This window comes from Elgaria multicarinata, chromosome 4, assembly GCF_023053635.1.
Source record: "Elgaria multicarinata webbii isolate HBS135686 ecotype San Diego chromosome 4, rElgMul1.1.pri, whole genome shotgun sequence".
Classification (NCBI taxonomy): domain Eukaryota; kingdom Metazoa; phylum Chordata; class Lepidosauria; order Squamata; family Anguidae; genus Elgaria; species Elgaria multicarinata.
The window spans coordinates 71127798-71271976 of NC_086174.1; the positions used below are offsets into that span (position 1 = coordinate 71127798).

The 144179-nt window shown below is 42.7% G+C and overlaps 2 protein-coding genes across 2 annotated transcripts; one reads left to right on the forward strand and one right to left on the reverse strand.

Annotated features, from left to right (window-relative positions):
- Positions 1-2307: 2307 nt before the first annotated feature.
- IPCEF1 (interaction protein for cytohesin exchange factors 1) lies at positions 2308-61676 on the forward strand. Its single transcript, XM_063124525.1, has 11 exons — positions 2308-2348; positions 19449-19498; positions 26166-26202; positions 26799-26968; positions 37290-37363; positions 38898-38969; positions 39450-39511; positions 42121-42212; positions 51627-52011; positions 60360-60550; positions 60838-61676. The coding sequence occupies exons 2-11, from the start codon at positions 19475-19477 to the stop codon at positions 61039-61041; spliced, it is 1311 nt and encodes a 436-aa protein (XP_062980595.1). The 5' UTR covers positions 2308-2348; positions 19449-19474; the 3' UTR covers positions 61042-61676.
- Positions 61677-77723: 16047 nt separating this feature from the next.
- Positions 77724-91620, reverse strand: OPRM1 (opioid receptor mu 1). The gene is made up of 3 exons (XM_063125686.1): positions 91245-91620; positions 85944-86464; positions 77724-77832 (listed from the first exon to the last, which is right to left on the reverse strand). The coding sequence occupies exons 1-3, from the start codon at positions 91585-91587 to the stop codon at positions 77794-77796; spliced, it is 903 nt and encodes a 300-aa protein (XP_062981756.1). The 5' UTR covers positions 91588-91620; the 3' UTR covers positions 77724-77793.
- Positions 91621-144179: the final 52559 nt, after the last annotated feature.

Here is a 144179-nt window from a genome sequence, read left to right on the forward strand (position 1 = left end):
TAGTGTTTCCATATGGAACACACAAAAATTACATGATGTCCATATGGAAAGAGGCTTATTCAGGGAGCATTTCTCACCCTCCTTGTTCTCTCCCTCTCTACCCCACTCCCGTGTCATACAGCAATAAACTTTTACCAGAGGCAAGGAAAGTGCAAGTTTCCAAATCTAATCTGCCTCAACACTGACTCCTTATGACAGCAAAAATCATTTTAGCTTAATATTTGTTTTTCATATGACCTGTACCTTTTAGGCAATATAGCTAGTGGTGTTGGTGAAGATGCCGTAGGACTAAGCTGTATGTCATGAACATCATGCTTGAAATGTCTGGCTTTCCTACACACCTGGAGGGGATCTACACAGCGTCCTGAAGGCGCTTGCGTGTGCCTCCAGTGCGCCCCGAAACTCCTTGTGTAGATCCTGCCTACCTGGCCAGAAGAGGCGGAGGAGGAGGCAGCGGCGGTGGCCCTTCTTCTTGCTGTTATCACGTTTCCCCAGCCCGCTCCGCCTCGCGTTGCCAGCCCCTTGCTTGCCTAACTTCACCTCCTCCTCCCACTCGGCCATGCTGCCGATCTGGGTTTGGGGCGAGGGTCTCCTGCCCTGCCCGGCGAACTCCCCTCCCTCAGCCCCAATAGAGGCAGCTCCCAGGGAGCCGGGGTCTCGCCGCTGCTGCTGCGTGATTTCAGGCACTGCCAACCGCCGCCATGCCGGGGGAAGTTCTCTTGGGCTGTTTGGGGCCTGGCAGATGGTGTCCCGAAGGTTGGAGAGCTCGGCGGAAGAAGCCGCTGAGCCTGGAAACTTTTTGCGCCGTCCCTGTGAGGGGCGATGTGGGGCCTCCTCCTCCTCCTCCTCCTCCACCTCTTCTGGCCAGGATAGGGGAGGATCTACACAAGGAGTTTCGGGGCGCACTGGAGGCGCATGCAAGCGCCTTCAGGACGCTGTGTAGATCCTCCCCTGGTTTTCTAAAGCACCTAATTCTGTCTTGCCAAAAAGCTGGTTTCTCAGAAGACGAGAGAGAGGGAGAGATGCATCCTGTGATGTTTTACTGCTTATGACTATGTTATTAAGTATAAAGTATAAGGATTTATTAAGGTTTGCAGAGTTTTAAGTAAGTACTCACTGTATGGTTGTTGCAGATTGGTAAGTATGAACCATAGAGAGGAGAATGAGTGCTGGAGGGAAGGAGAGTGCTGATTGGATGTTTGTGTAGAGCGTCTGGATTGGCTGTGAGAAGGGGAGGAGTCGGAGGACTGCGGAGAATATATAAGCTGCTTCTGAGGCGAGAAGGAATGGAATGCTTTGTGATAGAGATAGGGAAGATCTCTGTGTTTGTTGTTTTGGTGGATTAATGTGTGGGAATGAGAACAGTGTAGTTTAGAAAGGGGTAGAGTAGGTAGGAGTACTTGAAGTTATATATTGTGAAACATTAAAGTGAAGTAACCTATGAAACCATTATGCTGTGTGCCCTGAAACCATATGCTTGTCACTAAGAGAAACCAATAAGCTTTGAACCTGCATATTCATCTTGTTAAATAAATAACATTCATTTAAACTTGGTGTGGACATTGGAGTACCTGGGGAAGGGTACAGGTAATCATATGGTGGCAGCAGAAGGGAGAAGGTTGGGTCAAGGGTGCTGATCTGTGCTGCTGTGGGGGCCTAAGCAGAAGTAGGTGCACCAGAGGGACAGAGTTGGCATCTCTAGCCCTGACAAGTGCCCCTGAGCTGGGTCCTTTGGAGTAATAAAAGTAAAGTGATCTAGAAGTAAACCCAGTGGAGGGTGGGCATCACACATCCCCTTCCCACAAATGCATTGCAGTGTTTCAAAAAGCACTGTGCTGTGTAGTTAAATCCAGTGACTTTGAAAAAAAATGTGGCATAACTTTAGTGGTGTACAGAAGTAGGAGACTATACAGTTAAGGCCTTTAGCTCCCTGTTGTGTAGTTAAATGCAATCCTATTTCCTCCTTACAGGAGGCAGTTATGCTAGCTAGTGCAGTAAATGAAGGTTACTTAAAATGCCAAGACAACCCAAGAATATAATACATTTCTTGGTTATGTAGGTTAGGTTGCTGGTTTGCCTCTGAGAAATCTTGGCTGAGCAAAACTATGCTGCCTCTTAAGCTAGATGTATTAGTCTTAAGGTAAACTTTGTTGGCTGGTATGGGTTGGAGTGGTTGTTATGCCAACCAACTTACTTTTTTTGGTTTGCCTACTCATGACTTTTCCACCAGTTTCCTCTTGGGTAATCTTTCATTGCAGTTAATTTGAGTAAGAAGCGTTTCCTGTCTCCTTTGAGAAGGTAGAGAAAGTGGCAGCGCGGGAGGGTTGTCTTGAATTCCTGGCTCCTGGGTATGTGCAGTTTGCTCCTTTTCAAACTCAAATGTGATTGTGGTGTTTACTTCTTCTGTCATATAGCTGGATAGGAGTAACAATGTGGATTATTCCTATGATTCACTTTTGTGTTTATTTTTCAAAGATCTGTATTACTTCCCCTTTTCCTTCAGTTAGTCATTACAGATGACTGACTGGAAGATAAGGGTACAGCCCAGATAAACTTAAATTCTTTTAATTTCCATTGATTTAAAGGAGAGATTTGCAGTGTACTCTTTTGCAGGCTTATTCGGAAGTAAATCCTACTATTTTCAATGGTGCTTCCTCCTAGATAAGAGTGTACTGGATTGCAACCTTAAGCATATGTGTTGAAATAAAGGACACAGAAAAGTGCTTTATGTTGGCTGAATTGTGCACTTTGTGTTCTGTTGCACTAATGTCTTGCTGTTGCACTCATGTTTGCTTGTGGGTTTCCCATGGCCATCTGGTTGGCCACTGTGTGAACAGAGTGCTGGACTAGATGGACCTTTGGTTTGATTCAGCAGGGCTCTTCTTATGTTCTTATGTACCCCTTCATGCTTCTGTTCTGGTAAAATACCCATTAGTTATTTCTAAAGTGGAAAGGATGGTGAAGCTCCAGGACATTTAACTGGACTGAGATGGATGCAATCGTGGGTGTTTTCACAGTGAAATGTAGAGGAAATGCCAACAGTTGGAATAAAATTCACGGCGTAATTTTTTAATACTGCAATGCAAATGAGTGTAGCCTTTTCTTTTCTTTTTTTTTTTACAGAGGTTGTACTCCTTGTGTATCGGATCATCTAGTTCTGAAACTGGTGCTAAATTATAAGTAGATCTGTGCTTACTTGAGTGGCTTTAGCATGCTCCCAAGTGGCTGACCTCCTTGCTTTATCATGGTTGATTTTGGCTGGGGGGGGGGGTTGCTTGTGTTTTGCACTGCCCACTTTCCTGAGTGGTGAGAAGCTCTGAGAGGACCGGGGTTATTTTGGGGGTGGGTCGGGGATGACTGTACACTGGAAACTTATAGCATCTTTGTTGTATTTGCTATTTTTACTAATAGAATATATTAGAAGCAAGCCAGCATACTTTCTGCAAACGTCGAGAAAGCATCCCCACCCGCCCCCAGTTCCAGGTAACTAAAGCTTAGAAACTTCCATCTCGATTTCAAACTGCAGACTGCTTTTTCTGCTTTCTCTCTGCTTCCATTCATACTAGGCCATCTTATGAGTAACTGCACATAGCAAGCCAGATGCAAAATAGACTTGCTTGATCACCTTTGATGCCACACAGAACGGACAAAGGGGGGAAAAGCAAGGGCACCCAGGTAGATAAAAATCAAAGGTTTTGTTTATTTAAAAAATGAACAAACCAGATTTTTAAAAATAAAACATTATTATTATTATTATTATTATTATTATTATTATTATTTAAAAAATGTATCTTAGGGTGACCATATGAAAAAGGAGGACAGGGCTCCTGTATCTTTAACGGTTGCATAGAAAAGGGAATTTCAGCAGGTGTCATTTGTATATATGGAGAACCTGGTGAAATTCCCTCTTCATCACAACAGTTAAAACTGCAGGAGCTATGCTAGAGTGACCAGATTTGAAAGAGGGCAGGGAACCTGCAGCTTTAACTGTTGTGATGAAGAGGAAATTTCACCAGGTTCTCCATATACAAATGACACCTGCAGACATTCCCTTTTCTATGCAACTGTTAAAGATACAGGAGCCCTGTCCCCCTTTTCATATGGTCACCCTATTACTGTAACTAGTACATTTTTCTTAAATAATAATTAGGTGAATATTAAATAATTTGAATCTAATAATGTTAGGCATACAGTTAATTTCAAGCCACCAATGCCTCTACTGGATACATTGAGTTAAAGGAGACTTTTCTATGTAAATAAAGAACGAAACTGATTATTTATCAAATATTAATATTTACACTCTGCCTCTCATGGGCACTTTTATTTTTACCCAATGAAAATAAACTTCTCTACTCTGCCCGGTAACTATGAGAACTTACTTGGTTATTTCATTTGTGTTTGATGCCTTATTTTTGTGAGGCCGGGGCTGGACTAAGGCAGGATGCAGCAGAAAAGAGTAATGCTAGAAGGAAGGAAATATCAAAGTTGTCCAATGCATAGGTTCCTATTTTCCCATAGTTCACAATTTTTCATGGCTGCTAGTCTTAACACAAATCCTATATGGGAATATTTAAAGACATTCCTTCTATAGGTTATGTACACCTTTGATGGTGCGAAGGAGTGGATTCTTTTTTAAGTCATTCGCAGCTCCTTCTGCCCCTTTCCCCACAAATATTGTGGTGGGGAGGGGGAGGCTGTGGTGGTGCTATTGCCTGCTGCTCTCCTCCCACAGGCCAGCCCCCTTTCCCCCTCCATCAAAAAGCAAATCCCAAAAGCCAATGCACCCCCCTCCGGTGCTGACTTTTCCCAGGAGTAAGCGCCATTGAAGATGATGTGGTTTACTTCAGACCAGATATGTATCAGCACATTTTTATCTAGATGAGGCTAGGAAATGAAAAGGACAAAAGAGAGAATTGGGGAGGCTTAAGAATACATTCCACACACTTAATTTTTCAAGGGGTGGGGGAGGGAAAGGGGAATCAGCATTGTCTTCACTCTTCAGTTTACTGGCCAAGGCAGAAAGAGGGAGAAGGAGAGAAGCTGATGGAGGGGGGCAGCTGAAGGCTGATGGTGCTTCACAAGCAGCCTTCCTCACCCAGCACATGGAGTAATGTGAGATGTGTTTGGTATTCACAGATTCATACCTCCACTGTGCACATTAGCAAATACTGTTAAAAAAGAAAAGCCCGATCAGGGAGCTGTCTATGGGCTCATCTACACCAGGCAGGATATTCTGCTATGGAAGTGGTATGAAAGTGGTAAATAAAAGGCAGGAGCCACACTACTGCTTTATAGCGGTATTGAAGTGCAGTGACAACTGTTGGGGCCCATTGACACATACCATATGCCACTTTCATACCGCTATATCCTCCTTGATGTGGCTCCTGCCTTTTATATATCACTTGCATAGTGCAATATCCTGCTTGGTGTAGATAAGCCCTATATGTGCTCAGTGTCCCATGGTGGCTGTGAATCAGCGCTGCGTCAGTTATATGATGCAGTCGCAGATTCGCAGCCACCGTGAGGCTTTTCCGCGAAGCTGAGCGTTAAAAAGTCAGAGACTTACCCAGACTTTTTTGGTGGGGGCAAGGTCACCTTGGCTATTCTGCCATCTGACTTCGCTCCATGGTCGATCCAGGGGTCGTTTCAGGAGGATGGAAGCCAGGACGGGGGATTACCAAACTGTACAGTTTAGGGGGGACGTGGCGCCAATGTGACACCGTCAAGGCAGCCCCCTTGTTCCCATCTCCTGAAGACAGCCATGCAGGATGCTTCCTCCTACCAGCACCACTCCCCACCAAGCCCACCAGCCTGCTGAAACAACTCCTCCAACCCCCAACCCCTACTGCAAGTTTATCACAGTCTTGAATCCAAAAATGCAGGGAAGTAAAAAAAAATCAGGCGCAAAAGGACTGCGGCAAGAAAACCAGGGATTGAAACAGATTGGCGATGGCATCCATCATGTGTTGTTCCTGTGAGTGAGGCTCAGTGGCGCCGCATTAAATTCCCCATGTCACTTAGCCCCTGGTTGTAAGAATGAAAAAAAAATGGTGAAGAAATTACTCAATGTAGTTGTAACTTAACATGGTTTGTACAATAGTTTAGGAAATATATGAAGACACAGCAATGGGAAATTTGAATGAGATCACTGATTTGACTTTGCCCTTTTTTTCTTGCTGATATAAATAATTGATTTCAAGCCACCTGGGGGCTGTCAATTCACAGTGAAAGCCCCGCAGTGGCTGGGGATCTGCACTGTGTCAGTTATATGATGCAGCCGCAGCTTCACACATACCACAGGGTTTCCCCGTGAAGCTGAGCATTGAAAAAGTCAGGGAATTACCCCGGCTTTTTCAATGGGAGTGACGTCAGTCAGTACTGCTCTTCCACCATCTGATGTCACTCTGGGGCCAATCTTGGGTCAACCCAGGGGCAGTGCCTGGTGGAAGGAGACTGATGATTGGTCGCCTTCCACCAGAAAGAGGGCGGGGGCTGCTCTGGCACTTGGGTGGCTGCTGGAAACCCCACACTTCCTCCTTGGTGTCGAGATTACCTGATGCCACCATAGGGTTTTGGAGTAAGGTGGCGCCAGCCTGGCACTATTAAAAAGGCAGCCCCCTGGAGTGCAATTGCAGAGTAACTTTGCCTACCCAAGGCAAATTGTTACAAAAGTGCAGGATTTAAAGGCAGGATTTAAGGCTGTCCTAAAACACGTGCCTTGTTACATTTTCCTGGAAATATTGCTTCTCTTTCAAAGTGCTGCAATACGCCCATGGCAAATGCAATGTTTGTGGCCTACTATATACACTTATGGAATGGTTTTCAAAATAGATATTTGCAGTGACTGCGTAATTTAGATGAGACCTATGTATTGTCAACTCACAATTGCAGTAGATGTCTATGCAGATTGATCAAATCAATTTGCCTTTGAGTGTTTAGGCAACCATTGTATCGCTTGAGCATAGTACAGCATGATGTTGTTTTTGGGCAATGAACAGGAAACATCTGGTGGTCATTTCTTAAAGTTCTGAGACTTCTTTGGCTAGTTCCTGTACCATGTTATCACTTCTGTTCTGTCCCCTGGTGATGTCTGAGGTAATCCATACGTCTCTCTCTCTCTTTCATTCCAGCAGTCTTTAATAGCCTCTCCCACTAATCAGTTTATAGTGCAACAAGCATCTCCTGCTTGAGCAATTCATCTGTTCAAGGAAGCATTTCTGCTGCAAGGACACCACATTTTCTATGCTCTCAAATAGCAATTATGATTTGGAGCACTGTCTAGAATGTTGTTGATTTGGAGCACTGTCTAGACAGGGCCGGCCCTACTCTTAGGCTGAATGAAGCTGTTGCCTCAGATAGCAAATGCTGAGTGCTGTGGAGGGGACAGCGGCAGCAATCCCCTGGTGGTTCCCTTCTGCTGGAGGATAGAGCTGTGTGTTCCACGCAGGCTGCTCTGCACCCTCTAAGACAGCCTTCTTCCCTCGATGGCAGTGGAGGATGTTGTCTCATCACCAGCTTCTGTAGGTGGAATGAGGAGAGGTGTCACCTTGTTCTTCATCTCAGGCAGTAAAGTGCATTGGGCCGGCCCTGCATTATAAAAGAAACTCTGAAAATATATTCCCAGTTTCTAATTCAATGCTAACTGAGAACTCTGTGGAGTGCAGAGATGCTGTACTTTGCCAGCAATCTCACCCAGAGACAATTTTCACAAGATATAGATCTCATTTTCATGTTAGCTTTTTTTGATTTGGTAAAACTGAATCAAAAGGCAACATTGTATTATTTCTGTGTGGCATGTATTCCAGTCTGATGTGCCTCCTCTGGCAGGAGCTGGGATGGTTCATGCCAAGGCATTCAATTTCCTATACAGTAGCTCTTGATTATACAAGCTCCTGCCCTAGTAAATTAGTGGGTCTTTTAATATGCCCCAGGACTCTTTTATCCTCCCTGAAAGCAAAGATTTATCCTGAAGTGGGCACATACCCTATTTCTTCGATTCTAAGACGCACTTTTCCCCCCATATAAACATCTCTAAAAATGGGGTGCGTCTTAGAATCGGGAGTGTCTATGTTTTTTTTCCTGTTGGTGGTACTGAAATTAGTGTGCGTCTTACAATCGATGGTGTCTTACAATCGAAGAAATATGGTACTAGATCTTGCCACATGAGGACAGATGCAATTGAAATACTCACCTCAAGAGAAGAAAGCACTGGATTCTCATCTCAGAGTGCTTTTTGCTGTATTAAAAAACAACATGAGAATTGGATCTTGACAAAAATACTGCTTGGCATGTGAGATCTTAATGATTACAAACATATATAGTGTATAAAAAGCAAAGAATGCTGTGGAAGTTAAAAGACTGTATTTAATCTGGGTGAATTGAAGGGAAATTTTATGATCAAGAGAAGAGATGGAATTAAGTGGGAGGAAAATTCTACACATACTTAGATTTTTCAATTTCTACAGGAAAGCTCACTGTGTGTGTGTGTGTGTGTGTGTATGTGTATGTATTCAAGAGGAATGTATTTTGTTTTTAGTGGAAGCTGCAGTTTCCCGCTGTGTCTATGTGTAAATGCATCAAACCTGGTCCAACTGTGTGTAATGCTCAAATTTTGCTGACAAGTCCTCTCAGCAAAAGGGTCCCTGCAGATGATCTTTCAACTTGAAAAACAACTACTACCCTGAAATGACTTCCTAGCCCTTAGAGCTGCAGAACTGGCACTTTTCAGTGGACATTTGGGTTTATTATGAATATGTATGTGGGGGAGGGAGTAGAATGGGGTCACAGGCTCCACCCACTCCCTCGCACAGCCGCATATTCATTTGGCAGGTCTCAAGCCCATGCTTTGCTCTGCTTCCATTGGTTCCTGATCACACGGAAAGAACCTGCCACTATTGTCTAATTCCCTACACACACTATTTTTACTCCCCAATGTCCTCTGAGAAGACCGATAGGCTTGAAAGCCTGTGAGCAGAGGCAGGGGATTTCAATAATGGGAGCTGGGGGCAGGTGCTCAGAGAAATTGCAAAAAACCCAAGAGTTACATCTCAGACTCTACAGGCCTCAGTGAGCATGTTAAATGTTAAAGTTCATGACAGTACAATTAGAAAAAGACTGAACAAGTATGGTTTGCCAGGAGAAAGACTCTTCTCTCTAAAAAGAACATGGCAGCATGGCTTAGGTTTGCAAAGTTGCATCTGAACAAACCACAAGACTTCTGGAACAATGTCCTTTGGACAGACGAGACTAAAGTGGAGATGTTTGGCCATAATGCACAGCGCCACGTTTGGCGAAAACCAAACGTAGCATATCAGCACAAACACCTCATACCAACTGTCAAGCATGGTGGTGGAGGGATGATGATTTGGGCTTGTTTTGCAGCCACAGGACCTGGGAACCTTGCAGTCATTGAGTTGACGATGAACTCCTCTGTATACCAAAGTATTCTAGAGTCAAATGTGAGGCCATCTGTCTGACAGCTAAAGCTTGGATGAAACTGGGTCATGCAACAGGACAATGATCCCAAGCACACCAGCAAATCTACAACAGAATGGCTGAAAAAGAAAAGAATCAAGGTGTTGCAATGGCCCAGTCAAAGTCCAGACCTCAACCCGATTGAAATGCTGTGGCGGGACCTTAAGAGAGCTGTGCATAAACAAATGCCTTCAAACCTCAGTGAACTGAAGCTGTAAAGAAGAGTGGACCAAAATTCCTCCACAACGATGTGAGAGACTGATAAAGTCATACAGAAAACGATTACTTCAAGTTATTGCTGCTAAAGGTGGTTCTACAAGCTATTGAATCATAAGGTGTACTTACTTTTTCACACATGGCTTCTCCATTTTGGCTTTATTTCTGTTAAATAAATCATGACACGATGTAATATGTCATGTGTTGTTCTTCATCTGAGGTTGTATTTACCTAATTTTTAGACCTGCTAAGGAACAGATGATTGTTATTATGTCCTGATATGTAAAATCATACAATTCCAAGAGGGTGTACTTTCTCTTTCACACGAATATATATATATATATATATATATATATATATATATATATTTAGTGTAATTTTGTTCATTTTATTGTATTGGTTTTTTTCCTGTGAGCCATCCAGAGAACTCCCATTATAAATTAAATTTATGTATAAATGAATAAGTAATGACAAATTATAATTACTAATAAGTATTAGTAATTGCATGCACGTTTATATGTTTATAGGATAAAATTTCCTTTTTCCTGGCCCAGAATTGAGTGATCTTTTCTTGAACCCCTATCCAACCTGCCTCTCAATATTTGGAAACCAATGATTCCACAAAATATTCATCCACCCCTGTGGACTACCATTGCCATACTCTTCTCTGCTACTCTTGTAGCTTTTTTTCTGGTTAGTTTTTTGATCTTTCACATAATTTGTATGAAGAAGGTGTTTCCTATTTGCCTGTTTACATATGGGGCATGATTTCTAAACACCATTGAATTTCTTTTCTTTTATGGGATCTCTCCTCACTTTTTGTTTCCTTACTTTTAGCTACTTTTAGAAACATCTTGCATATTTTTATTTTCTAATATCTGAAGGCCACCATGGAAGCATTATGTTCTATTGTTTAGGGGTGGGGAGGTAGCTTACTAAAAGCAAAATGCACACTATTAATAGAACATCAAAGTTTGCAGATTCCAGTGCCCTTATAGGCATATGATTTCAACACGTCAGTGTCCCTGGATTGGATCCAAGACTTGCCTTCTGAAAGACAAAGTGCTACACTAGCAGAAGGTCCCTCCACCCAATTTTGGGGCTCCCTCCTTCCATGTCTCAGCTCAATTTATTCAACGGGGTCCTCTGATTCCCTGTGTAGCATTTTCAAGGGGCTGCAGAAGGAAGGAAGAAGCTGGAAAAGTCTGCTTCTGTCAGCCAGAGTCTAGATCCAGCTTAAATCTGGACCCAATCTTGTTTTTTTAAAAAAAGAACAGAAGAGGAATGCTGGATCAGACCAGGGTCCATCTAGTCCAGCATTCCATTCACACAGTGGCCAACCAGCTGTCCATGGGAAACCCACAAGACATGAGAGCAACAGCACCATCCCTTTGAGGTGTGTATGTGTGTATAAACCCCCCAAAACAAATTGAATTGTGTTTAGGGATGGACAAATCTGACAATTTCAGTTTTTCAACTTCTCATTTTTCCAGTCGTTAGTTTGAACTTTGAGAATTTCTCCAGTATGAAGTTTCGTTCATTCTGAACTTAGAGATATATATTTTTAAAGGTCATATGAAAATTCACGAGCATTTTTGTATACATTTTTCCTAATACATGCAATTTCTTTTGTATTAACTGTTGCCAAAGATACACATTTTTTCAAGTAATTGTTCCGAATATAATATTATTTTTCCTAATAGTTTTTGGCTGGAGAAGTGCATGGCAAATTCGGAGAAGTACAACTTTCAAAGGATAACTGATTTTTGTTTCACATAGTTTGGAAGTGCAAATAGGTTGGTTTGCATTAAAATGCAAGCTGAACACATTTCTCCATCATTCCTAATTGTGTTGCATTGTGTTGCACTGCTCGGTTAACACCTTACCCATATCCTGGATGCAATTGAAGTATTTATTTTCAATTTATGTTAATTGAAAGCAGCATGGCAGGAAGTGTTTTGTTCACGCTGGTATGAAACAAGTTGTATGGTCAGGCATTCTTAGGCCTGGTGGGGAACACCTTAGTTAGAGCTAGAATTATTGTTTTGTCAAGAGAAACATTATTACCGTGAGAGGTGGCCAGCTTTTTAATCAGTCAGCGTAAGGTATCAATTACCTCAGCAATGAAAGATTTTAAAAAGCTAACCAGTCGGAAGCCCAGTCCTACATGTGTTAACTCGAACATTCAGTGGGACTTGTCCCTTGTAACTATGCCCAGGTTTGCAGCTTTTAATTGGAGGAAAACACAAGCTTTACTGATCTCTTCTTCTGCAAAGAGTCTGAGATTTCCCTGCTTTCCATTGCTCTTGTTTGAGAAGGTAGTAAGAAAAGACAAGGTGATGGAGGATTGCAGGAATGTATCTCTGCAGGGCAGAGGATATATTATTTTCTTTTCTAACAGAATAAATGATCTTGCCTTTGGGGAAAAATTACGAAGGGAAACTCTGAAATAAATGACTAATGAAGGCTAATTCAAGACTGGCAAGGTTTATTGACATTTCTTTTTCAACGGAGATTCACCCACTGGCCAGGTGTAAAATAGTGGCTCAAGAAGACAGACATACAATTGCAGAAAAAGGTGCTTTTGAGATGAGCACATGCTCAGCCAAGAATTTGTTTTCAGTACCAAAACACAAAACTCATACACAAATCTACTCATATTTTCCTTCAAATATTTTTTTTAAAAAATTCAAAAATCTAATTTAGAAAGCGAAAAATGCTTTTTGCTGTCACTATTGTTAAACCATCAGGAGTCAGAAGTCTGCAAATCATCCTGAAATCTACCAGTAGGTTTCAGTCTACCTTCTGCCCATCCCTGTCCTAATTTATAATAATGAGAAAGAAGTGTTGTTTTTCATTAGTCAACTTCAAATGAATTGCTATGTCTTGCTTACTCAATCATAATGAATAATAACAATACTTGGCATATATATTAGGGCTGTGCTCCGCTCTGTTTTGGGTCGTAGAAGTGGGAGAAGAGCAACCCGATCCGCCTCTGCCAAAGGTGGTTCTGAATCAGGTTGGGGGGGGGAGCGGATTAACACGAAGTGGTTTGTTGAGTTGCGGAGCACCTCACATCATTGCGGAGCTCCGATCGCCATTTTGGACGTTTTTTCCCATAGGATTGTATTGGGCAAAGAAATGCCTATAACTTCTTTGTTTTTAAGGCTAGAAACAATCCTTGGCTCACTAACTTGTGCCCGCAGAGCTGTCTGTCTGCTGCTTTTGCTCTCCTCCTCTGTGCCTGCCTCAGAGGGCCGGTTTGTGCGTGTCTTGCTTTGACTCAGGGCATTAATCCTTCCTCGTCATGTATGTGCTGCTGCCATGATCAATGAATCATCTGCAATGATGTAGGCTCATCATCTTCATTACTGTTATTGTTATTATTACAATTATTGGCTGGGCATACCCTGGAGTGTGTGAACTGTGACAGAGCCTGAAAGGATCGTCTATTCAATGGCATCTCTGTTTGAGGTGTGAGCATCTTGAAAAACCAACACGTTATTGTGATGGAAGTCTGAGTTAATCAGTCCTTCCCCAGGGTCTCTTCCCCTCTTGCTCCCACCCAAAGAACCAGTACTTCCTTGGAATAAAACACACCAACACCCAAAGTAACCAAAATAAAAGGTTTATTTTTAAAAAGACAGCTATTAGATAGGCACTTGGTCAGTAGTAGATATAAACAAGTACATAGAACAGAACATAAGAGGGAATGGGGGTAGGGAATGGATAAAACAAATACAAGTCAGGCAAAACCACCCATAAATCCATTCATACAAGAACCGACAGTCAGTCCATTAAATTTCCCTTTCCCTGGTCAAACCGACCAACTTGCCTTTAGAGAAACCAGCTCACAGCCAAAGTACGGCTTCCTAACGCTCTCCCAGTCCCCTAACCGGGCAACCGTAGACATCCATAGCCTCGGGGCTAAAGACGAACCCCCAGCTTAATCCTATCAGCTTTTATCTATTTGTCTCCTAATGAGGGAGTCAGTTCTTTCTTCTCACACAAAGCCCAATTAGCCTAGGCAGGAGATAACCTCCAGGTGTGAAGCCTCAGCCTGACCTCAGTAAGTTTAACTCCCACTTTCCCACATACCAAAAGCTGGGTCCTGGCGCCGGTTTACCCCATAAACATATCAAGTTAATCTTTCCTCTATCTATCACCACTATGGTTTACTGCCTAACAGGAAAACAAGGTTTAGTACCTGAAAAAAAACACAAATTACTTCGGGAACAACTATATTTTAGGACCTAATACATTTTATAACTTTCCCAGTCCTTCACAGTTATAGCACTTTGAAATGAGTGGATGGCATGAAAAAAAATACGTTTTTAGAAAGTATTGAGACACAAGCATGGCAACGCAAGGTCTGAGTTGTTTCTCACATGACCAGCTATGTGCTGTATGCTCACCCTGTTTAATATTGGTTAACCTGAGAGGAAGATTCTGATTTAGGTTTAACTTTAAAAATTCCCCCAAAATCAGGGGATGATCCGATTTCCTTCAAAGTGGCCATGCCTAAGGTCCTACGTGGAAGCTATCCTGATGCCCAGTTACCTGTGTGTAGCTGACCAAATAACAGAGATAACTGCATTTCTGTAAATGGGGGGGGGGAATATTCCTAAAAATCAGGGCATGATCTGATTTCCTTCAAAATTGGCATGAATAAGGATCTATTTAGAAGCTATCATGGTGCCCAGTTACATGTCTGTATCTTGAGAAATGACGGAGATGAATACAGTTTTGTAAACTGGGGGAATGGTTGAGGGTTAAAACATTAAAAATCGCTAAAAATCAGGGCATGATCTGATATCCTTCAAAGTGGCCATGCCTAAGGATCTATGTGGAAGCTATCCTGGTGCCCAGTTCCATTTGTGTAGCTTAAAAAATAACGGAGATCATTGCATTTCTATAAATGGGGTGAAAATGTTTAAATATTCCCCCAAAATCAGGGAATAATCTGATTTCCTTCAAAACTGGCATGACTAAGGATCTATTTAGAAGCTATCATGGTGCCCATTTTGATGTTTCTAACTTGAAAACTAAAAAAGTTATAGGCATTTAACCTTTGCAGTGCAAGTCGGGGGGGGGGGGAAAGCGGAGCTCTGATCTAGATCCAAAGCGGAGCGGAGGCAGATTGACGTGAAGTGGAGTGGACCCTGCGTGCACAGCCCTAATATATATGGGGCTTTAGAGCAGGTTCAGGGAGATTCTAGCCTTATGTGATCTACTTTGTCTTTTAACAGAATGCTGGAGTTCACCAATTGGAACCAGGTGGAAAACAGTGTCTCACATGAGTGGATGTACACTTAAAATTAAGGACAGGGTGTCTCCGAGCACAATCTCAGCCCAATAAGTTTTAGTTTTATGAATAATTTCACCAGATCTGAACTCAGTCCTTTCACACAGAAATCCACTCTTGGTTCCCTGCATCCCAAGCTTTAGATGTTTTGTTGTTGCTATTGTAAAACAGTTGGGAGCTGGAAACCCTTCGTGATCAAGTGAAAATCCCACAAAGTCCTCCCAAATAGATTCCAATCTACTTTCTGCCTGTCCCTGCTGTAGGGAGTTCAAAGCACTTTCTGTATATTTTCCAGCATTCCTTAACAGCAACCCTGGTCAATATTATAATTTTTATATTGCTTGTAAAGGCTAAGAGGGAGCCACTTATCCTGTGAGGGCCACTTATCAAATGTGAGATTTGGTGAGACTTGAACTGGCAATTTTCAGATTCAATAGCTCACACCTGTGCAGCAGCCTGTCTCTACCCATGGTTTATTCAAAAACAAGTGCCAATGAACTGTAGACTGCTTACTCCAAACCGAGTGACCCAGGATTGTAACCTTAGCTCCTACACTTTACCAGCAGTTGGTAGGATGTTTCATGGCATCAAAAGGATGCTGCACAACTTTAGCCAAGCTGACCAATTAATTGGAGCATAGATGTTAGCTGGCTATGATATTTAAATTGTCCAGTTGACATCAGCATCAAACATCAGTCAGTCAGTTGATATCAGCTGATGAACAGATAGAATTTACTCTACATGTAGAATATTGTTAGTTTTCTCTTGGACCACCAAAAGTTCCCCTAGAGTCAGAATGACAGTCCTGAAAAGATGTAAGTTCTTAAAAGATATTTCCCCCTCCCCAATTGTGGTACTGTTCTGGCTTTCATTGAATCTCACACTATTCAGCTTAATAGAGATCACATTAGTCTATTTCTGTTCCATGCAAATTTCACATGTATTAGTTCATAAGTCCATCTGTCCCATCTCCACAACAATCTGTGAATAAAAAATTATGCATAAATGTTTTCAGCATTCTTCAACATATTTTTTCCACAAATTAGGCATTTGTGTATGCATTTTACCCTAAAATACACATTTGGTATACATTTTATCTTAAAACATGCATTTTATACATGTTATCTGTATTTTGGTATGTTGTTTTTTTAAATGGAGAACCGTATTGCAAAATTTGGAGAAGTGCAAAAATGAAAGATAATTCTGTTCTGATCTATATATTCATCAGGGAAGTCTGAATCAGGTTGATTCACTTGAAAATGCAGAACAAATGAATTCCTCAAGCAGCCCTAGGTCTCTTTCAACCCATACAGCTATTTCTCCCTTTTTATTTTTCTTTTCATAGGCAGTAATATTTGCTATGGTTGTCAGGTTGGTTAATAGCATTTTAGTATTCAAGCTAGATCAACCAAATAATAATTATGTGCCTGCAGTTACCTGACAATGAAATTAATACTTTCTAAACAAGATAAAGTGGTTGTTTGTCTGTTTTACATCAAGCCAAGAAAGCCTATTGCTTTTTCATTCTCGAAAATTGCTACATTTATGTACTGTGCATGTTTCTCCACAGCAAGATTATTCTCTGGAAATAAAATGGATCCGGAATTTTATAATGGCTTCAGCTGTGAGCCACTATGAGAGGAACATATTTTCAGAGTGCCCAGTAGGTCATATTGTGTCCCAAGAATACCTTATAGAGGATCTGAAATTCTGAAAATCTAATCACTTCCATAATTGCCTAAATATGGATTGGGAAGCTTTATTTTAATCCTTGACTTCTAATTTTTCTCTCTCTCACCCATGCGCTTTGCAGCTGTGTGTCAACTCAGAACAGCGTATGTACATTTTTAAGCTGGAAGGTTAGAATCTTGAAGTACTTGTGCTTGCATATAATATTATCATATTCTAATACCTATTTGACTCTACCCATATGTCACTTCCTGGTTCATACTGGGAAACTGTTTTTAAATGTCCCCAGGGATGGAAGAGATGTTCATAGACATCTGTGGAGGAAGTAAAGAATGCAGTGTAAATGAGACTGGGAACATATATTCATTGCTTTTATACAGTGTAGTGTAGTGGACTGCAGTGTAGTACACTATTAATATTGCAGGCTCCAGGTGGGGCTACTTAAATTGCCCTATCACAACTTCTGATGGGAAACACAGGCAAAGTCTCAGGATGTTGGAAAAAAAGGATATGGTTTTATTCCTTGAAGTAGCCCATAGAATCATAGAATAGTAGAGTTGGAGGGGGCCTATAAGGCCATCGAGTCCAACTCCCAGCTCAATCCAGTGCATTTTGGCCCTATACCATTTATTTTCAGCCTTCTTCAGAGGATAAATCAAAAGAAAAAAGGGACAGTTAAACACACAAGCACAAATTTTAAACAAAAGTTTAAATAAACATTCAAGTATAACATCCTATTTATTTACCCACACTAATGATGCCTGCACATACTTACTAGGATTTTTTTTAAAAAAATGACTGCAAAGATCCACAATGAATCCTGCGACTTGTGACATGTTTAATTGCTCTGAAACGTTTGTGCTGTATCCATATTTGTGCTGACTAGACTCAAGATCTTTCGTTTTTGAACATGCACTGCATTATTAGGGAGTGTCTGTTTTGTTTTGTTTTCAAAAAGAGGCAGAAAATCGAGTTCTTCATTAAGGCCCCTAGAGGTCAGAGTTTCCACATCTCCTCCCAGGCCAAGTCAAGGACTTAATTATATGGAGAAGCCTCAAGCTCCGTTGTCTTGCATGCAGATTGCTTACATGTATGAAATGTTTAAAAATGGAAATAAATAAATACAGAACACACTAAGGAAGACCTAAGTTAGAGGAGGAACTCCTGTCTTTGATGCTGACTTCCTCCCCTGTCCCCAGAACCACAGGGTCCGGTAATGCACACATGCCAGGGATATACTGCAAAGTTTGGTTGTGAGGCTCCTCATGTTTTATAGAAATACATTGTTTTCTAGCAATGGGCTTTTTTGTAGGGATGTCAGACGAATGTGTTTGAAGGGGGTGCTTGACAGGTTTCCACTGGTTTGGCCCCCTAGACTTTGGTCCATTTTCTGCCATGGAACCCAACTTGGTCTGCAGAGAGTGAGGACAGTTCACGGTTTCCCTCAATTTTGCATAGATTTTTTTTAAAAAAACACACACCCATAATTGCGCAAATTTGAATCATGGATTTTAAAAGTTTGTGTAATTTGCACAAACTGTGGCTGCAAATTATGCAAATTGTGGTTGCAAATTATGCAAATTCAAGCTGTGATTTGCATAAATCCCTATTTGTGCAATTTAGAAGTCGCCAACCCAAAAATATGGAAAAGCTCACAGAATTTGGGGAAATAGCTGCTGCTCAAACTGCGAATGCAGATCATGTCTGGCAAGCTGTGGAACCGAAGGGTCTTGGTTGGGACCAGGATTTTTCACCCCAGGCCTAATCTACACCAAGCGGGATATTGCACTATGAAAGCGGTATATGGTATGTGTCAGTGGGCCCCAACAGTTATCAGTGCACTTCAATACCGCTATAAAGCAGGAGGTGGCAGTTTTAGCTCCACCAGATGGGAGAGGAGGGAAGAGGATATGTGCCCCATTTGAATTTTGCATAAGTGATGTCTGCACTGTGGCATCGTTGCATGTGCTTTGTGATGCATGGTATGTGTGCTGGAGGTTGCCGTTACCATTGCGAGTTCATTGGCTCCCTTTCTGTGTGGGCAGTATGTGGGTGGAAGCCCCGAGGTGGCTCCGCGGTGGTGCTGGGTCGATTATGCAAGGCTTTACAGAAGGAAACAACAGGGACTTATCCCAACTTTTCCCCCCAGAGTGACGTGGGTATGGTGCATCTGTCGTCTAGACTCACTCTGGAGTCATGGCGGAGGTGCGGCCAGGCAGACTGCGACCCCTAATTGATCGCTGTCCCTGATTGGTGGGCTTTGGCGGTGTTTCTGTTCTGTCTGTGTCTCATGGATTGTCAGACATCTTTTGTTCCATCATCTCCTCATTGATGGAACTCTCATTGAATTTTTTAAAAAGATGTATGTAGATTTTATTCCTGTTTGCAAATGCACATTTGTGCACACTCACTCAAATTTGCCCCAAAAGTTAAAACACACACAAAACAAAACAGTCCACAAGTCCACAGAGCCACACAACTTGGAAAAAGCTAGTCTGCTGTGGAATCCGTGGGTCAGATTCATAGAAAACAACTCCTTTGAATCCAATGTGGATTTCTCCGACATCCCTAGCTGTGGGCCTAACTTCTGCCATTTTCTGTGTTGTGATTTCCCCATGTTCTCTCAAGCTGGGTGGCCACTCCACTGGCACAGTGTCGGCCTCTCTCTACCCCCAGCGTAATTGGTGTATAGGACTGCTTGGTTAGAAATACTTTTGCTGGGCGTTTTGGTTTGTGAAATGTAATTATGCATTTTCTTTTCCAGCCTCCACATCAATTTCAATACTGTGCATGGCAGCTGATGGCAAAGCTTTTGTAAGTATGCAACATTAATATTAATTTGAAAAACCTTGAAATTATCCATTTGGGGGAAACCCTGTGCCCTGCCTTAGTCTTAGGGTTAGCCGCTGCCATCCCACTACAGAAAAAGGGTGGGGTTTTGCTTATCGCAGGGGCAACCTGCTGCTGTATAGACAGCCCCTATGTTTCTTTGCATATAGAAAGCCAATGCCTCATGGAGAATGCTTGGCCGGAACCCTTCTCTTTACATGTTACCTATCCATGTGCAAAGACTTTGTGACATGGGCAAGAATCAAAACCTGTGATCTCTCTCACCCCTGTCCTGAAATGGTTGTGTAGCAGGCTGTCAGTTTATTTGCAATCTTGAAAGGAGAAGTGGCTTGAGGAGTTCTGCATAACCACCTCTTCAGTTGAATGTCGCGGGTGATGTTTGTCCCCACAAGGACGTCTTGAGACCTCTTGTCTCATAGAAACGATGGTTAGAAATCTGAAATTCACACGCTACATTTCATTGACACTGACCATGCGATGTGACTCATGCTTTTAAGGGAATTAGATGCCTTGCTCCATTATCCTTCTGAACTAATTTCATGCTGGAACTGGAAGGCCATCTAAATCAAATGTTCTAATAGAGACAAGCCAAATTAGGAGCTTCACTCCTGGCATGTGCTTTCTCAAGTCCATTTGGAAAAGGTCCTAAGGACTGAACACTATACATGTTGTCTCTGTGTGTGAGTGTTTCTGCCTCCCCTCCCCTCCCTTCCCCTGCCCTCCCAATGTTTATTTAATGCACTGCAATGAAAGGTTGTGTGGAGTTATGTGGTTCAGGGTTCTAGCAACATCATTCCACTCCTCCCTTCTAGTTTTTCCTTTCTCCCTACCCTAATAGTCAGTGAGCATTCTGGTTTACTAGAGACTTACAGTCTACTAGCTCTGTGGTTTACATTTATTTATTTATTAAATATTTATACTGCCCAACTGCCTAGGCTCTCTGGGCAGTTTACAACTAAAACCATAATATAACAGTCCAATGTACTTGGGTCTCATAGCAACTACAGCCGGACACACGCGAGAGCACCCTGCTGTGCCTTCTTTCTGGCAGTGAGGGAAGTGAAGTCATCTTCCTTCTCTGGTTCCATTGCAGTGTGGTAGCAATGTGGCTGAGTTTCTTCTAGTGATGAAAGGTTTATGATATCTAGACCCTGGGAAGGATTTGTTGGAACCCTTGCAGACCTGCTGTGAGAAATTTGCTACCCACGTTGAGGGTAAAATCACTTGCATTCATTTTGACTTAGGGCCTTCCTAGACGAAGCCTTAGCGCGCTTTGTGGGCCGGTTTCCCTGCTGTGCGTCCAGATGACGCACAGGGGAATCTGGCGCCAGGCTGCGCTGAAGCCTCCCCTAATGCGCCATAAGCAAAGTCGCTTATGGCGCGCCTTTTTCGCAGGCCCGGCCTCAGGCTGGAGCTGCGAAACGTCTAGCTACTTCCGTGGCTTTTTGCGGCTACTTGCTTACTCGCGAGTAGCCGCAGAAAGCCGTGGACTGGCCACAGCATTGAGCGCTGTGCCCATCGGCCGGGGGAGATCCCAAGGGGGGAGAGGGGCAGGGGGAAGGCCGGACCCACCAGGAGAGAGGGGGGGAAGCCGGACATCGACGATGGCAAGGGAGGGGGCAAAGATCGGGGATGGGGCTGCCGAGGGAGGGTGGGAGAAGATCGGGGATGGGGCTGCCGAGGGAGGGGGGGAGAAGATTGGGGATGGGGCTGCTGAGGGAGGGGGAAGAAGATCGGGGATGGGGCTGCCGAGGGAGGGGGGGAGAAGATCGGGGATGGGATCGGGGATGGCGGATGCGGGGAGGACGAGCGAGCAGGCAGGGGCCTATGGGGAGGGATCAGCAGCGGGTGGGGGGGCTAAATTAAAAAAAACCCTTACCTTCTCCGCAGTCTTCGGGCCGCACATGGCCCCTTTAAACTGAAAAAAAAATGGCGGACGCTGCAGGGATCGCGAGGTCCCTGTGCATCCAGCGTCTGGAAGCCCCGGGCGCGTGCACTAACGTCAGCGCGCCGTCGCCCCGCCTCCCTGCCGGCTTATACCGGCGGGTCTAGCAAAGCCCCTAGATGCCAACATCAATACAGTACCAGAGGAGGCATCTGGCGCATCGTCTGGTCTGGTTTTGTGGTATCAGTTTCAATTCTTGCGGCCTAAGAATGTGGACAAGGTGTCTGGAGGGGTTCACTCAACTACCTGTGTCATTGACCCATGCCCATCTTGGCTTCTTACAACAAGCTGAAGGAAATTGAGTGGGGATTTCCACAAAAGTGTTTCCAGCTGGTCACACTGAAATTATATCAATTACTGCCCACTTGCAAATGTCCCCTTTTGGGACAAGATGCTTGTGAGCATATTTATTTTTTATTTATTTTATTTATGACATTTATATACCACCCCATAGCCAATTCCAGGTCCTGTTGTATGAAACAGATTATCAGAGAGCTTCAGCTATTAGGTGGTATAGAAATGTAATAAATAAAATAAATCTAGACCCATTTCCATTCAGATTTAGATTGCAGTTCAGCAGTGAAACAACCTTGGTCACCCTGATGGATGATCTCCATTTGGAGAGAGACAGGGGAATTGCAACCTGTTGATTCTCCTTGGGATGTCCTCCCCGGGGAAGCATGTCTGGAGCTGACACTGTATTCTTTCTGGTGCTAGGTTTTAAAAAAACTTTTTTTACTTGCTCTGTAAATGTGTGGCATATAATAGTTGCTGGATGAGTGCAATATCAGGTGCAGACTTGCATGTGTGAAGCAACCACTACAGGTCACGCACCACGGAGACAGCTTTCCTGTCCTCGTAAGCACAATAGTTTCTCCTGAAGAAACCAATCTTATTTTCAGCTAATAGTTTTCATAGGAGATGTCACTGTGTGATGTAGGTGTATATGTAGGTGTACTTAAGTCTCTTTGACTGTTTAGACCAGTGGTTCTCAACCTTCCTAATGCCGTGACCCTTTAATATAGTTCCTCATGTTGTGGTGACCCCCAACCATAAAATTATTTTCATTCTTCTCTACATGATCCATTGTCATGGGATGGTTTGCTAATGAAAATAATACATAACAATAGCTTTAATAATACAAAAGATGATACATGACATAGTTCAGTCAATACAGTTTCCTAAGACCATCGGAAATATGTGTTTTCCGATGGTCTTAGGCGACCCCTGTGAAAGGGTCATTCGACCCCCAAAGGGGTCCCGACCCACAAGTTGAGAACCGCTGGTTTAGACTGTGGACTTAATAGCAACAACAAGGGTATTTTAAATTGTTGTAGTTTCAGCTGGTTGAAAAGTTATTCCTCTCAATGTTATATATTTTTCTTGAATATTGTTTTAATTGTATTGTAGAATCATTATTATTTTGCGTATACTGCCCTGAGATCTTTTTTTGGGGGGTAGGGTAGGGGATGAAGGTGCAGTCTATAAATTCTTTAACCGGCCAAACAAATCAATACGAGGGTGCGTCAGTGCTAACCACTAGCGGATTTGTTTGGGTTGATTAGTTGATCTTAAAATTGGGTGAAAAGATCCATTTCCTGCTATGATGTTGCAAATTTAAACTCTGTGGATGCGTAAAATCTATGACAAAGCTGTAGGATGTTTACTCATCGGCGTGGTGACAATGATGTAGCTTTGTCCTTTCAACATAGGTTTTGAGACAGAGTTGACATCACATTTCCCTCTTTTCTACCAAGGCTGCAATCCTCGCACACTTACATGGGTGCAAGTCCCATTGAAGTCAGTGGGACTTGCTTCTGAGCAGACATGCATAGGATAGCACTGTAAGATGGGCAGCAGCTCAGTCCACCTCTCAGTTGAGCTGACTGTGGAACTAATCTAGTTATCCATACTTTTAAAACCTTCAGTGAGGGGTGCTGATCCTGGCCCATTCATTATTTTAAATAGTTGGGAGGAGGCAACTTCCTCGGGCCTTTACTCCAATAGCACTTATTGGGTAGCAGGCAGTGAAGGACACATGCAGTCAAATTATATGGGTTAAATATGGCCACAGCTTTATTTGTTGCTGCTTACAGAGTCTGGCAAGGCATAGGGCACAGATTGAGACCTGCTATGGCATGGACCGTTCACATGCTCCCCTTTTCCCTCTGCCATGGGAGCAGCATACAGCCCCAGAGCTGGGCAGTAGCATTGGCTTCTCCCCTTTGGGTTCTTGCATGGGGACTCCCCTTTCGTTGGGGTATAGGGTACCCATTTGTCCCCCAACTTAAATCAGGCTCAGTGCCTACCATGCCCCAGCTAACTGGTTGTGACTGTAGAATAAGACAAGAACAAACAAAACAACGTAACATTTTGCCAACATATTGCTATGAGGAAGGCAAAAACCCCGGGGTTGGCAATTGACGATTGCATACTTCAGGTAAAATTCCTTCCCAGCCCTGTCAACCAGTGGCAAACTGGTTACCAGTGCAACCATTTCTGGGAGGGTGGTCCCAAAACCGCTCTGCCTGGAGCTACAAAGATGCCTGCCTTTTATTCCTTGGGAACGGACCAGAAAGGAGACTTCCTTGCTTCAGTCCTCTTTCCAAGGCTCTTCCTATCAGAGCCAACCAGAAATGCTGATTGGCTTATTCAATGTTCCCTGCTTGCAGAGGCCCTGTGCAGCATCCTGGGACCCCATGCGGTCTACTAGACAGCCACATAGCCCCAGATTCACAGTGGTCGATTTCTTCTCCTCCAGCCACTCTCATGTTGGTGCAAATGGATTCCTAGATAAACTGGGATGTGGGCTTTCAACAGTGGCACCAAGGCACCAAGTTTCCGAAACTACCGGGGAATTTAACCCCACCTCTTCCATCTGGCACTTTGATACCAAGTAAAGATTACTTTTTCAGAGAACTTGTGGGGCTCTGCTGAATGGTGGAATTTTCCTGGTCTTTGTTTTGCATGTTGTTATGTTGTCTTAACATGCATTTGATTTGATAGTGAACCACTGTGTGGGCCTCTTTTGGTTCAAACGTTGTGATGAAATATTTAAATAATAATTCACAAAACAATGTTTAAATATTCAAATCAGCTCAGACTAACAATCTCCCCCCCCCCCCCCATGTCTGCACTCACCACTGACCACTTCAGGCTGTTTTCAGTGGATCTTATGTATGTCAAACTCTTGATGAGAATCCATCATTGGTCATGTCTCCGACTGGCCCACTTTTCAAAGTTTCTCAGGATGCAAAGAGGTGCAGTTTAGATCAAGCTATTCACAAGATAGGTTCAACATGTGCAGGTGGTTGGTTGTGTGGATTAGACCTTAGGGTGAGCATGTATATAGTGATGTGTGGGCATCATTTGAATGGAAGGCAGCTGGCAAGTGTTCTGGGGACCAGAGAAATGAACACTGGCCAGATCTACACCTTGTGTCAAATCACTATGAATGCAGAATAAAAAGCAGGATGTAACACTATGAAAGCGGTATATGGAATGTGGATTTTGCCCCAACAGTTGTCAGTGCACTTCAATAACGCTATAAAGCAGTAGTGTAGATCTAGCGAGGCTCAAGGGAAGCTAGCAGCAACAGAGGCATAAGAGTGGGGCATGAGTGATTAGGTAAAGACAAAGGGTGTGAGAGGGATCATATAAAAGAGGGTGAGGGTGGAGATTGGAAGGTGAGGAGAGCCCCTTCTGTCATAGGAGTGAAGCCAGTGGATTGAAGGGGCACTGAATGAGGGTGGTTTTGCCTTACTTCTTTGACAGTGCCTCCCCTTCGTAGGCTTGGGATGTGTTATTTTGCCCCCTCTTTCCTCACATGCCTTTTCACAGGGGCCACACCAGGGAGTTCATAGCAGTCCCAATGTGGCCTTCTGGAATGCAAAGGCCGCAAACAGCTGAAAGTGAGACATGCAAGCATCATTCGGGGAATGCAACGTTGGGAACTTTCTTGCACGTGTGAAACCACTGTTACAGGTCAAGCACCAGAGAGACAGCTTTCCTATCCCTGTAAGCGCCATAGTTTCCACTGGAGAAATGATTCATATGCACAGCTGCTAGGCGTCTTGAGAGAAGTCACTGGGTGCTGTTTGCGTATCTGTGGCTTGACACTTCACTCTCATTGACTTCAGTGGTCGGGCTGGGGACTGAACTTGCAACACAAGCTTCCTTTGACTCTCCGGCTCTTCACAGACTAGTCCTGTGATGACAGCAGCTACAGGGGGATGCAAAGTTAGCGATCCATGTGTCAAGGACTAATAAACATGTTTTCATCCCTGGAGTAGCGTGCACCTTTTTGGGAGCTGATATAGTGCAATGAAGAGCTTAAGATCTTATTTTATTTTGTTGCTTTTGGTTTAACTTTACACATGGAGCTCCCCTTACACAGTATAGCAGCCTGTGGCTGCAAAACAGGAAGCTTTAGTGACAGTTGCATAGGAGAGCTGTATTTTCTCATGGCGCTTCATATAAATCAATTCTAATTTTACGCTTCAGCTACTTGCTTCCCCATTAGCTGTGTGCATGTGTTTGAAAGATTCCATTCTATGCTGTGATACCACCGCTGCCGCCTCTTCCTCCTCCTCCTCCTCCTCCTCCTCCCCTCCCTCTCCCTTTTCTACACATGTTGCAACACAATCTGAAATTTCCTCCTTTCTTTCCTTCCTGCATTTCTTGCAGGTTCCTTTACGTCAGAAGACAAGGAAGAAAAATCAAGGTAATGAGATCTTCCTTTTGTTCCTCTTTTGGTTAGTGTGTTATTGTGCTCGCGCAAAGTGGAGGTTTTTATTGTCGCTGCATTGTTTCATTGGTTGTGGGCAGCTCATATTATTCTGCTTAGTTTTGAATTGATCCAGGGAGAAAACAATGACAGGCTCTGCATTTGGACTAAGCTGTTTTGGTATGTCAATAACGGTCTCTCTCTCTCTCTCTCTCTTTCTCTCTCTTTTTCTCTCTCTCTCTCTGTGTGTGTATGTGTGTGTATCTGTGACAGAAAGAGACAGACAGACAGAGAGGGAGACTGTTTTGCTTTGTTCATTGGTAATCTGTTCTGACTCTGGCTCAAAAAGATAATTTTCTGAGCAGTCTAATAGATCTACAATTGCCAAAGTCTGTGTGTATATAGTTACGTTAAGCATAAAATCCAGTTGCTGATTTAATTTTGACGTTCTCAAGCTTAATTTTGACTGATTTAACTTTACTGACCTTTCTGATTCAGGAAGGCTTATAGATGATATTTAGAAGAGAGAGAAAATAATATTGTTCTGCCTGGTGTGTGGTTTTTTAAAAGTGGCACTTGTTTCAATTTCACAGGAATTTATGCCATGAGCCGTCGAAGAATCTCGTGTAAGGACTTGGGACTAGCAGATTGTCAGGGATGGCTATACAAGAAAAAGGGAAAAGGAGGCTTTATTGGCAACAAATGGAAAAAGTTCTGGTGTGTCCTGAAGGCATCGTCATTATACTGGTACAGCAATCAACTGGTAAGCACATTAAACCTCTTAATTTGCGGAGGTACATATAATCAAGGGCTGGCTTCTCTCAGCAATATCCCTATGTAAAATTCCAGGATGTATCAATTTTATGTGCTTGGGCTGCTAAGAGGAGGGGGCAGAGTTAAACCAGTAAGGGAGTTATTTTATTATTATTATTATTATTATTATTATTATTATTATTATTATTATTTATTGTATTTTTATACCGCCCAACAGCTGAAGCTCCCTTTCACTTTGTTTTGTTTAAAATCTCCTGTATTGAAAATGCTAGCTGAACTGAACGATAATGTCAGAATGTATACGTCAGCCTTCACTGAGCTTGTGCCTTCCCAAGCTTTTGTACTACAACTTCTACCATCACTGACCAGTAGCCATGCTGGCTGAGGCTGATGAGACTTGTAGTCCAAAACATCTGGAAGGTGCCAGGTTAGGGGAGGACACATACGTACATTGTATTCATTTCTGCCAGCCTGCCTGAGAAAAATTCTCGGGCCATAAAATATAAGTGGGCAATTTCTCTTGCTTCTTACCTATTAGTCCACTTACTCCTCTTCTCTGTGTTTGATTCAGCAGAAGGGATTGCAGTAGATTTTTTTTAAAAAATGTATTACATAAGAATGATTGCAGAGTCCACACCCTCTACCCCATCACATTCTCTAGCTCACTTTGCTAGCTATCCTTTTGTAGTCATACTCGACTTCTAGATCACACAATGCTAGAAAATCTTCTGGGAGAGGGTTTTTGTTTTGTTTTTCTTTTACTGTCTAAAGGCCTGTTACAATCTGGGTGAGCCCCGAATGGGCAGGAGGAACCACCAGATCACTCCCCTTTCTGAACTGTTTGCAAAGCCCTTTGCAAATAAAGATCTGTCTGACCTGAACACTGCATTCGTTGTGAAATCCGTAGCATAAGTGTCTTCTGTTGGTTTCCTTTCGTTGAAGTTGCTTGGATGAAATTCAGTTGTTGCTATCTGAGGATGTGGACAGAGTTCTTGGAGCTGCCCACCTTGCCCCTACGTGTCGTTACCCCTTGCCCCGTTGTGCGTAATAATATGCAGCCAAGAGAGATGGGCCAGATGTATCAGGGAAGTGATGTTTCTTTGATAGACAGGACAAGTTATACTAAGGCTTTTGTTAACGAAACCATTCCTTGAGCTGGGCAATTTTAGGCTGGTCTCCCATTTGATTTTTTTTTTTTTTTTTTTTTTTTTAGAAATTCTGCTTGTACTTGTAGTTGTGGAACATCTCCAGGTACTCTTGAATGATACTGGATATTTGGATCAATTTCAGTCTGTGGATTTTAATCCATCTAGGGAACGGAAATTGCCCTTTTTGCCTTTGATGGGAGATAGACAGAAGGAGCGCGACCATGTTGTTTCTCCTGGACCTCTCAGCAGCTATTAATAAAACCAAACGTAGTATCTTTCTGGACCACCTATTAAGATTGAAAGTTGAAATGGTTCTGCTCCGACCTGATAGGGATGAACAAAATTGACAGTTTTGGTTTTGGTTAGTTTCTTATTTCCCCAGTCTTAAATCTCAGATTTGAGAATTTCTCCATTCTTAAGTTGTTTGTCCTGAACACTGAGATTTTTGTTTTAGAAATTTGCATGAAAATCCATAAACATTTTCTCTTTTGTAGGCATTTTTGCTTAATAAACGTATCTTTGCAAACAGTTTTCCTAATATAATGCATATTTTACAATTATTTTCTCTGATATGTACATTTTTGTATGAGTTTTTTGATGGGAGAACTCCATTGCAAAAAAAAAAAAGTGTGAATTTTTCAAGGATAACTGCGTTTGGGTTCACATGATGGTTCAAAAATGTCAAATTATGCATTGAAATAGGTACTGAACAAATTTCTCCCCCATCCCTATTACCTGATAATAAAGTGCTAGGAGAAATGCTGTCCTGCGCCAATAGGAAACACTCATTTTTATGTTGGACATCCCAAGGTTTGATTTGGTCTTCTATGCTATATAGCTCACATGATATAAGTGAACAGTGGTCATCACAGGATTTGGGGAGCAGTGTCCTCCAAATACTGAGTATACTATTTTTGTCCTCAAAATACTGAGGACACCAATTCTACTTTGTCTTCTTCTTGTAATCTAGCGGCTCATCTACACCAAGCAGGATATTCTACTATGAAAGTGGTATGAAAGAGGTATATAAAAGGCAGGAGCCACTCTCCTGCTTTATAGCGATATTGAAGTGCACTGCAAGATCTACACTACTGCTTTATAGTGGTACTGAAGTGCACTGACAACTGTTGCGGCCCATGACACAGCTACACGAAGCAGGAAATAACACTAGGAAAGTGGTATGAAAGCAGTATATGGTATGTGTCAATGGGCCCCAACAGTTGTCAGTACACTTCAATACTGGTATAAAGCAGTAGTGTGGCTCCTGCCTTTTATATACCACTTTCATAGTGGAATATCCTTCTTGGTGTAGATGAGCCCTAGGTGTGGTTGCAGCTTCCCTGAACAAATTCTGAGGACATGAAGGGATAGTTTATTGCTAGTTTGTGGAGGCTGGTTTATTGTTGGCTTCCTCTTACTTTTATTGCTATATTTGTAGATGGTTTAAAATTTTGTCATCAACTGTTTCAGAGATTTTACTTAAAGGCAGGACAGAAGTAAAATAAATAAACCAACAAAATAACAAACAGAGAAGTTTGGAGATGTTAATGGGAAGTCCAATTGACAATGGAGAACGTGACTTGCTTGTTATGGATGAGGTCTCACTCTCCCTTAGGAGCCAAGTGCTCAGTTTGGATGAGCTCATGATATTTACATCACTCCTGGTGATTTCTGTGGCCAAGAGTGCTTTTTCTCCAGTGTAGGCTGCAGTACATTTAGGCTGCAGTTATACATGCCACGGTAAGAGCCTGACGGGATTATTATAATGAACTCTATGTGGGCTTGCCCTTAAAGGCTGTTTGGAATATAATAACCCACAGGGTTCACATTTCCCCACTATTGAAAGAGCTATACTGGTTACCAATTAAAGAGTTTCTGGATGCCATTTAAGGTGTTGATTTTGATCTTTAAAGTCCAAAGAGGGCTAGGCAACGTGGTGCCTTTCAGATGTTTTGGACAACAACTCCCATAATCCCAGCTATGCTGGTTGGGGCTGATGGGAGTTGTAATCCAACACATCCAGAGAAGACCAAGCCTGGGTCTGGCATTCCTCAAAGAATAACTGCTTCCATATTCAAGGGCCCACATTTCCATTTGCCACCTTTGCTGTGGCATGTTTCGTAGCAAATATGACTATCAAAATATGACTACTAGTCATGATGGTGATATATAAATCCTCATGTATTAAAGACAGTTTGCCTACGTACACCAGTTGCTGGCGAACATGAGTTGCAGGCAGTTATCACACTCATGTCCTGCTTGTGGGCTTCCAGAAGTATCTGGTTGACCACTGTGTGAGCAGAATGCTGGACTAGATGGGCCCTTGGACTTATCCAACAAGACTCTTCTTATGTTCTTAAGTGTTCGTTGCTTTGTGATAAGGAAGATAAGAATATCTTCTCTAGCTTGGAGCTCTGAAGGGACAGGAATCAGTCCTGCAGTTGCACTGAGCTCCAATGGGCTCAGCACAAGAGTGGGGAAGATTACTGTCCCAGGGGTGGCACCCCTCTCCAGTTCCAAACAATAGAGGAAATTTGGGACTGGTGTTTTGGCAGTGGGCAGCTGAAAAGTTCAGAGCCGCTTGGCCACCCACCTCCAAAATGAGACTCAACTTTTCTGTCCAGCTCTGGAGGAGAATGTTGAGGCGGATGGTGTTGATAGTACACAGTCAAGGCATTCTGAACACCTCAGCTGCCCACCACTAACAGTCCAGTCTCTCCTCCCAACTCCAAAAGCTTGAACCTGGTGAATGGATTGCCCATGGCCTCCCACAGAAGTGTAGAATTAAATCAGAGGCTAATGCTGCTGCAATCCTATGAAGACTTCCCCAGGAGGTATCTCCATTGGACACTGGAGAGAAAAGGCAAGACCAAATTTTGGCTTGGCTACTAAGGTCAGCCAAAAATTTGTGGACCCCCTGCCCATATGAATCCCCTGTTTTGCTCAGATCCACAAACAAAGTCTTGCTCTTTATGAAATTGCTTCCCCGCACAGCACTGTCCACACATAAGGGGCAAGTTAAAAATAAGCACGTCTCAGCAAAAAATAAACCTGTAAATTGAGACTTTATGACACTCCTGTTGTGTAAGGCAGATGAGCAGAATCCCCTTGTCTCCCACACAGTGGAGAAGAGTGAATTTCTTCCTTCAGCTGGCTGACCTCAAGCTTCCTAATACCCAGCACAAAATATGGATTTGAACTTAAATAACCTTCCAATCGCATACGTATTTCTTGTGTTCAAGAGACTCAAGCTTATCAAGTGTGGAAAGGAAAATGTTTCCCAAGAGCTGCCTGAATGCGCAGGAAATAATGTGACTTCTGAGTCAGTGGAGAACCCTACAATGTGCCTCTGCCGAGGGCCTTGTTTTCACAAACAAGCCTGTAGGGTGGTCACTAATGTTATTGGCAAAAAAAGTGGACGCATTAACAAAAAAGACAACAAAAGAAGATATTGATTTGCATGCAATTTGCATATGCTAATTGATTTGAATAGATGCAAATTTAGAAAGAATATAATTTAAATAGAAATGCAGTACATTTCACCACAGTGTAGGTTGTGACCAGATGTCCTGTGTGCCCTGCTCAGTCTTTGGTCCAGGTGCTGCTGCTGGTCAGCTGACAGCCCCTGCTCTCCTTTCTTATGGTTCTGGAACTTCATCCTGGGCATGGACCAGGCAGATGTTCAAATAGAGGATACCTTATTTATTTATTTATTTATTTATTTATTACATTTCTATACCGCCCAATAGCCGAAGCTCTCTGGGCGGTTCACAAAAATTAAAACCATAATAAAACAACCAACAGGTTAAAAGCACAAATACACAATACAGTATAAAAAGCACAACCAGAATAAAAACCACGCAGCAAAATTGATATAAAATTAAAATACAGAGTTAAAACAGTAAAATTTAAATTTAAGTTAAAATTAAGTGTTAAAATACTGGGAGAATAAAAAGGTCTTCAGCTGGCGACGAAAGGAGTACAGGGTAGGCGCCAGGCGGACCTCTCTGGGGAGCTCATTCCACAACCGGGGTGCCACAGCGGAGAAAGCCCTCCTCCTAGTAGCCACCTGCCTCACTTCCTTCGGCAGGGGCTCACCTTGGAATACAGGATGGTCTTCTGGCAGCCCTTCGAACAGAGGACTGTCCTCTGTAAAAGAGGACATATGGCCAACCTACCCTGTGCAGCAGGGAAGATCGTTTTGGTGCTTTGAACTGAAGCTATGGTTTGGGTTTCACTTCCAGATTAGGTGTTGCACCTGTCATTTAGTTGCTAAACAAAGAGCATTTCTGTTGTGTGGTCCTTTGGTGCCGGAGATAGTGGATAGGACTTAGAGAAAACTTTAAGAACTATGGGAGCCCTTGCTCTTCATGGATGTGTGTGTGGATGTATCAATTTTTGGCCAAACAGAGTTTAAATGTTCCAAAGCCTGGCTAGATCTACACTATTGCTTTATTGAAGTATTGAAATGCACTGATAACTGTTGGGGTGCATTGCACATTCTGTATACCACTGTGATAATGCAATGTCCTGGTTTTTATTCCACATTATCTCATATACTGCAACAAATGTTATTGTGTGTCCTACAAGCTATAAATGCACTAGAGGGATATAGTGTTACTATGATTGGATCATAATGATATGAAACAAGGTGTAGATTTGGACCCTGTTTGACCAGTAATGAAAGTTGGGCTAAAGAAATTGGAGAACCTTTCCCAACTTAGTGCTTTTTAGATGTTTTGGGCTACAGCTCCTATCAGTCCTAGTCAGCATGGCCAATGATGGGCATTCTAGTCCCAAACATCTGGAGGGAACCAGGCTGGGAAAGGCTGTACACAGCCTATGAGCTGTGTAGAACTCCAAGCAGTCTTGGCTGACGCAGTTTTTTTAGACCCATTTCAAACCGGCTTCAGAGCAGGATACGGAGTTGAGACTGCTGTGGTCGCCTTACCAGATGATCTACGCCTGAGTATTGTCAGGGGGAGTGTGTCCCTGCTGGTATTTTTGGACCTCTCAGCGGCTTTTGATACCATCGACCATGGTATCCTTCTGGATCGCCTGAGGGGATTGGGAATTGGGGGCACTGTGCTTCAGTGGTTCCGGTCCTACCTCTCGGGCAGGTACCAGATGGTGATGCTTGGGGATAGCTGTTCCTCAAAGAAGGAGCTGCCGTGTGGCACAAGGTGCCATCCTTTCCCCAATGCTATTTAATATTTACATGATTATCCAGAGGCATGGGGTGGGGTGCTATCAGTATGCTGAAGACACCCAAATATATTTCTCTATGCCTTCGACAACAGCGTCAGCTAGGGATAGTGTGTCTCCTCTGAATGAATGCTTAGAGGCGGTAATGGGCTGGATGAGGAAAAACAAACTGAAGCTGAATCCAGACAAGATGGAGGTGCTCGCTGTCAAAGGCCGTAACCTAGGTTTGGAGGTGTGTCAACCGGTTCTGGATGGGGTTACACTCCCTCTGAAAGACTGCGTTCGCAGCTTGGGGATGCTTCTGGTTCCGTCACTCCAAATGACAGCCCAGATAGATGTGACGGCCAGGAGTGCCTACTATCAGCTTCTGCTGAAACGCCAGCTGCGCCCCTTCCTAGAGTCGGAAGACTTAAAGACGGTTGTGCACACGCTGGTAACTTTGAGGCTCAACTTCTGCAATGCGCTCTACATAGGGCTACCTTTGTGCCTAGTCCAGAAACTTCAACTAGTTCAAAATATGGCAGCCAGGTTGGTCACTGGTACACCTAGGGGTGACCACATCACACCAGTCTTAAAATTTCTTCACTGGCTGCCCATTAGTTTCCGGGCAAAGTATAAAGTGTTGGTTATTACCTTTAAAGCCCTACATGGTTTGGGTCCAGGCTACCTGCAGGATCGCCTTCTCCCATACAATCCGCCCCACATACTCAGGTCCTCTGGGAAGAATTTACTCCAGCCAACAAAAACAAGGCTGACAACTATTACCCAGAGGACCTTTTTTTCTGCCGCTCCCAGTTTGTGGAATGGCTTGCCGGGAGAGATTCATCAAATTCTTCCAGAATTCAAGAAAGCCATAAAGACTGATCTCTTCCGGAAGGCCTACCCAGCTGAATTTTAAGATGCCTTTTTTAATGGTGTGCTGCTTTTAATGATGCACTGGTTTTAAATGTTTGAATTAGTTTTATGTATTTTATGGTGTTTTTATTTGTGTTGTACCCCGCCTTGATCCAGAGGGAGAGGCGGGTAACAAATAAATAGATGATGATGATGATGATGATGATGATGATGATGATGATTGTCAAATAAAACCTCCATATTCTGATATGGTAAACATTGAGCTCCATCACACCTACCTTCCCCCCCCCCCCCCGCTTTGAGTCCGTGGTTTCCCCCTCTGTTTCCTTAGCGAGTCTAGCGCTGGGCACTTTCATGTCTGTGCATTGTTGTGCTCTTTCAGCTCATGTATCTTTTCACCTGGAGTGCTACTGTGCTGGTGAAATCTTCCTTCCTTCCTCTAAAGTTCTCATTCCCCCTGCAGTTAATTTTTTTGTTGTTTTTAATATTTTTAAAATATTTTAATGATTTTATTTCTGGGCAAATACAATAGTATGGCAACCTGAAACTGTGCAATTACTGCACCCAATTGGAGTGTCTAATGTCTCCAAAATTATCTGACAATTGTGTGTGTGTGTGTGTGTGTGTGTGTGTGTGTGTGTCTTTCTTAATTGAACATCTCTATATTTGGAAGAGGTGAGTGGGGTGAGGGGTAGCTTTGATAGTGACTTCTGTGGCTAACCAAAATGCTTACATCTGCATGATTTTTAAAGATAAAGAGATGAAACCTGGCATGGTGATAGCTCTTAAGGATGGCTTTAGCTGTGCCAAGTTTAAATCAGTTCCATTCATGCCTTGATTTTTAGGATTTTTTTATTTCCCCCTCACCTCAAACCATTCTTTGAATAATCCATCAATGCAAAATTCCACCTGTTTGCATTTGTGGAGGATCTGTTTTCCTTTTGAATTTCTTTTGGTGGTGTTTTGAGCTTACTTTCTCATTGCAAAGAGGCCAAGGATACTGTGCGTATCTTTTCTTTCAAAACACATCTCTCCATCACTCTGCAGCCACTCCTTGATCTGAAAAGGTCCTATGGGGAGGAGTGAACTCATGATGTCTTTCCCTGGGCTTCAATTGAAATGGGGGAAGCTGGGGAGGCTGCAGAACATATGAACAGAGAGATGGTTATATAATAAAATACAGGACATTAATACAAACTCCTTGCCTCCTATAACTGAGGTAAGTAGAAGAACCCCACCAAAATATTCTTCTCCTTAGAATATTCCCCCCCAAAGCAATTTCATTTCTATCAAACTGAAAGAGAATGATTAAAAAAAATGTGGAATTGTGGGCAACTTGTGGCCCTCCAGATGTTTTGGCCTGCAACTCTCATCAGCCCTAGCCAGCATAGCCAATGGTGAGGCATGCTGGGAGTTGTAGGCCAAAACATCTAAAGGGCCACAAATTGCCCACCTTTCCAATATGCCCTCCTTTGTAAGCATCCCAGTAAACCAGCTAACTCCTGTTAGAAACAAAGCACTGGCCATAAACCCAGGAAGGACATTTCACCCTCTTCTGCCCTCTCAAACTGACTGCCTTCATCCATAGTTTAAAAGTTCAAAAGCTTCCTCTGCAGACAAAAGTTCACCAGCACCACTCGACACCTGCTGTTTTCTGTGGTTTTGGGGGCATGGTGGTGGTGGTGGCTGACACTGACTGTTTCGTTAGGGCTCTGGGACAGCCCCTTGCCCACTTGAATGCACAGCTCGGGTTATAAGCCGAGCGTTTGGAGACAATGCACTGATGCATCTGTGGGGGCAGGGATTCTATTCGAAGAAATGATGCTCATCTTCCCATTGTCATTCTTACTTTGCATATTTCCATGTGACGGCAGGTCATATTTTTAGGATGCAAGAATTCTGCTCATCCTTGAGCAACCTCTTTAGTTGCCCAGAGATGCAGGGGAGTGTAACATAGCAACAGCAGGTTGGTGTGGTGTGTCTGCTCATTTACCAGTAAGCTCGGAGAGATCATAAGTATTAGTTAGGTTTTGAAATGCATTCAGCCAACACCTCGGTCCCCCCTCACATGCTTGCCCAATTAATTCTCCAGTGGGATGCAGACTTGGACCAGCAGGGGGTGGGTGAGGAGAAGACCCAGGTGGGTTGATGGGGTGGGTTGAAAGGAAGATCAACGCTGGTTCCAGACAGAGGGCTCTTAGTGCTACAAATCAAAAGACATTGTGCACTTTTTCTATTGTTTCTCCCTTAATGGATTTTTTTTCTGGTAAGAAAAAGGTAGCGACGCTGCCAAATTTCATAATTAGTTGGCTCAAAACTAATCCACTCATAATGCTCACCTTGGTAGCCCGCCTGGACTGATGTATTACAAATTTGCTATTAAGTTTGGAATTGATTGGCGCTTCAAAGCATGTGCAATCTGCATCCTTTCTGTGCATACATTGAGTAGGATGGTTTAACCCTTTAATGATCCAGTGCATCCGCCGCTGCTTCCCTCATCTTCCCAAGATGCACTTTGATGTTGTGCATGTGCAAAAACTCGTATACACCGAATGAGATCTCATATTAAAGGAGAACCCTAATCTGAGCTCACAAGAATGAATTTGTTCCTTTCCAAAGAAATCATGAATTCACTTGGAGCAAATTTGCCCATTGCTAGGAAAAAAAATGGAAAAAGCAGTGTAAAATCATGGGAGGGTTACAAATGCAACATGCTATCATCTGGACCCTTTGTCAAATTCTATGAATGAAGCAGGGGGCATGTCTACACAAAGGGTTTGCCCTGGGGTGGCTTCGCAGTAGCAGCACACCATGCGAAGCCATCGGGAGCAAACCCTGGAAACTCCGCTCCAGAAAAGTCAGGAATGCAGCGAAGATGTTGTTTGACTACAACACTTATCATTCCTCACTATTGGCTATGCTGTCCAGGGGCTGATGGGAGTTGCCCCAAATTTCCCCACTCCTGCTTTACAATATAGTTCTCAAGTAGAAAGAAGTACTTTCTATTATAAGGAAATCTATCTGAAGTCCAGTCTATTTTCAATCTATCCCAACATAGATCAATAATGTGTCATACTTTCATGTTGGCTTCTTTTGTCTTAGGCAGAGAAAGCCGAAGGATTCCTCAGCCTTCCAAACTTCACAGTGGATCAAGCAACAGAATGCAAGAAAAAGTAGTAAGTCTGTCTCTTTTCCTGGAGCTTTGAGAAGATTTATTTATTTATTTATTTATTGATTACATTTTTATACCGCCCAATAGCCGAAGCTCTCTGGGCGGTTCACAAAAATTAAAACCACAATAAAACACCCAACAGGTTAAAAGCACAATTACAAAATACAGTATAAAAAGCACAACCAGGATAAAACCATGCAGCAGAAATTGATATAAGATTAAAATACAGAGTTAGAACAATAAAATTTAAATTTAAGTTAAAATTAAGTGTTAAAATACTGAGAGAATAAAAAGGTCTTCAGTTGGCGACAAAAGCAGTACAGTGTAGGCGCCAGGCGGACCTCTCTGGGGAGCTCATTCCACAACCGGGGTGCCACAGCGGAGAAAGCCCTCCTTCTAGTAACCACCTGCCTTACTTCCTTTGGTGAAAAACTGTTGAAAAACTGAAATGAGAATATAAGAGCCCTGCTGGATCTTATGAAGGGTCCATCTAGTCTAGTGCCTGGCTTTCCACAGATGCTTATGTGAAACTCTCCAGCAGGGCATGAAGGGGGCATCCTTCCCTTCACCACTGTAACACAGTTTACATTTCAAATTGGTTGAGTATATTAGGGCATTGCAATCCACTTCATCGGATGCTATAAGTGGAACTGGAGACTGAGTCTGAAAAGGTTGGGAGGGTGCAATCCTATGCATGTTTAGACAAATAAAATAAAATAAAATAAAATAAAAATCCTACAATTCCCAGCATTCCCATGCTTGCTGGGGGATGCTAGAAGTTGTCAGACTTATTTGGTCTAAACATGCATAGGATTGTGACCTTAAACAGGTAGATTTGCAGCAAGCATTCCATTCACTTAAAACAACAGTTACAAACCTCAAAATGTACTAAGGCCATAGCTTGACCTCAGGTTTATCCATGGATCGTCCAGTGGTCAAACCTGTTCATCTAGGTGCCACACAGGGGATCCAGTGCTCAGACAGGGGCGAACCCTGGATGATCCCAGGATAAACCTTAGGTCTAGCTGTGGCCTAAGAGTCCTTATAATGTGCATAGGAACCATAGCTCCTATTGAGTCCCTGATTAACACAATCAGCTTTCTTTATCATATCATGTACTGCAATCTCCCATTCCAAGTGAGCCCCTGATTTCAATTTCTTTAGAAATGTCACCCTGAGTTCCATGATAGTATGTCTTAAAGACAAATGTCTTTGGCCAATGTAAGTGGCTTTGCGGCACTTAATGCAGGAGATCAAATTCATGACTTTTGTCGATGCACGTGTATAGTTGCCCTAGATGTAATGGATAGTTCCATTGGGTCCTCTTACACTATCACTGGTGTTTATAAATGGGCACAATTGGCATTTAGGTTTATTGCAAGGTCCTTAGTCATGTAATTTCAGTTTTGAGATCATAAAAGTCTTGGATAGATTACCTGGCTTTATTTTTGAAAATGTTACAAAACACACATTTTTGAAAAACTAATATTTTCCATATTTATATGTATGACTATATGTGTTTGACTTTCCCCCCTAAGTGCCATGAAGATCACCCATGCACAGATCAAGACATTTTATTTTGCAGCAGAAAATGAGGAGGAAATGAGTAGGTAAGTAAAAGCAAATGTCCAACCTCCATCTCTTTCTGTTGCCCAAGAAGAGCCAGCTCTGTGTTTGACCTCTGTTCTTTCCATGGTTGTTGTCAGAATCATTAGTCTGGGCTCAATGAAAAAGTATCCAGCAAATGGAAGGATTCCTGCTCCAGAAAGCAGGGTGGCTGAACATGGCCCATGGACATGAAGGGCAAAGAATATATCAAGCATAACCTATCCTGCTTGGTGACTTGTGTTGAGATGCACAACATGTCACAGGGAGGAGGGGCCAATAAATGTCTTCAATCCTTCTTTCTCAGTGGAATAATTGTAACAGGCATTATACTTGATTCATAGGTTTGAGTGTGTCGTTTATTGTATTGTTAACTCAATTCCCAGTTTAAGATAATGTGGCTGGGTGACTAAGTGCAACTCTGTTTTATCACAACTTGGATATTTCGCTCTGTACAAATACGTATGCTTTCTTTTCAATTCCAGGTGGTTAAATAAACTAGGCATGGCTGTCCTTGACAAGCAAGCCAATAAAAAGAATGAAGAAGGTATGCTAACTTTATCATTGGAATCTCTTTCTCTCTCTCTCTCTCTCTTTCTCTCTCTCTCTCCACCTTTTGACCCTAGGACTTTTCTGGGATAAAACATATGCCACTAAATGCATCCAAAATACTCAGATTGGAAAGATTGGATTCTATTTGGTTAACAATTATGAACTTTTTGCAATATTGCAATGATTTCCCAATCATGCAGTTTGTACGATTGACATGGCTAATGGGAAGGCCAAAATGGGAACTATTGGCAGAGGCTTCTTCTTCTTCTTCTTCTTCTTCTTCTTCTTCTTCTTCTTCTTCTTCTTCTTCTTCTTCTTCTTCTTCACATTTATACACTGCCCCATAGCTGAAGCTCTCTGGATGGTTTACAAAGGTTTAAAACAGTGAACATTAAAAACAAATATACAAAATTTAAAACCATAAGAAGCATAAAATACAAACAAAATCAGACAATATCTGTTTAAAACAACTCTGGGCCAGATACAGACTGCAAGAGTTCTTCCTCCAGCCTGCCGGTTTCCTCCCCAGGCCCCAATCCCTCTAACCAGGCAAAAAAGTATTTTCTTTTATCAGCTACTGAAGGAAGTCTCTCTCAGTGCTAGGAAGGGAAAATGCATCCCCCAACTGTTCTGTGTGGATCAGCTATGGAGATGGGGCTGGGAAAATACCTGAGAGAGCGCCTTCTCCCTTACCAACCTGCCCGGTCACTGAGGTCATCCGAGGGCCTGCTCCTGGTGGTTCCACCTAGAGCCTTCAGCGTGGTGGCAACCCTCCTGTGGAATTCCCTGCCTCTGGAGGTCAGGCAGGCGCCAACCTTGTACTCCTTTCAACGCCTCCTGAAAACATCTTTATTCCAAGAAGCCTCTCTTTAACATGCAGCCTTGGATTTCTGTTTTTTGCTTCTTTTTAAATTTTGTTTTAACTGTTTTATCCTGTTTTTTTTTCTATTTTACCTTGTACACTGCTTTGAAATTTTTCAATAGGGAGTGCTATATAAATATTCTAAATAAGTAAATAAAAGTGTGTATGTATGTTTATGTATGAATTGTGTCTGTGAATGGTGTGTGTGAGAGTAGGGTGGCCACACCTACTTTGAGTTCTGCACATGCCCACTGTTGGCATGTGTTCCCCTGTGAGGTGATCTGGTCCTTGGGCCATGAAAAATTCTGTATCTTTGAACTAAATAATGGATGGGTTTAATTCTAAGATTTGTTTAGATTTCTGTTGCAGTACATGTGAATTTTTCATGGCTTTGCTATCTTCCAATGCCCAAAGTTTTGATATCTTCATATCTCCTGTGCATACCACGGCACTAGCCATCTACTGTAGTAAAGCAAGAGCAGAGGAAATGGCTAAATCCAGTGTGGTGTACTAAAGGGGGAAGTGAAAAAAGTTACATGACTTGGGTATTTCCTTCATGGGGCAAGCAAGTGGTCTGTGCTATGTGTTTCCCTTAAAATAAAGAATGAGAAGGAACCAAGACAGGTGGGACAGAACCAGTGGAAAGAGGAACCCAAATGAACAGAAAGAACAAAATGGAAAGTGAGCGACATTACAGACAACATTAGTTCTGGTCTGCCTAAGCCTTCTAAGTACCACATTCTGCTGATAATATAAATGTGGGCGGGGGAGGATTTTGATCCATGGTCTAGGATTGATAATATGGCTGCTGTGATGCATTCAGTGGATAGTCATCCATTGGCATACCTATGATCTTCCAGATCAAGTGCAAGCAACTTTTTTGGGCTGTAGGCACCTTTGGCAATTTCAGGAACTGTTCTGGGCACTACCACAAAATGGCTGCCATGGGAGGCATGGCAAAGGACAAAAGACTGAGTAGAATGCAGAAGTAGGGTCTCAGTCCCAACACACTTAACAGCTCCTTTGACATCATGGTTTTCGTCATCCACAGAAACCTATTTCACAGCAATTCCAGATGTTGGTAAGAAAGTGTGGTTTTTTTTAAGGTAGGGACCTTGGCAGATGAACAGAAAGGTGTCTGGGGATGCATTCATGCCCACAGGCACAATACTGCCTACCCTGCTCTAGGGTTACCACTTACTTTACTAATAGTAGACAAATATCACCAGTATTTAATATTTTGGTTAGATATTTTCAGAGAGAGTGAGAGAGCATGTGTACACACACACAAAAGGGAAATCCCTTGTTACGTAATAAACTCAATTTGTGTTCTTCTTTTTTTCTGTAGAATTAGACAAAATGCTATAGTTATTTAACCATAGGAAGTCTAGATATAACATGTCTCTTGAGAGACCTGTTCCACATGGGTTTGTTCATGCAAAGTGGCTTTTTATTGCCTTCCCAAATAGTAACATACCTTCCATCTTTCACTGCAACAGATTATGTAAGCAGAGAGGATTTTAAAAAGGCTTCTTGGGTTTTGTTTTGTTTTGCTATAAAGTGGGAAGGTGAAGGGGGAAAAAGAGAGAATTTGCTATTTAAGAAAGTTAGAACATACCCTATTTTGCACGACTGGATCAGGATGAATACATTTTGCTTTCATTTCAAGTTATCATGAAAAAGTATGTTTTAGTTTCAAAGTATTAAATATAACATTTTTAACGGTTGTGTTCTTGCTTCAGAGTGCTATAGTGAGAGCGATCATGAAGATCCAGAAATACATGCAGAGACACCACCCCCTCCATATTCAGATCAGCCGTTGCTGCCTGATGCGGTATGTATTATAGTAATTAGTAGCTAGTTTCCACTAGTTAAATGTTTTGTACAAATATCACCCTCTCCAGTGCTCAAGATGTGTCTCTGACAAGTAATCTACAGTAAAGAGTCCAGAATTGTTCCTCTATTCTGGTGGGTTTTTTTTTTTTTTTTTGGGTGGGGGAGCTGCACACAAATGGCCTTTCAAAGTTCTTCACCCTGTGGAAAGAGAAATTGTGGAGGCTGTTTCACCAGATTTGGGTTGCACCTCACAAGGGCTGGAAATTATTATTATTGTTATTATTATTTATTTATATAGCACCATGAATGTACATGGTGCTGTACAGCGTAAAACAGTAAATAGCAAGACCCTGCCACATAGGCTTACATTCTACTAAAATCATAGTAAAGCAATAGGCACTGGGTAGGGTAAACAGGCACAGGGTAGGGTCAAACTAACAGGAGCAACATCAAGTTTTAAAAGCTTTAGGAAAAAGAAAAGTTTTTAGCTGAGCTTTAAAAGTTGCGATTGAGCTTGTAGATCTCAAATGTTCTGGAAGAGCGTTCCAGGCGTAAGGGCAGCAGAAGAGAAGGATGAAGCCGAGCAAGGGAAGTAGAGACCCTTGGGCAGGCGAGAAACATGGCATCAGAGGAGTGAAGAGCACGAGCGGGGCAATAGTGTGAGATGAGAGAGGAGAGATAGGAAGGAGCTAGACCGTGAAAAGCTTTGAAGGTCAACAGGAGAAGTTTATATTGGATTCTGAAGTGGATTGGAGAATGAGTTCGGCCACAGCATGAAGAACTTCATCAGGAGGGCTTTAAACTGAATCTTACGGGGGTGGGAGACGTAAATTTTGAGGCAACAATGGATGAAGGCCAATGCACCACAGTACAGAGAACAGCTCCAACAGTGTCCCAAAATAGTGTCTGCAACAAGGTAGGAACAAAGCCAGACTATAAAACACATGGTCTTCGATGTCTATATACTAATGCCCAGAGCATGGGAAACAAACAGTATGAACTTGAACTCTTATTACATGAAGGCAAATATGACTTGATAGGTATAACTGAAACTTGGTGCGATGACTCCCATGACTGGAATATAGCAATTGAAGGATATAACTTGTTCAAAAAGAACAGAAGAAATAGAAAGGGAGGTGGAGTTGCACTATATGTTAAAAATACCTATCCCTGCACAGAAATACAGGCGGATGAGACTGGGAGCCCCGTCGAGAGCGTATGGATTAAAATAAATGGGGCTAGGAATAAAAAGAATATGATAATCGGAGTCTACTACCGACCACCCAATCAAGGAGAAGACGAGGACGAAACTTTTGAGAAACAAATTGCCAGTGTTTCAAGGAAGTGTGATGTACTAGTGATGGGGGACTTCAATTACCCTGATATCTGTTGGGAGACCATTACTGACAAAAGCGGCCCTTCCAAGAAATTCCTGACATGTATGGGTGATAACTTTCTCCTATAGAAAGTGGTGGAAGGAACTAGAGGATCGGCAATCCTTGACTTGTTATTGACCAATAGGGATGACTTAGTGGATAAAGTGGCAGTTACGGGAACTCTGGGGGAAAGTGATCACGTCATACTTGAATTCTTGATTATGAAGGAGACAAAAGTCGAGCATAGCCATACACGTACTCTGGATTTTAGGAAAGCTGATTTTAATAAACTCAGAACTATAATAAGTAAGGTCCCGTGGCAAGGGAGCCTAATGAGAAAAGGAGTGCAGGATGGGTGGGAGTATTTAAAAAATGAAATTTTAAAGGCACAGTTACAAACAATTCCAACAAGGAGAAAAGATAGAAGACAACAGAGGAAACCAATGTGGCTCCACAAAAAGCTTAGAGATGACCTGAAAACAAAAAGGGATACATATAGGAAGTGGAAGGAAGGCCAGGCTACAAAAGAAGAGTACAGACAAGTGGCGCAGAAGTGCCGAAATGGCGTCAGGAAGGCTAAAGCTGTGAATGAGCTGAGATTAGCAAGGGATGCTAAAAGCAATAAAAAGGCTTTCTTCAGATACGTGAGTAGTAAAAGACAGAGGAAAGAAATGGTGGTTCAACTGCTTAATGAGGATGGCAAATTGATAACAGACGACAAAGAAAAGGCTGAAATGCTCAATTCCTACTTTGCCTCGGTCTTCTCCCAAAAGCGGGTCTATGACCCCCCTGGAAAAAGTGAAGCAGAAGTTGAGGAGGCAGGATTGCAGTTTGAGATTGATAAACAAATGGTCAAAGAACACCTAATTTCCTTGAATGAGTTTAAATCTCCAGGAGCCGATGAACTGCATCCAAGAGTAATGAAGGAGCTAGCAGAAGAACTCTCAGAACCTTTGTCTATTATCTTTGCAAAATCATGGAAGACGGGTGAGGTGCCGGACAACTGGAGGAGGGCTAACGTTGTCCCTATCTTCAAAAAGGGCAAAAAGGAGGAACCTGGGAACTACAGACCAGTCAGTCTGACATCCATCCCTGGGAAAATTCTGGAGCAGATTATAAAGAAGTCAATCTGTAAACACCTTGAAATCAATGCAGTGATTACTAGAAGCCAACATGGATTTGTCAGGAGCAAATCCTGTCAGACTAATTTGATCTCATTTTTTGATAGGATAACCTCCCTTGTGGACTGTGGGAATGCTGTGGACGTCATATATCTTGACTTCAGCAAAGCTTTTGACAAAGTACCACATGACATTCTGATTAACAAACTAGCTAAAAGTGGGCTAGATGGAACAACTATTAGGTGGATCCACAGCTGGCTACAGAATCGGACTCAAAGAGTACTTATCAATGGAACCTTCTCAAACTGGGGAGAGGCAACGAGTGGGGTGCCGCAGGGCTCAGTCCTGGGCCCAGTGCTCTTCAACATTTTTATTAATGATTTGGACGAAGAGGTGCAGGAAACGCTGATCAAATTTGCAGATGACACAAAATTGGGTGGGATAGCTAATACCTTGGAAGACAGAAACAAACTTCAAAGTGATCTTGATAGGCTGGAGTGCTGGGCTGAAAACAACAGAATGAAATTTAATAGGGATAAATGCCAAGTTCTACATTTAGGGAATAGAAACCAAATGCACAGTTACAAGATGGGGGACACTTGGCTCAGCAATACTACAAACGAGAAAGATCTTGGAATTGTTGTAGATCACAAGCTGAATATGAGCCAACAGTGTGATATGGCTGCAAGAAAGGCCAATGCTATTTTGGGCTGCATTAATAGAAGTATAGCTTCCAAATCACGTGAGGTACTGGTTCCTCTCTATTCGGCCCTGGTTAGGCCTCATCTAGAGTATTGTGTCCAGTTCTGGGCTCCACAATTCAAGAAGGATGCAGACAAGCTGGAGCGTGTTCAGAAGAGGGCAACCAGGATGATCAGAGGTCTAGAAACAAAGCCCTATGAAGAGAGACTGAAAGAACTGGGCATGTTTAGCCTGGAGAAGAGAAGATTGAGGGGAGACATGATAGCAGTCTTCAAATACTTAAAAGGTTGTCACACAGAGGAGGGCCAGGATCTCTTCTCGATCCTCCCAGAGTGCAGGACACGGAATAACGGGCTCAAGTTAAAGGAAGCCAGATTCCGGCTGGACATCAGGAAAAACTTCCTGACTGTTAGAGCAGTGCGACAATGGAATCAGCTACCTAGGGAGGTTGTGGGCTCTCCCACACTAGAGGCATTCAAGAGGCAGCTGGACAACCATCTGTCAGGGATGCTTTAGGGTGGATTCCTGCATTGAGCAGGGGGTTGGACTCGATGGCCTTGTAGGCCCCTTCCAACTCTGCTATTCTATGATTCTATGATTCTATGATTTCTCCAGGGAGAGGAAAACTTTTCCGACAGTTCCTCAGAGGTGGTGCTCGCCATTAGCACTGGGTGTAGCACAGCTTCTCTCCCCCTCCCAAAGGATCAGTGTTTTTTGCATTGCCACTGCAAGGGGCAACAGCAGCAACTGTTCTGGCAGCCCACCCACCGTTTCGCATCCTTCCCAATGCCCCATACCTAGCATCATGTGTGTGAGTGTGTGTGTGTGTGTTTTTGGCTGGAGCGCAAGTGCACTCCAGCTCTTCATCTTTTTAAAAAAATGTTGGCTGCGACGGGTGTGATGCCCGGGATCTTGCACTGCCGTTTGGACACAGGGTGACAATCCCAGAAGCAGGTTAGTCTGGGATCGTCTCCCCTGCGTCCCTTTACACCCTTATAGTTTAGAAAGGGCCTCGGTGAACTGAGAAGAGATTTGAACCTGGATACCCCCAGTAAGCACTTCACAACATTGCCTCTCTTTACTAATAGACTGTTGAAGTTTTAGATGTTGGAAGGAAATAATAGCTACTAGTGAGAATGTAGGTACCAGTGAAAAGCAAATACTTCTTGGTTTAGAGAAGAAGCCTCTCACACCATCTGATGCATGAATCCTGCATAGGTTTATTGCAATTCCACCAAAACAGGAACTTTTTTTGAAATTAGAGGCAGATATACCAAAATCCTCCTGGCTGTTGATTAATCTAGTGCATCTTGGGACTACTACTATGCTTTCAGCACTACTGCAATGACCATTCTTCATTCTCGCTATATTGTATCACTTCTGAATCGAAACATTTCCTGTAACCTTAGTATTTGTCCTGCATGATACCTCCCCCCTATCAAGTGAGCCCAGTTTACAGCAGTTTCTTAAACCACAGAATTGTGCCCTGAAATGACTCACCGCCTAGGTAGTTTTAATCATTCAAGAGCTCGGGCTGGAAGATGCTATGCTTGTACAATTGTCAGTTATGTCAGGCTTCGCAACTGCTAAATTTGGTTTTATATTGTTGGAATAGTGGCTCATGCTGCCACCAATAACCTCTCCTAAATTTTTCCTTCTGTTTCAGTAAGATAAGGTAATCACTATAGCCTCCATCCTTATTAAACTCTAGAATGGAGAATAACAGGCATGGAGATTATATAGGAATATGTAATTATAGAGCTTCTTCCATTAGGGATTGGAATCCATCAGGTGCTTCTAGTGTGTGGGGGGAGGTGATTTTTGCCAAGTCCCCCTTCCTTGTGAAGCTCTCATGCATGTCCTATATTGTTCTGAAGGGTCTCCCAACCAGATCAGACTTTCAGGGGGTAGCGTGTCTTGCAGTGGGATGGAGGAATTAGCGAAAATTGCTTCTCCAGCAGGAATGTCTCTCACAGGACCCCTGGGCCTGGGTTTCTCTACGCACTGTAAAATGGAAGAATCAGATCTGGTGTAAAGAAGGGATGCCCAACCATTTAAGCACAGAGGGCTGTCTCAGGCGTCTTCTTGGGTGGAGGGGACTCCACATTTGCACACATACACACAAACTTCCCACTCATTCACACACATGCCCCGCTCCTTCACACATATCACACATATCCCAGAGAGCTTCGGCTATTGGGCAGTATGAAAATTCAATTTAATAATAATAATAATAATAATAATAATAATAATAATAATAATAATAATAATATTGTCGCTGGGAAAAATCTTTTCTCCCTCAGCTACTGTGAGGATTGCAGTTAAGCTCAGAAGAGTCAGGGAATTCTGAGCATGTGTGTGTGTGTGTGTGTGTGTGTGTGTGTGGCACCCTGGGAGAATAAGTAATACACCTCAGGTGGGTGGGTGCAGATTTGATCCTGGGCCCTCTAGTTGTTAATCCCCTGTTTGAAGATTTAAGCAAGCAGAAGGGAGGACAAAGATTACTTAGCTCTCAGTCAGATTCATAATTATGCCTTTTTCTTTCACCATCCTTTTGCCCATATGGATTTCTTCTTCTTATGTGTATTTCAAATGTGTGAAACACTGCACAGGGAAAAGGGAATTAACTAAAGAAGGAACAGTCTGTTTTATTGGATAATTACTGGATAATTATCTTAAGGGTAGATGTGCTTCTCTGTGCTTAGCCACTAACCAGATGGTTTCAGAAAACAATGCAAATTATAATTTTAGGAGAGAGGGGGAAAAAGGTTTGCTTAAATATGCAAGAGTTTATCTGCAAACTCCTCCCTATATGACTGAATTAATTGCTTTGGAAGAGTAGCCATGTTGAGACAGGATCTTACACCTTGACAGTCCTTAAGAACATAAGAACATAAGAAGAGCCATGCTGGATCAGACCAAGGGTCCATCTAGTCCAGCACTCTGTTCACACAGTGGCCAACCGGCCATCGGCCAGGGATGAACAAGCAGGACATGGTGCAACAGCACCCTCCCACCAGCAACTGGTGCACACAGGCTTACTGCCTCTGATACTGGAGGTAGCATATAGCCATCAGGACCAGTAGCCATTCACAGCATTATCCTTGAGGAATTTATCTAAGCCCCTTTTAAAGCCATCCAGATTGGTAGCCATCACTACATCTTGTGGTAGTGAGTTCCATAATTTAACTGTGTGCTGTGTGAAAAAGAACTGCCTTTTATTTGTCCTGGATCTCCCACCAATCAGCTTCGTGGAATGACCATGGGTTCTAGTATTTTGAGAGAGGAAGAAAAACGTCTGCCTATCCACATTCTCCATACCATGCATAATTTTGTACACCTCTATCATGTCTCCCCTTAGCCTCCTTTTTTCCAAGCTAAACAATCCCAGTTGATGCAACCTTCCCTTGTAGGGGAGATGCTCCAGCCCCTTAATCATTTTAGTTGCCCTTTTCTGCACTTTTTCCAGCTCTACAATATCATTTTTAGGTGTGGTGATACAAAGATTCCTTTTGAGAATCTTTGTATCATGACTGCAACTGCTGTTAGTAATAGTCCCCTAAGGACATTAATCTCCTGAGGAATCCTTTCATTTTCTAGGACTAACATCTGCATTTTATAGTGTTCTTCTTCGGACATTTATTGGACATTTATTATTACATGGGAAGTCATCAAAGAATTGAAATGTTAAGCATATATCTTTTTAAGAAATAAAATCATGCTGGATAATAATTTCCACTTCCAAGCTTTTCTTTTTGTTTATTTTCAATAAAACTAATTTGCATAGAAAATTGCTGAATTGAAAGTTTAAAGAGTTTAAAAAAATGCTTATGGGTCAGAAAAGTGTAGTTTATCCTTATTGTTATAAGGATATAAAGCATTAACATCCCATGATATTTAATGCTCTTAAACTGACTTGCTGTACTTGGCTGGAGACTCTTTCTGTCTTGCATTCGAGATCTCATTCACTCTAACTTTGTTTTTACATATAAAAATAAGATAAAAATAAGAAAGATATCTGGCCAAAGCACACGATCATCATTTCACTGCTAATTTTTTTCTGTCTGTTATGTTTCTCTGATCTGCTCAGTGTATTAAGAGCAAGTACACTTTGTTATAGCAGTGTTTCCTGTGACAAGTATTTGAAGTGTGAACAACAGATATACACCCTTAAATAGCCAAATACATACATCTAGAAAGGAACCCAGTCTGACGTATAACAAACTGCAGCTACTGGGTTATTTTCAGCTATTTGTTTTCAATAAGCAGGTAATGTTCCAAAAGCTACACTAGTTTCAAAAGCAAGATAAAACACACCTTTGGTTAAAGAGGAGAGGGTGCCATAGTAGAGATCCTTAGATATATTATTCATGTTGGTAAGGATGGTTGAGAATCATTTGATGTGAACATTCCTAATTTGCACTCTCCAAACCAAAGCAAGATGAGAATACAGTCAGTTTTGAAGTAATTGAAGTTTTCAACACACACACACACACACACACACACACACACACACACACACACACACACACACACCAGACATGTTGTTTAGCAGAACACATAATGTAAATTATCTCCATCACATAGTAATTTTTTGTGCCTCTGTTCCACTTCATTGATGGCTGCTGGTATGTGATAGGCAAGATGCTTTTGTATGGTAGGAGCTACTAAACAAAACGGCAGGAGGATGGGAACACAAGGTGGAGAAGCCAACTAACAGATAACTCAGGACTTGTATTATAATAATGTGAGCTTAGCTTCAGTGGCAACACTAGAAAATAATAATTGGGGTGAGCATAGAAGAAGTGTTTTGGCAGGGAGGGGAAACTCTGTTTCACATATAAAACCAGCCATAAGGACGTAAGAAGAGCCCTGCTGGACCAGACCAAGGGTCCATCTACTCCAGCACTCTGTTCACCAGCTGTCAACTAGGGACCCAAAGCAGGACATGTTGCAACAGCACCCTCCTACCCATGTTCCCCAGCAACTGGTGCCCCTACCTGGTGCCTTCTAGATGTTTTGGTCAATGCTCAGGAATGTAGGGGACCAGGCTGGTGACATTCTATTATATCTTCTGAAACAGAAACATCTTTATATTTCAATGTAATGATCCAATACTAAATATGTCCATACATTGAGTTAACATTTTTACATCCAAATAAGTACGCTTAAGATTGCAGACCTAATCAAAATTCTTATGTTAAGATTTCTATTCTATTTGTGTTTTGATTTAGTTGTGATTTCTATGTGATACAGAATGTGAGTCTTTGTGTGTGTGTTCTCTGTCTAGATGTCAAAAATAAATAGGCTTTCCCATCTTTCTTGCAGCTTTCCCCAGGATAGATATGCATAGGAAACTTTACTGGTTGAATCTCAGTCTGTTAGGTAGCTGTGGAGGAGCCATGGCAGAGGACAAGTTGGCAACCACAAATGCCATATCAGAATGTGTTGAGAAGTTGTTTTAATGATCTATTTAGATGTCTTGCTTACTTGAGCTAGTCACCAGGGCTTACAATAGTAGACAAGTATGGGTACAACAAGTTGCCAAATTCAGAAGGAGCAAAGGAGAGAGGAGAGTAATGGTTAAATATGCATTAGAAGAGCAAGGAAAGATCTATCAGTACTCACACTATTTTGTATTCAAAATAAAATAACTGCTTGTTATCTTATGACCCATAGGACTTTCTGTTACCAAGCATTTGGACACTCTAAATTGCTTTAGAAAATACTCAGGCCTGAAAGGCAGACTACTAGGCCATATGGTGAGGTCAGAGAAAGGAATCTTAAACTGCATCTGCCATGTAGAGAAAATTCTTGGAATCTCTGCTTTGGATATTATTTATTGACTTGGCAGAAGCTGAGACCTTTTTCTTTGCCACAAAATCATCCATGGCCTCCCTCTTCCTTGGCAGACTGTATCAAGAGGTTTATGATAAAGTAGTTTCCTCCTTAACTACTTCTGCCTGAATCGCGCTCCACCTGAAGGAAGCCATCTTTGGCTGGATGAAACTGAGACAAAATTAACCAAATCATTTTACAGAAATGGTGAACTACTCACTCATATACCATAGAGTGGTCCTGAGCTCCAAAAAGCAACAAGGATTAGCAGTATGATTAGGAATTTGCTGATCGTTGACCCGCCTGTGGAACTGCCTGTTGTTAGCTTATGACTTGACTTTTCCCCCTCCTTGCCTTATTTATTCTGGAAAACAGGAACAGCAAGAACCTTCCTTGACATCGCATGTATCAAGTGAAGTATCATGTTCTTTGTCGTCACCAGAAAGCACTATGATGTCCCAAGGACCCTCTTCTTCCTCATTGTCCAAAGTATTGCATCCAGAGAGACAATCATGGCTTGACTTTGTTAACAGCTCTTCCACTGGAGAAGAAGTAAGCAATCAACTTTCAGCTGTCTCTGGTGACTCTGAAGCTACCGATCGCCTGGTGACAGACTGTAATGAAACCATGGAAAGTGGTAGCTTCAAACCTGAATGTGAAGGCTTTCGGACTTCTTTGAATGAAGATGCATGTTCGTTAGTTAGTGCCAAGGATAACCTAGCTGTGCCTGGGAAAATAGCATCAAAAACTCTACCTAAAGGTGAGTCAAGCAGGAGGAGTTCTGTTGGCCAGATGTTATTCCTGCATTATCTTGATCTGACTGTTATTTATTTAAACTGATTTTATCTGAATATACTCTACCCATCAAAATCCTGGCAGCTGCCTTCTGTGCCACTTGTCAAAGCCAGGATCTCTTCTCGACCATCCCAGAGTGCAGGACATGGAATAACGGGCTCAAGTTACAGGAAGCCTGATTCGGGCTGGACATCAGGAAAAACCTCCTGACTATAAGAGCAGTATGACAATGGAACCAATTGCCTAGGGAGGTTATGGGCTCTCCCACACTAGGGGCATTCAAGAAGCAATTGGACAGCCAATTGTCAGGGATGCTTTAAGGTGGATTCCTGCACTGAGCAGGGGGTCAGACTCGATGGCCTTATAGGCCCCTTCCAACTTAACTGTTCTATGATTCTATGAAGATTATGTTCAAAGGCAGCATCACAGTAATCCGATCAGGATCTAATCTTTGATAATTTTGCTTATGGGATGTGATGCACTTGGACAACGTTATGCTGAAATTAGGGCTGTCATTTAAAAGAATCTAAGTCACTCAGGACTCATTCCTATGGGATGTTCTCCCTCTAGACATAGGACTCCAAATTTGGAGCCCTCTGCCTATCTTATGCCATATTGGCAAGAACCATGCAGGTGAGATGAGGATGGAGATGATTTTGCCTCTGTTTCCCCATTTAAAATGCAAAAAGCCGCTAGACTGGCCTCCGAGTCCATCCAGCTGACATCTTTCAGTGGGTGGAGAGGGGACGGGAGAAGCCATAGAATTCAGCATATGCTGGCCTCTCCTTTCCTCTCCCCACCCATCAGAGTGCCCCCTTCTCTCCTTCTTCAATGGCTGTAGCTCATGGAGGAGAATCACAACATCCTATGATGCTCCACGTGCTGAGGGGTCACGTGATTGCTCTCTTGGTCATTTAGTAGTTCTGAATCAAAAAGCAGACTTTTCGTAGATGATGTTTGCATGTGTTAGAGCAGATATCAGAAGACGCAGTCTCTCTCGTCTAAGAGGAAAGAGCTTACATCTCCAAAGACGGTGCTTTTTCTACTGGCACTTTTTAGAAGTGCTTGTATCCTATTAATCAGGATAGCAAAGCAAAAGATGTTCTTTACAATCTTATACATGTTTACTTAGTAGTAAGATCCATTTAATTCAATAGGGCTTACTCTCAAGTAAGTGGGTAAAGGATTGCAACTGTAACTGATTAATCAATTGAATATTGCAGCCCTATTTTAGATATATCTTAATTATGCTGATTACATAGCGTTTGTCCTTTCATTTTCCTTCTCTATTTTCACTTTAAATATGAGAGAGTGACCAGAGGAATTAACTAACACCTCTACTGTTATATGAGGAACTATCAGAAAATGTTTTTTGGACATAAAATCATGTACAAATACATAAGAAGCACATGTTGGATCAGATCAATGGTCCATCTAGTCCAGCACTCTGTTCACACAGTGGCCAACCAGCTGTCACCCAGGAACCCGAAGGCAGGGGTTCGGATGGCTGAGTGCAACCTCCAGTATCAGAGGCAGTAAGCCTGTATACACTAGTTGTTGGGGAGCATGGGCGGGAGGGTGGTGTTTCACCCATGCTCCCCAACAACTAGTGTATACAGGCTTAGTGCCTCTGATACTGGGGGTTGCACTCAGCTATCAGAACTAGTAGCCATTGATAGCTTTCTCCTCCAGAAACTTATCCCACCTGTTTTAAAGCCATCCAAATTGGTGGCTACCACCACATCATGTGGTAGTGAATTCCAGAGTTTAAGTATGCACTGAGTGAAAAAGTGCTTCCTTTTATCTGTCCTGAATTTCCTATGCCAGGTTCTAGTATTATGGGGGGAGAAAGAAAAATCCACATCCCCCACACCAAGCATACTTTGTACACGAAGTTCAGATAGTCATATGCTATGTGATATTAGCTAATAACATGTTGTTATGGAATGGGAGGGGGGATTTCCAAACTGGTGGACCTCCTTTTTTACAATGATCACCCCAAAATGAATTACTGAAAGTGTTGCCACCAATCATAAATCATAGAATCATAGAATAGTAGAGTTGGAAGGGTCCTATAAGGTCATCAAGTCCAACCCCCTGCTCAATGCAGGAATCCACCCTAAAGCATACCTGACAGATGGTTGTCCAGCTGCCTCTTGAATGTCTCTAGTGTGGGAGAGCATTCTGAATGTACTTTATCAAAACCCAGAAGCAACAGAAATTAACAAAACCATATGAAATATCCTAAGAATACAAATGTAGCTTGGCAACCATGCAGTCTTGCATGTGGGGAAAGATTTAATGAGAAATTCCTTTTTAAAACAATGCAGTCCAGATATAAAAAGATGTTGATTGGGGTGGAGGGAGGAAGAACGAGAGAAGGCAACCGTCACACACACAAAACATCAAATAAAATGAATAAAGTTGATCTAATTTAGCTAGTACATCTTACCTGTTTCATTAGAACCTTGGGTTTCAGAGAAGAGGGTCTGAGAGAGCAAATCTTTGAATTCCTAATTTGGCGTTACCAGGAAGCCAAAGACTGAGGGTGAAATCTCATGTATTTATGGGAATCCAAGACCAGTAAAAGCTCACCCCTCAATAGAAATTAGGGATGTAAAAATTTCAACCACCTGCAATACTGTGAATTTCTAGACACAGATTGAGGGGAAACAACAAGGTTTTGCTGAATGATGAATTTCCTTGCATAACACACTGCTTGGAAGTGGTATTTATCAATATGGTTGTGCCAGGTCAGATGTTACTTCTGCATCCCTGTGGACATCTGGATGGAAGATGGCCTCTAACATGCTTCACTTATGCAAACTGCTGCCATCATTGTAGGGTTTCCCAACATCTTTGTGCCATGTCAAATGGTGCTTTTATAGATGGCTGCATCCATATGGATTTTTCAGGACCTCTTGTCCAGTTCTTAATGAGGAACCTGTATGGAACGTTGGCCGCAGTGACTTATCCACTCTTTTATTATAATGATTAACCCAGCAGTTTATTTGATTTGCTTCCTTGTCATTGATTTTGTGAAAATAGAGTGGGAGGACATGAAATGATTGGCTGAAGCCACTTCAGGAAGTAGAGAATGAAGTGGCTATGTCAGGGGAATTCATACTAACTGAATAATGCAAGGGTGGGCAATATAAATTGGGTGGCCCACCTAGCCTTCCATTGGCCAAATGACATAAAAGGGCCAGGGCTTGGGGCCCTGATGTCAAAAGGTGGGGCCACAGTAATGTGATTTGATTCCCAGTGGCCACATTCACCCGATGATCCTCCCAGCTCTGCACAAGGGGAAGGAAAAGTATGAGTGGCACTTGTAGGAGTGGAACAAGCACTGAATGAGTGTGCAGCAACTATTTCTACCAGGGACTACCCTTGTTATCTCTGATCAGTGCTTAGAGATAGCAAGGAGATACCCCTCTGCAACGCTCATTGGGGAATTCTCTGGTAATTTCTGATCACAGTTCAGAGACAAGAAGGGGATTCTACTTCCTTCTTCCTCCCAACTCTCCTGGTAGCCTCCAGGCTAGTGGATATGGCTTGGGAAGGGAACCCAAGCCTCTATGTATTGAACTCGTCCTGTGGGCTAGAGGTTGCCCAACCATGGCATGACACATTTTGAATGACCGATTTTCAGCTTAAATCTGATTCTGCAAAATGTGATTTTTTTAAATCACAACAACAACACCATGGGGAAAGGTTATGGGATCCCATCCCCCATATCTTTTCCCTTTTGTGGAAGAATAAGCAGCATAACCAACTTGAGAGGAGAGCGCATGCTCTGACATGCAGCCTGCCAAGGCTGGTTTTTGCCTTTATTTTTGTTTTTGTCAGTAGAAGGGGGCAAATTAACAGAACTTCACATAGCATGTTGTGTGTGAGACTATATAAACAAGGCCTTGAGTACGTGCCCTTGGTCTGGAGGCTTCTCTTCTAATTTAAGGGGCAGATAGACCCAAGCAACAGCCAAGTACACATTTTTATTTCCTTTGGCAGTTGTTGGAACAACATGCCTGACAGATGGCAGAAAAGGAAAGGAAGTTTTAGAAAATGAAACTTTACTACAACAGAATGGGACCTTATTTATATGATTATACCTGGTTCCCTCTGCAACAACAATAACATCCTCCTTCCTGTGGTATTTATGGATCTGCTGGAGTAAATGGCCAGAGGCAAGGCAATTTCTCTGATCCTGCACCACATCTCATTTTTCTCTCAATATGTTTTTCTTAATTCAGTGGGAGTGGGGGTGGGGATATTGCTATAGCAAGTGGGGACTGGGCGTAGCCAATCGTGCTCCCAAACTTTCAGATATTGATGTCCCCAAAATGACTGATCCAGTTGATTGAAATGAGTGTGTGTTGGGTTGTTTTTCCCCCAAGTTGTCATTCCTCCTCTATTTTAAGAGAGATTAATGCAGAAGAGAAAGGCCTCCTGTGCCTTTATTAGCTGTGCAGAAGAGGGGATTTTGGCTCATATAGCTTCTCGTGCTGTGGGGACTATAACTGACCCTGCCAAAATATCCACTTCTGTATCTGTATTCAGTGCCAGTACAAGACATTTTGCCGCCTGAGGCAAAGGGGAAGATGGTGCCCCCCTGAATTCCATGTACAAAAGCCAACCAGTCTGGCTCTGGAATCTTACTTCAACACTGGTAACAGCATCCTCCACTGCACGGGAGAGCACAGGCTAGCTTAGAGGGCACAAAGCTGAGTTGCCTTCTTAATGGGGAGCCTTAATTTGTGGAGGTGCGTAGGCCAGCAGTGAAGGGAGAAAGGTTGGTGAGGAGTGGTTGCACAATTTCAGCAGCAGCATTTTCTTTCCAGGAGGGGATTGCTGAGCCAACCAGCACTTTGATAATGTGGGGCCAAAGAGTGAGATCTCTCCTTTGTTCTCACTCCAGTTCAACTTGAGGCTCCTAAAGGCAGACGTTTGTTCTCTTCCCTTCGCCAAGTGGGCCCAATTAAGTGCTGCTCACACAAGCAGGTTGCATGGCACACACCATTTTGACTGCTCCTTCCTGCCCTTCAGCAGGTGTAGGATGACCATATTTGGGAAACCAAAAAGGAGGACATCCAGTGGGGGTGGGTGGGAAAGCACACTTTCCTGGACCTCCGGAAAGCATGTCATTCCCGTCCACCACACTAATGTACATTGATGGTGCTATATAAATAAAATAATAATAATAATAATAATAATAATAATAATAATAATAATAATAATAATGGTGCGTTTCCCCTCCTCCACTGCTCCAATTGGGGCCTTTTCTATAATACCCAGGAATGACATGCTTTTCCCTTTCAGGCTCTGACTAAGAAAGTGTGTCATTCCCGGACATTATAGAAAATTACAGAAAATCCCCCCTGACACCCAGGATAGAACAAAAAAACAGACAAATCTGGGGAAATCCTGACAGTCGGCCACCCTAAAGAAAGAGCCAGTCCTGCTCTATTAAAAATGTAATAGGCTCTTCTTTTGAATCTGGTCCTTTTAAACTGGGCTCTGGCAAATCTTTGTGGTGCCACAGAACACCATTGCTTTGCTTCAGTTGTGTGCCCATCATACTTTTGGGCAGCTTATTTTTTGTTCAGCATCATCTTTTGCTGTTGCTGCTGTTGTTGTATAGCACAATGTAGTGGTTTAAGTACTGCACTTTGAAAAGATAAGCCGCCTGAGTGTCCTTGGACCAGTCTCCCTCTCTGTCCTTCTCTCAGCTTACTTTATTTCACAGGGTTATTGCAAATATAAAATGGAGTGATCCCATGTGCACTACCTTGAACTACTTTGTGGGATAAAAACAGTTTCCTTTCCGACTTCTTCAGCCATGAGCCCTCTTCCCAAAATTAATATTATGTACATTAATATCATGTACATTGATGGTGCTATATAAATAAATAAATAATAATAATAATATTATGAACCACTAAGGTACTACTGTGAACTGCTGAGGGATTTTATTATATTCAGTGGTATACAAATGCCACAAATAAATACATAAAATTTACTGAGGGTCAGGAGAGACGCAGAGAGGGAGAACTTGCTGAAGCAAAACCAAAAAAATGCCTTTCTCAACTATTCCCACAATTTTCAGGCGCAATTCATTTTCACCCCTCCCCCTCAACAAATGGCTAAAAATAAATGGATTGGAAAATTCGGCCCATTGAGACTTTGCAATCACAGGGAGTTCTGGCTGTAATTGGTGCCTCTGTGCTTGCAAAGATCCTTCTTTCCCTGCTCAGGAGCAGCAGTCACCTCCCTGCCTGAACAGGGACAGAATGCTGCAGCCACAGGTTCCCAAAGCAACAAGCAGGAACAGGGGTTTTCTAAAGTTTTAAGAGTTTTGGAAAAGGCTCGTTCCTGCTTGAAGCATTGGGGGCTCATCATGACTCAGGCATTCGACCCTGCAGCAATTCCTAGAATGGCCATGTGGTCACAGAATGCTAGCCATCCCAGGAAATGCTGATGAGCAGAAAGCCTGTGATGAAGAGCCCTGCAGTGCTGCAAGTGAGTAAGTGAGACCAGGGTTGGGGGCAATTTAAAGTAAAAAAAAAAAAAAAAAAGGTAAAAAGGGGCAGAAATAACAATGCCTCTTTCACAGGGAAAGAAGAATTTCATGAAAGTAGATACTCAAAAACAATAAAAGCTCAAGTGTGCAATAAACAGAGGCCTTGTTCAGATAGTCAACTCTGTAGTTGACACCTTATTCTGACATCATTGGGATAGTTAGTCCATCTTGACTTGAGTAGGAATTTCCTAGGCTTCGTTTCACACATTATCCCTCAACAAACCTCTCTCAACAGAGATGGCCACTGTCGCATTTCCCAGTCCTTCCACTACACACACACACTGGCAAACTGACACAAGACACTCAAATCAGTGAGACTTCTTTATTGTGGGAAATTTCACAGCAAAAGCTTAATGGTTATCCTCTCCATGAATCATATAGCTGATGGTTGGTAGCTATAGGCTCAATGTAACTCCAGAATTCTTCCAAGCTAAAATTACAACCTTGCTGGAGACCATCTCTGTTAACTAACCATATACAATTGCATTTTTTCTACAACAAGTAGGAAGGATTTTTTGCTATAATTCAGGCATGGTTTGCACAGGAAACGCTACAGCAGCGTATTGGCCCCAGGAATGCTCTTTCCTGTAGTCTCCTTGCTATAGAACAAGGCATTTTCTTCATCATTGTATTAAAGTAGTAAGTTATATTTAACTGGTGTCCAAGTACAATTGGCGGGGTGTTTATATTTGCAGAACGTTGTGCAATGAATAAATGCACACGTTAGGAAGTATTCAAATACAAATATTTTTAGTGAACCATGCAGCTAAAGCTTTGCTATTAAAAGAAACACTTCTTAAAAGGTTGGGAGAGGGGGGACTAAGGCCATAAACAAAATGCATTAGAACTGGGAAAAGATGAAAAGCAGAACTCCCTGAAGCCACCCAGGGAGGGCTGTTACCCAAACAAGCATCACATCCTTTTCTTCTTTTGACTGATCACATAATCAGATACATACACAGCTCTATGGAGAACCTTTAGTGGCAACTTTATTATGAAAAGGAGTAGCTGCAGTCATTTCTGTAATAAGCCATGCTTTTGTCCAGAGTATTCCTCCTCAACCTGGTGCCCTCCAGATGTGTTGGACTACAATTACCATCATAATGACTGGGGATGATAAGAGCTGTAGTCCAACACATCTGGAGAGCAGCACTTTTGGGAAGGCTGGCATAGAATCTCAGTAGCCGTTAGATGATGGCATGGAAACCTTCATAATGAAAGCACCATTTTGTGTGGTGGACTGCTTTATGTGTGTGTGGAACCTCTGTCCATGAGGACCCATTTCTTGGCAACCCCATAGGGCTTGTATGTAAAAATGTGAAAGGAATGTAAAAATGTATGTGCCTGAGCACCGATTCGTCATACCAATTTCTCCTCATTATTTTCATTTTATTACTATTATTATATGTATATCCCACCTCTTTCCATCTTTCAAGTTAGCTTACAAGGTTCTCCTCTCTATTTTGTCCTCACTATGACCCTATGAGGTAGATTAGGCAGTGACTGGCCCAAAATCACTCAGTGAGCTTCATGGCTTGAATAGAGACTAGAACCCAGATCTCCTGAGTCCCAGTCCAACACTCTAACCATTACACCACACTGCATTTTCCATCACAATCTCCATCAGACAATCAGGAGCAGCATGTACTCACTCATCAACATGTTTTCCCCCCAAACCCCAGCAGCACCAGCAGTTCTTGTTACAGACTTTCTTTGTTTTATCTCCCATACAGAACATGCAAAATGCTCAGAAGATGAAATGGAGAAACTCTACAAGTCCTTAGAACAAGCCAGTTTATCTCCCATTGGGGACCGGCGACCTTCCACTAAAAAGGAGCTGAGGAAGTCCTTTATCAAAAGGAGCAAAAACCCCTCAGTCAATGAGAAACTCCACAAAATCCGAGCACTGAACAGCACGTTAAAGGTAAGACTTCCTGGAGGAGTTGTGCCTCAGCCATGTTGGGGAGAAATGCCTACATTTAATGATTAATGGAATGTTTAGCGAACACTGATAAATGTTCTTTCTTCCTGAAATCATAATTGTATTTAACACAGGAGTACTTTCTGATAATTGGGAAATAACGTGTTTTCCAAACTTTATTTTAAAAGAAGCTTGAAGAGAACAGGAAAGGGCAACACTCTAGATATAAGAGACCTCTAGGAGTCAGTCCACATTTCCAGTTCTGTAAACTTGTGTTTTTTTTCTGCCAGTGCAAAGAACATGACTTGGCCATGATTAACCAATTGCTGGAGGATCGTAAGCTAACAGCGAGGAAGTACAGAGAGTGGAAGGATACAAACACCATGCTAGTTCAGGATATCTATCAGCAGGAGGATGTTGTGAATACGTCTGAAGGAAATAGCATGGATTCAGGGGCATCAGTGCAACCATCTTTCATCGAAAGTGCTATTTGAAAACAGAGGTCTATGTGGAAACAGAGCTCACTGTTTCCCTTCACTCACACATACTTTAAGCTGCTACCGTTTCAGATTTTTGTTTTTCTAGGAGCTTGTCACTTCCTACAATGGATAATTCAACTCGTTCTCCAGAGTGTTATTCCCTCCCTCAACATTTCATTAAAACAGGAAGTCACCACACAAGTGGTCATTTCGTGATGCTAGTCGTGATGAAGTTCTGAAGGGAAAAAAAGTAGTGGGTAGATGGAATTGGAATTCCATTTTTATAAAGAATGGCTGACCTTCATAGCAGCAATGTTTTAAGCAAGTAGAGCATCTGGACATTTTGAATTTGAAAGAGTATGTACATATTGTAAATAAGAAGTGCTGGGCTATTTTAAACTTTGTTGAGAGAAGCAAAATGTTTAAATTGTAGGAATGCTACCAGGGTAAAAAATAAAATAAAATGCACCACTTTTTTGCCACAGTATTTATATGCTTAAAGTAAAAAAATAAATAAATCACATTGCTGATGATCTGTTTTAAGCTCAGAGGAAATAAGTAAAAGAAAGACAATGCCTGTACTCTGTAAAGACTTTTCATAATCTGTTCAATAGACACCTTTTTCAGTCATAATATCTCCATATTTATAAATGGCCAAAATGATGTTTCTGTGGATCATGTGGAAAAAGTTGCATTTGGACTGCTTTTCATGACCAAATAAATTCCTCACCATTGTGCAAACTGTGTAAGTGTCTGGTTTTTCTCCCTCGTTTAGGGAGGAGGGCACTTCCTCATTTTTATAAAGATGTGTGTTGTTAGTTAGGGATCTGTAGGGCATGGGTGGTGTGCAGTCTTTCCGCCCATGAGGGCCACCTTGGGTGTTTGCTGGGGTGGCGGAGCTGCGCATGTATACACATGCAGATATGCACATTCACACACACACACACCCTCTCTCTCTCTCTCTCACACACACAGGCACCCCCACTCATTTCAGTGGTGCTTTTCTTGTATGCCTCTGAATATTTAATAATCTTCTGTTTAAGACAGGGTCGGGCAACTTGTGCTTATTCCATTAGGAGTAATCTATCAAAGGCCAGGGGCCTCTCTGCTGTCCCTCACATGCACAAACTACCCACACTCATATTTGCCTATCATCCCCACTCACTCACTTACTCATACAGATATTTTCACTCACTCACAGCTTGAACCCTTCCTTTCCTTCCATCTCTACCACAAAGAAAAAGAAAAGAGAAAGAAAGTTTTGGTTTAGGAACTGGCTTTATGGTGCCTGTCATGGAAGCCTCATTCCTAGAGGAATGAGGCAGGAACTCCACGGTTTCTGCAAGAGTGCTAGCAAGGGAACCCTATCCCTTATCTCTTTTACCTCTGATGAGTCATCAAAAATAAGGGAAGGGGTTCCCATGCTAGTGCTAGCAAGGGAATTCCTCTATGTGTGTGTGTGTGCGCGTGTGCGTGCGCGCATCTGCAAATGCATGCTTGTGTCTGTGCACATGCACTGTGCATTCCCCTAGTTCACTGGTTCCACCCAGCGTGGCCCTTGGGCCCAAATGGTTGTGCACCCCTGTTGTCAGTGGGGGAAGGCAGGCTGTACTTCTTTTGCTCTTGGGGTTTTATATTCTTATAGGATAAATGGTGATCAACATTTTGGTAGTTGTGTCACACATCAAGTACGACAGAGTGCCACTGTAGTGTACTGTACCTGCTGTAAAGGAGAGAGCCCCAAAGCCCCAGCTGGTTCTTCACTGGATTTAGCATGGATCCCCAGGCACAGACACTCACAAGCTCACGACGTGAGGTTTAAGACCTTTTATTCAGACTAAGGGTAGGGGTACATGGGACAAACTTAGTAAAATACCATAAAGGCATGCATAACATAAGAACCCAGTAACAGGTAACAATAAAACTTAACTCTAATATACCTTCTGCCAACATAGAGCACCTTGTTTCTATCACACGCTCTCCTCACCAGCCGACAACCGCCCTTTTGCCCCAGGCAGAGACAGTATTTTATACTTTCTTTTCCTCCCTCCTTCCCCCTCCCTCCTGCTTTGTTCTTCAAACTGTCCTCACACGTTTTGGCTGGGGTGCCTAATCGCTCAAGGCCAGTTGACAGATATGGCTGGGCTGGCACCGGTCTCTTCTTCCCCGGCCAGATGTCATCCTCCCTTTGGCATCCTTATCATCCTATGAAACCACAAAAATTAATTAAAACAACCTTGTTCCCAGATTCCAACCCCCATGCGCCCCTATCCCGGTTAACCCGTTCCTTTCCCTTACACCTGCAGTACATACGGAGCCCCCCTGTTCTTGTCTGTATCAGGGGTAGGGAATGTATCAGGGGTAGGGAATATGTGGTCCTCCCAACATTGGTGGACTGCAACTCCCAACAACCCTAGCTAGCAACACGTGACCCTGTCCCTGTTGGATAGTTTGCTGAGCCAGGGTGATTACAGCTCTAGGATAGGGGGAGAGTTGGGCTCAAATCTCCACTGAGCCATGAATCTCATTGGGTGATGTTGGTCCACTCACTGTTCCCCAGCCTAACCTACCTCACAAGGTTGTTGCGAGGATAACCTAGGGAGAACCCAGTGCTGTCCTGAGCTCCTTCCATGCAAGAGAGGGTGAATAGAATCCATCCTGAATGAGATGGAATGCGTTGGAGAAGTGGAGAAGCCCTGCCCTGAGAACTGGGGGAACAAGTGACCAAAGGGGTTTGCCTTTTTGCCCAGCGCTCATATGGTCCACAAAATCTACTCCCCTGAACTGTCATACTCCAGGTTTCCTTTTACTAAAACCAACCTTCCCTTCACAGTTTTTAGTCCTCCTTCAAAGAAGAAGGCACCTTTGCACGGATATTTAAGGAAGGTAAATTCTTGAACATGGCTAGAATCTTCAGTTGCTCTGAGTACCATGTACTCTGCTGGCAAAAACATCTGGAGGTTACCCACCCATGGGGTTATCAATTTAGGGTGCAGTTCTATGCATGTTTAGAAAGGAAATAAAGTCAGAAAACTCACATTATCCCTTAAGCGGCTACAGAAGTTGTAAAACTTTTTTTTCTGTCTAAACCTGCATAAATTCATGTTTTTATGATACTATGCAGCCAATGTGATCAAGGATCCTAAATCAGGCGTCATGGGAATACTTCCTTTGAAATTAATATTTTCTGTAAGATTGCCCAACTGTGGATCCATACAGGATTATAAGACTGCAGTGTCAAGGTGGCAACTTCAGTAAAAGAGAACTCCCTTTCATATTATGTATTGCAATAATAAGAATGGACTGAACACTCAAGAAAGAAATGGTTTAAATTTGTTACAATTTTGAATGCCTTTTAAAATTCAAAACTCAGTGCTCTAATATCTGTGGCAGAAAAGATGGATACCGTGTTTTTAAAGTTCCTTTTATTCCTTGTATTAATAGCAGTGGGTGCTGGAGTCTGAAACACATCAACAGTACACAAGCGCAACCTGCTGGATTTTTGTGGCATTGCAAGCGTCAATTGTGTATATTTTTTCATGTTTATATCTATTTCTTTGTCCCTGTTGTTATGGATGTGTTTATTTGATCACTTGAGGGTGCCTTGGCGAGAAGGCAGAAAGTAATTTTGCTTATGCAAATCTAGTCAGGGTGATAGAATAACCAAAGATAGAGGAACACACCCGAGCTCAGGAAGACCTGTCCATGTAAGGTTGAAGCCAGGAGCCACACTTGCTTTTTAGCTGTGAGGACAAAGAAGTAACAAAGTGCTTTTGGGGGCTGGGTGGAGACAAGCTTAGAGACTGTCCCACTACAATATGGAAACCTTATGCTTCTTGCTGAGAGTTATGTTTCAATTCCAGGCCTACTTGCAGTGACCTAGCCATAGTTCCTTACATGCAAACAGCCCTCATCATAATGAACTTCAGAAAAAGGAGTCTGATAGCTTTTCTAGGAGCATCATCAGACAAGTGTTTTATTGCACACTTGTTACTGCCCACTTACTGATGTTTGTGGGTCCTTTTGATGACATTGTCCACCTCCCATGCGTCTCCCACTCCTTGCCCTCTTTCTGTCACAAAATAGATCCGGTAAATCTGACTTTTTAATAATAATAATAATAATAATAATAATAATAATAATAATAATAATAATAATAATAATAATGTACAGCCAGTGGCGCAATAAAAATGCCCACTGAATGGGCCACATGGTCATTGTTTACATTCTCTTTCTTCCCTTGTGTGAAGAAAGAGGAAGTATTGTAAGACAGAAGTAGGGGGAAAGTGACGGGAAGGGAATGCGATTTCACCCCCTCCCCGGCTGATGACAATCCAGGTGTTTGCTAAGACGTAGTGACTGGTGCTTGATCATTTAACACTTATTCATAAATTAACAAATCAGTTTGATGGGTTGATGCTCTGTCACCCAATGTGGGAGGAAGAGCCATCTTTTTCTTCTTGCCCCCCCCTCCCATCCTGCCCCTCAACTTAGCCCAGTTTCCTCAGTATGGAAGTCATTTCATCCTATGACACTGGCTGTGGGCAGCGGTTTGAAGTGAGCCTGGAGCCATGAGAGAAACTTGTAGGCATGAAACTAGCCATGAGGCAGCACCAAAGAACAAGCCACAATCAATGGACAAGACAGAAATCCTGATCAAAGGATAACCAAAGATACAGGCAGTGGAGACTGGTGGCTACAATGTCAGTGGGGAGGTGAATCCGCACCAGGTTTCCATCAAAACCAGTCAGAATCCTAAAGGAGCCCTCCACGGTTGGGTAGCTCCTTTAAAATCCTGACTGGTTCTGTCTGAAACCCAGAGTGGATTCACTGTCCCACTGGTTCCAGAGCCACCAGTCTCCACTGCTAGTATCAGTTTGTGGGAGGCTGAGCTGTTTTGGTACCTGCCACTGCTCTGTGCTGTGGCTGGCCTGGAATTGACTGGGATGGATGCAGTTTGGTGCAGTGGTAGCTGGAGACTTGATGTGCTCCCTGCCCTCTCTGCAGCCAAACGCAGAGCAGAGGCAGTGGTTGTTGTTATTGTTGGGTTATAATGGGAAGGCAGCTTGTGGAGGCAGAAGGAAGGATGGAGGAGGCTCGGCCACGAATCTGGCAACCTGGCTGCTGCTGCTTCCTGAGAACTCCCACCCCAAAGAGGAGGGGCAGGTTTCTGATATCTGGGCCAGTTCCCAGTGGCAAGCCAGGATCAGAAAGATGGAAGTGTGGGTGAAACAGACATCATATATATATATATATATATATATATAGAGAGAGAGAGAGAGAGAGAGAGAGAGAGAGAGAGAGAGAGAGGATGCTTCCCGTCCATTGATTCTCATGAAACGCACTTCATTGGAAAGCTCTTGACACACAGATTCCACGAATAACAACAATTTTCACTATAATTCAAAGTCAGGAGTTTGTTTATGTCCATTAGGCTATCTTCTATAGCAATGTACTGTAAATGTCAAGTTTAATTAAACAAACATAATGAATTGCAAGTTGGAGCAAAATGAAATACGAGCCCCTCAAAAATCTTTGTACACTTTTATAAACACAGGTGCAGGCAAAAGTATAATGATATGTCAGTAACATACTCTGCACTTATTGTAGAGTAACATTTTTTTTTAAAAAAAATTGTAGCTATTAAATATGGATTTAGAATAATGTCTCATTTGCCCCAGAGAGAGAGAGAAAGAGATGTTTGTACTGTTTAGAGCCTTTCTATATGAGGCATTTATCATGCACTTGTGATTCCTAGTTTGTGCTTTACACAATGTCACCCTCCTCTAGGGCCTTCATAATGCTTTGCAACTCTTATACTGTTTTATTTTATTTTGTTTTCCTAACAAGAAAGGCCTGGTATTTTTGTGAATGGTATATTCGTGCAATTCTGCTATACCATGGTGCCACCTAGTGGTTGCATAATGGAACATACAGAAAGGCAGGGAAAGATACTTCCCACCAAGAAAAAACATGTGTAAAGGAGCTGATCTTAATTCCACAAAGAATCTGGAAACAGAAGCCTCAGTAAAGTGGCTGGTTAAAAGTGGCATGTATTTATTTATTTATTTATTTATTACATTTTTATACCGCCCAATAGCCAAAGCTCTCTGGGCGGTTCACAAAAATTAAAACCATAATAAAACAATCCACAGATTAAAAGCACAAATACAAAATACAGTATAAAAAGCACAACCAGGATAAAACCAAGCAGCAAAATTGATATAAGATTAAAATACAGAGTTAAACCAGTAAAATTTAAATTTAAGTTAAAATTAAGTGTTAAAATACTGAGAGAATAAAAAGGTCTTCAGCTGGTGATGAAAGGAGTACAGTGTAGGTGCCAGGCGGACCTCTCTGGGGAACACATTCCACAACCGGGGTGCCACAGCGGAGAAAGCCCTGATGGGGTTTTGTAGAGGGAAACTGAGAGGGCATAAAGAAAAAGAATTTTAAAAGTCAGAACATCAGCTGGTCCCTTCACACATTTATGCATGTAATACCCAGTTGTCTCATAAGCCTGACTCTTCAAGCTTAAGTGGCTGCCTATCAAGCTGACTCTGGATTCACACCACAGGCCCAAATGGAGAGCGGTGACTGGACAGTGTAAATCAGGGGTGATGAACCTCTTTCAGCCCAAGTGCTGAACTCCATTTTGGAGACGTTCTCAAGGGCTGCATTCCAGTGGTGGGTGGGGCCAAAGGCAAAGGGGTGATGCCATCATATTATAGCTTAAAGCTCTTATTGAAAGTAACTAAGTCTTGGGAGAGACATTTCAACCTTTTAGAACTGTGGAAAACTGCACAAAAGTGAGAAAACCACCAAATGATTGTGGTTGAAGGAGAAAGGCTCGTGCTAGAGGAAGTCAGTGCAGCCATCAGGGGAAACTCAGAGGGCTGGATTGAGGCCCCAGTAGGGCCAAATTTGGTCCCCAGGCCTGGGGTCGCCCACCCCTGCTATAAACTGAAATTAGAAGTTGGCTAATGAGTGAGGAGATGAGAAACCAGGAGCTCTTGAGCACTGGTCTCACCTTGATCTCTTGGTGCTCTTGGTGGGAATCAGATCTGCCTCCCTTTGTTGCAGGGAGGCATTTTACCCTCTTCTCCCTCGATCACAGACATGGGAAAGTCCTTCCTCGGAAAGTTCATAGTGCAACGCCAGCTTTACACACTGCTGATTTCATGCCATTAGGCTTTATTCCAGCTTTTCTTTTATCTATTTTACAACAGGATAAAGGGGGGAGAGCCGCGGGAGAAGTCCTGGCTAGCTCTGTGCCAAAAATTTCTCCCATGAGAATTTTGACCATTCTCATTCAATTTGATAGAAAGGAAATTGCTTTCGAAAACAAATTCAAAGGAGAAGAAATTTCGGAGAAATTATCATGGGTTCAGTTCATGGTTCTTATGCTTGCCTTACTTATGAGATGACTGAGGAGTGTGTGTGAGCATCCTGTCTTTCATTGTACAGTCATCTCTCTGACAGCCTGTAACCTCCTTGACTTCCTCTATTTCCCACCCAGGGGAAGACATCATGAATTTATTCCTCCCATAGGGCCTTCTCAGATCGGGAAGGCAGCCTGGGAGACAAGAGCAATGATGAGATGTGTAATAGAAAGAAAAATAGAGACAGAACCCTGAGCCAACTCAAAGTGATTAGGTAAGGTCAAAAACACCACCAACATACATTCAAGATAAATTGTACAATGTCCTGAGAATGAGGCAGAAAAATGGAGGCCCCTTTCATGGGGAAAGAAAAGTTTCAGGAAATTCATGAGATTTTTCTTTTCTTCCCCCTTGAAATAAAAGGACACTTTTCTGAATTTCCCCCACATTTTCTTCACCATTATTCTTTGTAGTTGCTGCATTCCCACTCCTCAATGTCCTGGGGTGATCCTAGGTCTATGGAAGCAACAGTTGATTCTTTTGCCACTTCTAGTGGCAGTACAACACACCCCACCCCCCCAAAAAAAACCCTTTAGGAAAGAAAAAGAAAGAAGCTATCCTACAACCCTTGCCAATCGTGATGCCTACCTGTGAGAAATTGTTGGAGAATTTCTCCCCCTGGAGAAATGCGGTGAAATTGTCATTCCCCCCACCCCACCCCCAATAGGGTGGAGAAATTTGAGAGGCCATTTGTGCACAGCTCTATTCCTGGCTGATGCTGCTGATGTAGTCAAAAGGACACATGAACTTCTGTGAGGGGCTAGCCACAAGTGTGCTTTATTTTGCTCCTGTGATGAGGCGCTAAATCTGTGTTCTTTCTATTTTCTGTGCTATTTGTCACCCCCAATGTCCAGGATTGTTTTCCAAGCAAAGTTCACTAAATCTCAGCAGTTTAATTTAGTTACTCCTTATCCTAAGGCGGTAGCTTTCACCAAGCCAACAAGCATCTAAAAATATTGGAGTAATGAATCCCCATCAATATTCCGTTTGTGTTTCATTACACCTGATCCTGCACACTGCTGCTGAAGCTGTAATTTATATTAAAGATCGCAGAGAAACACTTTTGGCCTCTGGCTTGCAGCACAGTTTGGCACTGATCTTCAGTTTGTTATAAAGAAATTTCCCAAAAAGTACAAATAATAGCCGCATCAGTGATTAATTTGTGCCAAGCTATCCAAGGGGCATTAGGAATTCAAGCCTGAATAAATAAATGTGGTGTAGGCATTGTAAGGGCACGGACAAGTTTAGAAAAGAGTTAGGGGATGTGCAGGGGATGCAAAAAATGGGCTGGATCCAAGACCTGCCTTCCTTAGATGGCTTTTACACCATTTTCAGGAATTCCCCCTCCCTCCTCACCGCAGCTCACCCCATTCAGTATGGTCCCCCGACCTCCTGTGTAACATTTGGGGGGGGCAGCTGGAGGGGCTGATGTGAAGAGGTCAGGGTGGGAAAACCCACTTCTCCCAGTCTAGCTGCATGTACCTAACCCAATGCAGGTACAAATGGTGCTCACTGGCATGCCAGTAAGACTGTAATTCTTTACCCACTTACCTGAGGGTAAGAAAGGCTTCTTTCTGAGTAGACACGATAGCATTTCACTGTTAATACCCAATTTCCCCCACCCCCTAATTCTTGAACATATTTTGCTCTGGACAGTGGGCAGTATCCAGTGCGGTCCCAGTGCCTGCAGGACCCAACACTTGCACAAAAGGGGTTCAATTCTTCAGATAGGAACCAGATACGACCATATTTCCAAAATGAAGCAGGTCAGTGGAACTCGCGTAATGTAAGGTGATCGTATGAAAAGGAGGACCAGATACAAAAGAGGGCAGGGCTCCTGCAGCTTTAACTGTTGTGATGAAGAGGGGATTTCACCAAATGCCCCATGCATACAAATGACACCTGCTGAAATGCCCTTTTCTATGAAACTGTTAAAAGATACAAGAGCCCCGTCCTCCTTTTCATAGGGTCACCCTAGCATAATGGAGCTCTGATGACCTGTCCCAATCTGGACATGAGTGCTTCCCCTGGTTTGTGTGGGTGGGTGAGGTGGGGGTTGGAATGTACAATGGAATGGGTGGGAGTACAGTGGCCCTGTTGGAAATTGTATTTATTCTATTCCATTCCATTATATTTATTATATTCCAAAAGTGAGTTGCAGTCGTTCCAACTCCTCTCCCAGTAGTCTTCAGAGATGGAACCCACCCTTAGCCCAAACATGCACTTGAGGCCCTGCTTCTTAATTTTTCTCCATATCTTTGTATGCTGGTACTAGTACTACTGCAATGACCCACTGTACCTTAGGTTTTGGCACACTAATGGATCCCACCAGCAGCCTTCTCTTGAGTTGAGTTGTTTTGGACTACAGCTCCCATCATCCCAGATCTTTGGTCATGCAGGCTGGGGTTGATGGGAATTGTAGGCTAAAACATCGAGAGGGAACCAGTTTGGAGAAGGCTACCTTTCAACAAATGACAGCCCCGTCCGGCCCAGCTTCCTGCCTTGAGTGCTGATGTGAAGGACTGCTGATTTAATTCCAAAGTGGGCAATAGGCAGCGACCCTTTTCTACAACCAGACTTCCCTTCTTTCCATGTGTCTGCCCCACATCTGCCCCCTTGAACCACCAGCCCTTCCTTTTGTTCACTGGCTCAGTGCACACATCATTTCCTTTTTCCATATCTCTCTTTCCTGCTTTCTGGCTTAGGGAGGTCATGTGTCCTACTTGACAAAGGGCAGTCCTCTCTCTGAACTTCTGCCTAGTCCCAAGCCTGCTTCATGATAAAGAGCGGTCAGAAGGTAAGGAACAAAGGGGGGTCTTGAAGTTGCCCGGCAACGGTTAGCATCTGGAGAACAGCTGGCTGAGCAGGCACACGGCTCACCTGGTTACAGTCTTCCCATTCTGCTCAGATGTATTGTATTTCTATTTAAATTAAAGTAATTATTTATAAATCTCCATCTACATATATAGATTAGCATATGCAAACATTATGCAAATTTATGTCCTCTTTTGTTCTCTTTTTTGGTGATGCGTGTCATGGACTCTTTACTGGCAATGCGTAAACAGCCATTATACAGTTTAGTCCCGGCTCCTTGCAAGTCAATGTGAGGCGCCAGGAACTGGGCATTGGGCACGGAGCTCTTCAGGAGCTCTGTGCCCATCAGGGGTGGGAGGGGGAGGGGGAGTCTTTTTTAAAAGACCATCTTCAATAAAAAAAAAAACAAACCAAAAACAAAATGGTGGGCACGGCGTCCTCTTCCTCCTGGCACGCTGCACACCGTGTGTGGACTGATGGGGAGAATCTCGCCATCACTGTCCTGTGGCAGGAGACATCAGACCTTCCTGGCCACCCTCATAGCTCTGCAGGCACCAATGGGACACACCACCCAGGAGAAGAGGAGGGTAGCAAAGTATAATGTTCCTCAGGAAACTTAAGCCCCTTCTTGTAGGATCAAGATGAGACTGGGGGTTTCTCTGTATTAAAGAAAAAACCTGCATCCTTACCAGGCTTTCTTTTTCTCTGATTTTTCTGCATTCAATACAGTCTCCTTTAGACGGTGACCAATGGCGACCGTGTGATTTTAATTGAAAACTTCCCCTCTGGGCAATGCTATTCTGTTAAATGAAACAGTGCCATCCATTGGTGGAATGAATCCCAGAATAATTTAAATACTGCATTTTCTCTGGACTTCCTGACCCCCTCCCCAGTGAAATTTCCAGGGGAGAAAACCCTGTGCTTGTTGCTAGCAACCTCTATGGTTGGAACAATCATATTTCTTATCTAGTAACATGTGGCTGCACCACTGAAAAGTCATTCTTATGGTCTGCGTGAGTATGTGCAGAGGTCCCTTCCTTCTGCTACTCAACTCTCTCTCTCTCTCTCTCTCTCTCTCTCTCTCTCTCTCTCTCTCTCTCTCTCTCTGTGTGTGTGTGTGTGTGTGTGTGTGAATGAATGAAACAATAACTCTTCAATAATGTGAACATCTGGAGATCTTGGAGCCTAAATCTTACCGCAGTGAGTTGTGGGGTCAGCCCAAGACATTTTGACACACGAGGCGGAAATTATGTTCCATGAATAAAATGGACCATAGTACACCAGAAAGTTCCCTCACAAGCGCCATTCAAATGAGGGGTTATGTACTTCTGATTCATTTCAATGGAGCTTGCTCAGAAGAGCCTTGCTACGGCCAGTCCCTCATAGCCACAGTAAGTGGCAAAGAAAATCTACTGCTTGAGGTGGCTACTGATATTGCCCCATGGCAGGGCTGCACCTGGTCAGTAAGGGTGCAGTGTTGGCTGTGGAATGCTGAGAGCTGCAGGGCTTTTTATTTTGTCTAAGCATGCATAGGATTGTGCCCTGGCTGTCTTTGTGCAACTGACTGTACACAGCACATAAATGAAAACCATGTTCGATTGAGGTTCTTCTTTACTTTTATTTATTTCTTTATTATCTTCTTTATCAAGTGCCAAAAAAGCAAGATGTCATAAATTATTGTAAAGCATTTGCAATGAATATTCATGCCTTCTCAGAAAAGCACAGCCCCATCCTGTTTGTGTATGCTTTACCTCATGGCCTTCCCATAAGTACTTTCAACAAGGTGCACTGAATAATGTGCTGAAACCGATTCCTCTGCTGAGCCAAATGAATATTTCAAGTTCTTTTGCTTTGACTAACCACAAGAGAGAATTTGTGGGGCTCAAGAGACATCCATTCACTCCTGGCATAAAAGAAATAATAGTTTGAAGTAATCAAGAGTGGCTGTGAAAGCTGATTAATGCGGGAACCTACCTGTTCTAATTACATTATCTCTGAGAGGCTTATAAAAGGTTTTTAATGAACACTGGGTATTATAATGTCCTTTGATATTTCTTTTAAAAGCTCCCAAATCTATATTAAGGTAGAACAGTGACATTAACTTGGTTGTACTTTGCACAAGCTGTTTTCAGTTAATCTATTATTCCATTATTATCCAGTAACAGGTAAGATGCTTCCAATAATAATGTAACATCTTTACATCTGTAATTGGTTTCCTTTCTAGTGGCTAGTATGCTTGAAATAATGACCAATAAAGTAATTGGGCCTTTAGATAACAGGAATATATGCACATCCATGGTTATCAAGTTCAGCCTCCATGCCAAAGACTGGTGCTGTTTTATGGATTTGCTTCCTGCTTCTCTGGACTAAAGAAATGGCATTGCCCCTCTTTATGTTAGAAATGAAACTATTGTGTTCTTCCTCCAGGTTTAGAGCCTGATTCTGCCAAGAGTAAGAAACTGGTATGCATTTCCAGTGACAGTGGTAATGGTCTGTAATAGTTTTTCCTTCAGGGGATGGCTTAACTGGGATAAACCATCTCACTTTTGTTTGGACAAGACTTTTACACAGCAATTCCCAAAGGCTAAATTTCAGGGTCCAGATACAAGTTATTCTGTGGTGCTCCAAGAGATGTCCAACTTTCTATTCCTCGGGATTCCTACTTGTTTGGAACATAGTGTTGAGGAGAAGCAGTGCTGTGGCACAACAGCATCACCCTGAGTGATGCTGTAGTGCCACAACATTGCCTCTCCTCACCACTTTGCCTGACCAGCTGATCTGGGAGACGTTTTTCTCAGCAGTTGTATGCAGAACTGATACATATCTTCTTTGCTTATTATGTGTTGAAATGATACCCTGCCTTTCCAGCAAATGGTACCCATGCAACTGCATGCTTGCTGCCTCCTCTTGCTTTGTTTGCTCTTGCTTGAGATTGTATGGAGGATTCACACATGTCTTGTCTTGTAAAGGTTAGGCCACAGACTCCTTGAGAGGCAACGTCAGGGCTTTTCTTCTGGAGCTCTCTTCCTATCAGAACTGCCTGAGTTTTTGCTTGCCCTGACCTGATAGTTTATGCAGGCTCATGGGACCAATCCAGATCATCACCACATTTGCCATTCTTCTGATTTTCAACATTCTTTCCTGAGCTTGGGTTGGTGCACAGTCAAAATCTGAGTCTTTTATGGACTCTTGATCCAGAGCCTGCACAGATGTCCCAAATTTTGATGTCAATTTCACATTGACCTCATGGGCATCACATTGTTCCTGTGAATTGTTCCTTTATTGCAGCATTGATTCCCATTTTGTTTCTCCCCATTAACAAATGTAGTGTTAGAGGAATTATGTTTGTATCATGGCTCCTTCCCGTGTGTGCGTTTCCATGTGTGTGTGTCCACTGCATGTCCCTCTGTGTATATTACAGCTCTACACCTTCACCTCATCTGCTAAATAAACTGTGGATTTACCCTTTCAAAGAGCATTCAATGAGACCTTCCTACACTTTGGCCATAACTTTCGATTTTAGGCCTTAGCTATACCTAAGAATTATCCCAGGCAAATGGAGGGGTCATCCCTGCCTGCTCCCAGGAACCCCTGTGTGTCATTTGGATGCACAGGGATGATCCTGGGATAATCCTGGGATATAGGCCTGGTCTAGCCATGGCCCCAGTCTCACATTGCAGGATTCATTCAGGCAGCTCCTTTTTCAGGATGCTCCTCAGCTCTTTAACAACCTATTTCTTTCCTTAGTAGCATATTTTCTCAAATTCTTTTCAACTTTTTCTTGACCCTGTTGCAGTAGCAGCACAGGTCCCTATTTGTAATCTGAGAGAGAAAATTATGGGATTTTAAAAGACATCCTAGGGCTTTTCTTTCTTGATCTAGATCAATTGTTTAATACTGGATGATGATGGATAAAGTTTAGTGTTGTATATGCTTAATTCCTGGGGGCGGGGGAAGGCTACAAATGGTTACTAGTCCTCATGGCTAAGTGCAACCTCCAGTACCAGAGGAGTAAGCCTATATATACCAGTTGCTGGGGAACATGGGTGGAAGGGTGCTGTTGCAGTATGTCCTGCTTGTGGTTTCCTGGTCAACAGCTGATTGTCCACTGTGTAAACAGGGTGCTGGACTAGATGGAACCTTGGTCTGATCCAGCAGGGCTCTTCTTATATTCTTAATTACATACTTGCATGCTTAGATGAGAGAATACTATAGAAATAACTGTTATTTTATTGGGTGGGCATTAGGACCAATAAATATGATAATGTATGATCAGAGTAAAAAAAAATTGGGCACTCTAATGTGAAAGCTCTTGGCCAACTCAAAGTCTCTCCTCTTCGTTCTCCCTTTTCCCTTTTCTCAGTTCTTTCTTTGAAGGCTGATTTGAGCCCAATCTTACAGTGGGTGGGTTGGGCCATGTCTCAAAGGAAGTGAACTGGAGTGGTTGCAGAGATGAGGGTTGTGGTAGGAATTGTTTTGGGTTGGATCCTGGCCTGATACTCAGTAGGTGGTGGGAATGTTCTATTGTAATGCATTGTTTTGTATGGCAAGGGGGGGGGAAAGAGTTAATAATAAAACCACGCTTCATGAAACATTACCCTAAATTTAGTTTGCCGGTGACAAACACTGAGGCTACCAAAGTTGTGATTTCAAAAGAGAATTGAGGTCACCTTTTCATATCACTCTTTTTACAAAGCCCTGTAACTTGAACCCACTTACTCAGCTGTGCTTCACCGCTTCAGTTCAAGATGAGGAGTAACTTTTGTTCTTCACAGATTTTTTTTATAATAGAGCTCCTTACATAATTGAATAATGTACTACTTTTTACATACTACTTTTTATGTACTACTTACATAATTGAACCACAATGAAGCAATGAAAATGCACTGGTAGAAACTTTAAAAGGGAAGCAATGGGTATAATTTTCTTTACAATGCACACAAATTCATCTAAGTGCTTTTTGCTTCCTGGGTAATTTTTGACCATTAAATTACAGAATACAGTCAACAACAAGTAGAAAATGTTATATAACTACAAATTATCTATGTGTTTATTACTGCTGCTTATGCCAGAGATGAGCTCATTATTATTCTTTTGACTGAGTATGGTTTTGTAAGCTAATTACTTTAGTTGTTATCATAAAATAGAGAGGCAGATGACAGCATTGTGCATGGAATAGAAAACCTTGTATAGTATGACTGTGCACATTTTTTTTAATTTTAAAAGAAATCTGTAATTTCCTGCTGCTTGAGTAATAAATCAGTTTTCTATAGAATACTGAGAAATGGTTAAATACTTTACAGATGTAATTACACGCAGATATATATATATATATATATATATATATATATATATACACACACAAACACACAAGCACACATTATTTTACATGTGTAATAATATATCAATGCAAGTGACATAATTTACATGTGTAATAAATATATAAACATGTTATCCCATCACTAAGTGTACAAAGAGCCTTCAAATCCAAGTGAGGCATTTGAATTATATGGGGGGGGAAAGTCAACTTAGATGAATGTACTCTTTTTTTTAAAAAAAAGGCAAAACCACAGCTTATTTGACTGCCAGAATTTTAGCAGTCACATATTGACAATGGGATTTGCAAAACTGTGGTTCTCTGCTTTTGATACACAAATTCAGCAGCAACGCAAACATATTTATATAACTATGGTTCACACTCGATCCATCTGCTACCTGGGAGGATCATTCCATAATCTTGTAGATCAAATATTTGTAAATGTGTAGAAAAGGGAACTTTTGTTGTTCGAGTTGGCACAGACTATGGTTGGAGAACCTTCTTTAGATAGAAACTTGTTCTTACTTCTTAGTGAACTGGAGGACTTCAACAGAGGAGGATTTCAGTCTCAGTAATATATCTTTTAAAATATACCTCAGAGGTAGCTTTAATTTGTTTTGTTACTCCATCTAGCTTGTAAATCTTTTTTTCCACTGAAAATTATGTGTTAGAAATATTTGTATGACAAATAATCCTGCACACCAAATATGTATCCATAAAAATAATGATTAAAACCCTTTGATAGAGATGCACTGGATATACTTCTGGATGCTAATCTCCATCATTCAGCCTTTCCCCATAATCATATTTTCCTTTCCTTTCCTTTCCTTTCTTAGGTGGTAGTTGTGCTTATTTTCTACCATAACCTTGGTCTGCTTTAATGTAAGGATGTCTAATCTCTCAGATTCATCCTGCATGTAATAAGTATATCCTTGGTGGCAATATTTTAGTACCCTAGAAGCAGGGTGCAAAGTTTCTGCCTTGGTCTGACTTTATATCTATTTTCAAAATGTGCAATGGGATTTTGCCGCAGAGGCAAATCATTCGGATGGAACTTTAAGGCAGGCACTTGCCTTAGGACTGGGTGAGTTAGGGAAGGGGAAATCAATCTCCTACATATTCCCACCACAAATATCACAGCCACTTAGTGGCCCTGGATTTAGTTGCTACACGGTCAGGGTGTGCGGGGCGTGGTCACGGCAGTGGTGCGGTTTCAACTTCCAGGAGTTCCAGCTGAAAGGAAAGAAATACAATGAGAAATGAGCTAAGTTCGCCACCCAGCTGCTTACAAATGATGCTCGGTGAATTTGCTTCACCTTTCACTACCTCTTCACAATGAAGGAGCCCAGTGATGCCATTTTGAGAAGGCAGGAATATCCTTTTGCATTTCATCATGTAAGAGCAAAGACTGCAGTAGCTGGGCCAGTTCCAACCTGAACCTTGAGACTTCATCCCCATGGAAGACATAACACTGATATCACTGGTGTCTTTTCTTAGAAAATAAGAACGTAAGCAGTGCCATGCTGGATCAGACCAAGGGTCCATCTGGTCCAGCACTCTGTTCACACAGTGGCCAACCAGCCATCGGCCAGGAACCAACAAGGCAGGACATGATGCAACAGCACCCTAAGAAGAAGTGAGCCAATGTGGTGTAGTGGTTAGAGTGTTGGACTGGGATTCAGGAGATCATTGAGTGCCTTTGGGCCAGTCACTGACTCTCAGCCTAACCTATCTCACAGGGTGGCTGGGAGGATAAAATGGAGAGGAGACGAACATATGAGCTGCTTTGGGTTGTTTGCAAGAGGGAACAAGGTGGGGGAATCATCATCATCATCAAATAAATAAGTTTGTCTATCGCAGTGGCCTCTGCATGGGAGTACCTTGAAGAGAGTCTGGAAGCTTCAATTGGTACAAAATGCAACAGCTAGGCTACTAACTGGTGCACAGTACTGCCTCAGCCCTGCTTGGACCCACAGATCAGCAGGAGAGGCCCTTTTGAAGACACCTTCACTCACTGGGGCCCACCCTTCAGGCAGATGGGAAAGGGCTTTCTCCTGCGTTGGTCCCAGAGCCTGGAATGTTATCCCTCTGAAGCTATGACTGATCTTCACTCCCTTTGCATTCAGGAAGGGGGTCAAGGCAATTCTTTTTATCTTGGCTTTTCAAAATTGTTAGGGTTTTAAAGGTTGTTTTTAATGGTTTAGCATGTTTTATTTATTTGTGATTTCTGTTTTCTTATTTTTTTTGTAAACCACCTCAACTATTTCCCCCCAGAACGAATAAATAATATGACAAATAGTGCATTAGAAGACATAGATAGATAGATAGATCTCACAATATTCCGAAAGGATGGTTAATTGGAATTGACCCAGTATTTCAGAATTAAGATTGGTAGCTCCAAGAATCCAATCAGAAAACCTTCAGAGACACATATGTGAGCACAGATTTCAAATGAACACAGAACAGTAGAATTTCAGTGTTTATAAACCTGTCCAAATGGGTCTGCTTCTTACAGTCCAAATGTAACTCCCCTTTTAATGTTGAAAGTTTTTCACCCTCTCTGTGTCTCCCCCAGAACTGGTAACCCACCCAACCCATGAGGTCTTCTAATTTTCAGCAGCCCCAAGGCCCTCTTCATAAGTAGCTTCCAGTCCTTTCTGTGCCTTTTCTGGATAGACGTATGGCTCTTCTTACACCAAAGAATCAGACTGACTGGTTAGGGAGTGTCCACTTGTAGACCCTTTGAACTTTGAAGCTGATAGAGTAGTTCCCTGTGTGGCTGAGGTCATGGGAAATTGCCTTTGGGTGATGTCCCAGTATTTGTCTTGGGGTTCATATTACCACCAAAGTTCTACTGCACTTTGACAATATTATGAGGTTCTCAGTAATGAATTTCAGCAGCAGTAATGGAATTCCCTACCCGGATGATTGGAATACGTGGGCCGGTTTTTCATCTTGTAAACTCCACGGAATTGAACAAAGCTTTGCAAGTTTACAACAGAGCGTTTGGTGCTATGCATCCAAAATACACCATATAGAATAGAGAAATATTAACACCACATGCACACACACAACATTAAATATCAAACACAAATTACTCATTGTTCTTCTGCTTCAAGGGGACCTATGTAGTATGTAGACTGCATTGATAAAAGCCTGTCCCCACAAGTTCGGTTTTTGTAGCCACTGATGAAAACCTGTTGCTTGAAATCTGACCATAGTTTTTCATGTTGACTCTTTCCTATAATGTCATTCACAGTCATCTCTTAGGCAACCATCCTGTCCATAGGTAGCCTGTTAAAATCCCATTGACTTCAATGGTATTTAACCCCTGCATGTATATGACTGCATCCTCAATCTTCTTCAATTAAGTAAACATTTGCAATTTTAAGGTTTATTTTTATGGTTGAAACATTGGAAAAATTAACAAATTCAACAGAAATATTGGATAATTCGTTTTGGTCTCCTTCATCTCCTAGAAAGCCATAAAACATTTCTATGGTTTTGGTTTTGGTTCTGTTTGCAACTTCTTATGTCATAATAAATTTGTTTGTCTTTAAGGTGCCACAAGTTAACAGCTACATCTCTAGAAATATCAAATATATTTAGGTCACAATCCTATGCATGTTTAGACTGGAAAAAGTCCTACAACTCCCAGTATTCCCTAGCCAGCCATGGGAGTTGTAGGACTTTTTTCTCTCTAAATATACATTGGACTGTGCCCCAAAGATACATAGTATAATAAATGTCTGCAAGGATCCTCAATTAGGGAGTGCTTCCTTTGAAATTAGCCTTTCCTATAAGAATGCCCTTTATATGCTTTGTTAAGTCCCTCTGAGGCCCTTATACTTTCACATGAATTTAGAAGAGTTCCCCTCCCCCATTACAGTTCTTTCCAAAGTTCTCCAGAAGCACCATGTCCCAGTGGAGCCTGGTAGCTCTGATTTCATTAGGGCTGTGAATCCATTCTGGGTTTTAGTCAGACGAGCAAGGGCTGTAAACGAGCTATATAAGGTATTGAACTTATTTTGGGGATAGTGTTCAGAACTTTGGATAGCTCCTTTAGAGATCTGGCTGATTGTGTCTAAAACCCAGAATGGATTCACAGTTGTCTCACTGAATTTGAAGACACCAGCCTCCATTGCCCATGACCATATATCTAAATGTCATCATTTCAGATGGAGCTCAACTAGCAGGCTGGCATCTAATGGGTTGCATCCAGTGACGTCATTCCAGTGACAAAAGAGCTTCCATCAACAGAACCGGAGGGGGGCAATTCTCCCTGCAGACCTCAAAATCTGATGGCTAAGAAACAGATATAGGAGGGTTGTTGGGAGGAGAGAGGGAGAGAGAGAGAGAGAGCGCATCTTATTTCACAAACAAACATCTGCTAGGCAGTAGCAGGTAGTTTATTATGATGAAAATTGCAGAGGGGATACTAAGGCTTTAGCTAGACCTAAGGTTTAGTCCAGGATCGTCCTGGGGTCATCCCTGTTCAGGTAAGTGACACACAGGATATCCCGGGAGCAGGCAGGGATGACCCCAGGATGATCCCGGGATAAACCTTAGGTCTTGCTAAGGTCTAAGTTTAGAGAGGCATACCTTTCTTTTTTCTTAAAGAATGGCATATTTTTTTCTCATTTCTACATACACTGTTTGGTTTCTCTACTGATGAAACAAAATGCTGTTTATGTTTTTCATTAGGGGAGCATAGGAAGCTGCCTTATACTGGGTCAGACACTTGGTCCATTTAGCCCAGTAGTTGACACTTGACTCCAGGGAGTTTTTCCAGCCCTACTTGGAGATACCAGGGATCAAACCTGGGACCTTCTTCATGCAAAACCGTTGCTCTACCACTGAGCTACAGACCTCCTTTGCATTTTTTTTTTAAAGAAAGGATAATGGATATTTGCTCCCCTTGCAAATGTTCTGAAGCTAAAGACAAAGAACTGGTACTAAGCCATAAGTATCTGTTCCATTTAGCTGTCAACAGACACCTTGCTCTTTCTTGCAATAAAATCCTTTTCAAAGCCTCCTCGCCCTCCCCATTAGATCTAGAGCGTATTAGGGAAGTATTTGATGGTGTCATTGTGCTAGTGGGAAGATACTGCTTACTTCAGCAAATGAGTGTTTCTGGAAAGGAATAAATCAGCTGAGCTAGCAGAAGGGAACTCTACTGGCCCACTTCAAGTTGAGGTCATGGTCATTCCCACTAGTACACTCTGCTGACCATGGGTCAGAAATTAAAATTGCCAAGGAAGAAGAATGTGCTTTTTTAGGCAAACTTTTGAGATACTTCCATTTTTCAAGAGAAGGCTATGCAAAAGAGAGGATCCCTGCTTGCCAGACACTGGAAAGGGTGTCCATGTAGCACTTGTGAGCTCACACGGTGAATAATAGGGACTTAGGATGGTTCCTAATGGCAACTTTGAATGCTAAATTCAAAGAGGATTTGAAAGCTGAAGCACTGTAGTGTTTAAAATCTTGGATTAGGACAGAGGGAAGTCAGGTTCAAACCTGTTCAAGGTCATGCAGCTCATGGAGTGACATTGGGCTGGGCACCATTTTGCTCTCCAGCCTAGCCACAGGATTGTGGTGAGGATAAAATAGGGTAGTGATGGTGGCAGTTGTAGGTCCCCAAATGTTGCTCTGAGTTCCCTGGAGGAAGGGTGGGATATAAATGTAATAAACAATCATTATTTTTCAATAGACAGGGAGCTCCTCCAAGCCTCCAATTCATGGGGGTGGGGAGGAAGGCCAACAAGTCACACAGCAAAGTAGGAGAGCTTTATGAATCCTTCAATTCCTATTCCAAGAAAGATGCACCATGCACCAAACCACTCCAGGATTCTTGTCATAAAGGGATTTCTTCTTCTTCTTCTTCTTCTTCTTCTTCTTCTTCTTCTTCTTCTTCTTCTTCTTCTTCTTCTTCTTCTTCTTCTTCTTCTTCTTCTTCTTCTTCTCCTTCTCCTTCTCCTTCTCCTTCTCCTTCTCCTTCTTCTTCTTCGGCACATGAATAAATCCATTTTAGACACAGTCAATTTTAGACACAGGATTGACTTCCAAGAGTACTTCTGTGATATATTACATTCCAAGCTGTCCTGACATAATAGCATTCAAAATTCCTGCTTAAACTTAATTCATTGGGAGGCCCTGGTAAGGTTGCCATATCTTTTAGTGTTGTGACCTTTCTTTGCCTCCTAATCTCAGCATTTCAGCTCAGTCACAATGCTAGAGAAAAGATAATTCCTATGTGTATAGATATAATTAACCTGAACATTGCAGAGAGGGAATTGGCTTTCAAGGGGAGCAATCTATTGCATTTTTTATCTGCATTTTCACTGCTGGTGTAATGTTGGATGGCAAGATACATGGATAATTTGAAGACAAGCCATGAGGGGTGGCTATGGAAAGAGACTCGGGTGGGATGCATGGCTATACATTAGGTTAGCTACCATTTAGCCTGGCAAATCATTTAGACATTCATTGCATCAGTGGGCCAAAATTCATTAGATGCTTATTGGGATCAGAGAATAATCAGAGCTATTGTTGCATCATTTACATTATCAAATCGAAAACAAGTCACTAATTGCCATTAACAGTTACCAGTGGCCATTTCAGCCCCTTATTAACCTATGGCACAATTTTCATTTTCAGAATGAGTAATGTAATTATATCTTTCAAGAATTACTTACCCCAATTACTTATTTTTATTATTATTTTAGAGAAATAAATCATATTGCTTTTTGTTGCTCCCAGCAGTCACTCCCCCTGCACAGACACATATTTTGAAAGAGAAGGCAAGACTGATTTAAGCTTTGGTGAGAGAGACAAAGTTTCCTACCTATTATATACAGGTTCAAAAAATGGATCAAGAGACCCCCGAAATTATATACAGGTGGCAACCCTACTTCAGGTAAATTCTGAGCAGACCTCAATCAGAAAGAAAGATCTGATACTTGGATCTGCTCACAAAACAGGTTCAGATGCCTCCATCTGTTGCTTTCCGCTGCCTCTTCCCAACCCAAGCAGCCTTGTCAACTGCTTGGCACAATCGCTTTTAAAACATTTGATAGATTTATATACCACTGAATATATTTAAAAATATATCTCAATATGTCTTGGACCTGCAGCCATCATCACTCCACCACCATAGCTTTATTCCCACTATGCATCGACAATGATCATCTGATACTGCTTTTTATGGTGGAGGAGAAATTGTTCTTAAAGGGAAAGGAAGACAGTCACTATGGAGGGTAAAGGAGAAGCAAAGGAATGAGACAGACGGTTTCTCTTGATTTAGACAATGGATCACTTGGACAATTCTGAAAGGGTATGTATGTATGTATGTATGTATGAAATGGTTGTGTATGATTTCTGTGTGTGTGTGTGAGAGAGAAAGATGGGCTTTTCTACATGAGGCTGTTAATCAGCTGTTAATCTGCTGAATCTACTTCTGGTTTTGTGGCAGAATTGAGATCCGAGCACTTCATGTAGAGTGTTTCCTTTCCTGCTTTCCTGCTACATAACCTCTTGGTGGCACTGTGGTATAATGGAATAGTGTAAACACACAAGTGAAAAAGCAATTTCTTTCATTTTCGCAATTAAATACCACATTTTCCCTGCTCTAATAAACGTTGCTGAATGTACTCGTTAGAGACAGAAACAAAACTGGAGGGTCACAATATCATGTAAAGAACCTATAAACCACCATGAGTAGGGAAGGACAAGCACATGATAAATGCCTCATGTAGAAAAGCCCAGAGAAAGAATTACTTTTCAAAGGGAAAGGAAGACAAATATGTAGTTTGGAAGTACAACAGCTTTTCTTAAATCCCGTAGGCTGAAACATTATGAATGGGCATTCATACAGACGGGATAGTGTGTATATTGTGAATTGAGGCCACATAAGCTCCCTCACAAAAGCACCACCCCATTGCATGTTAATAATATATAAATAATTGCCAATACGATCACTATTTCAGGGTGAGAGTATAGCCTCCTAAGTATGTAGGTTACTTGTTCACAAATACATTAGTGGAAAAATGGATAGTCAAAGTCTGCTCATGGAGTATGAAATAAATACCCTTTCCAGCATGTAACTCCTTTGCTGAGGGAACTGCACTGGCCGCCTATTCGCTACCAGGCCAGGTTTAAGGTTCTTGTACTAGTGTACAAACCCTAAACAACTTGGGACCAGGATACCTGAGAGAGCGCCTTCTCCCCTATCAAATTGCCTGGTCACCGAAGTCATCCAAGGGCATGCTTCTGGTGGTTCCACATAGACCTATCCTCCAATTGTAGTCCACCAGGGGAATAGCCTTCAGTGTGGTGGCCCCCCTCCTATGGAATTCCCTGCCTCTGGAGGTTAGGCAGGCACCAACATTGTATTCCTTTCAGCACCTCCTGAAAACGTCATTGTTCCAGGATGCCTTCCCTTGATGACCAGCCACAGTTCACTTTGCATTTTGCTTCTTTGAAAAATATATTTTAACATGTTTTTATTCTGTTTTTGTTTTGTTTTATCCTGTACACAACTCTGAAAGTTTGAATGGGGAGTGGTATATAAATATTGTAAATAAATAAATAAAATAAATGGTGGCATAGACTTTTCTACAGGTATTGATAGAAAGTCTATAGTGATGTGCCTGTCAATCAGTGGTGCCATCATAATAGGACTTTGGGGCAGAAGTCCAGAGCCCCATTCAGCAGAATGAGTCAGAAGGCCCCCAATCACAACAGAACTGGATTTAACCATCTAAAATGGGGTCCTCTGAAAGATCATTGGGTCCAGAGTCTGACATTACCTAACTGCACCACTGCTGTCAGTCAAGTGTAAAGGAGTAGGACTCTTCGGGAACTTGCAGAACTGGCTTTGAGGCCAGCTGCCAGTTGGGGCTGATAGTTCCTTATTTTATGGGCCAATGCTCTGATTTGGTATAAGCAGTTCTTAATATACACAGTTCTAGAATGCTGTGCAGTAGCAAGCATGAATCGGTGGAATGCTGAGCTATAGCAAGGTGGAAACCATAAAAGCACCTCCTTTTTTCTCCTCTGCTAAATAAACAGTACCTTGATACACAGACAGGGCCTGGCCATGCAAGGTGCATCTGGGAACTCCATGGCTTCCCAGACTCTGGTTAGGACAGCCATTGTCTAGCCAGCGTATCTGGTTTCATCTTTCCACATTTGTGTATCACCTCAACTAAGAAAGGTAAATCAAAGGGGTGTTGTAAAAAATCTTCCAGAAGCTATACATCAGTAAAGACTGTGATTTCAGAATTCATGTCATCTCCAGGAGGAATGCCTGAATCCGCAGACAACATTTCCACTGCTAGTCATACCTGCTGGTTAGTCCTATCCACTGTGTTGGCAGTGGAGGCATGGTCGCGAGTATTTTGGCGGACACGGGTGGAGTTTTGTTGCTCCATGGTTGAAGCTGATGGGATGCAGAACTCTCTGAAACACCTTTTGAAGTTCTCATCTAGAAATGCATAAAGGACGGGATTAAGGCAGCTATTTGTGTACCCTAAGGCTATACAGAAGTGCCAGGAGACTGTCTGGAATGTCGTTTCTGGAATATGGACCAAGGCTTTAATGATAACGTAAATATGGATGGGAGTCCAGCAGACGATGAAGACAGCCACGACTACAAGGACCATCCGGGTGATCCTTCGAAGATTCCTGTCCTTCTCCTTGGAGCCAGAGAGCATCCGGACACTCTTCAGGCGTAAAATCATGAGTCCATAGCACACTGTAATGACTAGGACAGGCATGATGAAGGCAAAGATGAAAACACAGATTTTCAGCAGGTTCTCCCAGTACCATGTTGGGTGAGAGAATTTAAGTGTGCAATCAATAGACCCTATGAAAAGAAAAAAGAAGTGACCTGTAGTGAATTGTTGGTTACCCTTTAGTATCTCTTCTGACTCCCACCCCATCACATCTTTTTCCCTGGCTGTGGAGGAAGGGAGAAAAGACACAGATAGAAAGGTAATGTTATTTGGAAAGGCAAGGGTTAGGTGAGTGGGGCGGACCACAGAGAATGAAACCTTCCAAAAAAGCTATTGAATAGTTGTACAATGGGTCAGCTGGGGAAACTGTGCAGCTGCTCTGTGATGTTAAAAAAGAGTTGGATTTTCAAACCTGGGAAGGTGAGGTTTTCATCACAACATCATGCAGATGCCTCATTAAAAAATGAATGCACAAAGTGTGGCTCTTCCACAGTAAATGGTCAGTGCAGAAGCAGCCATAGAAAGTAAATGACATGGGTTTTTTATTTGTTGAGCAGAATCTTACACAACAGCATCCTGCTTAAGGAAGTGGAAGCAATGCAGCTTGGTTTTGAAGACAATCTTTGCTGGGAACAGGAAATTACAATTCAGGTTAATTTTAATTGGCTAAACTAGAGTGGGTGGGTGGAATGTTTATGAAGAAAAATGGTTCTGGTCCAGTCCAGCCAGAAAAGTCTCCTGGAGATTTTAATTCTCATGAGTCCAGTGAAGATAGTAAAAGGGGGGGGGAGTTGGAAAGAGGGCAGGGCTCCTGCACTTTTAATTGTTGCGCGTTGTCATATCCACCTGCTGAAATTCCCCTTTCTTCATATTGATTGAAGGTGCAGGAGCCCTGTCCTCTTTTGCATCTGGCCATCCTAGAAGTTAGTGAAACTTGTGGAGTGGCTAATTACAGCCAAAGTCACTGCTTGGGGCCAAATTACACATAAAGCTAAATGTGTAACTACATTTTTAACAATCATGTTTTGTTTTCTTGATGGAAATAGCCACTTCCGGCCAACTGATTTCACTATGAAACATCAGTGACTTTAGAACAGGGATGGGGAATGAGTTTGTAAAGCATTTTAAATAAGAAAACAGACCAGATTTAATAAGAAAACAGGTAAGATTTTTTTTATAGTGCAGCTTTCTCAAACTGATCAGCAATAATTTTAGTCAAAATTGATAACTTTGTTTTTCTTAGATAGCACAGTGGAAGAAATTCATAGCTGTATTTCTCTCAGTTCTTTTCTTGTCAGCACAAAAAGAAAATGTTTAGATAATTTTCAATTTAATAATCAAAGCTGTCATTCATTGCTATTAGAAAAAGAACATTTTTTTTAATATTTTACTTTTTCATTCCCTGAGTAGTCACTGAATGCAAAATGACTGACAAAATAGGCAAGTGTGCCTTTAATTCCCAATGTCATCATTTAAAATTTGTCTCTCCCAACCCCCAATGAAGTAAAGCATTGCTGAGGAATTGGTTTTGGCCTGAGAGCCACATTGCCCTGTGGAAACCTGGGGGTGGGGAGCAGATGGGCCCAAAATATATTTCAGGAGCAGATGGTGCCAAAACCTCTCTCTCTCTCTCTCTCTCTCTCTCTCTCTCTCTCTCTCCAACACACACCATTCACATACTGCCCCCTACATCCATCTCTATCTATCTATCTATCTATCTATCTATCTATCTATCTATCTATCTATCTATCTATCTAATATTCAATCATTGAAAAATATTTCTAGAGTGTTAATAGTGAAACCCTCTCAAGGTCTCTGTCTGCCTGACATGGATGTTTGAAACTGGATTCCTGCACTGAGGAAGAGCTTGGATCCAATGGCCTAGATGGCCTGGTCCAGCTCTAGGATTCTGTGATTCTCTCCTCCACCTCTCCCTCTCTCCACCCCATTTCTCTCTCACACACACACAGCACTGCAGGAAACATCTGAAGGGTGGGAGGAAGCTGAGCAGCACGGATATGCAGTCTGCCTGCCTGAGCTGAGCAGTGAGGGTGGGGGTGAGAGATTTTGGGAAGGTGGAGAGGGGTAAGCAGAGTCTCCAGGGACTGCTACTTCAAGGCTCTCCAAGCACTTTGAGGTGGCAGCTCCTGTCCAACTGAGCCAACCTTGCTCAGCCTTCACCTTTCCCAGCAGGCCTTCACCAGCTGCCCCTTCCAAGTGCTCCTGATGACTTGAGGCCCATGGCTCCAGCCTGTTGGCCTCTGGCAGAGCTTCAGAAAGTGGAAAGGGCCTCAGCAGGTCTGATGGGGAACCTTCATAGAGCCGGCGAGGAGGGCTTCCCCACCATTAAACCCACACTTTGGTTGATTCATCGATGGATGAAAATTGCAGTCCTGAACAAGCATACTCCAGAGGAAATCCCCACTGAGTTCAATGGGGCTTGCTCCAAGGTGAGCTAGCCTAGGATTGCAGCCTCACCCAATGAAATCTTGCATCCTAAACCAATTGATATAGATCCATTCGCTGTGCGTCCTGAAGCCATAATGGTCTTAGCTGCTTCTAGAGGTCTTCCTTCCCCTAATCATGGTTTTGATTGAAGAATGTGAAGAAGTGGCAAAAATATTCTATCCCAGGTGCAGGTAGTATATGTGTGTGTACATATTAGCAAGTACAGTTTCTTTTAATTGTTTTTATAATTGAAGGTAGAGCCACTGTAGTATTTTACACTGTGAATATCCGTAGTTTGGGGGTGCTCTTCGATCCAGAACTGTCACTTGAGGCACAGGTGAACTCAGTGGCAAAGAGCACCTTTTATCAGCTTAGGTTGATATACCAGCTGTGCCCTTATCTGGACAGAGATAGCCTAGCTACAGTTATCCATGCTCTGATAACCTCTCGCTTGGATTACTGCAATGCGTTATACGTGGGGCTGCCTTTGAAAACGGTCCGGAAGCTTCAGCTGGTACAAAACAGGGCAGCCCGTTTACTAACAGGGACTGGCTGGTGAGATCACATTACGCCAGTCCTTTTACAACTTCATTGGCTGCCAGTCCAGGTCCGGGCCCGATTCAAAGTGCTGGTATTGACATTTAAAGCCCTAAACGGTTTGGGGCCAGGTTATTTGAAGGAACGCCTCCTCCCATATGTACCTACCCGGACCTTAAGATCATCTACAGGGGCCCTTCTCCGTGAGCCCCTGCCAAAGGAAGTGAGGCAGGTGGCTACTAGGAGGAGGGCTTTCCCCGCTGTGGCACCCCGGTTGTGGAATGAGCTCCCCAGAGAGGTCCGCCTGGTGCCTACACTGTACTGCTTTCATCGCCAGCTGAAGACCTTTTTATTCACTCAGTATTTTAACACTTAATTTTAACTTAAATTTAAATTATACTATTTTAACTCTGTATTTTAACCTTATATCAATTTTGCTGCGTGGTTTTATCCTGGTTGTGCTTTTTATATTGTATTTTGTATTTGTGTTTTTAACTTGTTGGTTGTTTTATGATAGTTTTAATTTTTGTGAACTGCCCAGAGAGCTTCGGCTATTGGGTGGTATAAAAATGTAATAAATAAATAAATAAATAAATATGTCTGTGAAGCTTGGATAGATAGGTGGCTGTTGGTATACCTTTTTACATACTAGACCACTGAAGAAGACCTATGGTCAAAAAGTGTTTGGTTGCTTTTGGTATTGAAAGACATGGCTCTACACTTTTGCTTCCTTTTATCATATAGTGACTGAATGTTTTTAGCTTGTGGACATTAAGTTGCATTATATCCTTTTGGCTATTGTTTATTTTCACCAGTTTATATACTGAATTGGTTAGTTGTTTCTCTCTTCTTTGACAAAATAAAAAATTAAAAATTTTTTTTGGGGATGCTTAAAGAATTTGACCTTTCCATATTCTCATGCAAATTGACCTGATCCTCATATCTGAGACTGATTTGAGGATCAGAATGACTGTATACGTTTTCAACTTTTGCAATGCAATTTTTATTGGCTCAGGCAATGTACTTAAATGTGCGGCTGTTTTTTAATGCATATTTTAGAATTATATAGGTTTATAAATGTGAACATTTAGATAAACACATCTATAAACATGTATTTAATGACAGAGTGCATTCAAAATACATGTCTAAAACACATTTTTGTGTGGTTTTTAAAAATCTGCTCATTAACCCAGAAACAGTACAGAATGGAATTGCCTCTACTTTATTTCTCAAATATTTGAAATTTAGGCCGCAGTCCTATACACAATTAGCAGGGAGTAATCTCCATTGAACTCAATGGTACATATATAGCAAGGATAAGCAACTTTGTACTTGCCAGATGTTTGAAGTACAACTCCCATAATCCCTGACTGTTGGCCATGCTGACTGGGGCTTCTGGGAACTGTAGCACCAGATTACCTACCACTGAGGTGTACGACTGCTGTGTTAGGGGTAAAAATATATATCCTATTTTGAAGCTTTTCTAGTAATCACTGTGTCTCCTGTTACGTGCCTACTAAATTGCAAATTCTGGGTGCCCTTGAAATATGTATCACTTGGGAGCACACCTTCCCTTCCCTTTCTTGGGAGCAATTTATAAATATCACCCCTTTGAGATGTTTTCTAATAATAGGAATACCTCAGAGTATGTGCGTACCAAATGTCAGATTTCTTACTAGTGTGGCAGCCTGACCATTTTGGAAGGCATTTTGAGTCCCACATTTTGAAAGAGAGGTATGTTTATTCCATTTTCAGATTCTCTATTAATCAGGGATTGCACCTATACTAAATTTCTTGCTCTAACTCACTGGGACATACCCCAGCAATTTCGTGCTTGAGTGTAGCTCCCTCCTTCCCCCGTCTCCCTCCTTGCTGAAGAAGAAACTGAGTGAGCATTTGAAGATGGTGAGTGGTATTCTTACTCACCATTACTCTCCTTTGTGGTTGCCATCACCATAACGGGGATGCCGATGGCCGAAGAAACAATCCAATTGCAGACGTTGACAATTTTGGCATTTCTTGGGGTGCGGAAATCCAGAGCTTTGACTGGGTGGCAAACAGCTATGTAGCGATCCACACTCATAGTGCAGAGGGTGAAAATACTCGTGAACATATTGTAGTAATCTATGGATATAACAATCTTACAAATCGCAGTACCGAATGGCCATGTTCCCAGGAGGTAATTCACACTTTGGAATGGCAGTGTGCTAGTTGCTAAGGCATCTGCCAGGGCAAGGTTGAAAATGTAGATGTTGGTGGCAGTCTTCATTTTGGTGTATCTAAGGAATTCAACAAAGCAGATGAGTGAAAATGCAGAACAAGATCACATGAAAGCACAACAAGACTAGTGCCAAACATTCCGGTGAAGAAACATACTGTTGTATTTTTGTGCCTTAATCCAGTAAAATGATTAATTAATTACCAGAACAAATTGACAAGGAGGTGAGTGGATCTCTGCTCCATGCAAATGAGATAGCTCTCTAGGAAAGTTTCAGTATGTTTCTCCTGCATTGGAGCTTCATGAAGAAAAGAGATGGTTCATAAGGAATGGTTACCCAACAGCCCATTGTGCCAGAATGTGAAGTTCATTGGAGCAGGGGTAAATTTTGAAGTACGGATGCTCATCACAGCAGTCCCCATAGCCACAGCCCCAAGGAGTCTCCAAAACTGCAGACAGGTGTGTGTGTGTGTGTGTGTGTGTGTGTGTGTGTGTGTGTGTGTGTGTGTGTTAGGGATATATGGATTGTGTAGAATCCATTTTGTCTGTGTTTTGTGGATTGCCAGGTGCCTTTTGTTCCATCATCTACCCACTGATGGAATTGGATTTTTTTCCCCGTTTCTGAATTTGCGCAAATTTTTACTTGCCAAAAACACGTAAATTCCCCCCAAATGCACATTTTCACACTTTAGCCTATGGGGGTGGGAATGTACATTTTTGGCTATTTCTTATTTTTGCATACTTTTCTATGATGAATGTTGTGCAAAATCCCCAAAAGTTAGAAAAACAGTCCTTTAGTCCATGGAATCTGCCCGACGGGAAAAGCTGGTCTGCTGCGGAATCCTCAGGTTGGATTCATAAAAATCCAAACTTATTTTGGTCCATTGTGGATTTCTCTGACATCCCTAGTCTGTGTACACATGCACACTCACCTGTCTCAAAGACAGCCACTCTAGCAGCTTTTATCTCCATGAGGAGCAGCTCTTCTCTAAAGTAAATGGGTCTGAATTGCCCATTCAAGGCCAACCAAACCCAAAATATTTCACATTACAACAGGGGTCGCTCAGAACAATACGTTGTTGCTGGGGAAATCAATCCCCTCCCCTCCTCCAGCTACTCTTAGGATTACAGCTAAACTCAGAATCAACAATGAAGTCTGAGGATGGAGACAAGTGACATCTTTGCCTCTGCTAATAAAAAAAGCCATGGTGCTTTGACCCTATGGTTCTTGGCTCCATTAAACAACTGTACTGGAGTAAAATCAGATCCTTTATAGGGACACAGCCTTGAGCCCCCAATTAAGTGTGTGGCTCAGTTAGGATGCCTCTTTGGCATCAATGACATCAATTTCTGCTTGTAATAGTTAAACTGTAGTTAAAACATCCCCTGAGGACCAAGTTGTCCATCCCCCTGAATTTAATTCAATTGTCTTAAATTCAGGTACTTCGTTTTAATTGCTTTCTGTGTTCTCAGAAAGCAATAAATAAACGTCTAACCCAAAATGGATCTAAGTCAAAGGACGAAGGAAGAAATGCCCAGAAGGTTCTAGAAGATGGAAAACCAATGTCTGTCCTGAATTACTTAAGGTCTCATCCCTTTTTCTTCCTTGACAGAATTTACTGAACAGCTGATGGCAATGGATCAGTAGCAGGTGAACATGACTTCAGTTCGTAAGTAGCGATGTGCTTCAGATATTCATATACTTTCACTTTATGCTCTTCCTATTCTCTACCTGACAATATTCATGTCAATTTTGCATAGCTTTAGCTCCCCCAACCAGCACTGGAAGAAGTTTTGTTCTAAGAGCTTTCCCATTATACACAGAAAAAGCAGGACAGAAATACAAAAACAAAATATTCCAGTCTGTCTACTTCAATCCTCGGAATACTAAAGAATATGGGTTGCATCCAGCTGTAGTCATACTTAGACCCATTGAAATCAAGTCATGACTAACTTAAGTCCAATTCACTTCAGTGGGTCTACTTTTGAATGGGTCTTCATTTGATTGGCTTCCTGTTCTGTAGCTGGCAAGATTCATGTCAATTTTCCATAGCTTTAGCGGCCCTAATCTGTATTAAATTGGTTAGTCTTTAAGGTGCCACAAAGCTCTGTAACTTCTGCTGCAACAGACTAATGCAGCTACCCACTTGGAAATTAACTACTGGGGGGTATTCATACATAAAACAATCTCATTTCATGAACTAAAGTCATGATATTCCTGAGAGAAAGATGGAACCCTATCAATGTGTCTTTGGAAAAGACTCCTCCGTCTGATGCCACAGTAAAAATGTCCCTTACAATTTGCTGCCCTGTGCAGTAAATGTACCTGCTGGTATGACTGACTAATAATATATACTCTAATAGGCTACAGTTCACTTTTGACATTTTAGCTTTACTTTCCCTTCATCCTCTCCATATTACATTTCATTTTCTTAAGCTAGGTCATATTACATTTTGTCCTACTTTTGTGATGAAATGGTTCATTTTTTTTCTAGAAAGAACATTGCCTATTTCTGTTTAAGATTGATGATTTCCTGTTTGCAAGGGCAATGTTTATATTTGTACTTTGTACTTTATTTGTAACCAAGTTAGGACAGGAAAAGATAAGGAACCCAGAAGCTGTATTTTAGATGGAATATGTAATAGCTACAGAGTCACTTTCTCATAATTTTGTTTCATGGTTTTTATTACATATTTATGGCAGGAGCAAAATAAGAATAAAAAATCAATATGGTGCATTTCATTTCTATTTCTTTATTTTATTCTTAGCAGGACAATTGGAGGCACTGAACAAAAGATCTACTGTTTGCCTTCCAATATAGACTCATAAAATGCTTCGGTGCACAACCCTCCCTGTTGTGTTTTATTTATCCTTCTCCCAGTCCCCCAGATGGCTGTTAAGGAATTTCATTTAAAAAAGAAAAGAAATTAAACAAAGTGAATGTTCAAACACAAAGGCAATAACCTGCAAGCAACCATGTTAAAACTCCTCATGTTTAAGAGCCTGGCCATGTTCTGAAATCTCCATGTCTTCACTCGTCTGAGGTCTGATGTTGAACAGAGGGTTGCTGGTGACACATTACAGATAAAGCACATCTTTAGGGAGCTTTGGGGTTGAATATACTGATGACACGCAGCTCTATCCCATTGACAAAGCATCCATTTAGTGCTTCTAAAGCAGTGTCTGGAGGCTGTGGAAAAGGGGTGAGGTTAAAGAAGCTGAAGGTGTTCTGTACAGCACCATGAAAATTGATTACGCTATATAAAATCATCGTCATCATCATCATCATCATCATCATCATCATCCAGACAAGGCAGAGGTATGATGCTGATTGGCAATCTCATGCTCTTCAGTGAGGTGGTATGATAAATGAAGTGGTCATTCTCCTATCTGGGCAGGTTCAGAACTTGTCATGGTCCTGAACAAGACTTTGGTGATAACGGTTAAGGTTGACTTTTATCAGCTGCATTACTTCTTAGAGTCTCCATCCCTTTTTTGGGGGAAAAAGGGATTTCATTGCATTTATTGATGATTTCGTAACTGCCAGGATTGACTGCTGTAATGTGCTCTACCTGGGGCTTCCCTTGAAGATGACTTGGCAGCTACAGCAGATGCAGAATGCTTCAGCACTTGTTTCCTCATAAATATGGGTGCTGAGAAGATATTAATCAAATTCTTCTATGGGTCTTCTAAGACTCAAATTCTTCTATGACAGAACTGGCTGCTACCAGTGAACTATAACTTCTAAAGCGCTTCATGTTCTGGGAGTGACATATGTCAGAGCACAGGTGGGCAACTCAGAGGATCAGGGGGGCAATAACCCTATATACCTGTTGTGCTGAAATCAAGGCTGATTGCTATCAGAATTTGGCAGCATTGTGGTAGTAAAAAAGCCACATTTCTATTTTGGACATTTGGTGGTGCAATAGCACTTTGGGGGTGGGGGGCGGGCAGGGGGGCAAAACAGGCCCTTGGGTGTTGCCCACCCTTGTTTTAAAGTACAAAATTTAGACTGTCTCCATTTGAAGAAGCCCCTGCACTGACTGGTTAGCTGCTCAGGCCTGCTCTACATCTCCTCATTATATGTCCTAAAACACCCTGCATAGCCCAGGGCTTTTACTGAAGAGGTTTGGAATTATCTCCCTAGTGAGGTAATCAGTCAGAAACTACTCTTCTTTATAGTCTTTTGAAGGGATTGCAAAACTGACTTATTTTGGAAGGCTTTTGGTGGCTATGGAAGCAATTCGTGTTGAGATTTTTTTTTAATTTGAGTTTTGATGAGTTTTTGGGTGGTTTACCTTAAATTACTGTTTTTTAAAAGTTTCCTTATGTATTTTTTGAGCATAGGAAAAGCAGCATATCAATATTTTAAATAAATAGACCATCCATCATCCTTAACAGCAGACCATTTGTTTGTTTGTTTGTTTTAAATTACAAATTTTGTTTGAAAGGAAACCATGAAGAGATGTTATCTACCTTCTTCCATGGAGCTTTTAGCAAAGTTTGCTGGAGCCAATATACCTGATTGTACCCATTGCAACTAATGCAACCTTCCAATGACTCACCACCACCACCACCACCACCACACAGCACTGCCTGGTGCTCTGCATATGTGGCTGATATCTGGCTGGTGTCATTTCAAACAAAGGTTCCTTCCTAAAATAATAATAATAATAATAATAATAATAATAATAATAATAATAATAATAATAATAATAATAAAAATACATAATTGAAATGGGATATATTCTCCTATCAGATCTATTGGGAGGGAGGTCAGTTTGTGGAGGGACTATAGCTCAGTATTTGAACACATGTTTTGCATGGAGAAGTCAATTCTAGATATCTCTAGTTTAAAAGAAGGATCAGGCAGGAGGTGATGGAGATGACCACTGCCTGAGACCCCAGAAAGCTGTCAGTCAATACTGGATGAAAAGTTTGACCAAGTGCTAAGCAGCTTCCCATGTCTCTGAAAAGTGCCATGATGGAAGAATCCTCCTCAGACTTTCTAGAACTCCCAGAAACTGAGGCCACCCCAGATTACTCACTGTCACTAGACCAGGAAGAGCCTAGGTCCTTGGGGAAGATGGCTGCAGGCCCATCCCTGTCAGGGAGAGGGGACTCTCGCAGGATTTACACTAAACAGTTTATAACACTTTGACAACTGTTGGGGCCTAGGACACCTTCCATAGACAGTTTTCAAAACTTTCTCAACATGTTTTATCCTGCTTGCTGTAGATCTGGCTACACCAGATTCTGAATAACCCCTTAGCCCCCAGGAGTATTGTTGCTTCCACTGACAGGCTGGTAGGGACATCCGTGAAAAGCCTGCTCACTTGCAAGGAAAAACACCTCAGGAAAAAGTGTCTCCTCATGGTCAGGGCTCTGATGAGAGAGCTCTAATGTACTGCAGCTGAAAGCTTCATCACACCTAGTCAAATGCATGGCTCCTGTCACTTCTTCTGTCACCATTCCTATGTCGCTTCCTGAAAACAGGAAGTAATTAGTCCCAATAAGTCTGGTAGGAGAGAATAGCAACTGGACTTAATGAGGGTTTTTTTTTGCAGTGCAATAATGGCCAGAAGGGGTGGAAGATGGGTGAGAGGCAGATGACATTATGTGAGTAATCCGTGAGTGCCCAATAACGAGCGTGCAGTAAAACGTTTGTCGGATGGAGCTTTTAGTCTTGGGTGGGGCTCAGCAGGTTCTAGTGTTAAAAGCCTTCAATGTTTGCCTAGTCATGTATCCTGTTTTTCTGACATTGCTTTGAGATTGAACCTCGATGCTACTGACCTTGGACTTCTGTTTGGCTCTGTTTCTTAATTGTGTATGGTATCTGACTATTTATCTGTGGTTTTGACCTCGGCTGCTCTTTAGACCTTTCTTTTGGATTGCTCCCTCTTGCCTCTTGCTTTTGACTTTGCATGCTGATTGGGTTGCTTTTGGGATGCTTCTTGGTTTAACTTGAGCCTGATCCAGTTGTAGCAGGACAGAGGGTGAAATGACAGGATATTATGTAAACAATTTGCTTTGTGCTTGAGAGCCATATAATTGGTGTTGCAAAGGCACCATTTTGCATTCAACTTGAATGTTTGACATCTTAGCATTTAAGTATTTTGACATTGTGGTTCTTTTCAGCTCTTCATTTATGATGCTTTGTCATGCTATATTGCCCTGGTTCAGACAACACGCTAAACCATGCTGCTTAACCACAAAATGGTTAAGGGCATTCCCTTAACCATTTTGTGGTTAAGCAGCATGGTTTAGCGTGTTGTCTGAACCAGGCCAATGACTATACAGCAGGCTTTCCCTGGATGTGTTAGACTATAACACCCATCATCCTCATGATGTAGTGCAACACACCTGGAAGGCATCAGATTGAGGAATGCTGCGATATATTCTCAAACTAAGAATGTAATCAGGAAAGAGCTACAATTTCTATTATTCAAATTCCAGTCAGATCAATCTAAAGTTATAAAAATGCCTATCCTGAGTTTGGTTCCTTCAATCCCCTAGGAGAAAATACACTATAGATCTCAAACTCAGTTATCCAGCAACAGAACTGAAGGATGCAAATCACTGTTGGAAAGGTTATACAAAGCGAGCCATCTGTTCTCCTGGGGATGCAAAAAAAAAAGGTGGATCGATGCCTTGACAGCCATCGTCAGCATAACAGATACTCCATTGAAATCAATGGGCATTTGAATTTTGAATGAGGAGAAAGAATCATGGAATGTGAAATGTCACTAGGTGCTTTTTCACACAAATTATATAAGCATCCTTTGGCACATTAATATGATGGCAAGTGGATTGAGTGACATTTTCCCCATACTATTTAGGATGTGGAATCACAAAACGAAGTTGGTTTGCAGTAGATTTATAAAGAGACTGAGAGCAGGGTGGCAGGGGAGAGGGAGAACTTCTTCACATAACACTCACTTAGCTGACAGAAATCATTACTACAATATGTGGCTACTAGCTTGGACGGCATTAAAAACAGAAGAGACAAATTCATAGAGGATCAGTCCATTAACTGCTTTTAGCTGTTTAGAGCTTCCATGTTCAGAGGCAGTACAGGGGGATGATGACAAACAACTGGGGCATCCACTGCAGGGGGATGACAAACAACTGGGGCTGGCCTGAACCATCATGCCCTGCTTGTGGGCTTTCAGGAGGCATCTGGGTGCTGCCCATGAAAAGAGCATTCTGGTTCAGAGGGTTCCTACAGCCCAGCAGGGAATCAGGCAGAGATTTTCCCAAGCCCCCTGCTACCTAATATGGATACAGGAACTAATGTGGTACTTAGACATGTAAGCTTGGATCCAGACTGTCTGTTCTGTGAATGGAAGAGCTTCTTCCATTGGGGAAAAGGGCTGCGATCCAGTGGAGATTCACACTGGAGGAAGGCAGAAATTAATTTTGCCAATCCCCCTTCCCTCTGCAACTCCCACACTGTTTGAGAGGGTCCCCTAACCTTCTGAACAGCTTTTCAGAGGGCAGAGAGCAAGCACAGATTGGTGAAAATCACCTCTCCCCTTCCTCCAGCAGGAGTGCCCCATGAGTAGCATTCTGTTCATGGAAACTCTGAGTTCAACCCATCACATTTGTGCTGTCACTATCTGGTCTAGGCATAGGCAACTGCAGGCACACCTGGCAATAAGAGAAACTCTCCTGGCCACCACTTCAAAATGGCTGCATGGGAGACATGGCAAGGGACAAATAAGCTTCCCAAGAGGCTGAGTACAAGGCAGCAGTAGAATCTGAGCCCCAACACATTAAACAATTCACATTTTTCAGCACCAGCTGGAACCGAGTTCACAGAAATCCCAGCTGCTGGTAAGAAAATATGTTCATATAGAAGGGGCAGGGCACCTTGATGAGTGCTGGAAAAGTTGTCTGGGGGTGCATTGGTGTCTGTGGACCCCACATTGCCTACCCTTGATTAAGCTCCTCCTCAAGTAGGTAGGCTTAAGATCTCAGCTCCACTAAGCAGTTACACATAATGCTGTCATTATTATTAAACCAAATAACTGCAACATTGTACTATCTTTGCTATGGCCTTTATTTGCACCTAAAAATCAGTTCTCTGTTTTCAGCAATTTATAAAGAGAAATGAAGTGCAAAATATTCAGTAGCTTGCAGATTACATTCTACAAAATAGCATTTCAGCTTGATTGGTTTGTTTCAGATTCATGTTCCTCTTTGTAAAAGGCACCTCCCATGGGTGTTGATTGATATATATATATATATATATATATATATATATATATATGTGTGTGTGTGTGTGTGTGTGTGTGTGTGTGTGTGTGTGTGTGTGTGTGAGATACTCATATTCCTTTAAAGATGGCCATGAATCATTCTAGGGTTTTTTGTTGCAAAATTGCAGCCGAAGTGATGCCAGCCAAGCTACTTTGAATGCCAAATTAGATTGCTGGCTTCACTCTTTGCAGAAATCAAACCCAGCTCCTGCTCTCTTTAATCTATATGACTCTTAGAAATTAGATGGGTTGTTTAAATGCAAAATGCAGGGTTGGACCATAACTCCCAAAGGCCCAGTATGGAGATATCGTTGAGATTCTGAGGCTAGGTTCTGTTGAGGCAAGAGCACTTGGTTTGTGGACTCTTTTAAGCAAGACTGTGACTTCAAGAAGGTTGCGTTCCTGATTAAAGACATGAAATGGACCACCATGTCCTGCTATTGATTGTGTAGCTGACTGGCACGAATGTTGATGAAGCAACATGTAGAGTTGGGAGTAGTATCATGTGAATACACGACACTGAAGGGTGTTTTTGTGCCAGGGAGACATTCAGCAGATGTGAGTGTTTTCTAGGGATGTTGGGCAAAAATGCAATAGATTCAAATGAGTTTGGATTTCTATAAATCCGATCTGTGGATTATGCAGTAGAGTGATTTTTCAGAGCCACACAGATTCTGTGGACATGCAGACTCTTTTTTTCACTTGTGGGGCAGAATTGTGCATTCATTAACTTATTAATTCATTAATTAACTGATGTGCATTGGCCATAATATGCAAGTTTAGAACAAAAGGTAGAATGAAAGTCTGGTTCAAAAAATCAACTTCCTTCAATGAGCAGATGACAAGCCATGAAACAGAGAGGGAAGAGATTTAACAAAATTTGTAGAGCTCCATCACACCTACTCCCCTGTCCCCTTGCTTTGAGTCTGTAGTTTCCCCCTCCATTTCCTTAGCAAGTCTAGCACTGGGCACTTTCATGTCTGTGCCTTGTTGCTCTATTTCAGCTCAGTTATCTTTTCACCTGTATTGCTAATGTTCCGGTGAAATCTCTCGCCCTGCCCCTACTTTCTCCTTCCCCCTGCAGTTAATTTATTTCTGCTTACATACAATAGTACGGCAGCCTGAAACTGTGCAATTATGGTAAAACAACACACTATGCTTTCCCCTGAGAACATATTAAACAAAATAAGGGAAGAGAAAGGATTACAATTAGTTTTTGGAGAAGTTTGTGGCCAATGTTGGCATGGCAATGCGAAACCGACATTGTTCTGGTCAGGAAACCTAGGCATGCTTACTCAGAAGTAAGAACCATAGAGTTGAATGGGATCAAGCCTGGGCACAGGCGGCGGCGGCTTTGCTCGCCTTCTCCGTGGGGTGTTCGGGTGCTTTCTCTCCCTCCCCCTTCATGGTTGAGCAGTTGAGTGGAGAACCACCCCACCCTCCTCTTTTGTCAGTGAGAACGCCCTTCAACACACACACGCACACACACACACCCCCAAAAAACAGGATGGTCTGATACAGTGCAAGGACAGCAATACACAGAATGGAGGAGCGGCTTTATTGTGCATGGAGGGGGGAAAACTGGACTTTCCCTGCTCCAAAATAAGACGGAAAAGGGAGGGGAAGAGGCGAGATGAGCGCAGGACAGGGACAATGTCATGTGAGTACCACACTGCAAAAACACATACCAGGCATAGTGAGAGTGCAATAAATCACTGGTGTGATGGAGCTCATACATCCCTAGTCTTTTCTATTATTACAGTGAGATGGCAAGAGAAGCAATATGTTCAAAACATCCCCTTTCAGGACACTATTTATAAAGCACAGGAGCCATCTTTGGGTCAGGAGTTGGTAACTTTATCAACTCCAGAACATAAACACATAAAGAAAAGCCCTGCTGGCTCAGACCCAAAGCACATCTAATCCAACATCCTTTTTCCTCCATTAGCCAATGAGATGCCTGTAAGGCTTAATCTAAACAAAGAAGGATATTGCACTATGAAAGCAGTATATAAAAGGCAGGAGCCACACCAAGCAGGATATAGCATTATGAAAGCAGTACATGGTATGTGTCAATAGGCCTCAACAGTTGTCAGTGCACTTCAATACCACTATAAAGGAGTAGTGTGGCTCCTGCCTTTTATATACCGCTTCCATGCTGCTTTCATAGTGTAATATCCTGCTTGGTGTAGATGAGGCCTAAGAAGCTCAGAAGCAGGGCTTGAGGGCAATAGCACCTTCCCAGCTGTGTTCCCAAGAAACTGGTATTCAAAGTCATGTTGCCCCTGGTCATAAAGGTAGCATGTAGCCATTATGAATAGTAACAGTTGGTTGCCTTATCCTCCCTGAATTTATCTAACCCCTTTTTAAATCCACTTAAGTGGGAAAGAAAGGAGACCATCAGAGGGAAAGGAAGCAGACGCCAGGCACCTCTCCATTGTGCCTGGATCGATCCAGCTCCCGCTGAGAGTCCCCTTCCCTTCTGCAACCAATTGTCACTGCTGACGCCATCAGAGTGAAAGGAAGTGGCAGTCAGGCATCCCTCCAAGGTGCCTGGATCTGTATAAAGCTATTAGAAGGAGAAGAAGTGTCAGCCCTTTCACTGAACTATGCTACTAAGAATCTAGTGCCTAAATTTGCTGCTTCTTCTTTTCCTCCTCCCTCCCAATCCCCTTTCCTTTTGTGGGCAGGGACTGTGTTAAGAAATATTTCTGCAAGCCACCCTAAGAGCCTTTTTTGGCTAAAGGGTGGGATAAAAGTGCTATAATAAATAAAATAAGTAATAACTTGGTGGCCAAGGCTACTTATTATGGTGGTATAATCCATAATTAGTTTAACAATGCACTTTGTGAAGAAATACTATCATTGGGTTGTATCCAATGTTCTTAGAATAGATCCATTGAAATGAATAAGACTTAAGTTAGGCTAATATTGGATGCATCCACCCATTAAAGGATGGTCCTGAGAAAATGTCAGTCCTTTACCTAGGGAGACTGGCATTTTATGTGATCTTGGACAAAAAGCCAACTTGCACTCATTGCATTCTGTATTCATCTAAAACGATCTCACTGCATGTGATCATTCAATACACACCTCCTCACACACATAGCCCATACACTATACAATCGCCAGGCAGAGGCACCTCTGGACTTAGATAAGACACCTAGTTTCTCCCTGCTGCAATAACAACTTAACCCTTTTCATTACAATGGGAGGGATAGCAGTTCCAGTATTGTAAAAATGTTAACATTTAAATGAACATCTAACATCATCACAAAAATGTTTGTATTTAATGAAGCATCCAGCATCTCACAATTTCAAGAAATGCAAAAACAAACTAACAACAACAACAACAACAACAACAACAACAACACAACTTTAGGACTGTGGCCAGATCTACACTACTGCTTCAAAGCGCTGTATAACAGTTTTGACAACTGTGTATGGAGTGAGTCCTTGGCCCCAACAGTTGTCAAAACTGTTATAAAGTGCTTTAAAGCAGTAGTGTAGATCCTGCCTAGGATTTCTCTCTTCTTTGGCTTTTCTTATGTTAGAAAACAATATCATGCATCAGCTCACATTTATTTATTTATTTATTTTCATCCCACACTGTTTACAAGATTCCCTCTTTTTTTACAACACCCTGTGAAGCAAGTTAGGTCAAGAGGTCTCAAGTTCACATAGTGAGATTCATGGCTGAACAGAGGTTTGAACCTGGATCTCCCTGGCACTAGTCAGATGCTGTAAAAACAATTGAAAATGCAATTAAGGATGGAATCCTGTGCATGTTTAGACAGCAATAAGTCCTACTACAGCATGGCTGGCTTGCTGATGCCAGAAGCTAAAGGACTTTTTTCTGTCTAATGATACAAAGGATTGCATCCTAAGTCATTTTGTGATGATGGGAATGAGAGAATAGGGCACTGATAGGCCATTGAACAACTCTTCCTACTGACCAGTGAGAAAGTGTGGATTTGATCAGTATCTGTATGGGAGACATGGGGAGTTCCATGCAAGCTAGCCTAAGTCCCATGAAGGAAGAGCAGACTATAAATAAACCTAATCTCAAAATATATAGAAATTTTGTGTTACTGTTGTTCAAATGAATAAATGATAACCATTTTCAAAGGAGTCTCTGGTCCTTCTCATTTCCAGCATGCCTGAGATCATTTTGCACAAAGCTCAGTTCTTAACTAGATAATCAATAGAAATAATTAACAAGGTGATCAGTAGAAATAATTAACACAACTATACAGGTCAATGTGCTAGGAGTTTATATCATTGTATAAATAGCAGCACATAGCACTCCCTCTGCTAGCTAAATCTGTTGGCGTGAGCCAGTGGGTATGTAGCCCAATTGGGCCATTGAGAAATGAGGCATAGGTATCAGCATACTCAAGGGAACTCAGAGGCATGTAGAAGGACACAATTAACACACACACCAAAGCGGATGAAAGTGGGGTTGGGGTGCGGTGCAGCCCAATGAGAATCGAGCATACTCAATAGTCACACAAAGTTGAGTGTCAGCTGGAAAAGACAAATGGTGGTTTGTTTATTTATTTGTTAGATTTATATACCGCCCCATAGCTGAAGCTCTCTGGGCGGTTTACAAAAGTTAAAAACAGTGAATATTAAAACGTATATAAAATTTAAAACCATCAAAAATATAAAAACAACAGCATGCATTTAATCAACATAACAATTCTTTTAACATGAAAAGTCTATTTCTGCTTTCTTATGTGTATTTTTTTAAAAAAAACATGCAGTAAGCCAAAGTGGCAGAAGAGGGATGGGATGTCTGCCTGAGCTACTAATAGTAGCCTTCCCCAACCCATGGGCCTCCAAATGTTTTGGACTACAACTCCCCCCTCTCCCCCCTCCCATTATCTTCAGCCAACATGGAACCAGGATGAGGAAGACTAACTCGTAATATCACAGATGGAGGTCTCCCTCGCTGGTTGGCAGGAACCCTGAACAAGCCAACTCATGCTACAACCTTTAACATTTGGTTCCAAGTTCCACTTGTTTTCCAGTATGACCGCATGCCTATGTTACTTAAAATTGCAAATGTCTCTGCTCCCAGTTGCTGTCATTCCAGGATGAAAAAGTTAAAGAAGGGGTGGGTGTGTGAAGGGCAATGAATATCCCCACTGCCACTACTGCCAATGCACACACACTCCATTTCTTAAGGCGGCATGCTTTTCTATTCACAGATGTGGTTTCCAGAAGCAGCAGTCCCCACCTGTTGTTATCAATCGTTTCAATAGATGGTGCTGTGTTCTCATAGAAATGGATTGTAATCACATCTCACTTAAATGTTAGGGTGTGCTAAGACGTGGAGAAAATTTGATTGCTTTTCCTACCTGACTTTAACTAAATAAATCTAATTTAGACACCAGTAACAAGAAAACCCATTCCACATCTGAAAGAAAACATTATTATTATTATTATTATTATTATTATTATTATTATTATTAAAATTGACAACAAATATCCCGTAAAGATTAGTTTGTTCTCTTTGCAGTAACTTCTGTCCCACAGAACTATTTACATGGGAACATATTGTCCAGTATTTCTTCAGGAGAGGCATTTACTTGTCTGGAAAATGTATTTCATTTGTTTTGATGGACTTCTATCTTTTCCCAACTGAAAGAAGAGGGGAGATTTTAGTATGGAAATCAACAATTGAAATGATATGTCCAATCATTGTCCTCCATAGATGCATCTGAAAATAGAACTAGTGTTCATCTGTACATGTGAAAGTGATTTACTGCCAGTGGAGACTGGTGGCTGATGGCTGGTTCTGTCTGAAACCCAGAATGGTTTCACAGTCCCACTGAAATCAGAGTCACCAGCCTCTACTGTCCACTGCTTTAATGATTTGTAAGCTGTCTTTAAGGGCAAAAGTCTTTTAAGAGGCAGGAAAATGAATAATCATCTATGTGTGTATTGTTCAGGCTATACACCCTTACCTGGGAGTAAGCCCCATTGAACTCAGTTTGGCTTACTTCTGAGTAGAAATGCATGAGACTGCAATCCTGAGCATATCAACCACTGCTTTGGGGCTTTTGTAAAAAGAGTAAAGAGGGTTTTTTAAAAATGATTTTTTTTTTAATGCCCATTGGTTTATCATTGTAATTTGTGTGCCAAGTGAGTGCCTCTACAACACACATTGCATTTTCCCTGGGTGTAAGCACCTGCTTCATTGCTTAGAGTACATGCCACGACATTTGATCCAAGTGTACTCACTCTCCTTTCCACATATTTTTCACATTATCAGTCATTAAAGAAAAAACAATCAGCTAATATAATTCTATGTTTGCATGACGAACTGCAAAGACGTTCTTTTGGGATTGTTTGTTACGCCCACCCTGCCCCATAACTGCACATTTTGTGTCTGGTGGCACATTTTCTAAAGCCTGATTGTTCTATCTCTTATTTCTCCATTAATCTCTTTGCAGTAATTGGAAACTGTGGCCCTTTCTACACATAAGGATTATCCCAGGAAAATGGAGGGATCATCCCTGCCTGCTCCCAGGATCATCCCCTGTGTGTCATTTGCATGCACAGGGATGATCCCGGGACAATACCTGGGGAAAAAAGTCAGATGTATAAACAGCCATCGTTTTGCCAGTCACCCAAGAAAAACCTCCCCCACCTTTTTAAAATGAAGTCTTCTGTTCCCGTTATCACCAACACACATTCACAAATGGATTTACTCTGATGATCAGTTCTGCTCCCTCTGGCAACTTTTCCCTTCCAATGACAGAACTCCTGTTTTTGCCAGTACAGAGGTGCCAGAGCTCACATCAATTCGTTGGCATCTAAACAAGAGGTCATAATAACAACATGCCTTCTCCTCCCACCACCAATCACTCCAGTACTGTTCTCCTTGAAGAGAAGAGGCAGTCTGTGGGGAGCGGGGCAACAGCCCCAAATTAGTGGGCCCCAAAAGCCCTGCAGAGGCAAACTGGTTTGCCACTTAGCATGGTTTGATCCACCACAGCTGTTTTCATGATGTGCGACAAGGGGTTTCTGCAGAAGATCCCTCGTTCATGGAGAAGGAAGACAGGCTTTGGAAAAACTCCCTTTGGAGAGAAAAGCATCACTTTTAGGTTGCTACCAAGATCTTGGCAACACGTCTTTTCTCTAATTTCCCAGGGCAAATGGAAGGCGCTACTCAATATAGTCGAGGGGGTGCCATGAAATCGACTCCTGATTCGAGTGGGTGCAATGAAATTGACCAAGGGACCATTTCCCTCTACAGACAGGAGGGGAAAAGGAAGCTGCGAAAAGTAGAGGGATCTTGTCCTAAGCGCCCTCCAGACGCTTAGGACAACAACTCCCAGCATTCATGACCATTGGTCACACTTGTTGGGGCTAATGGAAGTTGGAGTCCAAAGCATCTGGAGGGCACCGGGTTGGGAAGGCTGCATTACAGCTTCCCCCTGGTGTGGGTGATCCCCGAAAGTTGCCCCGTGTCACACACACCCTGCTCGCCCTCCCAGCGGCCACTCCCCTTCGGCGTCAGCCCCCTTCCTCTTACCGGATGATGACATACATGACCAAGAAGTTGCCGAAGAGTCCCACCACGCACACGACGGAATAGAGAGCCATGATGACGATGGCGGTGACCATGGACGGGCTGACACCGGGGTCGGGACACAGGCTGCCCCCTCTCGCCCCCAGGCTGCCGTTGGGGCCGCCGCAAGGCAGCTGGGTGCCGTTGGGGTCGCTCTGATTCCACCCTTCGCCGGCCTCCATGTCCTCGCGAAGCGGCCCACGCTGGAACAGGAGAGAGGCTGGCGGGGGAACGAGCAGTCCGTGGTGCTGACCGGGGATACGGGCAGCCAGGGAGCTGTCCGCGGTGCTGGCTAGGCGGGCGTGGGGCGCGCCGCGGAGAGGCAGGCAGGCGTGGGGCACGCCAGCCCCATCCAGGTCCTCCTCCTCTCCCAGTTACTGGAGGAGGGCGGGACCCCGGTGGCTCTCGCGAAGCTGCAGCCGACGCAGGAGGGAGAATCGACGGACCCGCCGCACCTCAACGCCCGAGCCCCGGGGAAAGCAGCCTTCCGCTGGGAGCTCCGACCGCCAGCGCCGCATCCCTCTTCAGGCGCGCACACAGAAAGGACACCAAGGAGGGAGGGAAGGAGGGGAGAAAGGATCTGGGAGAGAAAGAAGAGTGATCTTACAGAAAGCAATCCAACGCTTTCTCTCCCCTCTAGATGTGCCCGCAGGCACACACAAGCGCGCACACACGTGCATTCACACAGCTGGTTCTGACACACGTGTGCGAGTTGGAGGGGTGAGCGTGTGGCGAGGAGGAGGAGCCTTCGGGTGATGGAGCCAGCGGGCGGGGTGGGACAGGGCTCTTTTTTAACCCTCACCTGCACAGGTCCAGCGGGGCTTGTGATCATGTGGTCTAGGATGGTGGGTGAGCAGCATCCCTCCCCCAAGTCCATCACCCACAACCCTCCCATTTTTGTTTGCCACCCAGAGAAGGCATGGCTCGTGAAAGTTCTTTGAGCACAGGGTAGCATAACTCACAGAATCCCTAAAGTGGAGGGAGAGCTGGATGAATGGGAACTACCAGACAGATGCTTAGGGAAAGGAGGTTGACAGTACAATCCTATACATGTCTACTCTGAAGTAAGCCCCACTGAGTTCAATGGGGCTGACTGCCAAGCGAGTGTGTACAGGATTGCAGATGTCTTGGATTGCCTAACGAACTTGGAAACCTTGCCCATCCTATTCATGCAGTTTTCCTGGAACAACGGTTCGACAAGCTGCTGTGCCCTGTGGTAGCCCCCCCCCCCCGCTCCAGACTTGTGCTTCTTTTATTTCAAACGAAGGTAAAAGAAGGAGTTTCATCAGATGATCAATGAACGTGTGACTCCCTCTCATTTGAGGCTTTGCGAGACAGTCTCCCAAGACGTGATTCATGGGCATGTGTGCAATCATGATGGGTAGATTTGCTGCAGTGGGCTGCTCCCCACATTTAAAAATCTGGTCAGGTGTGAACTCCAGTACTAGAGAGAAGGATCACACTGACTTCAAAGAACTAAATCAACCCCCCTCTTTTAACCAAAAGAGGAGGGAGGGGGGAGAATGTACAAAATGTTGGAGTATTTCTGGCTGAGAGGCAGATACCTTTCTGTTGTTTCACCACAGCTTATATTTGAAGGTAAAAGCCACAAAAGATATAATAATATTGCATTAACAGAAACATCTAATTCTTGTACATAGAATCCAGCCTATAATACAGTTTTTGGTACACAACAGCAATTAAAATAAAAAAGCAGACAAAGGTCTTCATTCCACCTTTTTTAATAGTAAAGTACGTTGGCATGTACAAAGCCATTGTTAATTTCACACTACTGTAAAGGTAATCACTGCATGAACAGTCCCTGGATGATTACCAAGAAGAAGTAGCAGCATATAGTTTTCTATTATGGACCTAGTTTATTATGGACTTCTATCCCCCACCCCCCCACCCCCAACCCCAAATGGAAATAGTAGCTTTCCTCTAGGCTTAAAGTGCATGTCAATAGGTAATATGATAAATCCTTGACTAATTCTGTCCTACAGATACCTCTCTGCTCATATACAATCCCTGTGTAAGGGGCAGGGCAGGTGTTCCCACACTTCAGTAATATTTCTCTAAGTAGGACTCCCATGTTTGGATGTGGTGCAGCAGTGGTGAGAATTTTGCCACTAATCACTGTAGGCAACAGGCACCCACAATCCATGCTTCAATGGGGCCAAGTTATGCCAGTACTTTGGGTCATCTAATTATCCTAATAAAATGATTGTGCTTTGGCTGCGTAAGGAGATTGTAGCTGAAGATCAATAACTAAAATTATATTTGTGACATTTTACAAATGTACAGTTTACAAATTTAATGTGGGGTGTGTGCAAATGTGTGCAGGGCATAGACTGGGTCCTTCCCAGGGCCAGCTCACTCATGAAGCAGGGTGAAGTGCCCACATCAGGCAGCAGAGTGGGAGAAGCAGCAAACTACATCCTTCTCCCATGTCCTTGCTTCCTTGCCCTGAAAAGACCTGCCAGCCACTCTCCCACCATGGCATTTGTCACTTTGAGAGAATGGCTGGATGGGCTTTCTGGAGCAGCTGTCCACTCTCTACTTCCCTTGTTGAGAGCCACATGGCCAGAAGTGGTCACCCAAGGTTTCGTAAGAAGCCCCACTGCCACTTCTTCTGGCCACGTGGCTCTCTATAAAGCCAACATGGCAGTGGCAGCAAAGGTAAGGGTTGTGTGAGATGAGACACAGGAGACAGGAATAGGGAGCATGAAATGGCAGATGGGGAAAAGGGGACTCAATGTGGCGGTGTGATGTGGCAATGTGAGAGAGCTTGCACTGATGTCAATCTTTCCTTACTTGTTTCTGGCATTTGATAGTATTCAAAGGGGCAAAATATGATTTTTGGCAGTTAGCAGTGCAACAGTACTGACAGCGATCTGTTCCCTTCAACTAGTATGCACAAAATAAAAAGAAGATAGTTACGAAAGAATCCTAAGTGTGTGTGTGTTTAGATATATAAATATAGAGATATATAGATCACACAGGTATTCTCAGTGATCTTTAGGAGAAATAGTCAGTGTGGTACAGTTATCTTCTGTGGGAACTTCTCTCCCACCCATATCCAACCCCTCAAAAAACTGTAAACATAAGAATGTGTGGGGAAACTTAAGCTGGAGGAAACAGGCCAACTAGAAGTCTGGTGGGTCTTCCTGATCTTTGGAGAATTCTTGGAAAGGGTCTATGCTTTCCTCAGAATCCCACCCCCAAAGATTCAGAATCAAGATTTGTGGGTTTTCCCCATTCACTAACAGACAGCCTACATAAATAGGTCCACAGTAGAGAAATAAGTTGTCTGAAAGGTTTAGTGCCCTCTTCCTGCCACTGACTCACAGTGCATTGTTCAACAATTGCAGGTTGGTGAGTGACAAGTCCCCATCCCTTGGAGCATACAATCCAAATTTGATAGGCAACAGAAGATGGGGAGCAGAAGGGGACAAAGTCAGGAGGCGATGGTCATGCACAAATGTAGTTTAGCTTGATAAGGCCTAGTTTTGTTTGGTTGTTCGGGCAGAGAGTTAATTTCACATCCCAGGTCACAAACCACACAGACAGCACCAATGTAGCACTAGGGGAAATTTTGCCTTAACAGTGATCTTCTCCCTCCACATAAGGGTGAGATTCAAGAAATGGTGGCCATTTCAGCAGCCCTGCTGAAAGACCTCCCTAGTAAAGGCTCCTCCTCTCTCGACTGTCATCGCACCACCAGCCATTCCAATAGATGCTAGAGCGGCAAATTAGTGGAGAGGCCTAGTCATTCCACCAAACATGTGAAAGGCTACTTAATTCCCCCCCCTCTTTCCTTCACATCACTTTTCTCCCATGTGGCATGTCTTTTTAGATTGTAAGCCTGTGGGCAGGGTCTCTCTTGATATTGTAACAGTCATTCGGGGAACTTTTTTTGTCTGAGGAATGGGACAAAAATACATAAATAAAACATCACCTTTCTGGTTTTGCTCTGCAGGACAAATAGCAGCTTCAGTATGCAGGTGTGCGTGTGTACATGTGTGTGTAAAGCTGGGAAAATGACATGGAAGGAATAAGCTGTGTGCCCCAGTGCCACATCCCTGATAAAATTGCCCCCCTCCCCTTCCATCACTGTGGTACTTTTAACTTAAAAATAATGGCAGATCCTCTTCACAGAACAGCTGAGTGGGGCAAACTAAATGTAGGGCAAAGCCAAGGGTGAATCTGCACATTCATTTTGGCACAGTTCCTTATGTTCATTAACCGTGGTGAGAACTGTTGTCGACAAGGAACCGGCGGAGGTCACCCCGAAATGGTGTTTGAAGTTATATGCATGGTTTGGAAACATCATTGAGACTCCTTGCATTTGCATGGCATGTTCTTTGTGTAGATGATTGAGGTCAAGAAGCAATCAGCAGCACGCTCTGGGCTATGCCTTACCTCTTTTGATTACACATGCTGAGTAGTAAAAAGTGTTCATTGGAGTGATTACTGTGTCTTTCCTCTCCAAACACAGCCTTACAAGAATGCATTCAAGGAAGGTCTGGAGCTAGCCCACTGCTTGATTATGTCATGCAGGCTGCAGCCATCTGTTTGGGGCTGATCCGGCAATGTGTGAAAATAAAACCCACAAGGTACAAACCATTAATGTAAGAAATGAACAAACAAACAGAACCCCTATGAATGGGGGGCATTCATGTGTTTCCTAATCTCTGTTGTGATTTTCTTTAGATTTTATTAGACACTGGAGTTTGCCTTTTGAATTTGCTCCACTGATCAAACTCCAGTGATCAAGCCTCTGCTGACAATGCCTTTTCTTGGATACAAAATCCCCTTTCATTGTACTGCCTCTTTGGAATAAGGAACTGAACTGTTCATCATTTTTTCAGAAGCATGTGTTGCCCTCCCCCCCTTTTTTTTGGCCTGGTATCCAGATGTTTCCATTCAAGAAAATCCCTTTGTTTCAGAGATACCACAATTTCCCAGCACTCACACATTGCAAAGTACTGTTGCTGGGATCATTTAATCCATGCCTCCCTCCTGCCTTCCCGCTAGTGAGACCCTTGGCATTTGCAGTGCTGCCTGTAAAAGTTAACTCCCACTGGACAATCTTTATGTCAGCACTAATGATGAGCAACGTACAACTTAATTTAGTTCGTTATTGCATTTTTATCCCATCCATCCTCCAAGTAGCTGTGGGTGGCATTGCTTGGGTAGTTTCCCATCTCATTCTGAAACAACCCGGTGGAGTAGGTTATGCTGAGAGGTGGTGACTTCCTATGTCTCTTCAGTGTTGAGCAGGGTGTCCTTCATCCATGTCCAACATCCTGTTTGCTCAGGCTCATTTTTAGGGGGAGCCAAAGTGGGCTGCTGCCCTGGCTGCCAAGATCCAGGGTACCCAATGTCCCACAGGCAGACAGGCAGCAGCAATCATGGCCAGGCATGGCTTATTTATTTATTTATTTATTTATTACATTTTTATACCGCCCAATAGCCGAAGCTCTCTGGGCGGTTCACAAAAATTAAAACCACAGTAAAACACCCAACAGTTTAAAACACAATTACGAAATACAGTATAAAAAGCGCAACCAGGATAAAACCACACAGCAAAGTTGATATAGGATTAAAATACAGAGTTAAAACAGTAAAATTTAAATTTAAGTTAAAATTAAGTGTTAAAATACTGAGTGAATAAAAAGGTCTTCAGCTGGCGACGAAAGCAGTACAGTGTAGGCGCCAAGCGGACCTCTCTGGCTTGGTATGCAGCAAAGGAGAAATGCTGCATGGGCTAGTCCAGGTTGCAGCCCCATGCCATTTCAAATCACAGTATTTTCCCAAGTGTGAGAGGCAGCAGTCTGAACCAATCATCTGGCTAAGTTTGGAGGGTGTGCAGCCAATAGGAGCGTTAGAGGCTCTATGAACCCATTCCATTCTGTTCAGGCACAAACAGTAATAGTGATGGAGGGGGAGCCAAAATTGTTACCCACCAAAGGCACCGAAAATGTGCCTTGCCTAGGACACCAAAATACCCTGAGATTGCCTTGTGTTTGCTACATCTCATGATCACCCTTTGTGGCAGCTTTAAAACCAGTCTTCAGCCTCAACAACCTTGACTCTTTAGAACAGAACTGGACAGTTAGATAAATCCACTGGCTGCTTCTAGGGACAGAGTAGAGAGAAATACACAGTATGTCAGGAGGCATTTTGGGGTGTCCTGGGCCGGATCTACACTACTGCTTTAAAGCGCTATAAAACTGTTATAAAGCGCTTCAAAGCAGTAGTGTAGATCCGGCCCAGGACACCCCAAAATATTTTGCATTGCTAAAAGGAATAATATATTGTGGCTTGGAAAATCCATCCCTCTACTCCCCCCACCAGCTAAGCTCAGAGGAAACAGGGAATTCTGAAGGGGGTGGTGGTGACAGATGCATGTCCTGCTAATAAAGAAGTGTGGGCCCTATGATACTGTCAACAACTAGTGTGGTGTAGTAGTTAAGGTGTTGGTCTGGGAATTGGGAGATCTGGGTTCTAGTCCCCACTTGGCCATGGAAACCCACTGGGTTACTTTGGTCTACTCACAGACTCTCACCCCAACCTACCTCACAGGGTTGTTGTGAGGATAAAATGGAGAGGAGGAGGATTATGTATGCTGCCTTGGTTTCCTTGGGTTCTTTATTACATATAAATGTAATAATTAAATAAATAAATAAATAAATAAGTACTGTGTAGATGAAACTGAAAACTCCAACTTTCCCCAAAGAATAGTGAATTGGAACTCCCATGCAAGCCCTCCCCACTTTGTATATTAAACACACACACACCGATGCACAGGAGTGTACATTATCCTGCCTTTACAATGATATGAGAAGGACATCAATATGACTAGCTTTCCCTCCAAGGCCTTCCTTCTCTTCCGTAGCAAAAGCTTATTCTTTTCTTCTAATTGGACTATGTCAAGGCTAAAATCCAGTGTAGAATGCATTCAAAGGTCTGACTGGATTAGATCATAGAATCATAGAATAGTAGAGTTGGAAGAGGCCATCGAGTCCAACCCCCTGCTCAATGCAGAAATCCACATGGGAATCTAAACTCATGTGATATAACGTTAAGCAAGGGTAACAATTACTCCATGGGCCACATGACACACTCAATTTCGCATTGTATCCTAGTTATTTTATCCTTCCATCTCCCGCAATATATCCCATTTCTTACCACAGTAAAATCATTGTAGCATGTAGCATGTGCCTCATCTCAGCATTACCACTATGTCTGCCTGTATTCAAACATTTCCTCTTATCCAATCACTGCCCTGGAAATGTGGGCATCTCATTTTAGCACCAAAATCAGCAGTTGTGATGGCAGTTCTTGTGTTTAGTCACATACTCTCTGCTTATGTCTTCCTCAGATTTTTTTCCTCCCTTGCATTGCTGTCCATGCATTACTGCTGGAGCACTGAGATCAGAGAATATGGGGGGGGGGGAGGGAGCATGAGGCCTGGGGAACAGGAAGTAGGCATCCCAACGTGAGTTGCTGCATGTGCTGGTTAAAGGAACACCCCATTAATGCGGTAAGAGAAAGAGAGAGTGTGCTGTTTAACTGGTGTTTTAACGTGTATAAGAAAGGAAAGTAACGCTATAAGGGATGAGTGTGCACTGAGACATATAAAAATGGGATTGAGAAAATACATCATAAAGACTCGTATACATCATTGGGAACACATGTGTAGATTCACCCCCCCTTAAAGCATATCCGACAGATGGCTGCCCATCTGCATCATCTACCCTATTTCTTCGATTCTAAGATGCACTTTTTTCTCCATATAAACATCTCTAAAAATGGGGTGCGTCTTAGAATCGTGGGTGTGTCTTAGTTTTTTTTTTCTGTTGGTGGTACTGAAATTAGTGTGTGTCTTACAATCGATGGCATCTTACAATCGAAGAAATACGGTATTTGTTTATTCCATTTCTATACTGCCCAATAGCCAAAGCTCTCAGGGTGGTTCATAAATGCAAAAACATAATAAAACATAGTATCCAAGCCTTCAAAATGTAAAGGAATAGAATAGAATTAGGTTAAAAACCAAAGTAAAAGTCAGCAGCAGTGCAAAGACCTTAAAACACACTAAGGCACAATCCTATGCATGTTTTCTGTCTGAACATGCATAAGAGTGTGCCCTAGCATTTATTATTATTATTATTATTATTATTATTATTATTATTATTATTATTATTACTACTACTACTACTACTGAGGGACTAAAAAGCCTAGGAGAATAAAAAGGTCTTTACCTGGTGCTGAAAATACTGCCATGTAGGCACCAATGAGCCTCCCTGGGAAGGGCATTCCACAACCACTGAAACGTCCTTCTCCTTAGTAGCCACCTGCCTCACTTAATTTGATGAGGGCACCTGGACAAGAGCCTCAGAAGGTAATCTTAAGTTCTGGTCACTCTACAAAAGAGGGCAGGGCTCCTGCAGCTTGTTCAAGAAAAATAAACCACATTGCATGGTTAACAAAACAGCCCTGCCCTCTTTGGTATCTGGTCACTCTAGTATAGCTCCTGCAGCTTTAACTGTTGTGATGAAGAGGGAATTTCACCCAGTGCTGCATGCATACAAATGACACCTGCTGAAATTCCCTTTTCAATGCAACTGTTAAAGATTCAGGAGCCTTGTCCTCTTCTTCACATGGCCAACCTACTACACTTGATCAAATATAGCCATTAAAATGTTGTGTTGACTTTCCTGGCTCGAAATCAGATGGACGGGTCTTGGTTGGAGTTCATTTAATGAAATTGCTGGTAGCATTCCATTAACTAATGACTGGTAAACAACTTGTTTCTATGGCTCACTAAGAGAAAACTCAGGCACTAACCCCCCACCCACCAACCCTGGCTTATTAGAGCTCTAGCCAGTACAGGGAATGCTCAACAATTCCCAAATTCATGCCCATAACCGTCTCTGTACCTCTGTGCAGCACACATATTTTGGGGAACTCCAAAGCATGAACACGTTGCATGGAGTAGAGAGGGAAAGCTGGATGGAGATATACAAGGCATGCACAGAGTTTTACTGAAAGGGCCAAATGAACTGCCTGCCTATGTTTGGATGGCCAAGAGGGAGCAGGGTTTTAATTAAGTTTTCTGGCAGGGGTGGGCAACCTCAGGCCTGGAGCCCCAATCCAGCCCTCCTGGGGTCCCAAACCTCCCCCTAGGGTTCTCCAGATAGCAACACCCCATTTACCCCCCCCCATCACCAATCAATTGATGTTTTCCCAGCTTTTGTGCAGCCCCCCTATTGTTAAAGGTTGAAATACCTCTTCAAAGACTTAGTTACTCCTAAGGCCAGATCTACACCAAGCAGGATATAACTCCATGAAAGCAGTTTGAAAACCATATATGGAATTTGTCCTGGGCTCCAACAGTTGTCAATACCATTATAAACCATTATAAAGCAGTAGTGAAATAATGAGTGAAAGATACACAAATCCCCTCCACAATCCACATTGTTATGCTTTAGCCTATTGGGGGAAATGCACAGTTTTGGTTGTGTTTTTTTTGTACCACTAAATTACCATACCGTTCCAGAAAGTAAAAACCAGTCCACAAGTCTGCAGAATCTGTACAACTGAGACATAGCTGGTCCGCTGTGGAATCCTTGGGTTGGATTCAGAAAAAACTGAACTCATTTGAATGCATTGTGGATTTCTCTGACATCCCTATTCAGAGAGGGAGTCTTGAGAGCAGTTTGGGTGCTGCTCTTCAGACTGTGATGAGCAGGGCAGGGGACATGGCAGTGGGCATTGTACAGGCCATTTCAGGGGAGAATGGGTGCATCAGACCATCCTTTAACATCATCTGTTGCAGCCTTCTTGGGTGTGACATTACCTTCTGAAGCACGGTTGATAGCAGTGCTGAGAAGTGGTCATGTCCTGTATGTGGAACTCATACAGGAAATTGGTCTGAAGGCTACATGGGACTCTAGGGCTGCAGGTTGCCCACCCCTGATCTAAAACGCTACTTAAGTTTACACCACAGAAGGGGAAATTAATTTTAATTTTGAAAAATATTAATTTGTGGTTAGCGTTACTTGTCTTTTCTTTGTCCCTTCCTCCTCCTCCTCCTCCTCCTCCTCCTCCTCCTCCTCCTCCTCCTCCTCCTCCTCCTCCTCCTCCTCCTCCTCCTCCTCTTCTTCTTCTTCTTCTTCTTCTTCTTCTTCTTCTTCTTCTTCTTCTTCTTCTTCGTTTCAATTAGGCATCCCATGTCTCTCCTGCATGACAGATGCTTCCCCTTTCCCCTCAGTGGATGGCCACTGCTCTGTTGGCGTCTTAAAGAGTATGTCAGTAGCTGCAAAATGTGTAGCCTTTATTGGCTCAAGAGATACATCTGAACTGTAGAAGAGCTACAGAGATGCTATAAATGTGAAAAGAGCCTTTCTTTCACATAATGACGTGTCCAGCAATGGGGTGGCAAGTGAGGTGGTGAGATACTTGTTTGGGGAGATGCTTGCCCCCCTCCTGCCCCCCTGGAGTGCAGGCCTTGGTAAAAGTGACCTAAGTGGTGGTGGACTTTGTGCCTGGTCTTACCCAATTATTTGCCAACTCAGAGACTGAAAGAACAAAGCCATCAGGAAACGGTGGTCCTTATGTGATGTATAGCACAAAATACAGGAGCGGGAAGGGTGGTGGTCTCCTTTGGCAATGGTAAGCATAGTCAAGGTGGTTGTTCCCCTTTCAAATGATAGAGAAATATGTACACTGCAAAAGGTTGTCTGCTGTAGAACAAAATCTTTATTGGACTTTGTTGTCCCTTGAGAGGAATAGCCGCTTTCAGCTGATTTGCCTTCCACCACAATGAATACTCCGAAGCGGAACGTGTTTGTCTTAGTGCTCCTTTGCAGAAATTGTGTAAAGCAGAGGCAGGTAGAAGGAGGAGACATTGTTGAACTGATGCAGGCAATGTACCTCACTTCAAAACGATTCTGGACTGCTTCCCAGTTTCAGTGCGTTTTTGGTAAATTAAATAGGCAGAGTCCAGAAGAGAGTGTGAAGAAAGAATGTTAAGTTCACAATTCGAAGCATTATTGGAAAAGGAGCTGACTTCCATGTAAGCGTGCTCAGGATCACATTCTAAGGGTGCATCTCAAAGTCATTTAATGTCCATGAATATTTTCACTTCGTATGAACAACTGGAGGGTTTAAAGGGTTGTAAAAGGGAATCATTTCCCTTTGTTTTATATATATGCCCTATGGATAGAGTGGGAATTCTATTCCATGTTAATGACTGTAAACATGGGAGCAATAGCTGGTAGTTGCTAAATAGAACTTAGCTTTGCACAGGCAGTATTGCCTCCAAATATTCAGTGCTGCATAGGCTTTATGTCTGGGCTGTGAATACACAAAGCCATCTGGCTGGTTGCTCTTGAAAACAGAATGACGGAGTAGATCAGCCTTCCCCAACTGGTGCCCCTTGGATGCTTTGGAGTTTGATTCCCATCAGCCCATGCCAGCATGGCCAATGGTCAGGAATTCTGGGAGTTATAGTCCAAAACATCTGGAAGGCACCAGATTCTGGAAGGCTGGAGTAGATGGACCATGGACTCTTTTGGGGTTGGGGTTTGTTAACCACGACAGCAACAAACCCTCTACTGGGTTCAGACATGAAGCTTATGCAGCAATGAATATTTGGAGGCTGTTGTGATGTTCTACTGCATTAGACTATGTTGTGAAGGTTTATTAATATAATGATTGAAAAAGGTTTAAAGAATGTACTCACAGTGTTTGTATTTATAGCAGATTGGTAAGTATAAAGCCATAGAGGGGGAGTGAATGCCGGATGGAAGGAGAGTGCTGATTGGATGTTTGTGCGGAGTGTCTGGATTGGCTGGGAGAGAATGGGAGGAGTTGAAGGACTGTGTGCATATATATATAATATATGGTTCTGCTGACGAGTGAAGAGAGATAGAGATTGAGAGACTAGTGATAGGAAGGGTCTGCGTGTTTTGTCCTTTTGGTGAACTAGAGAGAATAGTGTAGCCTAGAATCGGCAGGAGACCATGAAAGTTATATTGTTAAATGTTTGAGAGAACTTACTGACTGAAACCATTACACATTGTGCTTTGTAACCATACACTTGTGAACTGAGGGAACCATTAAGCTTTTGTACCTGCACTAACTTCTTGTTAATAAATTACAGTTCATTGAAACTGGTGTGGTACAGGTATATGGTGGCAGCGGAAGGGAGAATTTGGGGCTAGGGTCCTGAGCTGTATAGCTGTGGGGCCCAAGAAGGCATGTCACAGGGAAGGTTGCAGCATTCCAAACCCTTTGACACCTGCACCTGAGCTGGGTCCTGTTATTCAGGAAAGGAATATAGGAGCAGTATAAGGTAGGGGTCATCACAACTGTATATCTAAATATTGTTTGGACTATTTGGAGGCATGATAAGCTGTGGTGCCCACCTGCTGTGGCTTGATTATTCAAAATGGCAGTTAGCAATTGTACGAACCAGCCTAGTGACCGAGTGGTGACTTGAACCCAGTCCAACACTCCAATTCCATTACAACAAATTAAGAAGCAATACAAATAATTTGAATAGAAATACAAATGCATCTCACCATAGTGAGAAAGACTGACGAGGTGATCCATGTGCCTGCTCAGCCTGCTGCACAGGTGCTCACTCTTGATGGGCAACTTGAAGGCACCTGTAGTCCCTTCTTACTATTCAACTTTAAACCAGATGTGTAGTGGGCAGCCCATCAAATAGAGGACACTTCCAAATAGAGGTCCATCCTCAGTAAAGTAGGACACCTAGCCACCCTAAGCATTGGGTAGGGGGAATTTAAATAGTGTAGGGTCCGGGAATATCACAACCTAATTACATCTATGCTGCCTTCTTGGAACTGAAGGCAAAGCACGCTGCACCAAGCCTGGATTCTGAGCAGCACAGATTGGACTGCCTTGTGCCTCGGCTAAGTGTGTACAATGAAGACTGAGCTGCCTAGCTTCTCTTGATTCCATTTGATACCTTTCATTCTCCATGCTTAATGCTATGCCTTTAGTTCCACTGTGTTAATAAGGCACTCTAAACATGATTCTGCCAAAGTTCAGCACTTTAAAATCCAACTGATTTCAGTGGGAGAGGTTTAAGCATGCGGCTTGCCTCTTGCACTGAAATTAATGGTACTTGAAAGTGCTCAACTATGCCCAGGAACCCCTAACGCTTTGGAAGGAATTTGAAATAAACCCTATCAGTATGCAAGAGAGAGAGAGAGAGTTCTTTTCATTTAGAGGCGTTTGATTCAATCTGAACTACACTGAGTTGATCTGAGCCAGATTTGTTTTAATGTATTGGCCATGATCCAGCCAAATTGAAGGCATTTTACAGTACATTGACTGCAGGTCTCAATGCGAGAGGTTAAGCATCTGTAACCTAATGGAACCCAAAAGGTATGATTGTCCCCCTTAATATTTGTCTTGATACTATCATTTTGAGACTTGGACCCAATGGTGTGTCGTTCGACTAGTAGAAGAGAAACCACTGGTTGAATGGATTTCCCCTCTCGCCTGCCGTCTCTTGTGTGCTCCTCAGATCTGCTCGAGAGGGTTTGGAGAACCTCAAGAGAAGATCTGAGGGGCAGCAGGGGAGAGGACAGGACAGTGAAGCTCCTCTGCATGAGTGGGTCACAATACATGAGTGGGCTGTCTGCTGGTCACACAACACTGGACCCAAGCCTGAGTTTTTACTGCAGTTCTACCGGTATTTAAAGTTATAAGCAACCTTGACTTTCAGGTTCGATAGAAGTTGAGAGAAAATAAAATAAACAAATTATTAGTATTAGTATTGATTCAATATTTATTCTGCCTATTTACAAAATACCACAGGCAGCATATGAAGTACAACAATTTAAACAAGATAAAAACAATCAATAAAATATTATAGGTAGCATAAAATGTTGAAACAACATAAAACGATAAACAATCAATAAAACCACACAGCATAAAAACTATACATAACAGCCGGCAATAAGATTCTAAACTTGTACCTTAGTAAAATAACATTCATAAAACCACATCCCTTGTTTAAGCCTCAACATACTGTGACTAGCAGAGGAGGGAGGTGGTTTTCTAAAATTAAAATGTGATCTAAAGATTGTTGTGGTCTCGAGGAACTTGCTGAAACTTTTAAGCACTTTTTGGTATGGTATTAAGGGGAGAACAGGGGCAGGAATGGGGGGATGGAGGGAGTGTTTTTACATTTACACACATGAAGTGAGACAGGGTGAAGGCAGGATGTTCTTATAACATAGGAATCTGCCTTTTACCAGGTCAGACTATTGGACCATCTAGTATCGTCTCCTCTGACTAGCAGTAGCTGAACTTCAGGGTGTCAGGCAGGGCTCTTTACTATCACTGGCTGACTGTTCCTTTTTTAAAATTTGGGTTGAACCTAGAACCTTTTACATGCATAGCACGAGCTCTATGACTGAGTTATCATCCCTTTCCTCTATCCATCAACATAGCATCTGTAAATCATTTTAGTTATAATGATTAATTTTGGCAAATGGAGTACGTCTGAGTTTAGGAAGCTAAACACTCCAGTGTCCTCATTTGTGAAGCCATATTTCAAGGGCCTCAATCTGAAGCACAGACTATTTTCATAAGCAGGCTGCTTAGCAGCCAAACAACAGACATCTCTACGAAAGAGTATTTTTCATTAAGGGGAAAAAGTCTTTGAAAGAAATCTCTTTCTGGGGCCAGAACTGCATCAAGCAGGATATGACACTTTGAAAATGGTTTGATAACTGTATATGGAGCATGTCCTGGGCCAAAACTGTTGTTTTAAAGCAATAGTTTAGATCCTGCCACAATGATTTTTAAACTATGATCCGTGTATCCTCTGCAAGACAGGCCAAATGTGTAACACCTCTCCTGACTGTTATTAGCTCAATACTAGCTCTAGAAAGGTTTGCAAGTGGGATGGTGAAATTTTAGAATCTGAATTCAAAAGTCCATGAACAACTATGGACCATTATTATTATTATTATTATTATTATTATTATTATTATTATTATTAATTTATATAGCACCATCAATGTACATGGTGCTGTACAGAGTAAAACAGTAAATAGCAAGACTCTGCCGCATAGGCTTACAATCTAATAAAATCATAGTAAAACAATAAGGAGGGGAAGAGAATGCAAACAGGCACAGGGTAGGGTAAGCAGGCACAGGGTAGGGTAAAACTAACAGTATAAAGTCTGCACAACATCAAGTTTTAAAAGCTTTAGGAAAAAGAAAAGTTTTTAGTTGAGCTTTAAAAGCTGCGATTGAAGTTGTAGTTCTCAAATGTTCTGGAAGAGCGTTCCAGGCGTAAGGGGCAGCAGAAGATGAACAACTACACCCTGCCTATATCCCAGGATCGTTCCGGGATCATCCCTGTGCATCCAAATGACACACAGGGGATCCCGGGAGCAGGCAGGGATGATCCCTCCATTTTCCTGGGATAATCCTTAGGTATAGAAAGGGCCTTGGCTAAATTAAGCATTGTTAGACCCACTTCACACATAGTGCTAAACTTTGGAGTGGAGACGCTCATCATGACAATCCTCATAGCCACAACCCCAAGGATAGTCTACATCAAGAAGCCAGTGCTCACAGTTTTCATTTGTAAAGCTAATGGGTCTTAATTGGCCATTCAACCAGGCCATTGCAAAATACTTTGCATTGCCAGAAGGAACAATATTTGTTGTTGAGAAAATTCAGCTGCTCCCCTCCTGCCAGCTGCTGTCAGGATTCCAACTAAGCTCAAAGGAAACAGGGATTTGTGAGTGGGAAACAGCAGATGATGTCAGTGACCCTGCTAATAAAAAAGTGCTGCTACTGTATCCTTGTGATCCCTGACCCTACTGTACATGTCACAATTACCCAGGTGCTATTTAAACCATGGGTAGTTGTGAATGAGTGGGAGAGAGTGAGCAGGCTGCTTCTCACTGTCCAATCACTCCTGCAGCCAGATGGAGCTTAACAACCCAAGGATGCCCTATCACTGGGCTGTTGATTGTGATGTTTGAACTGGGTATTCTGGGTTGTTTGGGCAGAGACAACCCAGAATTGTAACCCATAGTTTCTTCTTGGGTTACAACTCTGGATTGTCTCTCCCCCAACAATCTACAATTCTGGGATTGGATGTCACAATCAACAACCCAGAGACTTACCATCCCTGGGTTGTTCAGCTCAGCTCAGTGCATCAAACAGAATGAAAAACATTTCTGAGAATAGCTGGACTTTACATTCTCCCAAATGGAGGAACTGACATTCCATCCATTCTTCCCAGCATAACCAGGGGGAGCATGGCCTTCCTGTAACCATCCCAAGACTTGCTGACCTGCAGGCTCCACCTCCCACAGTACACCTTGGGATTAATGTGAACATGGAGATAATGAGACTTCACTATCTAGTCAACTTTCCCCCCTCCCCTTCTAAAATATTTTGAATGAAGCACAGTTCTGGGGATCGTGAAAGCTTGAGCATTTTTTAATATCTTTTGATTGGCCTAATAAAGATATTTTTTGTTGTTTATTCGTTCAGTCGCTTCCGACTCTTCGTGACTTCATGGACCAGCCCACGCCAGAGCTTTCTGTTGGCTGTCGCCACCCCTAGCTCCCCCAAGGTCAAGTCTGTCACCTCCAGAATATCATCCATCCATCTTGCCCTTGGTCGGCCCCTCTTCCTTTTGCCTTCCACTTTCCCTAGCATCAGCCTCTTCTCCAGGGTATCCTGTCTTCTCATTATGTGGCCAAACTACTTCAGTTTTGCCTTTAATACCATTCCCTCAAGTGAGCAGTCTGGCTTTATTTCCTGGAGTATGGACTGGTTTGATCTTCTTGCAGTCCAAGGCACTCTCAGAATTTTCCTCCAACAACACAGTTCAAAAGCATCTATCTTCCTTCGCTCAGCTTTCCTTATGGTCCAGCTCTCGCAGCCATAGGTTACTACGGGGAATACCATTGCTTTAACTATGCGGACCTTTGTTGTCAGTGTGGTGTCTCTGCTCTTAACTATTTTATCAAGATTTGTCATTGCTCTCCTCCCAAGAAGTAGACGTCTTCTGATTTCCTGGCTGCAGTCAGCGTCTGCAGTAATCTTTGCGCCCAGAAATACAAAGTCTGTCACTGCCTCCACGTTTTCTCCCTCTATTTGCCAGTTATCAATCAAGCTGGTTGCCATAATCCTGGTTTTTTTGAGGTTTAACTGCAACCCAGCTTTTGCACTTTCTTCTTTCACCTTCGTCATAAGGCTCCTCAGCTCCTCCTCGCTTTCAGCCATCAAAGTGGTGTCATCTGCATATCTGAGATTGTTAATGTTTCTTCCTGCGACTTTAACTCCAGCCTTGGATTCGTCAAGCCCAGCACGTCGCATGATGTCTTCTGTATACAAGTTGAATAGGTAAGGTGAGAGTGTACAACCCTGCTGTACTCCTTTCCCAATCTTAAACCAGTCCATTGTTCCGTGGTCTGTTCTTACCGTTGCTACTTGTTCGTTATACAGATTCCTCAGGAGGCAGACAAGATGACTTGGTATCCCCATACCACCAAGAACTTGCCACAGTTTGTTATGATCCACACAGTCAAAGGCTTTAGAATAGTCAATAAAACAGAAATAGATGTTTTTCTGGAACTCCCTGGCTTTCTCCATTATCCAGTGGATATTGGCAATTTGGTCTCTAGTTCCTCTGCCTTTTCTAAACCCAGCTTGTACATCTGGCAATTCTCGCTCCATGAATTGCTGGAGTCTACCTTGCAGGATCTTGAGCATTACCTTGCTGGCATGTGAAATAAGTGCCACTGTCCGATAGTTTGAATATTCTTTAGTGTTTCCCTTTTTTGGTATGGGGATATAAGTTGATTTTTTCCAGTCTGATGTCCATTCTTGTGTTTTCCAAATTTGCTGGCATATGGCATGCATCACCTTGACAGCATCATCTTGCAATATTTTAAACAGTTCAGCTGGGATACCGTCGTCTCCTGCTGCCTTGTTATTAGCAATGCTTCTTAAGGCCCATTCGACCTCACTCTTCAGGATGTCTGGCTCTAACTCACTGACCACACCGTCTGAACTTTCCCTGATATTATCCTTCCTATACAGATCTTCCGTATATTCTTGCCACCTTTTCTTTATCTCTTCTGTTTCTGTTAGGTCCTTGCCATCTTTGTTTTTGATCATACCCATTTTTGCCTGGAATTTACCTCCGATGTTTCTAATTTTCTGGAAGAGGTCTCTTGTCCTTCCTATTCTATTGTCTTCTTACACTTCCGCGCATTGCTTTTTAAAAAATAATTCCTTATCTCTTCTGGCTAACCTCTGGAATTTTGCATTTAATTGGGCATATCTCCCCCTATCACTGTTGCCTTTTGCTTTCCTTCTTTCTTGGGCTACTTCCAGTGTCTCAGCAGACAGCCATCTTGCCTTCTTGGTTTTCTTTTTCTTTGGGACGTTTTTTGTTGCCACCTCTTGGACAATGTTGCGAACTTCTGTCCATAGTTCTTCCGGGACCCTATCTACTAAATCTAGTCCCTTAAATCTGTTCTTCACTTCCACTGCATATTCATTAGGAATATTAGTGAGCTCATATCTAACTGATCTGTGGGTCTTGCTCAAGCTCTAGCACTGTGACAAGGTAACGATCTCCTTCGCTGGAGAATAAAGATATTACAGCAACATATATTTTGGAAATGTTCATATACTCAACGCAGCGACCACTGTTGTTGTTTTCAATAATAATAATAATAATAATAATAATAATAATAATAATAATAATTTTATAAATAAATAAATTACTACATAGATCTAGACAGAATTATTGTTTAAACAGTTGTTCAAGAGATGCCAAATTATTTCTGTATTTCACACATTACCTCCAAATGTCAGTATCCCATTCTATTCCAGCATGACACATTTGCAAGTAAATAGTTTAATTAAGCCCAGAGGGCACAACGTTGAAAGCACAGCCACCGTTATTTAAACCATAAAAGCTTTTGAGAAAGCAGCCCAATAAAATTGGGGCTTACTGTGAATGGGTCTGTCACCATGGTTTTGCTTAGGCTGTTGCCTAATGGGGGTCAGATATCTGACAAAAGGACTTTAATGTTCCCTGATAGCCCTAGCCTTGGGCATGTGGCAGCCACAGGACACCCATTTGGAGGAGGGACAGAGAGACAGTTAAAAAGCAGCTTTGTGGTTTGTATTCAAGGGCACCAAGAGGAAGAGCTGGGAGTTAGCTGCTCGTGGAAGTCCTTGGAGCTCAGGGACATTCTTTGGGAACCTGATGCAGGGTTTCCATTTATGCTAACTGCTCAAGGAGTGTGTTTGCTTCCACTATGCTCTGCCAGTGTATCTGAAAATAAGGCAAAGATGATAGTGACACCCTAAGGCTCCAGTGCTTTTTTATCCAAAGGATGCTAAACCATGGAATGGTGCCCTTAGACTTCCCGCTGTTTGGGGAAGAGGGAGATGGTGTAAGAGTGGAGTCAGCACTGGGGTGGTGAGAGAAATTGTAAGTTGGTGCATAAGCCAAGATGAAGTAAACAGTAATCAGAGCAGCCCAACAGCAATTCCTAGCAGAAAATGGAGGCTTTACAGCAAGGTTGCCAAAGCTCACACTGAGCGTCAAGTCTGCCCCTCCTGGAGCCTGAATCTGGTCCTCTAGGTTCCCCAGAAGGCCACACCCACTTTCCCTGGCCCCACCCTTTCCCCTGAACCACCAATTGTTTAATGGTGTCCTGGCTTCTATGCAGTGTTTTCTCCATTCTAAAATTATTATTATTATTATTATTATTATTATTATTATTATTATTATTATTATTATTTTATATAGCACCATCAATGTACATGGTGCTGTACAGAGTAAAACAGTAAATAGCGAGACCCTGACGCATAGGCTTACAATCTAATAAAATCATGATAAAACAATAAGGAGGGGAAGAGAATGCACCAAACAGGCACAGGGTAGGGTAAAACTAGCAGTATAAAGTCAGAACAAAATCAAGTTTTAAAAGCTTTAGGAAAAAGAAAAGTTTTTAGCTGAGCTTTAAAAGCTGCGATTGAACTTGTAGTTCTCAAATGTTCTGGAAGAGCGTTCCAGGCGTAAGGGGCAGCAGAAGAAAATGGACGAAGCCGAGCAAGGGAAGTAGAGACCCTTGGGCAGGTGAGAAACATGGCATCAGAGGAGCGAAGAGCACGAGCGGGGCAATAGTGTGAGATGAGAGAGGAAAGATAGGAAGGAGCTAGACAGTGAAAAGCTTTGTAGGTCAACAGGAGAAGTTTATATTGGATTCTGAAGTGAATTGGAAGCCAATGAAGAGATTTCAGAAGGGGAGTAACATGGTCAGAGCGGTGAGCCAAGAAGATGATCTTAGCAGCAGAGTGGTGAACAGAAACCAACAGACTGATGTGAGAAGAAGGAAGGGTTGAAATGCCCCTCCTAATGCTTAATGTTCACCTGCTCCCGCAGTGATCTCAGCTCGACCTTTCAGTTATACCAGAATATCCCTGACTGCTTTTGTCATGGTTTTTCCTGCTCTCCTGCTTCCATTGCAAAGAATGTTTGTGGTTTGTCCCCCCCCCCCTTTGTGAGGTTGTTGCTGTTCGTCGCGAGTTCTGGGCTCAGCGAACAGCCAATCAGCTGTGAGGGGCATATGCATGGGTATCAAAGGTGTGCGGGAGTGGACCTATCCACCATTTTCACCACATGTTTTGGACGGTATCAGCGTGTTTTACTGCTCAGTGTGCTTGTTCTTTGTTTTTTAAAAAAACAATCATATCTGTGCAGGAGCGCATATTCGACAGTCATTAAAAAAACCACCTCTGCCCCGTACTCATCTCCCTTGCCCCACCCACTTCTACCAATACACATGCACAAGCACCGTAACGGGGCACACGTACTCCCACAACAGCACTCTTGTCATTACGGTAAACATCAGCACTGCTTCTCAACGGAAGCAGTGCTCTTCTGTTGAGAAAGGGCTGCAGGTGTAGATTGGGCCCATGATTTGTTCAGCACTTAACTTTCCACGACAGGCATTTTAATATTATTTATTATTATTACTGCATTTATATCCTGCCTTTTTCCCTCCAAGGAACCCAAGGCGGCATACATAATCCTCTTCCTCTCCATTCTATCCTCACAACAACAAACCTGTCAGGTAGGTTGGGCTGAGAGTCTGTGACTGGCCCAAAGTCACCCAGTGGGTTTCCATGGCTGAGTGGGGACTAGAACCTAGATCTCCCGACTCCCAGTCCAACACCTTAGGCACTACACCACACTTGCTTCTGTTCCATACTTAAGTGTTGGGTTATTGTGCCAGAACTTTTCTCTCTCTGGAACTCTGTTTGTGCTCAGAAACAAACACACATCACGCAGGTCTTACACAGCAGAGCTGGTTTATTTCCTTCAGGCTTCTGTGCAGTTCAATTCAGATCAGTTCAGATCAGCACACTGAGGCATACACAGAGAGCAGTGATTATAGAGCAGTGATCAGTTAGCAGTGATCAGTTCCATTTTACACAAGTGAGAAACTATATACACATCTTACACAATTCTTATCTACATTACATACAGCTGTGATGAGGCTAACTTAGAATCTTGGCAAGGTTCCCAGAACAGCCTCTATCTCAAGGTAATTGCCCACAGATAGACTTTCTCTGTTTAACCCTGAGATAGCCATACACACACAATTTTAATGACTAAGCAAGTATTTCTTTTCATATACTTAACAGTCCTCCTCTTGCGCATGTTGTTTAAATTGTGTTACAATCTGAGACCCAGCTTTAAAACATCTCTTTGTGTTTTACCGTTGATACTGGTTTTGTGAATAAATCAGCCAACATCATTTCAGATAGACAATATTCAAGCTTAATCCAGCCCTTCTGAATTATATCTTTCACATGAGAATAACGAACATCCACATGTTTAGTTCTTGGTTTACACTTTTCAGATGTAGCCATACTAATACATGCCTGATTATCCTCAAATATGGTTACTGGTGTCTCAATTTCCAACCTTAGATCAGCAAATAATTGTTTATACCACTCAATCTCATTACAAGCCAGAGATAAGCTGATATATTCTGCTTCTGCACTAGAGGTTGCTACACAATTTTGTTTTCTTGTAACGTTCCACCTGTCCTTTCTCATTTTGTTTTACTTTGAATACCCATTTACAGGTAATGGCTTTACGACCTTCAGGTAAAGGTACTAGCTCCCACGTTTCATTTTTTTCCATTGCTCTGATTTCCTCTGACATTGCTTCATGCCAGCCCTGAGCTTCTGTAGGCTCCATTTCCTGAATTTCCTCAAATGAAGTAGGTTCATAGGCTATTAGTAAAGCTCTATGAGAAACCTGTTTGCTTTGGTATTCATCTGAATAACGAATTGGAGCTTTGCGTTCCCTTTCTGATCGTCTTGGCATAGTTACAGGCATAGTTTCCTCCTTTACAGTTTCTTCCCCCTCCCTCTCTTGCTGAGATTGTTCAGGAATTTCTTCTGTTTCTACAGCTTTCTGTTCTACAGGCAAACTTACATACTGTTTTGTTTCCTGCATTTGTTCATGAAAAACTACATCTCTGCTCACAATTACACTTTTGTGATATGGAGACCACAAACGATAGCCTTTTGTTTGTGTATCATATCCCAACAGTTTACATTCCAAACCTCTTTGAGCTAGCTTTCCTGGTCTGTTTTCTTTCTGAACATGAGCAAAACATTTACTTCCAAAAACCCTTATATGTGACACTCTAGGTTTTCTTTTGTAAAACATTTCATATGGGGTTTTTTCATGTACAGAGTGGTAAAGCCTGTTTAACAAATAATTTGAGGTGGACAAAGCTTCTGCCCAGAACAGGTTAGACAATCCTGACTCTTTCAATAGAGCTCTTAACATGTTCTGCAAGGTTCTGTTTTTCCTTTCTGCAACTCCATTTTGAAATGGTGAATATGGAGCAGTAAGGTCATGTTGTATACCCTCATCACTGAGGAATTTTTTAAATTGGTTGCTAAGAAATTCACCTCCCCGGTCCGTTCTTAGATTAGCTATAGGTTCTTTAAATCTATTTTTACTCCACTTAACAAACGCTTTGAACTTTCCAAAAGTTTCACTCTTCTGTTTTAACACATACACAAATCCAAATCTACTGTAATCATCAACAATAGACAAGAAAAATCTGTTTCCTCCTTGACTTGTCTCAAAAGGACCTGCAAGATCTGCATGTATTAATTCAAAAATTCTTTTTGTTGTTCTCTCACTATGTTTTGGAATGTTTGACTTATGACACTTGGTTTCACTGCATACATTACATTCTACATAGTTAGAACATGGTTTGATTTTCACCCCTTCACACAATTCTGGAATCTTAGAAATTGTTTTATAGTTAGCATGACCAAACCTTTTATGAGTTAAATGGATACACTCTTGGTGTGGTTTGCAATTGGCTATTGTTTTTGTTGTGACTTTGCTGGCTACAACTTCATTTTTTTTACAAGTATTAATCACATACAAAGAATCTTTCATTATTCCCTGCACACACACCTTGTTTCCCTGTTTTATAGTACAATTTTCTTCAGTAAAACAAACCTCATATCCCATTTCTGTTAACTGAAACACACTTAGAAGGTTTGTTTCTAATTCTGGTACATATAAAACACTTTGTAGTTCAACTCCCAGACAATCAAAATATACATTACCCACACCACAAATCTGGATTTTTGTTCCATTTGCAAGGGTAACACACTTTTGCTCTGAAGTAGAAGTTTCCAAGGTTACAAATGAAAGTTTGTCTTTTGCCATACTTATTGAAGCCCCAGAGTCCAAAAACCAAGGATTCATTGTCTCTTTGACTCTTGCTAGAAGACACTTCTTTGTTGATTCAGCTTCATTCATTTTGTTTTCTTCTCTCCACTTTGCTGTTGACTGCTTTTTCTTCTTGTTGTTGCAATCCCACCTTAAGTGTCCTGTGGAACCACAGTTAAAGCATTTCCTTGCCTTTAATGCAGCCACCACGTCAGAAGATTTATGGCTTTGTTGAAATTCAGCCACAGGATGTTTAAAGCTCTGTTGTTTTGAAGCTTGTCTTCTTTCATAGGTTTCCAGTAGTTTTCCAGCTACATACTCGAGGGTTAAATTTTTCTCCTCTTGACTTTCCATCATGGTGACAACCGCGTCGTACGATGAATCAAGGCTTGACAAAATCACATAGACTTGGTGTATAGTTGTAAACTCCATCCCTCGTGCCCTGAGTTGATTGAAGATTTCTCTCATGCTTTTCAAATGGTTTGACATAGACTCCCCTGGTTTCAGCTTCATTCCATACAGCTTCCGAGATAGAATGATTTTACTGCCCGCTGTTTCTCTTTGATATACAGCTTGTAGCGCATTCCAGCACTCTTTTGATGTATTCAAAAACTGAATGAAGGAAATTTGAGAGTCTTCCACAGCTAATGCAATAACTGCCATTGCTTTTGCATCATCCTTAAACCATTTAGCATTCTGTGGATCTGCTCTATCTGGTGGATCCTCTGTGACTACATACCACAGTTCAGCCTGAATCAGATACATTTGCATTTTGTAAGACCATAATGCATAGTTAGAGTCATTCAGCTTTTCTAACAATTGATGCAAACCAGACATATTAGCTCCTGCCATTCCCTCTGCTTTAGGAATTGGTATCTCACCGTCCTCCTGCTCAGAGTCCTCCTCAGAGTCAGCCGACTGAGATTTTTCCTCACTTTGCAGCACTGGCTTTAGCTTGATGTCTTCCTTCATCAACAGTTTTCTGTTTTAGCAGACTCCTGGTTCTGGTTCTGATACTGCACCGTTCCCATCAAGTTCTGGTTCTTCTGCCTGGCGTAGGCTGGTCTAGGCTAGACTGGACTTGACTGGGCCCATAACCTTTGTTGGGTTATTGTGCCAGAACTTTTCTCTCTCTGGAACTCTGTTTGTGCTCAGAAACAAACACACATCACGCAGGTCTTACACAGCAGAGCTGGTTTATTTCCTTCAGGCTTCTGTGCAGTTCAATTCAGATCAGTTCAGATCAGCACACTGAGGCATACACAGAGAGCAGTGATTATAGAGCAGTGATCAGTTAGCAGTGATCAGTTCCATTTTACACAAGTGAGAAACTATATACACATCTTACACAATTCTTATCTACATTAGGGGTGTGCACGGACCCCCCGCTCCGCTTCACTTGCAGATCCGCCATTTTTCGGAGCGGGTCGCTCCGCCCCGCCCCCGCTCCGCCCACTTCCGCTCCGCTCCGCTCGGAGCTCCGGATCGGATCCGGAGCTCCGTTTTTGCCCCCCCATAGGCTTGCATTGAAAGCTAAAAAAGTAAACAACTTTTTTTCCGTTGAAGTTAGAAACCTCACGTTTGGCACCATGACACCTCATGGGCGTATACACACACACGCCAAGTTTCAAGGCAATCCCATCATCCCCTGATTTTTGGCGAATTTTTGAAAATCGGGCACCCCATTCACACCCCTTGGGATAGCTCCGTCAATTTGCATGTTACAAACCTCAAACTCGGCACCAGGGCAGCTTATCCATGTGTCCACATGCACGCCAAGTTGCAAGCAAATCCCATCATCCCCTGATTTTTGGCGCGGCTCTACCCTCTAACGCACCTCCCATAACCCTAATTCACACCCCTTTAGATAGCTCCGTCAATTTGCACGTTAGAAACCTCAAACTCAGCACCATGATAGCTTATCCACGTGTCCACATGCACGCCAAGTTTCAAGGCAATCCCATCATCCCCTGATTTTTGGGGAATTTATGAAAATCGGGCACCCCATTCACACCCCTTGGGATAGCTCCGTCAATTTGCATGTTAGAAACCTCAAACTCGGCACCAGGAGAGCTTATCCATGTGTCCACATGCACGCCAAGTTGCAAGCAAATCCCATCATCCCCTGATTTTTGGCATGGCTTAACTCACCCCAAATTGTCCCATTCTACAACTACGTCAATTTGCACGTTAGAAACCTCAAACTCAGCACCATGATAGCTTATCCACGTGTCCACATGCACGCCAAGTTTCAAGGCAATCCCATCATCCCCTGATTTTTGGGGAATTTATGAAAATCGGGCACCCCATTCACACCCCTTGGGATAGCTCCGTCAATTTGCATGTTAGAAACCTCAAACTCGGCACCAGGAGAGCTTATCCATGTGTCCACATGCACGCCAAGTTGCAAGCAAATCCCATCATCCCCTGATTTTTGGCGCGGCTTAAACTTTTTAACTCACCCCAAATCAAGTCCCATTCTACAACTACGTCAATTTGCACGTTAGAAACCTATCCTTTGGTCCCATGACAGCTTACCCATGTGTCCCCATGGACACCAAGTTTCAAGGCAATCCCATCATCCCCTGATGTTAGGGGAACTTTTGAAATTTGAACACTCCAGTATGTCAGGGATTTAAAGTTGCAATTGCAGACAGCTCAATGGGGCCAGTTCCAAGGCAATCCCAACATGCCACGAGATAACCCTAAATCTTCTGGCACATTTGAAAAAGGGATTATTGAATTTGATAAAGTCTAAGTGAGCGCAGGAAGGACTTCTCCCCTGAGTCAAAGCAAGACACATACACCATCGCTGCAAGGCGGGAAGGGGAGAATTATTATTATTATTATTTATTTATATAGCACCATCAATGGAAAGCAGGCAGGCAGCATGCATTGTAGTGCCGCAAGGATGGCTTGAGCACTAACGCATAGCAAACCAACCCATAAGTGGGCGCAAAGTGAGGCAAAGATGGCTGGTTGTTTCTTTCTAAGCCAGCAGTTACGCCTTGAGGGGCACAGAGGAGGACGATTGGGAGCAAACCAGGCACCAGGCGGGCAGAGAGGCAGGCAGAGTAGGCGAGGAGTCAGTCCTGGCAGATGCCCCACCACAGCAGCACCCCGGGGGAGGCGGGCAGGCAGGCAGGCAGGCTGCGGGCATTTCTGGGGGCACAAGGAAGTGATGGCTGGTTTCTAAGCCAGCATTGCAGTTAGTCACGCATTGCAAACGCAAACCATCCCAGCGAGTCGGTCACCGAGGAGGACAGGCTAGCAGAGGGGCAGGCAGAGTGACATGTCATAGATCTAGTATTGGGGAGGAGTCAGTCCCGGCAGATGCCCCAACACAGTAGCACCCTGGGTGGGCATTGGAAAACGCCATCTTGTGGGTCAATACTTCCCCCACCCCATGTCCTGCAGGGTTGCCTGCCTAACCCTTGTGGGGATGGGAGATGGAGAGCTTAGAGTGGCAGTGCCAGCAGCAGCCTTCGGCTTTCCCCTGGAACCAGTCGCCTTGCCCGCCTCTTTCCCCAGCAAGATCGCCTGGTGCTGCCTATGAAGATGCATCTTCATGCTGCTGGTTCCATAATGCCCTGTCGATGAACCCCTGCTTAGGCTGAGTTTGCAGTGGCGACAGACAGCAAAGCGGGGATCCGCTCCCAACTCAAAGTGGTCCCACACGATGCTTGTCTTTCGTTTCTGTGGTGACACCACCAATTGCCCGCCTGAGCTCTCTGGTGTTGCCACAGAAACAGGGGTGTGGGATGAGACTGGGGAGAGAGCCTCGGCCTGCTGCTGCTCCTCCTCAGCCCCCACATCCTGGAGGCCCACCGCCTCCTCCTCCTCCCCCCCCTCCACTGTGCTGAGGACCTCGTCTAGGTCCATCAGCGGGCTCGTGGGCTGAAAGGAGAATGAAGGAGTTGGGGATACTCCTCCTCCTCTAATGGCACTGCTGCCACGTGCCTCTTGCAAACGGGCACTTTTCCCATTCCCACCCTCAAAAAGAGAACGCCGGGCACAAGTTGCAGAAGAGAGTGGCTCTGCCTGCTGCTTGTCCTGCTTCTGTTTTGGAGCAGTCAGCCAAGGAGTTGCCCGTTTGAGTTTCACAGGAGGAGAGGAAGCCCTGCTGGCAGACTGAGCCTTGCTGCTTTCAGCACGCCTGCTTTCTCTTTTCATGATGACTAACAAAATATTAATACTACTAATACTATGTATAAGGTACTACTAAGAATATGTATAAGAAGAATATAATATGTTTAAATGTAGGGAAATGGGACAAGAACAATAAAATATACTACTACTAATATGTATGAGAATATACTACTAAGAATATCTACAAGAATATAATAATATGTTTTAGAATATTACTAATAAATGTAGGGAAATGGGACAAGAAATGGGACAACCACTACTATAAGAAGAACAAAATATGAATACTACTACTAATATGTATGAGAATGTATACTAATAGACTACTAAGACTATGTCAAAGAATATAATAATAATATGTTTAAGAATAGGGAAATGGTGTGCGTATGCTTTCCCCAAAATGCTCAATCTGTGGCTGCCTGTTGAACTTGACAAAAGCAGCCCACTCCGTCGAAGTTACACAGAGAAGAAAAAGAGAATCCAATTTTTTTGGTATATTTGGTATATAGAAGATAGAAGGAAACACAATCAGGATTTAAGAGAGGGGAGGGGGAAAAAGAACCAACCACTACTATAAGAAGAACAAAATATGAATACTAATATAATATGTATGAGAATATATACTAATGGACTATGTGAAAGAATATAATAAAATATGTTTAAGAATATAAATGTAGGGAAATGGGACAAAAAGTGTGTGTATGCTTTCAAAAGAAAGCTTTCACAAAAGCAGAACAGTCAGGCTTTAATACAGGGAAGGGGGGGGCAACCAACCCAACCACACACTCCAAAATTCAAAAATAAAGTTTATATTAAATCAAAGTAAGGGGAAAACACAGGGCAAACTAAGCTACAAGTCAGAAAGAAGCAAACAAACACACACACGCGCCAAACTAAACCTATATTAAATTAATCTATCTCCAAAGCAGGAGCACTAGCTAAGTAAGTGTTCCCTCCACGAACGCCAACCCACAAAGAGACACAAAACAGAAAGTTCTCAGGGTGGGTCTGCCTTAGTCCCCCCTCCAACGCTGGGATTGGAGGAGGATGCTTTCTGAGGAGATGAATTCTCATCAGGATTGGGAGTTGAATGTGCCTGTCATCGCTTCCAAAATAATAATAATAATAAAAAAAAAAAACCCAAACCCCGATTTTAAAAAAAATATTGCACGTGAACCACAGCACGCAGAAAGTTGAGAGTGGTCTCAAAATGACCCCCATCCACGACTCTCTGTGCACAAGAATTTTCAGAACGATAGCTTAAACCCCCCCCCAGTTATCCCCGATTCTTTCCCTCAATGCAATCCTATGGGCGAAAAGCCGAAACGCCGTTTGAGCCCTGCGGTTGACCCGATTTTTAAAAAAATATTGCACGTGAACCACAGCACGCAGAAAGTTGAGAGTGGTCTCAAAATGACCCCCATCCACGACTCTCTGTGCACAAGAATTTTCAGAACGATAGCTTAAACCCCCCCCCAGTTATCCCCGATTCTTTCCCTCAATGCAATCCTATGGGCGAAAAGCCGAAACGCAGTTTGAGCCCCGCGGTTGACCCGATTTTTAAAAAAATATTGCACGTGAACCACAGCACGCAGAGAGGTGAGAGTGGTCTCAAAATGACCCCCATCCACGACTCTCTGTGCACAAGAATTTCCAGAACGATAGCTTCAAAAACAACGTAGTTATGCGCGATTATTTGCCGCAATGCAATCCTATGGCGAAATGTTTTCAAGATGGCGACCGGAGCGCTCCGACTGAACTCGGAGCTCCGAAAAATGGTCGCTTCTCTTCGCCTTGCTTCTAGGGGGTCCGCGGTCCGCTCCTACTCCGCCTCTGGGTAAGGCGGAGCAGGCCAATCCGCTACTGCTTCTACGCTCCTAATCGGAGCGGAGCACATCCCTAATCTACATTACATACAGCTGTGATGAGGCTAACTTAGAATCTTGGCAAGGTTCCCAGAACAGCCTCTATCTCAAGGTAATTGCCCACAGATAGACTTTCTCTGTTTAACCCTGAGATAGCCATACACACACAATTTTAATGACTAAGCAAGTATTTCTTTTCATATACTTAACATTAAGCACCGCAGGATCCTATATATACACACACACACAGAGAAAGGCAAACATCATTAGGCTCAGCAGAAGTAAAGGAGCAAAGAACGCTGCCAAAAGCCCCAAGACCCACCTTGCCTAGTACAGAACTTGAGTGTGAGTCCAATACCATGCAGGGGATGTTCTAATTTCTAGCATTGCCCTTTCTAAGAGTATTCCTCAAGACTTTGCCGAAGGCCCCAACCTTTGGATGAGTGGAGGTCTGAGGAGACTTGAAGCAAGATTCCCTCTCCTGCAATAGAAAGAAGGTGAGTAAACTCTTAGCACTGGGTCAGCAGCCTGTTTCTTCAGCCACAAGAGAAAATGAGTAAAATATGCACACAACTCCACTCAATTGTGGCAGAAAATGTAGGCAAATCCGAAAGATGCAAATAGCTATCAGGAGATCACTTCACACACAAGGGTCATCTAGATGAGCTACAGTTGTAACATTTGCTATGCGCTACTGACTTGGAGATGTAAAAACCAGTCTTAATTGCATTGCGCTGGAACATGTTTTGGCTACAGTTTGGCACTATGTTTAAATCCACTGAAATCAATAGACATTAAAAGTGTCTCACTGTGCTGGATTGTGACTCCTATGGCTCATGTAACAGTTTCATAATGGTTCAATGGGAAAGGGGGAAAAACTCTGTAGAAGAAGGAAAACGTTATTCATATGATTTTGAAATATGAAGGTTCTTTAGAGATGAGCATACTTTCACTCTAATGTGTCACTTTATCACCTTTTCAGTCATGAAATGGCACTTGCTATATATCAGTTCTCAGTTTCTGGGAATCTTATTCATAAACCTGGATAGTTATGTGAGATGGGTTTTTTAACTGGCATAATATAAAAACGCTAGATGACATACAATCTATTTTCTCTTTTTTGCAGTGCCATTTTCCTGGGCCTCCTCTTTCAAGCTAATATCAAATGCACAAAAGTAATGAGCTATATATTAAAAAGATAATAATAAGCCAGTAGGTTGCTTTAACTACAGAAATATTTGTTTGAGAGTCTCTTTTTTAGAATGACTACGGTAGTTTCATAATCAAATGCAAAGTAGAGAAGATGAAATTAGTATATGTAATTACAAGTAATTACTTGTGATTGCAAGTGTTTGCCACATTTTAAACAGATGTGACCACTAATATTGCAAGTATAATTTGAGTGGCTACTAAAAATTGGGTTCTCAACTCGTTCAATTTAGTGGGCATAATCCAATAGAGTTGTTACATGTCCTTAAGCCTATTGATTTTGATGGCCTAAAGTGCACTTAACTGTTTGCTGTTTTGTGGCTGCTAAATAAATGTTCGATAAGAGGGCCTGATTTTACATTTTTATCCTATTTCCACAGATCTCATCATGAAATATGAAAATTTTTTGAATGATAAGTTGATGGTTTGATAGTTGTAGAAGAGCTGGGGACTGATCAGTATTGGGGGAGAATTCTCGCCAGTATGAGAGCTCATGCAGCACAACATGCTTAAAGAGAACCAGTTGTTAGGGCCTTCTTTACATGAAGCTAAAATCCTGTATAGCTACCAGGGCTTCTGCTTCTGAATTCCTTGCAGGATTAAGATAGGCTCATTTACACGTGATTTTTTCAGAAGACAGGACTAGAACCAATGGCTGGAAATTGCAAGGAAGCTGACTTCAGCTAAATGGAAGTCACTTATTCTTTATTTCAGTGATTTTAACATTAAGATGTTATGTAGAACAGATTTGTCTTAAACATGTGCTGTAAAATCAGACATGTGACCAAGGCTATGTTCGGGTGGGCACGCCCCCTTGGTACTGGACACGCCCCCTTGGGGGCGGCCATGTTGTCCTCCTTTTTGGTTTCCAAAATATGGTCAACCTATATTTAAGGCGACAGGGGTGCTGTAGTTCTATCTGTATTGGAGATCCTGCATTGAACAAGGGGTTGGACCTGATGACCTCCAAGGTCCCTTTTAACTCTATGATTCTATGAAGCTATGCTCTACCAATGCAAGATTTCTACATGTATAATGAAGAGCCCTCAAACCACCACCTCCTCCTCCTCCTCCTCCTCCTCCTTCTTCTTCTTCTTCTTCTTCGTAGCAGCTACAGCAATGATCCATTAAATACTAACATGCAATAATTTTATGAAACAACGATAACATCAGTGGCAGCAGTATTGAAAGAATGTACATTGCATTCTAGTGGGCAGCTGGCCTCCAGGAGTAATGTGTGGCCTCCTAGCCGAGGGGCTTTTGGCCTGGCGAAGGGGAAACCTGGCGAAGGGAAATGTGGCTTTAAATGCTGTTATGAGTCATGGAGAACTGTACTGCTCTGTCTGACGGGCTTAGGCTTTCAGTTCCAAAACAGACATTGCTAGCAGCTGTGCCCCCCACCCCCCACCCCATTTTTATGTAGAGAGGCACAGTGCCTCAATCTGGATCAAGATCCTGGTATGGGGAAGGTAGAGGGGCTTTTAAGATCTACATTGGGGGCCCTGCAGCTACTCTAGAGTAGAAATGAAAAGAAGACATAGCTGCTAGATACACTTTAAAGTAAGGTCTGTTTGGGCCCTCAGTCAGGCTAGAAGGGATATGCATCTGGGATAAAGGTTTTTTCCAGCCTTTAACAGATGATATGCTGTTAATTGTGGTGGGAATTCTGAGCCTTGAAGATTCAAAGCTCATGTTGGTATATGCATCCTCAATTTTTAATGGCTATTGCTTTTAATCTTAATTCATAATTTTGTTTTAGTAACAAATACTGAATTTTGTCCTATGCATAACTTTATGTGGAGTTTTAAATTGAATTTTATTTTGTTGTCTTTTAATATGGTCTGTGGCCCTTTGTTTACTTTTACTTGGAATTTTAAATATATTTTACCTTTACTTTCTCTTCTCTAGACTAATTCAATAAGTCCTATTCTTCTACAGTGGAGTAACTGGGCTTCTGTTCTGAAGCCCTTCGAGGCACTGTTGGTGAGTGTTACAGTTTGGGGCAGCAGAATGACTTTCTCTACTGGTGGACCACTTTCTTTTTTGAGGGTTCCTCTCCCCCCCCCCCACACACAAGAATTACGGATAGGCTGCCACCAGATAGGATGAAACTCCTGACACACCCTGGTCTGTCCAGCTCCTTGGGGGAGTTTCTGAGTCCCATTGCCAAGGACCCCCACCTCCCCTTTATTTACTTATTATTTTATTTACAATGCTTATATACCGCTCCCCATCCAAAATTTCGGAGCGGTGTTTGAGATAAAATAAAATAAAAACTGAATAAAAACACAATGCATGGTGCCAAACTTCCCAGATGTTTTGGGGGTACTGCTGGGTTACATCAGAATATAGGGGTTTTGTCACAGTAAGGAAAAGCGTGAAGTTTTTAGGCAAGGAGATTTTCTGGGCAAGCCTCCGAGCACTGAAGGATGATATTGTTTTCAGAACATAACACACACCCTCAAGTAATTTATTTACTTTAGGTCCATGTCCTGCATATCAGTTTGCAACACACCTCTGTCCATTTCCTCTGAAAATGGAAATCAAGTTGACCCATAGAGAAAGCTCGTCGTTAAAGGCAGTAGAAAGCCTCCTGTTTCCTGGTTTAACTTCCAGCAGGCCTTTTCCCCTGTGGGTGCTTCCTGCAGGCTTTGCCCGCTCTGCATTCCTCATTTCAGCTCTCCGAAGTCAATTGGGGGGAAAAGAATCTAATTAACTTCAATGGGCTCTGGAGTTGTCCCATAAAATAAGCTACACCTGTCTTGAGCAGATAGTGAGCAATTTAGAACACGCTGATGCTGCCTTTGAGATTCTCATTGCTTGAGAAGGCATGCCGTCCAAAAGAACGCGGTGATCAAATTGGGAAAACTGATCAACAGGGTTTGGACTGCCACATCCATAATACTCTCAAATCCTGACTGTGTGGGCATAAGTTTGCACGAGTGAACAGAAAGGGGGTGCTAATAGAAGCATAACATCTTACCTACAGCAAGGGTGTTGAATCTCTTTCACCCTGAGGACTGAATACTATCGTGGAGAAGTTCTCGGGTTGGTGGGGGAACATTCCATTGATGCGTGGAACCCAAAGCAACAGGGGCAAGCCCCCAGATCACAGCATATGCTAGCTTAAGGCTTTTACTGCAAGTAATGAAACCTTAGGAGAGGCATTGCAACCTTTTAGAATGGGAGGAAAACTGCACAAAAGCAAGGAAACGAAATGGTTAGTGGTTGGGAGGGGAAGACGAAGGGGGCGTGGCCACATGGGGAATCTTGGAAAGCTGGGTTGGAATTCGAGCAGGCTGGATTTGGCCCCTGAGCATGAAGTACTCACCCCTTGCCCCATAGCTTTCTTGGAATGGATCCAGCCCATGTGTCTTTACATTCCCTGGCATAGTTGCTCTGCTCCAGGGCAGGCATTTGGTTTTCACTAGGGGTGTGCACGGACCCCCCGCTCTGCTTCTCTTCCAGATCTGCAATTTGTGGATCAGGCTGCTTCGCTCCGCCCCCACTCCGCCTATGTCCGCTCCACTCCGCTGCGGAGCTCCGGATCCGGATCGGAGCTCCGTTCCCCCCATAGGCTTGCATTAAGCTAAAAAAGTATACAACTTTTTTTCTGTTAAAGTTAGAAACCTCAAGTTTGGCACCATGACACCTCATGGAGGTATACACATGCACGCCAAGACTCAAGGCAATCCCATCATCCCCTGATTTTTGGGGAATTTATGAAAATTGGGCACCCCATTCATACCCCTTTCGATAGCTCTGCCAATTTGCATGTTAGAAACCTCAAACTCACCACCATGATAGCTTATCCAGGGATACACATGCATGCCAAGACTCAAGGCAGTCCCATCATCCCCTGATTTTTGGGGAATTTATGAAAATCCAACACCCCATTAACACCCCTTTCCATAGCTCCGTCAATTTGCATGTTAGAAACCCCAAACTCACCACCATGATAGCTTATCCATGGATACACATGCATACCAAGACTCAAGGCAGTCCCATCATCCCCTGATTTTTGGGGAATTTGTGAAAATCGGGCACCCCATTCACACCCCTTTTGATAGATCCGTCAATTTGCACGTTAGAAACCTCAAACTCAGCACCATGATAGCTTATCCAGGGATACACATGCATGCCAAGACTCAAGGCAGTCCCATCATCCCCTGATTTTGGGGAAATTTATGAAAATCGGGCACCCCATTTGCAGACATGGACTGTTCTCTGACATTTGGACAGATAAAAAAAAGGGAAGTGGGCACACTCACAGATGCCATCTAGACCCACAATCATGCCAAGGTACAAGGCAATCCCATCATCCCCTGATTTTTGGCGGAGCTTAAACCTGCAGCAGCTCAATGGGGCCATTTCAAAGGAAATCCCAAGATGCCATGAATTGGGGAGTAGAGATCAACCTAAATATGAATCTTCTTCCACTCTTGAAAAATGGATTTGGAACTTCCAAAAGTCTAATTGAGCGCAGGAAGGACTTCTCCCCTGAGTCAAAGCCAGACACAAACCATCCCTGCGAGGCGGGCAGGGGAGGAGGGAGGGAAGGCAGGCAGGCAGCAGACATTTCTGGGGGCATAAGGAAGTGAGCCAAGGAAGGATAAGCCAGTAATGCATATAAAATGGAATAAATAAATAAATAGATAAACAAAGGAGGGGTGGAATTAAAAGCAGTAGTGTTGCTAAATAAACAACAAGAAGAACTTTTTTAAAAAGGCTATATCTGTCTTTTACCAGTAAGAGGGTGTGTGTGGACGTGCCCAAAGGGGGAAGCATCTGCCAATTTGACTGGTCCTGTCTAGGTACAAGTCTTTAAGAAGCAAACACTCACTTCAACTCATGATAGGCATTGCTTCACTGGGTTACTCTTTGGAGGGCTCTGATGGCCCTCCAAGTACAGGAGAGTGAGGGCACGTCCACATGCCCTAGGGGAGCTCATCCCCTTGCACCACATCTATTCAGTTGTTCCCCAAAGTTAGAGTGGGTAGCAGTGCTGTGTTTTTTCTATCTCTTATTATTGGCTTAGTATATGATTTCAGGTTGTGTTTGTGCATTTGGTGGGGCTACTGTTTTAAAAAACACTGGGAAAAGTCCGTTCAGACTAAGAAAGAGAAGTTCCCAGAATCCCAAGTTACTCGTTTTGCCTATCCCCTCCTCCAACTTTGGGATCATGTGATCATGACTGGGAGTTGACTCTGCCACTCAGCAATCGAAAAGGTAATCTTTTTCCCGCCTTTACCCTACTTTTTTAAAAATTCTAGCAAGCGAACCGCACCACGCAGAGAGCTGAGAGTAGGCTCAAAATTACCCCCAGCCATGACTCTCTAAGCACAAGACGTTTCAGAAAGATAGCTTCAAAAACAACACAGTTATCCCCTTTTCTTTTCCGCAATGCAATCCTATGGGCGAAATGTTTCAAAATGGCGATCTGATCGGTCTGCGGAAAGAGAATCGCCCTGAAAATCGGCGCTTCCCTTCGCCTTGTTTCTAGGGGTCCGCGGTCCGCTTCTACTCAGCCTCTGGGCAAGGCGGAGCAGGCCAATTCGCTTCTGATTCTCCAGTTCTAATCGGAGCGGAGCACATGCCTAGTTTTCACCTTGTAAACCTCTCTATTGCTTTTCCAGCCATTTCTTCTCTTTGTGTTATTTTCCAATCAGTGTCTCTGAAAACTGCCACAGAGCTTAGTTGATCTAGCTATGACAGAATGATAGAACTGCAGGGCATGAGAGTACTGGGGTGTCCTCTA

Excerpts from the sequence above, each read along its gene's own strand:
- IPCEF1 (XM_063124525.1), top strand. The coding sequence starts at position 19,475 with ATGGCAGCTGATGGCAAAGCTTTT. Across the intron at positions 26,969-37,289 it reads ACTGGTACAGCAATCAACTG|GCAGAGAAAGCCGAAGGATT; the intron begins GTAAGCACATTA and ends CTTTTGTCTTAG. Across the intron at positions 38,970-39,449 it reads AATGAGGAGGAAATGAGTAG|GTGGTTAAATAAACTAGGCA; the intron begins GTAAGTAAAAGC and ends TTTCAATTCCAG.
- OPRM1 (XM_063125686.1), bottom strand. The coding sequence starts at position 91,587 with ATGAAGACTGCCACCAACATCTACATTTTCAACCTTGCCCTGGCAGAT. Across the intron at positions 86,465-91,244 it reads AACCACAAAGGAGAGTAATG|GGTCTATTGATTGCACACTT; the intron begins GTGAGTAAGAAT and ends TTCTTTTCATAG. Across the intron at positions 77,833-85,943 it reads TGGATAGGACTAACCAGCAG|CTGGAACTCCTGGAAGTTGA; the intron begins GTATGACTAGCA and ends CTTTCCTTTCAG.